Source organism: Squalius cephalus, assembly GCF_949319135.1.
Source record: "Squalius cephalus genome assembly, chromosome: 17".
NCBI classification, from domain to species: domain Eukaryota; kingdom Metazoa; phylum Chordata; class Actinopteri; order Cypriniformes; family Leuciscidae; genus Squalius; species Squalius cephalus.
This window is the reverse complement of record NC_137138.1, coordinates 7,774,551-7,918,729: the sequence shown is the minus strand read 5'-3', so window position 1 is coordinate 7,918,729 and position 144,179 is coordinate 7,774,551. Positions and strand designations below refer to the sequence as shown.

Below are 144,179 nucleotides of genomic sequence, written 5' to 3'. Positions count from 1 at the left end.
ATATATTCAAATAGAAAACAGTTACATTAAATTGGAATAATATTTCACAATATTACTGTTTTATGTTTAATCAAATAAATCCAGGCTTGGTGACTCCTTTCAGAAATATTACTAAATATTACAGACTCCAAACTAATGGTGTACATGCAATCCATTCCATTTTAGTGTTATGGCAGCAATTTTCTCATTTGTTTCTGTTTTTATTTCTTTTAGCAAACACATCTGAGACAAAGTGGATGTTTAAGAGCGTATGTGTTGCATTTGTGTGTGCTCACTGCGGTTTAGACACAAACTTTATTCCCCCAGTGACTCAGATAGGAAGATGCAGCTTACCGCACCGATAAGAACACAATGAATGTTCCTTCATTCAACCGGCAGGAAAGAGTCGGTGTGTTACTGTTTGCTTATATGTGTGTGAGTGTGTGTGTAAGGATATATGTGGAGGTGGAGATACGAACAGCAAACAGGGATATAAACAGAGAAGCGTGCACGACCAAGACTGATAACCTCAGATACTGCAGAAAACAAGCTCTGCATCCCCAAAAAACCAGCAGCAGTGAATTTATCCAGTCGATCGCACACAGACTTCAATAGTGGACATAAATAAATCCTTAAAATAGTGTTAGCTTACAAAATTAGGCTTTAAATGATAAAGAACTAACTGATACAAAATCTATAGTCATACAAAAACATGTTCACACCAATATCACAAGGGAAAAAATTAAGAAATTATATTTTGCAGCATATTTTATGTAAAATACACTCATTTTTTGCTATTTCCCAGCATACTTAGTGGATAATATTCTGTCATGTGAGATTTTAGAATTGTTAAAATTTTCTGAAATCATGCCATTCTCTATTCAATGAGCAGTGTTATTTTAGTATTATTTATAGAGTATTATAGCATTTTTTAATATTATACTATTTTGAATTAGCTTTTATTTATTATTTATTTAATTTAATTTTGGCTTAGCTTAGTATTCATTTCAATTTCAAAAAACACTGACAGAAAGTAAAAAAAGATATAGCATTTAACATAAAAAAAATACTATATTTAGAATTATTATTGTAATGATGCCTTTTTAAATCTTTTTTAATGCAAATTTAATATATATTTTTTTTATTCCCAGTGGTGATTCTCATGAAATTATCCACAATATATAGTAATGTTTTACTGTAAGCCTATTTTGCAGTAACAAAAATACTGTTGAAGGGTTTGCTTTTAAAGTCTGCGTGAACCGGAAGTTGCAAACGACTTTTCTCCAGTGTTGTGACGTACTTCCCAGTGAAACGGAATATTGAACAGAGGGCAGGGTTTTACTCTAGCGCTCCTCCTCTCCATCTCTGCTCATAGCAGACTAACGGTTTGAGGGGAGTGGTTAAGCGTTTTCAACCCAAGCCGTCAAACCTACATCATCAGAGAAGGAACGCCATTCCAGACCGGAAGTAACTTTTCAGACTTTGATTAAAGATTACGACGGCAAACTATTTTTTTCTGTGTATTAACTTGTACGGATTAATTTTTCAACACAAGACTAGTAATATGCGCTAACAAAGTAAATAGGGTCAATTTTGATTTCAGTTGGACTTTAAGTAGAACACAGTTTCTTTATTTTAAAGTAAAATAGGCCTATAAATGTTATACTTTTTTTTTAAATCAAATTTCTTTATTTTTTATTTTTGAGTTGAAATATGACCCAGACATGCTCTCCACTCTTAAAATAAAGGTTCTTAATTGCATTGAAGATAAAACATAAAGAACCTTTAACATCCACGGAAACTTCCCATCGCATAAAAGATCTTTATAGTGGAAAAGGGTTCTGTAGATCATTAAAATGTTCTTCACACTAAGCAAAAATGGTTGTTTTGAGAACTGTTCAATGAAGGGTTCTTTGGGGAACCAGAAATGGTTCTTCTACGGCATTGCTGTGAAACCCCCCTTCTGGAACATTTATTTTTAAATGTGTTGACAGGTCCTGTGAGATCCACCCACATCTCTCTGCTTCCCCTCTGACAGTTTTTCTGTGGATTAGATGGCGAGACCTCTAATGGTGAGTTTCACTCTTAAAGAAGTGGTCTCTCATTACGGCCAAGCGTGAATATCTTCCTCGCACACGTGCAAGAGGCTCTACGTCAAGAACAAAGATGTTCTGATTGCCCTTTTCAGTCTCCCATCTCAGTGTTTTGAATCCATTAGGTAGACCTGCTACCCACAATACCTTACGGGGAACCGTGATTGCGGTGTGTACGTGACATCATTAACCCTGTGTGATAGCGTCATAGTGTTAACATTAGTGTCGATTGTTCCAGTCTGATAAACAGGATACGGGTCATTAGCCTAATCACACACAAATAAGGCCTCTTTTCATCTTTTTTCTTCTTTCTCTTTGTCCACGCAGCGTCTCCTTGCATCTGTTTTGTGGTATTAGCCGGCTGAGAGCTCATGCTGAATTCCAGCCATTTTATAAAATTGCCCTTTTAGATTCAAGATTTCTTTGAAATGAAGTCTTTTATAAGGCAAACCTCAGGACAAAGTTTGGTACATTCATAAGTACTGTTGTATCAGATGTCTCTCTGATCTCTGGGACTGAATGATTTCTAAGAGCATACACGATGAATTTGCAGAAGCTTGTGAGATGTGGTCAGGTGGTGGAACATCTGATTATTACTGTGCCTGTGTATCTGTCCGCTGACGTAAATGACATAATCAAATATTCTATAGCCTATAAAAACATCTCTAATCAGATTCTTCAATGTTCATTTGATTCCCATCTTAGTTACGTATGTTCGTTGTTGCTTAAACAGAGCAGAGTGAAGAAGCTGATGGAGGGAACCATCAGCTTGGGAACCAACTTTTTCTATGTAATATTTCAGTGTTTATTATAAATGATTTATCCATGCACCGCATTATTTTTTAAGTTCATGTGTCCTCGTAATGTTGAATCAAAATAACTCAGCATCTCTTCTCTTCTCTGATGATGTGTTTACTGGTGCGAGGGCGGGACAACCTGTCAATCACATGAGATCCACCAAACCACAACCATCCAGCAATCCAATCAATTCCTGATAAGCAAAATCTAGACCCGCCCTACATTTATTCTTGTTTGAGAAGCAATTACACTCGGATATGACACAATTGGGAAGGAAAGTCTATCACAACTTCCGTTTCATGCCGGCTTTAACAGACTCATCCCCAGACAGAGAGTGTCATTAACAACATATAAGGGCAGATCCCTTGAGCGCAGGTGATGATGCTGTGAAGTGACGCTTGAGTGATCAAGAATATTCCAATGTAATTTACAGATAAGCTTTCCTTTAATTCCTCTATCCTCATTTTTTCCTTGCATCCTTTTTTTCCTTCGCATAGGGTGAGGGGGTGGAGTTAGAAAGAGAGGGAAGGAAGTGAGAATGCACAATTAAGACATGAAAAGCACACTAGATGTTAAAATGAAATGTTTTTAAGAAAAGATAAGGGAAAGGGGGGGGGGTAGTGTTTAGGAAGAGTTTCTGCTGTGGTGTAGTTTTGGTGGTTACCATTGTGGTGAAGAGTGGAGCTTGTGCTTAGGTTAAGAACAGGAATATAACATTAGAGACAAACATTGGGTATGAATTTTTTTTTTTTTTTTTTTTTTACAGATATCATTCAACTGGGAATTTTCAATTGTTTGAGTTTACTTTCATTGTAACATTATGTTAAGAACATTTTCATTCAGATGTTTTAAAGCATAGTGTTGGGAAGTTCGGATCATTTTACTGACTCGGATCTTTGAGCCTCGTTCAGCAAAATGAACTAATCTTTTTCATTTTGTTCATTACAGCAGAATATAATTGAAATGTTACATGTTAATTGCCAAATTCCCCAACACATCAACTTACGCAAACGTTGATCACATTTAGAATATGAAAAAACTATAATGCAGCCAAGGCCAAATTATGAGAAAAAGAAATGATTCATTAATTGCTTAGCTGGGTCTTCAGGACCCTTCAGGACCTTCCGATCTGAGTCGTTCTTTCTTTTGTCATGTCACATCCCCATAAGCTGAAACTATGCAGTCTGTACCGGCAACAGAAGGAGTACTCTGGGTCAAGCCACAAAGCCCTCCCTGTGGACTGCACGCTAAATACACATTTAATCTATTCAATCATATGTAAGTGTGAACAGTGAAAGAAAAGAAAAAAGAAACATGCACACAAATGAATTGTTTACTTTAAGATCTATAACATGCATTTATTTTCATTTCATGCACACATTTTTAAATATAGAATGCAAGTTGTATGGATTCTTTTTATTCATTATGGTTACATGGAAAAAATGTAATCAAAAATGTATCTCTAGAAAAAAAGAAAGTTAAACAGGTCTGGAAACAAGCAACAGACAACAGGTCTGCAAGCTTTCAGTTACAACCCCAGATCATAAAGCTCTCAAATTCAGTTGTCATTTTACAGCTTGATTTGATCACTTTGACATGTTTTGCAAAAGGCTATACTTTATGAGTGTGTTATTGTGAAACTCTGCTAGGCTGTGCTTAAACATCTCTCATGACGCAAACGCAACCCTCTCCTTCAATCTCAATATCTCTCTCCCTCTTTTTTGTCTTTCTCTCTTGCTTATTCACACTAACAGTCCCACGTGTGGCAGTGGTGGTGTAATTTCCACTGTTGGCTGATTTCTGCGCTGATGTGCTCAGTAGGGGACTAGCGCAGCTGTGCTTACCTCTTTGCACGTCCTGCTGGGATTCTCAGTTCCTTATCAATTATTCTGCTAAACTCTCTCTGGAGCTCATGGTTCCGACCAGGATAATGTGAACGCCAACCTTTAATCAAGCGTGAGGCAACCCGTCTCATCAAATCCCACAGAGTTGTAGAGTTGTAGTTTCACACACACACACATGCACACACACACATATTTCATTCATAAAACATTCTGTATAAATGTTTCACACAACATATTAAATAGCCTAAACTTTTTTGTTGTTGTTGTGAAGTTATTTACTTGGTTTGTTTTTTAGCCTACTAGATCTAGATCTATATAATGTCTTTACATGTCGACACATGCGGTCTAGAAAGTTTCATCTTAGTCCAGAGTCTGCGCTATTTTTCTCCAGAAGTTATGACTGATAAAAATGTCTTTGTATTCTTTTAAACTTAAACTTAAAGTTGCAGACTGTATCTCAAAACCCCCTCACACAAGTGATTGTCAATGCGGGCGTCTGTTGTTGTTGCAGTCTCTGGTAATTTGTTGTTGTTCTGTATCTTTAATTTTGTTTCTACTGTGAAACAACAGCCCATGCAGACCAGTGTTGCCACCTTATGGAACAACTGATTAGTGCGAAACAAATCAATGACCATGTGCGACCTTCGTGTACAAAATATGCACGGTTACAAAAATCAGGCAAACTATTCTGGTGGCATACCCCACACTGTAGCTGACTCTCGTCAGTATACTTCGGGATTTCCTCTTTTTTTCTTGTTGAATACTGTAGCATCACAGTCTATATAGTTCTTATTGGCTGTTCATGTTGCAGTGCATTATGGGTACTTATTTTCTCTCACCTTCTGTCAGGAGTGCAGCACCATGTTTTAGGTTGTGCCCTCTACGTGAATTACTTGTATGAAGCAAACTGTTGAAAATACCATAACAACACTGAGATGAAGGATATTATGGTGCGTTTTGGTCGATCGGATCACAAGTGGACAAGGGAGACACATACTCGTTTAAACCTGGAGTTTCAATCCGTCTCTTTTTTCCACTTTCAACCACTTCTGTCCTGATTTCTTCAAGGGGAGGGTCTATGGGATGGTAAATGTATGTGTTTTTACATATTTACATATGAACACGCCCGGAGATGAACATACGGAAAAACATAAGGAGAGCATCAGCTTTAGTTTCTGCTCTGATAGCCACAAGTAGTGTTAGACATCAGGAATGGTAAGAGAAAACTGTGCTTGGTCGAATGCGCTTTCGACTCTGGAAGTAGATGTACTTTAGATGTTCAGACTGGTCTTAGCTGGTCAGGCTGGGAAACCAGCTGACCAACCAGCTAAACCAGCTGAACACCAGCTTGACCAGGCTGGGAGACCAGCTTAAACCAGCTAGGACCAGCCAACCATTTTTATTTTTTTTTAGCAGGGATAGTTTATATAACTGCACCTAAAACCTATTTTTAAAGGGGGGGTGAAATGCTCATTTTCACTCAATCTCCTTGAGTACCTATAGAGTATCTTGAGTACCTATAGAGTAGTATTGCATCGTTCATATCTCCAAAAAGTCTTTAGTTTTATTATATTTATTAAAGAAAGATAGGCTGTACCGAGTCTTTCCGGAAAAAAACGAGCGGCTGGAGGCGGGCCGTGTGGGCGCAGCTAGCTGTGCTAACGCGCCGAGCTAGTAACGTTAACAACACACAGATACATTTGTTCAACAGTTTTACTCACCGCCTGCGGTTCCAACGCACGACTGCGGACCTTTATCATTGTGACTGCTCGATCCTTAAGCATTAGACGATCTGCAAATCCGTCGATCTGGGCTTTGTTTATAAAACAATCATCGTCGAAATGCAGGGAAACAGTCTTGCTCAACTCGTTTTTGCCCCGGAAAAACAAACTGCATCCACTATTCCCTTAACGCTGGGTTCTTTGGGAATCTGTGCAGGTTTGTCTTGCCCTGGCAACCAAAAACCCACTTCTTTGGTGACACTGACTTCCCTAAAGCCGAGCACAGCGCTTTGATGGGCGTACTGCTTTCGCTCTCTTGCTCTGGTCTACGAGTGCGCGCGCGCCCGCGATCTTACCGAAGAAGTGCCCTTAGGACCCGTATAAGGAAATTCCGTTACATCTGACGTGACGTCACACATGCCCATACTCGAAAAAAACTTTCCGAAACTTGTGACAAACCGGAAGGACAATTTTTGGCACAGAAATACTCCTTCAAACGTACAATTTAATTTTTGAAACTTTGTCCATGTTTAGCATGGGAATCCAACTCTTCAACAGTGTCAAAAACTCAGTATGCATGAAATAGCATTTCACCCCCCCTTTAAATAGCAGTATTTAATTATAACTTTGGGTGAGCTATTCCTTTAAGTATCACCACTTCTTTTAGTGTCTGCGTCATGTTGGGGGACAGTAAAGACGTTGAGGAGACCTTGAAGACGCCTAGCGCATATACAAGAAAGACGCGTCCTCCATCATAGGACAGATTTGACAGGATAAGGCAAAGCTGAACTCCTCTGCAGTCGTGATGTGAGCAGTTTGTCAGCGATAATGACGAGCATCCGCAGTACAAGAGTGTATTGGTAAAACTTGAAACGATCTGTTGATTTAACAGTAGTGATTAATTGAAGTCCATTGAACTCAGGGCAGCAATTTTCATGAAGAGGCCCAACTGACTTGAGCTCATTGAAAGGTGTATCGTGTATCTTGGCATGTACAGTTTAGATGAGTTTTAGGTGTGATTAAATTTGATAAAACGGCTCGTCATTCACATGATGTATCCTAGAGTCCTTTGACATTTTACTTTGCGTTCATAAATCAGCATTGATATTCTCAAGCAATCATTGCTTTTAGCACATAATGACCGCTGACATTGGGTAACAATTTCACTGTTTTAATGGCACTTAAAAAAAAACAATTAGCATTGCAATTCCATTAAATATAAAGCAAAAGCAATGTGTTTATATTCAACTTTTGCAGAGTATGTTCTGTCTTAATGGCAGGTCACTAAGTAATTTGTGACATAACTAGTTCAGATAATTTGCTTCACCTTACAAAATGAGTAAATGTGAGTGTTTTCTGGTGTAAAATTAGAAATTACTGTAACCAGAGTTTGCTTTGCTCATGTCGACTGATTTTATTACAAAAGTTCTTTAATACAGATAAATAAATAAAGACAATTACATTTTTCGTACATACCGTATTTTAATACTTGTGCAGTACTGCTCGCTAGATTCCAGTGTTTATTTGGGCACTTCAAAATGAAACATGCTGAACAAAACAGTGATGTGCACCAACACAAGTACATCTTTTATTTAACATCAGCCACAGATCTTACAAGTTCATTATATTAAAAAGAACAGAAGAGTCGAATGAAAAGATGAGGCAAAAAATAAATAATTTTTTAATAAGGAAAATATACAATAAGGGCCCAAAGGCTCAAACTGAAGTTAGTTTGGCAAGAGCAGGGAACAGAGAGAGAGAGTCTTATGCTCTTAAACACACATCTTCAACGCTGTTGCCCTTCATCTGCTGAAGCTCGTGGTGGCCCAGTAGCCGATATTGGAAACTAACTCGATTTACAAACTTCCCGCTCGACACCATTCTGACCACAGTGTTATCGCAGCCGACCTTCATTTGAGCTGAAGAGAGATAAGGAGAGGGTTATAAGATTCTCTGCACTCTAAATTGCACAGCACGAATGAATGATGATGCACACCAGATAAAGAGAGAATTCTCACCTGGTCCATTAAAGGAGTAGCAGAGATCTGCCATAGGGAACATCTTGGAAGTGTCCATGCCGTTTCCACCCAGAAGCTCGACAAAGTCTCCAGAACCAGCACAGCCGAGAATGGACCGCTACATAGATAAACCAGAAGTCTCAAACTCATTTTTTTTTCTAATAGTTGATATGAAGACACTGGTTTGAGTAAATGCTGTGTTTCTTGACCAGAAATCAGATGTTTGCTCACCTTGAGATCATTGTGCTGGCCGAGATTGAGCTCTCCAATCTGGATCTCCACTGGATAGATAATGGAGAAACTGCAGTTCCTGTGCTGCTGTGGAATGACCATGGTGAAACTGCCCTCTGGGGTCTGAGAAACAACATTACAAGCTACAAAAAAAGAGACAGATGGTTAACCATCAATAGCTTACATGTTAAGCTTTGAGCAGGGCTTCTGCATTAGCCGTATTGCACCTTTGAGATAAAACCAAAACTCAAGTTTTTCAAGTACATTATTACTGCAAAATGCCACGTTTAATATATATGTGTGTGTGTGTATTTCTGTGCATGTGCACTTACGGAACGGGTTGATGAGCTTGCGGAATGTTACTGTGAAGCTGCTTCCTGATTGGTGGAGTCTGAAGAACAGCATGGCGACATTCTGAGACGACCGTGTGATTGGTCGAGACACTCCGGTTTCGCAGTAATCAGAATAACGCTCGTACAGAGGGAGAGGATGGTCCTGTGAGCTGGGAAACTTCTCGCCCTTCATAACCCAGCCATCAAATACCTTCAAGATAAAAAAAAAAAAAGTTTGTATTTAACAGCATTCTGTTCATCTCATCTACTGCATTCAGTGCACTGTAAAAACATATTCTTCAAAGCTAATTAGTGGAGTACATTTTACAAGAAAATACAATTTTAGTCTTTCTACTTCAAAATAATTACCATTTCTTTGTAATAATTTGTTAAAGAGTGAAAATCGTTTCAAAGTAAATCCTACAACATTTTTATTTTTCCGTTTTAAGTTAACTGTGTTGAACTCATTTTAGTTTAGGTCAGGGGAAGTTTACATAATTCTCTTAAGTTCAACCCGACTGCATTTGCTTCAGGTCAGTTGAGTGCTAATAAATTATAATAAATTTCCACTCATTTTATGTCCATTTCATTGAACAGTAATTAATTCAGTACATTATCTTTAACAATATCCCATTTGCGGTTTTCAGTCCTATTAAACTGCATTTAATTGGCATAAACCTTGCTCAGTCTATGAAAGCTGAACTTGTACTCAGACTCTATGATGCAATTAGTTTGGAATTACTTATGCAGTTTTGCTCAATTGGATTTTTAATGATATTTTTTTAGAGTAGAATGTAATCAAGGTTGTTGGTGTACGGTTTGGCTTAAAATGACATCATGTGATCTTTCGGTGCCCTGACTTAACCTGGCTTATAATGTAGATATCCACATAAACACACCCGCTGTTCTGTATAATAAAGTAAGTGTCTGCACTACTTTACATTCCTTTTTGTGCTCAAGACTACAAAACAACATGGATGTAAGGTGTATAGGTGATGAATTGTGTGTGTGCATGTGTGAACATTTCACCTTTATGAAATCTCCTCCTCTGCAGTCGATGTTGACCGAATCATACTCAATGCTAATGATGTCACTAGGCTCGCCGATGAAAAACACAGCGCAGTTTAACTGTGGACGTTCTGCTGTAAATGTAAACTGGCCCTCTATGGCCACCATATCCAGACATCCTGAGAGACACGAAGGAAGATAAAGACAAGAAAAGGTGAAAGGGCTGTACCATATGAAAATATACACTTAGTATTTGTGATGAATAACCACAATGTGCTACCATATCAATTCAGCAGTTAAAAATGTATTTATTAAAACAAATATGAAGTCAAGACCATGAGATGTGTTTTTTTTTTTTTTTTTTTGTTTAGCAAATGAAATCCCAGAGGTTTGTCACTCACTCAGCGCTCTACGGTACACAAACTCCTCTGGTAACTCTCGCTTTAGTTCAGAGCTCAGCAAAGATAATAATCCTTCTGGGCTGATCTCATTATCCTGATAAAACAACAAGAAACAGGACATGGTAAAAAATAAGCAATATTAATACATTAAGATTGCATTTCAATCAGATGTGCTCAAGGCAATAACAATTTATTTTACCAAAAGGGTTGGAAAGAGCTCGGAAGTTTCATAAAAGGCTCTGCACATTATAAAAATAGAATAATATACATAAATATTTAATGCCAAAACATATGTGTACAGTAGAAAAGGACACTGAGGATCTATTTCTGCTTGATCCGACCCTTAAAATTACTTTCACTGGTGTCACCCAATGTAATCAGCTTGTATTAGTCACATTAAACAATATTTTTGCATTGAATCAAACCTCTCAATTTAGATGTTACCACATTAAAGAAATGTTTTGTTACCTGACAAAAATATTTTACAGCTACTCACAATGAATGGTATAATAAAAGTTGTACATGCACATCTTTATTTACAAATATTACATTATATCTTAACCTATAGCTATTATTATAATATACACACGTTATAATAAATGTTTGAGGCCAAAGTACTAATATTAAACACACATATTGAGGTCAAAGTACAGGATATACACATGAAAAGTTGTAGAAAGCTACTCTAATGATTGTGTCTGTGCGTGTGTGAGAGAGAGAGAGGTGAGCAGGTGTCAATATCTCACCTGTATGTCCAGAAAGCGCGCGTGTCCCCGGAGAGCCGTGACGCTCAACAGGAGGAAACACAGCTGTGCGCGCGAAGTGCCCGACATCTCCGTGCCGTCTGTCCGCGTGGATTCGAGCAAAAAGAGAACAATTCCGAGAGCTCCCGAGCAGACTGTTCCTTTTATACCCCCTCACACAAATCGAAGAGGGGGGGCTGCCTGTATGGATCAATTGATGTGAGTCCGCGAGCTCGAGTGAGTGTGTGTGTGAGTGAGTGAGCTGAGAGAGCGCATGACAGACGCCTAGTCTTTATTCTAGTTTTCCCTGTACTAATTGAATAGACTAGTACAAAGACTTAAGAAACTATTTATTTATTTATTTTTAATTGTAGGCATACTAATAAAATGCACACACAAAAAAACTATAAAGGCACTTACACTAGTAAAATAACAACTGTAGCAAGCTAAGAAATGTACAAATTGTGATTTTCCCATTTCCTCTAATAAGTAATAATATATAGAATATGCTGTGATTATTAACTGTTTTCTAGTCACTATTAGAATACATACTAGTAGGATGTGAATAACAATTAAAAAGAGAGACATAAAAAAAATAGATGTTTTACCATTTTTGTGGTAAAATTATACAAATATGGGTGTGTGTATATTACACATATGTATGAATAATATTTAAAAATAAGTACTATTAACAAAACATCTACATTTTTTATTATTATTTTAAACATATAGGCTACATTATATAATATATTTAAATATACATTCACGTTAAAATATCCTTGCAGCTTAAAAGACTCCTGTGCACATCTGCACCTAAACAAACCCTATGTCTTTTTTCTTTGAGAATTATTTTCATCTATAATGAAAAATGGAAAAAATCTAGAAACCTAGTGGGAGGATGGTAAGGTGGACTGATTGAAGTAATGAATGTCACAAACAGTGAGTCAGTGAGGTATGATTGGGTGCTTTAAAAGAATTGTTCATCTAAAAAAGAAAATTCTGTCACTCACCATCATGTCGTTTCATACTTGTATGATTTGCCATCCTCTGTGCAAAAAAAAAAAAAAAAAAAAAAAAAAAACGCAATGTGAAGTGTTTTTAACATGTTTCTTTTTGTGTTATACCGTCACAACATGAACAACATGAATGTGAGTAAATAATAACAGAATTTTTTTTCTCTTTTTACTTTTGGGTAAACTAACCTTTTAACATTTATTCATTATAATATAATGAGGCAGGTGAACTTTTCACTAGCAAATTAATACTACGGCCCACTAATTGTCTCAGACTGGTGTTATTTTCTCACACCTGCAGTGAAGCAACAGTGTCAGGTGAGCTGAATAACAGTGCTTCACCGCAGTAAATCAGATGTTTACTGCTCTTAAACCTAATTGCTCTCAGCTTAAAGGTCTTTGAGAATTAGTCACTAAAAGTCACCTCGGGTGAAAACCCAATCAGAATGTGTGTGTGTTTGAGGGTGTTCCTTGAAAAACTAAATAATGTCTCAAAAGATATCTGTAAAGGGCTGTTTTAGTAATTAGCTCAAAGTAAGCAGAAGGTTCCAACCACAATATAAAGATTTAATGCAGTGATATCATGCCTTTTTATTAGCTGTTTAGTGTCGTGACCATTTTTCACCCTCTCTCTAAGCGGTCTGTTTAAGAAACGCCCCCTTTGTGTATAAAAATGAGTAATAGCACTGATCGCTGTGCTTGAGTTTGGTTCTCATACAGCACCATGCATTATCTGTGTGGCATCAGATAATTGTGGAAAAGTATAAATGAGTCATTTTTGCTGTAGTTCAGTAACTGCTCTTGTTGGACAAAGGAGGAAGATTTAAGTTCCAAGAGTTGCAGTGTGAATGTAGCTCTATTATCTCATGATCTGACCCTTAAAAAATTATGTTCATTCAGGTCTTTTAAGTAATATTTTTCACGTGACTTTTTGTTGTTGTTGCATAATGTAAAACGCGCCTTGAATGTGTACTGAGGTTTTTGAAGGGCTTTCTAATATACTGCAATGAAACCAACCTCTAGCTGTTTGTGTTTGTCCTTACCCAGTGTGTACTACCATCTTCAGGGAGCTGCAGACGTTCCTACCCATCAAACACCTTGTTCTGGTATTTGAAAGCCGGCTCTTGCTCGGGTGTCCGCTTCTATCAGAGTCTTACCTGCCCCGGGTGAACTGAAAGGTCAGCTGTCTTTCTCACACTCCTTCTCTGGAATCAGGGGACATTTGCCTCTTGTGAACTATAAGGACCAGTACACCTTTCTGACTTCTGGCAGATTGTGAATGGGTATATTCAGAATGGCAATGGTTTTTGTGCAGTATGCATATGTATGTGCGCAGTATGAGATGTTGTTTGTGTGTGTTGAATGACCTAAATATTTTCACAATGTTCAGTATACAACCTGAGCATGTTGCTTTTAAATCTGTATGCACTTGACATTCCATTTTTTTGTGTTTTGTGAAGTAATATCCCTGTCTTGACTCATCAGACAGCCACAAATTAAGCAAATTTACAGAAAATTATTTATTTGACATTTACTTCTGATGGACACCAAACAGGTTTCTTGAACACTTTATAGAGTGCAACAGCGCCCACCCACTTTTTCATCGGCATTGGTTCCGGAAGTATATTTTCCATTTATTTCTTTTTTGAAAAAGTCTTTGTTAAAGCTTTATAAACCTTGGCCCAAAAGCTACGAGGTGAATCATAGCAATACAAAATTTGATTGGAAAAAATTATTTGAAAACCGGACAAAACTACAAAGGTAGAAAAATATAAAACTACTTGATTAATAATGTTTGTTTAAGAACAATATATTTTAAGTTGATTGCAAAATATGCAAATATTTAAGCATTTTGAGAGAGTAGGCATTCGCCATGATCCATGGGAGTGGGCGGAGCTAACAATATCTTTAGGCATGTTTTGCTTGTTTTGACTTTGATTGGTGGAATTTTCTGTACAGCATCATGGGTAATGTAGTTTTTCACCATGAATTTTGCTGTTAAACACAATTATTTAAAAAAACAAGTTGAAACAACATGGGCTGACGTCTTCAATAGAAGCAAATACTATCGATTAACCTTCTGGCTCACAGAAGGGCTGTCTTTAAAGTCCCCCTGTAGTCAATAATTTTATCTTAACTTAAAACTCATCTTTGATCACCAAAATGACATATTTAAATGTTTTTTCCTGTGAATTGTTTTTTATTCAGCTTGAATGTAACCCTACACCCTTGCTTCATTTAGTATGGAACAATGAATATGCAAATGAGCCCCGCCTCCACCCACTCTGTCAACTTCACTGTAGTAAATGCTACACGATGGCTAGTGGAAATATTGGTTTAATTCAGCCATATATGTTTGAACCAGAAACTGATTCAGAAGAAGAGGAAGAGTGAATTAAACCTTTTAAGGTTTACTAGTTATGGTTAAAAATCTATTTTCCTATGGAGAAAATGAACGGAGTTTTTACTTCCGGAACCCGACTGTTGCACTCTATTGGTCAAACAAACAGATAGCCCCGCCCCCAACTCGTGCCATTGGTTGAGCCAGTGTGGCTGTGTCAGGCTGGTTTAGACAGTGTGCAAAGTACAAAACACTAATGTAAGATCCCACCAAAAATATTATGTCTGGGGAAAACGATTTACCTGTTACCAATTGTGGTGTAATATTTAATTATATATATATATGCACCTGTGTGTTTGAATGTTTGTTCACTTGAACTCAACCTGTAGAGGTCTATGAAACCTAATATGTGCCATGTGTTTGCTCGTTATTTTACAACCTACTATAAGCTGTGTGATGTGTATTTATTGGAATCCGACCCAAATTTCTGACTGATCCCAGCTAACTGTGTGGCGTCCCCCCTGCTTCGTTTATTTCATTCCTGCATCCATGCAGTGGAGAGTACAGCGGGAGAGAAGAAAGAATGACGCACTTTGGCAGATAGGAGGCCACTGTTGTAGCATTAATCTTCCATTTCTCCGAGGATATCATTCGCACACAGGCGTATTGACTTGTCTGAACAGGAATGTATTTCCGTTGGCCCTCTAACCAGTGTGCACAGATCGAGATGTTGAAATCGCCACATTATTACGGACTGGAGATCTCTTGTGTGTGTGTTTCCGAGGCCTCTTTGTGTTTCAAGAATAACTTTATTAAAGGGATTAAAGGAATTTTTCGGGTTCAATACAAGTTAAGCTCTATCGACAGCATCTGTGACATGCTGTCGCTGACCACAGAAAATCATTTTGACTTGTTTCTTGGTTTGCAAAAACAAAAATTGTGTATATAGCAACCCAGTCTCATATAAAAACGTACCCTGACTACGTTGGTCCAAAGTGCAAAACGTAGAGGGGTTACAATAATGGCCCTTGAATTGTATGACTGTTAAATTTTTTTGCCTATTCTTTTCCTATTGTTTTACGTCCAAGTCACGTGACTTTCAAGATTCAGGCCGTGAGAACAAAAAACATGGCGGACATTTCTTTAATTTTTAGTGAAAAAATCAATATTTTGAGTTAGTTTCTGCATAAAAATAAGCAAAGCACGGCCAAAGAAAGTCTGGGGAACGACAGTTCAAAGAAGAGTTTAAAGGCAGAAATGTGCAGCTTGTATTTATTTATTTTTTTACATTCGAAAGCGGGTGATTAATTCCTCCACTAAAACTATATTGTTGGAATCACTTTCAGAACTTGGTGAACAATACAAACATTGATAGCCAAACAGAATCCACCAGACTTTACTCAAGCATTTAAAGTCCCCATGAAATCAAAATTGAAGTTTTTTGGCTGTTAGTATGAAAATGTTAGCCTTACTGTTTGCTAGTTTGCAATAAAACAATGACAAAATTCACATTTATCAAATGTCAGTGTTCAAAAAGTACAGCCTCTCACTTCCACCATTTAGTCTTCCATTTGTCCTACATGTTGTCGACAGACTCAACATGTGTGTATGTGTATACACACACACACACACTGGAATACACAGCATCCGTATAGACAAACAGAAAGAAGGAGAAAAGGATCAGATCAGGCTATCATTCAGCTGTGAGGGAGGCAAACGTGTGTACAACACATGGAGCATTTGGCTCCAGCATCCTCTTTGTTAGGATAAATATGATGGATGTGTTTATGAGATGTTCTTGAACGGTTTGATGATGGCAGAAAAATATAACCATGTGTTCATTATGAGAACTTACTCATGACAGTTTGGAGAGATATGCTACAACTCAAAGAAATTTATTGTATGCTCTAAAATAAACAACTGGTCAACATTTTGTCATGTTTAAGCTCACAAAGGCTGTGTGCATTTGATAAAAAATGCAGTAAAACCAGTTTTTATCATTTTAAATAACTATATTTGTCAGAGTTATGTTGTTTACACAGATTTGTTTCATGTTCCTGTGCAGTTTTAGATTCTATAGTGACTAGTTCTCCTTGTTTGTAACCTTGATTACTGATTTCGTTCACATGTTTCCTTAAGCATGTTCCTTGTTTGTCCATTGCTATGTCAGTTCTCTCTTCTCTCTTCAGTTCTTCTCTTTAGCTTTTATATTCGAATTAAAGGCTTTCTTTGTGGAACTCCTTTATCGTGCGATTTCTGTGAAACACCGTAGCGTTACAGAAATCTGTTGTCATACATTTTAAAATGTAATTTATTCCTGTGATGAAAGCTGAATTTTCAGCATCATTACTCCAGTCTTCAGAGTCACATGACCCTTCAGAAATCATTCTAATATGATGATTTGCTGCTCAAGAAATATTTCTTAGTGTTATCAATGTTGAAAACAGTTGCGCTGCTTAATATTTTTGTGGAACTTGTGATCCATTTGTAATTATGAATGTCTTTACTATCACTTGTGAACAATTGAATGCATCCTAGCTTATTAAAAATGATTACATTTTTTTTTTTAAATACTAACCATACTTTAAAATGAAACAAAAGTAACAAAATGTAATTTTTCAAGCAATGACTTAAATGTCAGTCTTTTTCTCACAAAAAAAAGGGGGGGAAATGATTTCTTTAATTGTAAAATTCCATAAAGCATTTAATATACCGGGAACCGTAAAAAGGCTCAGATGCTCCATGTGACGGGGTTTGTGCTCAATTCTCTTTAAAACGCTCATCCTGACACATAAAGTGGAGCGTTTGATGAGGGCCTGCTGGACGAGGTCACACACTGACTCTTCATGTAATGACGAACATGAGTGATTTCTCTTTTGGAGGCCTACACACACTCAGAATGATGTGCGTGTACATCTGTGACAACGGAAAATCGAGGATTTGTAAAAGAGGCTCTTTTGAACACTTCAGCCAGAGAGAGGTGACTGAAAGAGAGGGGGAAAAGTTGTGTAAATAGAGGCCAGTATCTGCATGCAGAAGTAAATAAAGCAGTGCCCTTTGGTAAATGAGGGGTAGATGGCTTTTCATAACCGACAGACGTGGAATTACACATTTTAATGGTTCAGTGTTTCAGGGTCAATAATGGGACACAGAGACCCATTCGCCTTTATAAAGAGGCTGTCTGTTGAGATGTTATGTATTATAAACATGTATTCAGTGTTCTGAAAGCCTCGAGCACTAAATTACTCTAGAAATACTGATGTAATGCTAATATAATATTAGCTTAATAATAACGTAATGTGACGCTGAAGCTGCTTTTCTCATAACAGATGCAACTAAATCAGATCTCCCTGCATAATCCGTGTTTGTGTGTGTAGTCAAAGTGCCTGAGGTACACACACACACACACACACACACACACACACAAAGCAGAGAAGAGATGTTTAATCATCTTCATTAAAACAGCTGTATCCTAATACATCAGTCTCTTTCACACAGTTAGGCTCTTATTTATAATAAAATAAAAATATGTTTTATTTTGTTTATTTATTTTTATTTTCTTATACACCACCGTTCAAAAGTTTTTTTGGTCAGTAATATTTTTTTTTAATGTTTTTGTCTCTTATGCTCACCAACGCAGCATCATTTCTCCAGTCTTCAGTGTCACATGATCCTTCAGAAATCATTCTAATAAGCTGATATTATTAATGTTGAAAACATCTTTTCTGCTTAATATTTCTCCATTTCATGGACTCTTTGGTGAATAGAAAGTTCACAGAACAGCATTTATTTGAAATAGGAATCTTTTGTGACTTTACTGTCTCATTTGAACAATTGAATGCATCCTAATTCAATAAAAGTATTAATTTCAATTCAAACAGAAATTGTACTGACCAAAATATTTGAAGTGTATATACATTTTTTTAAATAATACTTTTTTTTTTTACAAAAAAGTTTTTCTCAAAAAGCTATCAAATCTCTCAGCATCCATCCTTGTTTTCCCTAGTTTTCCAAATCGCCAACTTTGCCGTATACCCACATAATTCATCAGACAAAATGTTGTCTTTCTTGAAGCTCTGTACTTCACTCCTCCTATAAAAGAAGAGATGCATAAATAAAGCTGAGCGCTGCACGTAATAGCTGTAATGTGTTTAATGGAGCGTCTCATGAGGAAGTGATCCACACGGCCCACAGAGATTTCAGATATTTAGGAACGTGAGGAGTCAGCAGTGCATGCACTCTTATATTTGTCTGAAAACCACCCAGATAAACCGCTCATGCTTATGCATCGTCCTAATTATTGATGACGTCGATATGGCAGTGCTCAAAGGAGTTTTCTGGTCTCAGATGTCAAACATATTTGGAGCCATATTGAATCACACAACCGTCAATAAAACACACATCAAACCGTTCATCTGTTGAGCTCTTCTGTGCTGCTGTTCATGCAAAGAACAAATTCACTGACACTCTTCAGTGATCACTCCATAGTAGCGCCCAGCGAGTCGCAAACATGCACCATGCTGTCAAGATCGATTGATGAGAAATCAATGCAATCGTGAACAAATCACTGCAGTTTACCCGCTTTTCTGTCTGTTGGTGTCCATCTCATCTTGGAGGAGATTTGATCAATGCTCTGAATCTGTGAGCATGTCAAACACGTGTATTCACCAATCAGAGCTTAAAACCCAGAGAAAATCAAGCTTGCGTGAAACATCGACATGGCCCAAAGCGGATGCTCATCTGAGAGTCATTCAGAACAAATGAAGACTTCATTTGCTTCACCAGAGGCGGGTATTGTAGAGATTCTGCAAACAGATTTAGTTCATTGTTTTTCTACATGGCATGGAGTGTCTTACAGTTTCAGTTCTTAAATTCTCTTTAGGTGGTTCTGAGATAGAATTATTGACTTAAACCTGCTGGTCATGAATGAAGGACCATTTGTCACCAAGTTCTTCAATCAATCTGGCTAGCTACAGTATAATAATCTTTAATCAAAATAACTGCAGCATTTCTTCTCTTTTCTGATGATGCGTTTACTTGCTCAAGGGTGGGGGAACCTGTCACTCACATGAAATCCACCAATCGCAAACCACAACCATCCAATCAATTCCCAATGGACAAAAACAAGTCCTGCCCTACATTTTTTTCCTTGTTTAAAAAGAAGATTCACATCAGAATAGAAAAAACTATCACAACTTCCGTTTCATGTCAACTCTATTGTCAAGCCACCCTAAAACAGTTTGGAGATACTAACAAAAAAAGTTACATTATCTAAAAGCATTATTTTTGCACAATAATTTTTTTTTAAAAAGTGGCATTATCTTTTTAAATATTCAATATGAAGAATAGTAGAACTTAACTAAACATTTTTCTACAAAAAGAATACATACAATGAGGAGATTTACAAAAGGACTCAAATGAATCAGAACGTTTCTGAGCAATAAAAGAGCATTATAATAATAATAATAATAAATGCACAGAGTGACCCAGAGACTATTTAAAGATCAGGGTTTTTTATACTATGGAACCCCCATAATGTTACAAAAAGAAACAACTGTAGCCTATATAAATGTATGTAGAATTTTTAAACATAATTTCAAAGAAATTATATGTTTTATATAAACCACTGTTCAAAAGTCTAGGGCAAAATGTTAAAAGTTAGAAGTAAAATGTTTTCATTTTTAAGAAATTAAAAAAAGCAAGGATGCATTAAATCGATCAAAAGTGACAGTAATACTCTAAAATATGTTTTAATATCAATATCCACAAAAATATTAAGCAGCACAAGTGTTTTCAACATTGATCATTTCTTGAGCAGCAAATCAGAATTTTAGAATGATTTCTGAGTGATCATGTGACACTAAAGACTGTAATGATGCTAAAAAAAAATCAGCTTTGCATGCATCACAGGAATAAATTACATTTCTCAACAAATATTAAAATAGAAAACAGCTATTTTAATAGTTCACAATATAGCTGTTTTTGATCAAATATATGCAGCCTTGGTGACCGTAAGAGACTTCTATCTAAAACACCCCGAAACGACCTCAATATTTTGAGAGGTGTATCTGTTCACTGTTCCCCTGCAGGACTTTCACAGACCCCCGGTTGAAAAGAGGAGAAGAAACACCTCAGTGATTGACTTGAATCTGGCGTTAGTAACATCAGCGATAGTAACACCACAGCGCATTCATCAAACAGGCCATCATGATCAGCCCCGAGCTTCCCTACAGCGAGACGCTTCATTCAGTCTGACACAGGTTTGGCACCTTACCAACATAAAACCCAACAACATAAACAGCCAAAGGGAGAAAAAGAAGAAACACTGAAAAAAAAAAAAAGTACGAGAGAAAAAAACGAGGCCAGACAGGAAATAAGCCAAAGGACAACGACAGGTTGTTGTGATGCAGAACGTATCTTCAGAAACACACACTCACAGAGGCGTCGTGAGGTTTGATGTGTGTGTGTTTGGTGCATGTCTTCTCCATGCGTCTAAAAAGACTCTAATGGGATCTCTAAATATAGATCCTTCATGATATTCAGGTCTGATTCTGGCTGCATGTAGCCTCTCTGCCCTCTGGCTCTTCATCTGCTGTGTCCATCAGCCTGAGCGTTCAGAGCGTCTGATGAATGAGATCCAGGATTCTTCCTCAAGTCAGTTTCGTTATTCAACTTTGTATTCACTTTATTTAGATTTATGTTATGTGTTATATTTGTTTAATTCAAATTTGCTGCATTAAGCTCTTTGCATGGATGGAGCTGAAAGACTTTTATTCTTCCTCCAGTAAACACATAGAAGTTATATATCTGAGCTTCTCATTTCCATGTTTTCTGAGGAAAAATGTGCTGTATTTCCATTTTTTATTATCAATAAACTATCAATAAAAATCCGCAGTTTACAAAGGTAAAGGTATTTTTTAATATCTCAATTATTTCTCTTTCAGCTTTCAGCTGTTTCTCATAAGAAAAATACCAATACCACCAATGATACTCGAATCACATGCCAAATACAGAGCCCATGAAAGCTTTAGCATAAGTTCTGCCGGGAAGACTCAATTGTTACGTCACTTTACCTTCTCATCTATCCAATCACATTCTAATAGTCGTGGTATAAAAGATTGGTACTTATGAGTTCGCAGATGCTGACACTTCCATTCACCTCCTCCCCACACCACCTCCAAGACGGATCCTTCCCTCCATCCACCACCACCAGGATGGTCCCTTCCCATATCTCACAGGGGGTCGGCTGCGCCTCTGCCTTTGTCTTCAGGCAGGATATGTAGAGTCCGGACCCTCAGATTGCGAGCTACGGACGGGGCCTACGCCAAAGAACTTTATTGCTTGCTGGGCTGTTAATAAATGTATAATTGTCACAGTATTTATTCTCCCGAGTCTTTCTGGTAGAACTAAAATTATGTTTAACTTCTGAGTGCACACAATAAAAATATATATTTTCGAGAAACTGTATGAGCAGGGAAAAACGTAGGCCTACTGTACACTGGAAACGGTATCGGGTGAGCACGCTGGAAAATTTCTTGTTCAAGATTTTCCGTGCGCACGCAAAAGTCACATGGGTTTTGATCAAGTCTCCTATGTTGACCGACAATGATGGACTCAAAGCTGGAAAAGTTTTTCCTTTGCGTTTTTGAAAAGTTTTGCATAGACGACAATGTTGTCAAAATGATGCCCGTTTACATGGATCCTCGAAAAGGAGCAAAAGTTATGTATGTATTATTGATGCCAGACCAGTAGTTGGCGATGTCACTTTGTAAAGAAACACTACACGCCTATAGACCTTATGTAGCCCCGCTACTTTTCAGCGCTGCGCTCGTTGTTTTTTGTCTTCTGGTCTGTATTTTCACAGCGATCTTGCATATTTAGGAATGAACGGCTCGTTTTAAAATCTTCCCGGTCTACTGACATTTGTTAAGACATCTGCTTTAAACATTATAATCCTCATGATAACTTTCGTTAACTTTACATTAAGTAAATCCACTTCAAAAGCTAATTACTCCTGGACAGCGATGCCATAGAAATATACAGAGCAACCCAAAAACGGAAGTTCAAAGACAATGTTCTAAAGATGGCGGCACCCTCGTTTCTCTGGTGCATAAGGTCTATAGCCTGAACAAGTAATATGCATGCCCATGATGTCACTGTTTTCACAAATTAGCATTTTTGTAGTTTACACAGAGACTGTATCATTTTCAAAAGTTCCATTTTCAGGTTCCTAAAATGGTGTTTTCATGTAAGTGAACGGGCAAAACTCATAAAAAGTTTTCCATTTTTAGGGTACGTTTACATGACAATGATAAAAACGGAGCCGCGAAAACGTTCAAAAACGGTGTATTATTCATCCCAGGCCAGTATTTGGCGATGCCACTTTGTTAAGAAACACTACGCGCCCATAGTAAAACGCATGTGCATGACGTCACCGTTTTCACAATTTCGCGTTTTTGTAGTTTACTCGGAGATGATAACGTTATAGTTTTCAAAAACTTGAAACCCATTTTCAAACGTTTGCATTTTCAGGCCCCCAAAACGCTGTTGTCGTATAAATGAACAGCCAAAGCGCATAAAAAGTTTTACGTTTTTAGTTGAAAAAGGTGTTGTGTAAACGGCTCCCTCTAGTGTTTGAGCCGTTGTAGTTTATATACATTCACTTCAATCACTTCATTCCCATTGCTTCTCAGGTAAAATGTGTTTTTTTTATGGTTTTAGCTTTAATTACCTATAATAACCCTACAGTACTCTTCCAAATATTACAGAGGACAAACTGATGTAAGTTCTGATAGTGGGGGATATGAGCTGTTTGGTGTGATATTATCTCTGCGCTTTGTGTTTTTTGGAGAGCTGTTCCTCGCCAGGATGACGTTGTTGTTACGCACAACTCCATGTCATCATAATGCAAGTCCTGCAGAGCCTTCCCTTGTGTGTATGATACTTCTCTCACACACACACATTCACAGAGGCATGATATGTTTGGCTCCAGGACAGAGCAGAATAAACATACTCTCCCTACACACGTACACATGCCTTGCACCGACAAACCCATTCACACTCTTCCTCACAAACACACACACAGGCTAATCACAGGCTAATCTCTTCTCTGCAAAACGGTGCAACAGCCCTGACGCGCTGAGCTCATCAGAAAGGGCATTTGCATTTTAAAATCCGAGCGCACAACAGGAATCTTTTGTCATTTATGACACTATAACAAGCAGCAATTCCATGCACAAACAAACGCTGATTGAATTCTTGGTGCGCGGAATATGAGAACGAGGCGGATCATATCTGATCAAAAAAAGAAACAATCTCTGTGTCTATGTTTATCCCTGCGGCATCCATTTTATTCCTTTTTGTAATTGTTTATTTGATAGCGCAATCTTGAAAAAATAATATATTAATCCGTTATCCATTGCTGAGATTTATCTAAGATGTTGATAGTTGAGTGAGGTCACACAAACACTGCAGGGTTAATCCTGGATGCAAGCACCTTTTGACCTCTGACTCAATGACTCAAAAATCTTTACATTCTTTTATACTTTTCAAATGGCACTGGTGACATAGAAATAGTTTAAAGGGATACTCCACTTTAAAATGAAAATTCTATACTCACCCTCATGTTGTTTCAAACCTGTATGAATTTCTTTCTTCTGCTGAACAGAAAGGAAGATATTTAGAAGAATGTCAGTAACCAGACAGTTTTTGGTACCATTGACTTCCATAGTAGGAAAAATATATACTATGGAAGTCAATGGTACCAAAAAGTGTCTGGTTACTGACATTCTTCTAAATATCTTCCTTTAACCAGCTTTCTATTGTGTCCACTCACGGTTGAAATCACATATGTAGTAGAAGTTTAGTCACATGATGTAACAAGCATTGTATTTGAGTGTTTTTTGCCCGCACAAATGTTGTAGGTGGTTGCTAGGGCATTGCTATCTGGTTGCTAAGGTGATCTGTGTGGTTGCTTACTGACCCAAGTCAAAATATCCCACCTCCATGTCTATGTAATATTTTATATCACCCATTTGGTGGAGTAACATTTACCAGTGTTCGGCGAGTTTTCGCAGGCAAAATCCGGCCATTTCAATATAGGAATCATTTAATCGATGATTTCGGATGCAGCCTCGCTCTACATATTCTTTCATTCAAGAAGCCATTTTACTTGGATATATGTCACAACAGAGAAGGAAATACTATCTTTAAATCAGACTAAGTAGTAGTGATGCTTGACTTAACGAATGCCACTAATTACATTTACTCATAGCTAATGCTACAAAGTAAAATGATGTGCAAATATTGCATACGTCAATGGATATGGAACGTTTACTGTAATGTACTGTTCACGGGAAGGGTTTACTTGTGGGTCATGACACTCACACATTCTGTCATTAGTGTTAGCTGTTAGTGTGAATGAGTGTGTATGTGCTTATCAGTGTGTCACTCATGACAAGTTCTCAACCTGTCAGTTTAATGAAGTTTCAACTCTGACTGTAGTGGAGTAGGCTAATTAAATAAACCCTTCCTTCATGTGATGAACATCCTGCTTTTGTAAATTGTTAAGTTTCTGCCTCACAGATATCTTGTTTGAGGTTTGGTTTTAATAAGGGATGTACTTCCGTTGGGCCTTCTTATGCTCTTGATGCAAATGTCAATTATCTAACGCTCGAGGCGACATAAGCGGTGGGAAAGAAAAGCAAATCTCTCGCCCTTGATTTCCTCAGGCTGTTAGTTTGTTGTTTCCTGTCTATTACAGCACTCTAAGCTTCTCTCATAATAAATGCACCTGTGGTCTCATCTTCTTTACCATGCTGCCTGACACAGGTGTTAGAATAAACACAGTTTTAATTTGATTTAGTCTTATATCCTGATTAAAATTGCTTCATGAGGGACGTCACAGACCGTTTGGCTTCCAAACTCAGAACGTTTTAGACAGGAAGGTGGTGGTGACATTCAACACAGAGAAATCAGTTTGTTCAAAAGATTTATAAAAACATCTCTTTGAAACTAAGGGCCTGTACTGCCCTCTGCTGCCCAAAATCAAACTGTCACTCAATGTTTCAAATATGTTTCTTAGTCTTAGAGCTTCTTCGGTATAAAGTAGATCTATACTTTATTAAAAACAACACAGGGGCCAATTTATAGGGGTCACATGAGAAAAAAAAAGTGAATTTATTTATATTTTCCTCATATTTTATTTTATCGGGGCCTCTGCAGTTATTTAGGTTTCAGGCTAATTTTCTTATTTGATGTCCTTCGTAACTGATAAAAGTCTGAAACATATCTTTATTAATTATTTTAATCTGTTGTATCTGAACTTGCAGTGCCTGCAACTTCCCGAGCATACATGAACCAAACTTTGCACATTCGTTTCTCAACCATGTTATATCGCAGGATGGTTTTGTTTATATTATACATAGGCCTACTTTCTGATTTATTATACATTTTGTTTGTAAATCATGGGCTACTGTAAGTATCCCCAGTCTGGTTTATTTGCATATTGAAACAGGGAAAGATGTTGTCTTAGCCAAACGTCCAAACATTTCAGTATAGGCTACCTGAAAAATCCCAGGATATCTTGAAAAATAAAATTTAAAGTCCTTTATGTAATGTCATTTCAAAATTTCAAATTTCAAATTTCTTTTCTTGTCAGTGACAGTGCAGTTGGCAGAGTTTTATACTAGGGGCGCTGTGGCGTGATGGAAAAAACGGAAGTGATGCAGGGGTAAGTAAGCCATGACATCACAAAGTAAAAAGTATGGCAGCGTCCGTTGAAGTGGGACTAAAGTTCATCGCGTTTGTTCCCTGTAACGCACTTTACGATAACACAAACTTCTACACGAATATGTGTCCAATGCACGCTGGTCATATGATGTTTATCTTTGATTTGCAGATTGACGCGCGCGCAGGAAATCTGGGAACGCGCAGAGAAAACGGGTGGTTTAAGTCGGTGAGGATAATGTGCAATACAAATCAAATGTGCCCTAATTCAAATTCAAAACACAACTTTTCTATTTATTAACATACTCTTATTATATGTTTTAAACTGTATATACAATTAGAGGAGTCGTTTGGTTGGTTGTTGTGAATTTGTGCTCAGATTATTACACGGTTTCCTAAACTTATCTAGTTGCGGTAGTTTTCAATCTTTTTGATACAAGAAACCCCCAAATATGATGTTTGCTAGGAACTCACTTAATAAAAAATATAAATGCAGCTCTATAATTGTACTTTTAAAGACCTATTTTTAAATAATTGATTATGTTATGTGAGGGTAAATAGATTTTTGTCTTAGATTGAGACTGGATATAAATAGACACAAATGAGATGACTTGTATTAAGATAAAAAACACTAAAGTAAATTAATAATAACTTGCAGTGTATCATTTTATAATGTTACATGGTGAATTGAATCTAAAGAATAATAATTTTAGTCTACTATACTTTCTTATTCTAATCTACATTTTAGGTAGAACATCCTCAGCAATGGCTGCAGAAGGACAACCAGACCCTGAACCTAATGATCAGGGTTTGCAAGCAGAGCTCGTTTCTTTGAGATCACAAGCGGAGGCGCTGCGACAGGATCTGAAGGCATGTAAGGATGAACTTCAGAAGTTACAGAAACAGCTCAGCCAAAGCGAACGACTTCAGAAGACCACAGAAAGCTACAATGAAGATCTCAGACAGCAGGTGAGCCAGGTGCTCATGGAGAACAGGGGCAGTTGTTTTTTTGTGGAAACAAGACTGTTACTGTTATAGGCCATTTTTATGATTGGTGTACTCCCAAAAACATGCCAACACAAGAAATTGCTTTTGATCTTAGGTTGATAAACTGAGTGAAGAAATCCATGAGCGAAAGAAAAGAGAGAGGGAGAAGGTTGATTCTGAGACTCAGACAGAGGAGTATACCTGGACAGAGACAGGTGAGTCTCTTTTATTTCATTGTACAAAGGATGGTTTACGCAAAAATGAAAACTCATCATTTACTCACCCTCATGTCGTTCCAAACTCATAAGACTTTAGTTAATTTTCAGAGCACAAATTAAGATTTTTAATGAAATCTTAAACATTTCTGTCGCTCCATTGAAAGTCTCTTCACACGTGTCTACACCGGACGCAACTGTTGTCGCGTCGCACCACAACAGCTAGAACCTGTCCACACTAGGAATGGGAGTCTTTAGGCACCTCACGATCCGATCCAATCCTGGGAGTCACGATCCGATTTCAAAACGTTTCTTGATCTACTTTTTTTTTTCTTATTAATTTATTAGTCTACCAACTTGAAAATCTTAGTCTTTTTTATATAATTTTTAAACATTTATTTAAAACAATTGTATCTTAAGAGTTTTAAATATATAAACTAATATCGCTTCAAAACATAAAAGCAAGTTGTAGCCTAAACAATAAAGAAGAACAAATAAACATGTTACAGTCAATAAACAAAGAATGCTTTCAGTATTTAAGAGTATCTGAACATTTTCCATTCAAGAGCTGCGAGTGATTTTTCTCTTTCTCAGCTTTACTGTTGCTTGATTATTAATGATGACGACATAGACAGCGAGAGATCTAATAAGCTGCATTCACACTAATGCACAGATCTCTTTTGAAATATACATTTTTGTCTAGTCTAAACCCTTAAGTCATAACTGACTGTTTACATTAATTTAGCATCATACAAGCATGAGATGCAAATACATTTAACCAATTTCACAGAGTTGCACACAGCCGCATGCACAAGCACTCTTCATAAAGTGCGCACGAGTATTTGAAATTGAAAGCAGCCTTCTGTCAGTGAGTTTCATATTTTTATCATATAATCCCACTGCATTCTAAAAGACAAAAATGATCCCACGTAGAAGCATGATGTAACACTTCAAAACGTTCATAAACTGATCATAAAATAAATTCTTATGAATCGAGCAGTTTAGTCCAAGTCTAAGTCCAAGAACAGACTGAATTTAGGCTTTTATTCACATATGTGACCCTGGATCACAAAACCAGTCACAAGTAGCACGGGTATATTTGTGGCAATAGCCAACAATAGATTGTATGGGTCAAAATGATCGATTTTTCTTTTATGCCAACTTAAATGGACAACTTTAAAGGCGATTTTCTCAATGTTTCGATTTTTTTTTTTGCACCCTCAGATTCCAAATCTTCAAATAGTTGTCCTATCCTAACAAACCATACATCAATGGAAAGCTTATTTTATTCATTATATGATGTATAAATCTCAATTTCAAAAAATTTACCCATGTGACTGGTTTTGTTGTCCAGGGTCACATATAAACTAGCCTGGTAATTCCAGACTCTGCTACTTCGCTTTGCTTCGTAGAGAGAGTCTGGAGTTCTGTAATAGAAAAACATTTTCTTTACCGCCTGGGGGCGCTTGTCTGAAGCTTAAAATCATTGGTTACCCGTAAGCCAATCACATAACGTTTGGTTATGGTGTGTGTTATGCGCATGCTCAGCCGCATCTAACTTCCACTGTAAACACATGTATGAAAACAAAACCATCGAGCGAAATACCGGAGTGAACATGGCTGTCAACGACTTTTGCAGATTATGTGAAGTAAATCTACGCATCCACGGTACAATCAGCGTCTACGTCACGGCTCTCAGCCCGCCCTCTGTTCGTTGATTGGCCGGCTGTTTTCAGGCCGAAGGAAAACGGAAAGCTATGACGCGGTCTCAGACTGAGTACAGAAGCGAAATGAAATTGAGCGGAAGTACGAAGTCTGACGTAGTCAGGCTACATATAAACACTGATCAGTGAACATAAACAGGAGCTCAACTGCACTTGGTTGACGCGTGAGAACAAACCTCATTAGTTCTTGCAGAACTTGCTTCGTAACTCATGAGAATGACCTTCGCTGGTTCTCACACGTCAAGCGAGCATACTTTCGCTTCTGTTTACCAAACCTGAATGCTGTCAACATTGTTCGCTGGTCAATGTTTATATGTGAATAAAAGCCTAAATTCTGTCTGTTCATCATATAAAGCGATCGTTTCTCTTCAGAAGACTTGGACTAAACTGCTCGGTTCATAAGGATTTATTTTACCATCTGTTTATGAACGTTTTGAAGTGTCAGGGTTTTGGTTAAATAGACGTTCAATAGAGGGACAGAAATCTCTCAGATTTCATTTAAAAAAAAAAGGTAATTTGTGTTCTGAAGATGAACTAAATTATTATGGATTTGGAACGACATGAGTGAGCAAATGATGACAGAATTTTCATTTTTGGGTGAACTATCCCTGGAATATTCAAATCATCTACACCGTATATGTGAGGTTTAAATGTTATTTTCTTCCTGAAACAGATTATTATAATTATTACTATGGTGGATACTACCAGCAAGGAACGGAGACAACAGCAGAAACACAGGAGAGTGTTGTCATGGAAACACAAGAGTGTTATGAACACACTGAGGACCATCCCATAACAGCTGAGACGGCACCAGCCAATCCTGAGCAACCAAATGAATCAAGTGACTTTCCACAAACAGAGGTATGAGAAGTCTTACTTATATAGGGTACTACTTATTTAAGTGTTATTTAATTCTGATAACAGATCTAGGCATTTATTAATGTTGGTATTGACATCATTTGCGTGTTGCATATTCATGTGAATTCTACAAAATCCTGTTGTATGTCATTCAGAAAGTTTCTAAAAAGAGTGTTTTAAGTTAATATTGTGGTCAAATAAAATGTGAATGATGTCTTCTCTATAGCCGCATTTCTACTGAAATTACAGGAACTTTTCCCCCCAGACCTGTTTCTGTCTGTGTTTCCATCGCGGTCTAAAGTAACGTGAAGATTAGGCAAATTAGGCCTGAACCTTGTCGTCGGTCCATCTGTCGTATTTTTTAAACTCCATTGTTGATTTGAATAGCAAACAACTCTTACTGCACGCACCGCAACAGATTTTTAGAAAATGGCGGTTGAAATAAAATGCTTGGAATCAACCAATCAAAATGCGGCATGAACCAGTCAGCATGTTCAGCGACCAAGTCCCACCCCCGCAAGTTCCAGAACTTTGAAAAAGTACTACCTCGCAAGCAGGGACTTTCTGAGGCGGAGATTTTTACCTGGAACTTCATTTAGACCCTGGTTCCTGCAGTGGAAACACAGAATATCACCCCAAAGTCCCTAGTTCCTGGGGAAAGTTCCTGCGGTGGAAGGAACGCGTGGCTTATGTTGATTATTACAGTCAGTCAAACTCCAACATCTAGCCAAAACATATGCCTAAAATAATCCAGCACAATGTAAAATATAATTTGGCAGATTAATCCAACATATCAACAAATGTCTAAAATATGGCCAATATAATCTGAAATATTGCCAAAGCTATTTATATCATTGGTAAGATCATATAACATTTCACAAAGCATCAAAATATGGCTAAAATATAGCCAAAACAATTTAATTTTACAAAACATATGGCCAAAATAATTCAGCCCTTTGCAAAATGTAACTCTAATAGGCCCGTTTACACCTAGAATGATAACTATATTAGCGTCCACACCAGCGGACAATATCGTTCTGTTTATTCTAAGCGCGTGCTTGTCTGCCACTTTAAATGCTCAAGCTCGTTACAGCAGGATGGATTCTGATTGGCTGTCAATGTTTTTATCATTCATCAGCTGGAAAAAATCATTCTGAAAGAGATTCTAACCAAATAATTTCTCTGTGCCATTATTGTTATAGCTGTGATGTGAACTCTGCTATTCTTTAATATTGAGAATAATGCAGCATGTCTAAAACATAGCCAATATAATCTGAAATACAGTAAAAAATGAAACAATCTATATTATGGCTAAAATAATGTAGCATCACAAAAAGTGTGAAATATGGCAATTGTTTTATTATAAATATATGTATATATATATATATATATAATAACTAAAAATTATATAAAATAATTGTATTATATAAAATGATACAACTTGTCACAAATTGAAATAAGGCCAAAATAATCTAAATTATAGTTAAGTTATACTAACAAATTTCCAGAAGTTTAAAACATAGCCACAATACAACAACATACAGGCAAAACAGTCTAAAAGTATGATCAAAACATATTGGCAAAAAAGGTATAAAATTATGAAAACATAAGCAATTGACAGCTTGTAATGTGAATAATTATTAGCCAGTTTTGTACTGTGTAAACCCTGTATTTGTTCTCAGGAGGCCTCTGGTGAAGGCGGCTCTATAGCAGACATGCTGAGAGCAACAGCAGAGGAGGCGTTGAACCAGACCAACTTTGTGTTTGATGAAAGTTCTGGCATGTATTACGACCACAGCACTGGATTTTACTACGACTCTGTAAGTTGTTCTTCTCTGGGGACATTTGACTGCTGTTATTTGTGTAATCAACATGTGTAATCATAATCGCCTGTGTTAATGTGTTTTTTCCTCTTTTCCACCAGTCCAGTCAGCTGTACTATGATGCTAACACTGGAATGTACTATTACTACGACCCAGAAAGCGGGAAATACCAATTCCACTCTAGGATAGAGGTGCCTACAGCACAGCCCGAAGTGGAGCAGACGCCACAGAGGAAGACCAAAGATTGGAAAAACAGGAAGTCGGTGAAGAACACAGATAGAGCTTCCTGTCCTGATGGAGGGGTGAGATGCACACAGACACACATTGTCTTTACATAGTTTTGTAATCACAGAGATTTAGTGGTTGACTCTCAATCCCCCTTACCTTCCTCAACTTGATTTCCCATTTCAAGTTCAAGTTGAGTTTCTGAATCAAGTTTCCCACCATTTTGAGTCTCAGTTTTCAGTATTGTTTCAGTCACAGACAGCTTTTTGGCTTCTGGTTCTTGTTCTCATTGAATAGCGGTTGATGATTGTGAGGGTCCGTAGAACAGTCTGGTCTCAGAAGAGGGTCCGTCGAGCAATTCTGAAAATATAATGCCTGATGGAGCTGACCGTGTGCTCTTCTTTCGCTGTAGGTTCAGGATTTGACTTGCTCAATGGCTCAGTTGAAGATAGAACGTTTGAGACTGGTTGGAGTGAGAGGTACGCACTTGTTTATAGCTTTAAACTTATATAGAGTTTTAGTATTTCTCCCCTAAATGGTCGTAACAAGCTAAAGTCATTCAGTGCATCTTAGTTTTTAATATTGGTTTTATTAACCTTACTATTCAAATGTTTGGGGTCAGCTCAGTACTATTTTGTTTTAAAGATCCTAATACTTTTATTCAGCAAGGATGCAATAAATTCAGTTTACCGGTAAAGAGATTTATATTGTTACAGAAAACATCTATGCTGTTCCTTCGAACTTTCTATTCATCAAAGAGTCCTGAAAAAATGTATGACGGTAAACAAAATAAGAAATGTTTCTTGAGCAGCAAATCAGCATATTAGAGTGATTTCTGAAGGATCATGTGACACTGAAGACTGGAGTAATGATGCTGAAAATTCAGCTTTGATCACAGGAATGAATTATATTTTAAAATGTATTCAAATAGAAAATATTTGTTTTAAATTGTAAAATTAAATTTCTGTTTGCACTGTATTTTTATTAAGTGAGCATAAGAGACTTTGATATATCATTAAAAAAGAGTCTTACTTAACTCAAACTTTTGAATCTGTTATATTGTTATATTCTGGAATCTTTTGTATTTGCCTCCTGTCAGCGTGGTTTAGTTTTTATCTTTTTAACCTGGTCTTCGTTTTATTTTTTTCATTTAACATTTCTGGTTGTTTTGACTGGGCCAAGACATCATGTGGTGTCAGAGCTGTGGCCAAGCAGTTTGCACACATTTGCAGTTTGCGCTTGTTTCTTCAAATCTGGATTTCTTTATCCCATGCCGTTTTTTTTTTTTTTACAATAAAGTGGTGAAAACGGCATCAGACTATGATGTAAGGCTTGAGCCAGATTGGAAAGCGCTGTTTGGATGTTGATGATTTAGATGGTGGTTTTGCATCATATATTACATTTTCTTGAACTGACTCAAAACTGAGACTCAAATGAAACTTGGAAAGCCAAAGCAAATCTTATATTGTCACATCAAACCAATGTGACGTCACTATTGGTGACGTCCTGATTGGCTAAGTGTTTGCTCACTGACAGGACCATAAAGAGGCGGGGTCTGAGATTGACAGACAGTCTGAAAACCACCACAGAAGTAAGAAGGATGATGCATCGTCATTTAAAAAAGGACGAAAGTCTCGGTCCCGAAGCCCCCAGCGACCCAGCGGTACAGAACGATCCAGGCGGACCAAGAGCCGTGACAGAAGCAAAGAGCGCTCTACGAACAGAAAGAAAACCCGGAGGCGGAGCGAGTCGCCGTCTGATGACTCGCACAGCAGGAGACGGAGAGAGAACGGGTCCAATTCAGATGACACCCACAGCAGGAAGAGGAAGAAGAGGAAAGAGAAGAAGAGGTCACGTTCTGAGACTCGCAGAGACCGGAAGTCACGCTCTGATAACATGAGCGGTGAGAGCGAGCCGGAGGAAGGCGAGATCACAGAGTCAGATGGAGGGAACGAACCTTCTTCATCATCCTCGGCTGCATCTCCCGTCCAACCAGCACATGACAGTCCTGAAAGAGAACTGGAGGAAGGTGAGGCGGCACATTCAGAGGGAATTGAACACTGCGCCCCCTGGTGGCTGTTTGTTTGGTATTGGCCGTTTTCTAGATGCCGTGTTAAATTGAATGTGTATCAGGTGAATGCGCGCACTACAGTAGGATTTTATTTTTGTCTATCCGTAACCGTAATGTTTGTGATTTTTATATTTCAGAAGCCTGGCCGCCATGTGTTCGGGTAACTGTGGTTCGCTCTCCTGTTCTGCAGACCGGAACGCTCTTCATCCTCACGGCTGACACAGTCGCCACTATCGGCCGGTCGGTATAGTTCTGTGTGTGTGGTTCTGTTCATCCATTGTGTTCTTTAACATGTTTTTGTGTATCTGTTTGCAGAGAGAAGGACATGAATCATGCCATCAGAATCCCTGAGATGGGAGTCAGTAAGGTAAAACACTATACGAAAACACTCAAATCAAACTACAGACAAACATTCTTGACCAAAAGCACGGTATCTATCTAAAGTATCTAAAGTAATGCATTTTTGTGACCTAATGTCTTATTGGTGACGGGCTTCAGTTAATAGTCATGCATTAATAGAAGATCTGTTCAGTACACTGAAACATATTCTCTAAATCCCAGGAGTAATTGCACCTGGTGCTCAAGATAAGGGCAGTGTTATTTTAGTATCTTTGAGATACTATTATAGTTTTTATTAATATTTTGAATTAGATTTCATGTTTGTGTTATGTTTATTTTCAGTTTCAGTAATTTTGTTGTGCGTTTGTAATTTTTCTTAGGTTTTAGTTTGATAAAATATATATATATAGTTTTTATTAATTTATTTCAGTTTTAGGTTTTTTTAGTTAATCTAGTTAAAATAAATGGAATGGGAAATGTTGCCATAAAGTCCCTGCTGAATGTAAAAAAAATGGCTTAAAATAGCTTGAATGTAACTCTACACCTTTGCATCATTTAGTATGTGCGGTTATATGAATATGCAAATTAGCCCCGTCTCCACTCACTTACCACAGGTGGACTTTAATACTACCTGAAATAAAATACGTTTATTTTTTATATATTTAATTTATTTCAGTTAACGTTTATTTTATTTCAATTAACATTTTTTTTATTGTTTTAGTTTCAGTTATAATACATTTTATAAATAAATAAATTATACATTTTTATATATTTATTTAAAAAAAAGATTTTGTCATCTTTTAAACCTTCAGTTGCAGCCCATTTTACTTGTGTAATATGCATACATATTACATAAAATATGTATACATATTATTTTAATATCTTAAAATGTAATTTATTCCTGTGATGCAAAGCTGAGTTTTCAGCATCATTACTCCAGTCTTCAGTGTCACATGATCCTTCAGAAATCATTCTAATATGCTGATTTGCTGCTCAATAAACATTTCTTACATTTATCATGATGAAAACTGATTTTTTTGTCTTTACTGTAATTTTTGATCAATTTAATGCATCCTTGCTGAATAAAAGTAATGATTTATTGAAAAAACTTTTGAACAGTAGTGTATTTCTGAGTGAAATAGGATAATGTGTTTTAAAAAGTAAATGGGGTCAATTTTGAATTCATTTTAACAGCATATTTACACTCTATCTCTCCCTCTCCCTCTCTTTCTTTTTTTCTCTTTTTGTGTGTGTAGTCCCATGCAGAAGTGTATTTTGACCAGGAGCAGCAGTGTTATATGCTGATAGATCAGGGCAGTCAAAATGGCACTGTCCTCAATGGGAACAGAATACTACAGGTAACACAAACAGCTGTTGTATCCCAGAATCCTTTTGAACACATCTCAATATGAGGATGTTTATCAGAATTGTAAATGTCTGTGTCCCTACAGCCTAAAGTTTGCTGCGACCCTTGCCCTCTGACCCACGGGGATGAAGTGAAGATGGGAGATACGGTGTTGTCCTTCCACATCCACACAGGAACAGACACATGTGACGGCTGTGAACCAGGACAGATCATAGCACACCTGAGCCGCCATAAGAGAGATGAGACCTCTGGTATGCATGCACACATTGACAAAAAATGTGTCAATACTTCTGCTATCTTACACACATCTCTAAACTGCTTTACTATGAATCATTTGCAGCTTATATTCTTTTGCAATGCACGTATGTTTCAGGAACTGTTCTCAGTAAAGAAGACAAGGAGGTTCAAAGACAGAAGGAACTGAAGATGATGAAGGTTAAATATGGTCTTAAAGTAAGTTTTTATGTCCCGTACAAGCGCTTTCGGTTGTGAAATGTGTTTTAGAGCACAAGTCAGGTGTGTTAAATTGGCTTGTTAACTGTGTGCGGTCAGTGCTGCCCTCTTTTGGTCAGCAAGTAGACGATCACACTATTCCTGGGTGTTGCAACTTGAAAGCTACAACAGGTCAAATATTAAACCACTAAAACAATGGTTCTGTCATCCAAGATATCATGCTATGGTAAGCATCACTATTAATATTGTCCATACTTTGTCCGAGGGTTTGTTGTAAATCATTAATGCCAATTATTAAACTTTGGCGCATAACTGTGATTTGTGCTACTCAGTGCTTCTCAGCCTTTTTAACTTGAAGTTGTCCAACCAGTGTTTGTTTTTTTGTATCAATGGCTTGCTATTGTAGTTATTGTTAATATTTTGAATTAGATTTTATTAATATATTTTCTGTTTAATTTTAAGTTGTTGTGTTTTTGTCATTTTAATTAGTTTTGTTAGTTTTTTCTGTTTAGTTTTTATTATGTTTTCGTTTATTTCGTTAAGTTATTTTAATAATTCAGCTTAAACTAAAAAAAAATGAGAAATGTTGCTTTGGCATCTAGTTGAATTTTTTTGGGGGGCTGTCAAAATGAACGCGTTAATGCACACGATTCTTTTTTTTTTTAGTTTTTGTGTTAAAAAATATTTAACGCAGCATCCATTTTTTCCCATCATCTTGACTGCGCTACTGTATATGATCACGCTATCATTCATTCGAGTGATATTAACCCATTTAAGTACGATAAGATGCAAAAAAGGAACTTAAATCTGTATTTGCGCTCAATCTGTGAATTTCACATAATTGTGACTAAAGAAAAATGTACAATTAATTAGTTAATTGACAGCACTAGTTTTATGTATATATTTTTTTTCAGTTAATGTTTATTTTATTTCAAGTAATGAAAATGTGTTTTAGTTTTAGTTACGATAATAACTCTGTCCAACACAATATGAAAAATCCGACTATATGAAAGGCCCCTCTCATATTCATAATATGTTCATAATGTTAAAGCACTGCTATTGGTCTGCTGGTTGTGCCTTCTATCAATTTACTATGCTTGTTTTACATAAAGACTTATATGTGTGTGTTTCAGAGCAGTGATTATGAAGAGCAGAAGGCCCTGAAGAACAGCAGGTATAAAGATAGAGCAGAAAACCGCAGACAGACAGTCGGAAGCGAGGGAACGTTCCAGAGAGACGATGCTCCTGCTTCTGTTCATGTGTACGTAACCTATTCAGTCAAACATTTACCCCTGTAAAACCGATCTGCACTACAGTAGATTTCTTGCGTAACAGTATCAAGGTTAAAGATGTTTTCGCAGACTTGTGCCTTTTCTCACTGTGTGTGTGTATATAGTGAAATCGGGGATGAGAATAAGGGTAGACGGATGCTGGAGAAGATGGGCTGGAAACGAGGAGAAGGCCTCGGCAAGGACGGAGCTGGAATGAAGGATCCGGTAATATAGTTTCTCCTCATTTGTTTACGCAGTGTCATGTACATAAGTGCATGAGATTTACACTCACTTCCCTTTGTGTGTGTGTGTCGTAGATTCAGCTGCATATGCGCAAGGCTCAGTCTGGTCTTGGTTCTGGAGCTGCCATGTCTGTAGAAGACGCCACACTTGCCAGAAACAAAACCCAGAGGAACTGGGAACGTGCACGGGAACGGTTCTCTGACGCCTGCCAGGCTGACTCCGCCCATCCTGAAACGAGCCAATCACCTCAAGCCTGGGTCAAAAGTCAGGATACAGAGTGACTTCTTAGTGATAATTTGGTCTGATGCCGGGCATTATTTAGGTTAACTTTTTTTTTCATCATTTCAGTGGAAGGCCTTTTGTAAATAGATGTCAGTTCATTTTAAAGATTGATGGTCTGAGGAAGTCTTTGTTTGTTGTTTACGGTGAAATTCAATAGCAAAGAATATCTTGGACAAATAAACAATAATAAACAATCATGCTTTCCAGTTATTTATATACAAATTTATATTAAGTGTTGCATTATACTGTGTAAGATGCTTGCTAAAGGGTGCATGTGTGCAAAAGGTTCCACACTTGTAGCCATACAATATCTGCAAAGGCACATGTTTTGTGGATCATGTTGCAGCATTTCGGCTGCAGTTAAACCTGTCCGATCAGAAAGGAACTACTGTAGTTGTGCAACTCCATTATAGTCTTTTAGTTTTCTTACTGCTGCTTGTCTAGTCTGGGCAACAAATAATTATGTTATAGGAAACAAAAACCCATGTGTTGTGATTGTGAAGCAGTGTTACTTTGGTAACACTGACTACACATAAAGCTGTTGTGGCCAGCTTATTTGTCTTTATTGTATAAACCTCATGTCTGGGTCAGATCTCTGCTTAAAATCGAAAGAAAATATTTTTATATATATATATATATATATATATATATATATATATATATATATATATATATATATATATATATATATATATATATATATATATATATATTTAATTTTAGGACCTTTAAGTTTGCTGCATTAGGAGACTATTTTCCCAAATTCTCAATAACAAAGTTCCTTAATGTTTTACTGTTGGTATTATTTGTAATTCTTCTCAGTGGTGAATCTCATCAGATCACCTGAAATTGTTTATAATATTAATTATTTTTATTAGCGTTAGAATTAAATAATTATGAATATGCATTATAATATGGTAATATTTTTGTTGTTTGACTTTTTTTTTAATATGTCTATATAGTTTTTATGTTTTAGTTTTAATCAACAACTCGGATAATAATTGGTAGTTGTCATCAATTTAAAAAAATAATTATTAATCAAATTGTGAGCGCGAGATTCCCCTTGTCTCGAAGTAATGCGCGCGCGCTGAACCGGCGGCGCTAGGACCGCGCGCTCAGTTGTCCGATTTGTTCGTGTGGGTGAATAAGTTCAGAGAAACGTCGCCTACCTAAAACCTCAAAAAGTTCCCAGACAGCCATGCCTATAGATGCGATGTGGTGGAGAGAATGCTGTCAAAATGTGCTTTCCGCGAGGTTTTACTTTTAAATAGGCGGGATTTCATGTAAGCGAGCCGCTGAGGGCAGTCGGGACCGGGGACGGACAGAGATGAGCGCGAGCACACAGCTGCTGTCCAACGGACCACGGAGAGAGGTGAGATTCACTTTGATCGCTTCACAACCGGAGGATCCCACGTTTAAAGGGTTCTTACAAAACACGGCGTGGCCTTTTTTCTGGCCGTCGAAGGTCGTTTCACAACTAGGTGTTTGGCTAACCAATGTGACAGTTTTGAAAGAATAACACTAAGTTACTCTTGTGTTCTGTTCTTTCTCTACTGTAAGTGAAATGAATCAGTTAATAAGAAGTGTAAATGGCTGAATAACGCTGGTTGACTTGACCTGTTCTGCTTAATCCGTTAGTCAATGCTCTTCATGACAGCTTTCAGTTCTCACAGTATGGGAGAGTGGGGTAAGTTGTGGCACTATTTAAGTTGTCCTTTAGGCGAAAAGAAATGACAAAGAAATAACGCTAATATGCCCAGATGTATTTGAGCATAGCTGTTATCTACTGAAATAAAGGCAATAAAATATGACTTGAATTGAAACGAGAAGAAAAGGGGCCCTAAAAATATGACTTTGCCACAAAAAAGAGTGAAGTGAACTCGACTTGGGGTAAGTTGAGTCATTGGGGAATACTTGAGAAATGTGCATCTGAATATCTGGTTGTGGTTATTAAAATAAAACTGTTATACGGTGGTGAATAACCAGCATAAATAAATATATATTGACGAGTACATTTGTTTTGACATGATTAATGTAATGTAAATTAAAATAAAATAAATAAATGTATTTAATGTATTAGAAATAGAAAAAAAATGGCTTTGATCGGCTCTGTCTAAATATCATTGTGCAGTTTCCTAGATTCGGCGGTATCACATTTTACCCCACTCTTCCTTTAAGTGTATAGGCTACGTGCAAAGTAATAATGGCTTAACGATGAGCACTAATCTTTTTGCCCACCATTTGTTTTTTAAAGTAGATGTTATTGTTTTTTCACTTATGGTTTTCTTTGAGTCATTGCTGTCATTATTAGTCATTTAAGCTTTTATTGGTGTACGCGTATGTTACACTGTAACACTGCGCATTCCCGTTCTTTCTGTCACATTGTGTTGGTAGATAACAATTGCCTTCATTTCACCTGGACAGTATTGAAGTTCTCCAGCAGAGGGCGGTCATGGGTGGTGTGTGTATTATAGAGCAGAAGGTCAAGCGAACAGTCAATGTAACGTGCTGTGGGACAGTGGAAAGTTTCATTTCTGTGATGAAGATGAGATGTTGTAATCTGTTGAACTCCACTGGCTGATGGAGAGATTAGGTGTTTTGTTTAAAGCAAAGATTACAACAAATACCTCAGTCGAAGCTTCCAGCTGAGTGCCAAATGTTCTCAGCTACAACCCTAAACTCTTATAAGGTATCCTGAAGGATAATTTTCACAGTTAATATAATCCACATTTTTAATTTTGTAATTGTACTGTGCAATTCCATTAAGAATGGGTGATTAAAGCATACTTAACAAATCACATTGACAGTTCATGCATAATGAATCTGCTATGAGCTGCTGCAAATTTCTAACACTGGAGAGGTGTAAAAATTAAAATTAAAATGTTGCATTGCAACCTGGGGAAAAAAAAAAAACTCTTTTAATTGCTCTAACCGGTGTCGACTGTGAGCCTAACAGCCTGAGTTCACAACCTGAAGATTTCCCACTGGTGATATAAATGTTTAACAACTGCATGTTTTATTACTGCCTTTGTATTTTTTGATTTATTGTACTGTGGTACTGGATGATATTTATATAACATGGCATTTACATGGTGTCCGCTTTACTGTATTGAACAGTACATGGTATTTTGTCCAGAACACATAATAACATACATAATAATAACATAGCCTACTTTTTTGCAATGCAATGTCACACTTTTAATCATACTATATATATAGTTAATAATATTATTTATTTATTTATTTATTTATTTGAAGACATGGCATGAATTAGCACAGATGGGTACAATTTTAATTTTAGAATGCAAATATAGTGGTTTTAATAAAGACATTGCAACACTGATTGGCATCTTTGAACGGACATTTTTATAATAACTCAGTTTGTGTTTCATGGGGAAAAAGTGACGTTTCGAGAGACATGAGTGTGGGTAGATTTTTATCTGTGGAAGGCTGTGTATTTAGTTTATCAGAATAGAGCATCAAAATAGAGACATTTTTGGCATTTCCAGAATATGCAATGTCAAAATTGAACATTTTGCATACACATGCAGCCTGTGGCACATGTGCAGAGTGACTTGCAAAAGTTGTGCCAAAAACATTTTTCCCATCCATGCAAGAATCTGTTAAATAAACTCCAGCATAATAAAAGGTCAGTGTAGTCATGTCTGGGATTATCAGTCATTTACAGATGTTTGGAACATTTTACAGCTTGGACCTGTAATATGCAAACATTTGGAAACCCAGATGTGCTATCACTGATCCTACAGTCTTGCACTGTACATTTTATGCATTTGGCAGTCGCTTTAAGTGACTTATTGCGTTCATATTTTATCGGTTCATGCACTGAATTTGAACCCTTGGCCATTCTCTACCAGCCTAATGCTTGAAGAGCTTTTGAAGTCATTGTTTATGAACATTCAAAATGTTCAAAGCATTTTTGATGCATCAAGGCTAAGGTCAAATGTTTGGCCTTGTTTAGTGATAGACCTAAAATGTGGCCTTTTTGAGATCATCGGCTGATAAGCGTGCCCACTCGAGTTGTAGTTCCTCCAGCAGTGTGGATGTATAACACATATTTTCTTTTTCTTTTTGAGGGAATTATAAATAAATATTGTGTGAAGTACACTCTTAAAAATAAAGGTTATTTATTGGCATTGATGGTTCTATGAAGAATGGAACCATGGAACCTTTCAAATGCACAAAGGGTTCTTTAGATTATTAAAATATTCTTTACCAAAAAAAAAAAAAGGATATTTTAAGGTCTGTTCACTGAAAGACTCTTCAATGGCACAAACTCTTCTATGACATTGCTGTGAAAACCCATTTTTGGACCCTTTATTTTCAACACATATAAGTTGTAAACTTCAATTGCTGTCATTAAATTGTATCTGCATTTATGGGCCACCCTGCTGTCCAGATATCGCAGTTGTTGAGTCAATCACTAGTCTTGTTTATGCATTAAATGGGATTAGTCATGAATATCAGTGTCTCTCTCTGCTCAAGTTCATCTTTAAACTCTGCAAACAGCAGAAGATGAATCCAGCATTATTCCAGAATGAATAAATACAGTGTGTGTGTGTGTGTGTGTGTGTGTGTGTGTGTGTGTGTGTGTGTGTGTGTGTGTGTGTGTGTGTGTGTTCATGGGAAGAGGGAGTCATTGATGTGCGTGTCTGTCACTAATGACGCTCGTGTGTCTTAAAGGACCATGAGTGTAAGTTTGAGACATATTCTCAGAGTCTAATGCTTTGCGCCTGTTATTAAGAGCTCCGACGTCGTGATGAAATACAGATCGTCAATGCCGCGAGAAAATACATCTTATCGAGCAGCCTGAACCTGTAGTATCTTACGCCGAGGTGAAATGAGGGTGTAATTTGTCCAAATATGTGACATGGCACAAGCGCATCGGTCTCACGGTTGGACAGCCGATGTGTCATTGATCTGATCTGATATGATCACTGATAAATAACGCGGTGAGATGGATCTCCTCTACGTTTTTCCTTGACGCGCGCGGGAGGCAGGCAGGCAGGCGGAACTGAGCAGCGCGAACACCGGCCAATGTACCGGGGGGACGGCGGCGTGACAGCGGCCCGGGAGCGGCAGCGGCGGCGTGACAGCGGCGGTCTTCACATTCGTTCCTCCGGGTTTTACGCAACGAGGCGCGGGGAACGATGGGCTGCGCTCCCAGCATCCACGTCTCGCAGAGCGGGGTGATCTACTGCCGCGACTCGGACGAGTCTAACTCTCCGCACCAGACCACCACCATCTCGCAGGGCACGGCGACCACCCTGCACGGCCTCTTCATCAAGACCGACGCGGCGGATACCATCCCCTCCGTGATCGCGTACCAGACCAGGCACACTCGGACCAGCTCTCAGCGGGAGCGGAAAGAGAACAGCGGCGGACACATGCGCACAGAGGCCGAGACTCAAACCAGCTGCACCAGCGTCAAGGTATGAAGAATGAATGAATGGCGATAAGGTGGGAATCAGTTTTTAGATCTAAGTCTCGCATTATTTCCACCATCTTGTCATTCATTCAATGTTTTAGTGTCATTCCTGCATGTATTACGCGTGTTGTTGTGAATCATCAGCTGGATGCTTATTGCTGCCATATGTTTACTGTTTATTATGCATCACACTTCCTAAACTGTAAAAATGGTTAAAAAAAATTCTAAGTGAATGAGTTTTGTTCATTCTCAAATTCAAACAGGTGGGACCCAGTAATGGCCAATATTTGCCCTGTGAAAGTGATTTTAATGGGCATTATTTACCTTTATGAGGTAACCATATAGAACGCATCTTGTCAATTATGTCAATTGAATCAGTGTATTACGATGAACAATTTGACTGTTGTTCAAGATCTTGCAATCTTCTGCTGCTGTTTACGTGACTGGCTGATCTCTCACCAGCTGTCAGAGCAGATTTTGATCTATAGATGGATGATAATATCTCTATGGAGGCACTAAACCCATCACTGTGTAGGTTTTGAAAATTATGAAATATATAAAATGTTAGATAACAGAAAAAAAGGAGGAAAGTATGTGGAGCATTTGTACCCTGAGCCCTGGTTATTTTCAGACCCTGGTGGGAGCTGATGTGTGTGAACATATGCGCCACCATGATGGTCCTTATAGCAGGTATGTTAAACTGGTGGGTCACAACCAGAAGGCTTCAGGTTTGTTTTGATATAGTCACATTTACATTTATGCATTTGGCAGATGCTTTTATTCAAAGCAACATACATTGCATTCAAGGTATACATTTTATCAGTCCATGCATTCCCTGGGAATGAAACCTATGGCCTTGGCGTTGCTAGCATCATGCTCTATTGTAAAAGGCATATGGTAATGGTCATCATAGAAGAAAACAACATAATTTTGTATGATAGTGATAGTGAATTATTAACTCATGGTAGATTTTCACATTTTTACAGAGCAGAGAAAACACATTTAGTTTTTAGTTTTTTTTTTACACCAAAGGCAAAACTGATTGCAAAGGCAAATCAAACAGATTTTTGGTACGAAAATACTGCACTGTATTTTTTACATTTTAAATAATGTTCATTGGTTATATTATTTTATTTATGCACTTTTATACACTTTTCAAATGTATTAAATGGCCTTATGACACATTAAATTTCCACACTGTGAAACTCCCTCGCTTATATCAGTTTTTCTGTACCTTAGTAGATTTATTTGAATGTGGGTGCGGCCTTTGTATTAAACTAGTCAGATCGGACTTACCGAACAGGACCCGTGCATGCTAATACTAATAATTTGGCATATTGTTTCACATTTGATTTTAAGGACATTTTTGTTGACATTTTACATGATAAACAATTTTGCTACTGATTTGGGTCGCCACTTGAATAAAGTAAAATCTGGGTCATGATGCAAAACCAGTTGAGAAACTATGGGACTGGTTTCACAGACAGGGCTTAGATTAAGCCAGGATTAGACCTTAGTAACTTTTATAAATGTGCCTTAGACTGGTGTGCATCTTGCACTGAAATGGCAAAAACATATTTTAAACTATATGTCAGAGCAAGTTGATTTCAGTTAAGACAGCTCAAACATGCACTTAAGTCTGGGACTAGGCCTGAGTCTTGTCTGTGAAAACGGGGGATACTGTATAAGTGCATGCATTGATCCCAAAAACTTAAAGTACACTTAAAAAGCCACTGTATCCGTATTCCATAATGTCTTAATCTTTTATTGAATGAGTGATGTACATATGAGCTTTGCTTGTTAAAGGTTAAATCGCAAAACTCTGCTGTGTGGAAACTTCCATAGAAAATATTTGTAATAAACTATAATTCACTTCAGTGACTGTTTCAGTTTTATTCCATGTTTTTTGAACATCACCTTTGAAGTACCTTACCCAACCATGGTGACTCTAGTGTTTTTTGCAAGGCTACACTTTTTACCATCCATTTCAGAGTGCTTGAATGTAGCATTGAGATTTATTGTTGAAAAATGTAATCCACTTTCTGGGATATCTTTCCTTTACAGTTTGCTTACATTCTGGAGATGATGTTGGAAGGCTGTTGACCGGAACGCCGTAAATCCTGCCATGTTTAGAATGAATATCGGCCTTATCTGAGTTAAAGTGTTTACAGTCAGATCGCGTGCAGAATTCAGATTAGAAAAAGTCTCTCACTGCAGGTGAGCACACTCTCTTAGACCTGTCATAAACACACTTTTTTGTTAGTTTTGTCCAAGAATAATTACATTTTTTCTGTCAGAGAATGATAAAATCATGGTCAGGGGTTTATTTGGACTAATTCAGCCAAGTAAAACCTGCCAAATCAATGAGATTTTAAAACCATCCAAATCAATGGTATTTGTGTTACGCAACACAAATCAATTACTAATGTAATTTTAAAGTCCTATAAGGACAGTTTATAGATCTGTGTATAGATTTATATAATGGCTTTTAGAGGACTCTTTGTGTGTGGCCAGCTGTATGTTGGTCATCTGTCAGTATGAAAGGAGACGTAGCAATTTTGGTACACTCTGCTATGCTTGCGCCCTCCAAGACTGGCGAGGAACTCAATGATGCCATTGAAGTGTGTGTAACTCTCTATGGCTCTCTATCACTCACACACATTCTCATTGTGTTCACAGCAACAGAGCCAATTTCCATTTTGAATTGAATGTGCGTGTGAGAGAGCGATCCTGCTTGCTTCTCTGTGCCCGTGCATCTCAACGTCTTTGCAAAAGATAGAGGCCCTGTGTTAAAGAAAGAGCGATTCTGTGTTTCGTTATATGCATTTGTGTGTGTTCAGGCCACCGAGTTTGTTTACCCCTCTGGCTGTGAGCTCTGCAGGGTGTGAACTATCACATGCAAAAAGGCTGATGAATCTCAAACCAGATACACACACACATGGTTAGAGCGAGGCATTGCGGGAAGAGGTGCCCTGAGACATGTAGCGGGGCATCAGCAGTCTCAACTTTACATAGGGACAAATCACTTTCACAATATAGCCTAACGCAAAGTACAATCTGATTGACCGCGTCTTCCCTCAGGAGGTCAGGAACATTTAGATAACAGAATGAAATCACTCCTTGATGATTAGTGCCGTCCTACAGCTTCTGTCCCATGAGTTTGCATCATGTAGTTCGCAGATTACTTTGCTTTTGATAACATGCACATTAGGCCATATTTAAATAAACTCGAAGATATTAATCTCTCCCTTCGTTGGCTGGTTTTTATTTACCTCCATGGTAGTGATGCAGTGATGTTATTCTCCAGTCTATTTGAAGATGTTCTGTCCTCTCCGTTCGAGAAAGATCAAACTTTTTGCATTATTATCCGATCAGTTGCATGGGGTGGTCTTGATTTGTGGCTTAAGATCTGGACTAGCAACCCAAAGTTTGTAGGTTTAAACCTCAGAAGGTTTTCAGCATATGAGCACCTTTAATCCCAGGGTTTAAAGATGTTTTAGAAATCTGAAGCCTAAAGAAATTAATAATAATAATAATAATAATAGTAATTGACAATTACTACACCATTTTGTAAAAATATTTTAAAAAATTATATTTATTTTCTTCATGCATATAATGCATATAATCTCAATATTATACACTATATATCAATATTAACACTTGCTTTTATTCAGCAAGGATGCATTACATTGATCAAAAGTGACAGTAAATACATTTATAATGTTACAAACAATTTCTTTTTTAAATAAATGCTGTTCTGCTGATATTTATATTCAGCACTGAATCCTGAAAAAACATTATCACAAATAATATATTAGCAAATTAGAATAGCATGATTTCTGAAGGATCATGTGACACTGAAGATTCAGCTTTGCCATCACAGTAATAATTACATTTTAAAATATATTCAAATGGAAAACATTTTAAATTGTTTTAAATACTTCAGTTTTTACTGTATTTTTGAACAAGATTCTACTTTTAAATACATTTTTTTAAATCTTACCCACCCCAAACTTTTGAATAGTAGTATACATAATATAATTCGATTTTTTCAGAAAATAAATGCACATAATATTTGTACAGTTCACCAAAAACTAAAATGATACATTGATTAAAATAAGGCTGTCTGTAGATAAAACTGGTTCATTGAGATTCAAAGATTGCTTCGTGATGGCTTTCATTGTCAGAACCAATCTTAAGAAACGTAAACAAGGTTAGCATGATGCACAAGATCATTATCCTTTCATGATAGGTTGCGACCTCAGATTCAGATTCAGATATCGTGACTGATTTGTAGATGTGATCCGAGCATTGACTATAGCATGATTATGTTACATCTGCTACATGTGTGTAATAATGAATAGTGTAGTAATGAAAATTACTAACTGGTGCCAGATAGTGTGTTTTTCAGGTCTGACAGGAAACTAAAATTAGACACCGTTTTTTTCTCTGTTTGTTCATGTGCTTTCCTTTCATTTATGTGTGTGTGTGTGTGTGTGTGTGTGTGTGTGTGTGTGTGTGTGTGTGTGTGTGTGTGTGTGTGTGTGTGTGTGTGTGTGTGTGTGTGTGTGTGTGTGTGAAGTTGTGTTATAGACTGTGTTCTCTCAGTCAGCCAGAGCAACAGAACTCCAAAGTAGTCCATGATGGTGGCATTAGTAACGTTGTTTATCATCTGGGAGTTTTTTGTAAACACTTGAAAGGATCGTGGGAGTATGTAGGATCTTACAGGATGGGAACAGATTGTTTGAAATATGTTTAAATGTGAAACATTCCGGTTTACAAGCTGGACGCACCAAGAGCAGCTCTGCTAACAGACAGCAAGAGCTATTGAGTTTATTCATTTTATTAGGATGCAAGATAGTCTGAAACTTTACTTTCCCAAGTAACAAGCTACTCATTAAACTACGGTCAAGCTACTTTTTTTTTTTTTTAAGTAAAAAGTAATTATCATGATATAGCCTACATGTAGGCTATGTGTATCTATCTATATGTATATATATTTTTTTCTAACTTAGTAATTTTAGTACTTGTCACAGCTTTTAGTTAATTTGCTCCCAATCAGTATTATTTTAGTATTTTTTAATATACTACTATAGTATAATCTTTTGAATTAGTTTTTTTCTTAGTTTCATTTTAATTTTAGTTAAGTTTAGTTATTTTGTCATGTGCCTTTGTCATTTTTTTTATTTGTTTTTGTTTTTAATATCTCTATTCAGCTTTAATTTATTTTAATTTTAGTATGTCAACTCAAACTTATTTCAGTCAGTCACTTTATTTCAACTAATTTCCATTTACGTTTTTTAAGTTTTTCACCTAAAAACATTTGTACATTTTATTTCAGCTTTATTTTAATTACCAGAAAAATTAGTCAACAATAACACTTCTCCCAATCACAGTTATGATGATGTAATTGATTTGTGAGACTGAGGTGACCCTGTTGTCTCTTGTCGACTGGGATATTGGTTTTGCTGTATGTTGGTGTTAACACAAGTCATAACTGCTACCCACAGCTAGAGAATCACAAACCTCTCATTTTTCCCACTCCTAATTTATTACTCTGTCTGTGTCATCATCAGACATCTAATTGTGCCTGTTTATCTACTAATGACCATCTGTTTCCCCTCAACCAGCATATATCTCTCTCTCTCTCTCTCTCTCTCTCTCTCTCTCTCTCTCTCTCTCTCTCTCTCTCTCTCTCTCTCTCTCTCTCTCTCTCTCTCTCTCTCTCTCTCTCTCTCTCTCTCTCTCTCTCTCTCTCTCTCTCTCTCTCTCTCTCATCCTCCTCCTCTCTCTCACATTCTCTCTGGCTGTTATTAATATCCATTGAATAGACTCCATCCCTGTAACCTGTGTGCAGTTTCACCCGTAATTAATCAAATGCACCACCAAGTGAAGATAGGAAAGTGAAAAAATGTGACAGTGAAAAATGGAAAGTCATTTAGGTAAAATTACTGCTTTATATTTACAAATTAAAGTTAGGCGTAGTAGCTTTATTACAGTTTTTCTGAATTGCAAAAACACATTTCTTAAAACCATCACCCACTTTCTCAAAACCAAATCTTCTAACTACATTCAGAGAACATCTCTTCTCGCAAAATCAAACAATTTCCTCAAAACCATTTAATCTGTGCTCAAAATCAAATAATGCTTTCAGATCATACACACGAGTCAATCATATAAACACTACAGATCATTCATTAGACACTACATCAAAAAATGGAGAACACTGCATCCAAAGCATGTAGTTACAGAATAAAGTATATTGTAACACAGTAAACAAATTTTGCAATTAGTCTATTATAGTAATTATAGTAAGTATAGTAATCGCAACTTTCAGTAGTAAGGTGAATACATTTTATACTGTATGCACTGGACGTATAGTGCTGTACTAAATATTGTATAGTACTGAATGTCTGTATATTCAGCACTTGCATACTGTAAAAATACATTAGTCCAACTGCAAAAGCCTAAAAAGTAAAATAAAATAAAACATCTAGATGAAAAGCATGTTACAATACACTCAAAAGAGATTAATTCTGCCTCAGCATCACGTCCTTGTGTTAGGTCAAGCCTGAGGACTTTGTCCACATCATAGTGTCGTCTCTTGCCAGGCAAAGGGAAAAACCCTCTGTTCCTGATCCAGCCTTGACAGCATTGTCCACACCTTGCTCTTTCTTGTCCTCATCCTCTTCCTCCTCAACCTCCTCCTCTTACACATCCTCTTCCTCCTCTCCTTTTCAGATTTTTTCCATCTATTGTTGATGTCATCATTCAGTGCACCTGTGGCACCTGTGCACTTTGAGCTGGCTTATTTTGTACAGTTGGTTTGATCACGTAATTACAAATAAGTGTGAACGATTTTGAGCCGTTGAGTGTAAAAGATGACAACTGTGTTTTTAACTTTTGCCTGCCTGTGTTTAGCGAGAGAGAGCAACATCAGCAGTAGGAAGATCATTTAGTCTCACTACTTTTTTTAATGAAGATGATTGTGTTTTGAGCGTCTGCCGCGATGTTTCATGCAAACCGTGCCCGTTCCGAACTAAACTGCCAGTGTGAAAGCACCCTTCATTTGCGGCAGTTTGCTGAAGAGAGACTGCAATTCATCTGTGGTGATGCGTCTTACCATAGTGCCATCATATCTGGCTATAACATGTCATATAGCCTATAACACGCTCTCACACATTTATTTTTTTACATTTAGGGAGGAGTAAAATCTACATTATGTGGTTTCAACAACCAGATGTATTTAGACTTGTCCAGTTTCGCAGAAATGCGAGATGCGAGATTTAAGATCAGATTTAAATCCATCTCAAAAGCGTTTCGGAGGGCATTTACTGTACACCTGGTCTGTTCACGAGATAGCTATCCGATCAGAGAAAACGCATGAAGTGACCAGGTGTAAACAGCCCCATAGTTAGTCATGGTGAACCGTTTAAAAAAATAAAAAAATAAAAAATTCCAGCTCGAGAAAAATCATGGACATTTAATTTCTATAGTATGAAATGGATGTAGATCTATAGATGTATGCATGTCATTAGTTGTGTTTCCATCCACCTATTTTTATGCTCATTTTGGCCCTGTTTATACTTGGTATAGATGATATTTGGTCGATCGGATCACAAGTAGATTACGGAGACAAATCCTCGTTTACACCTTGTGTTTTAATCCGTCTCTTTTGTCCACTTTCAACCACTTCTGACAAAGTTTAAATCCAAAGTTTAAATCTGGCTAGTGCGCTTCCCATAATCAGTCAGTAGGTGGAGAGTACACGGTCTTTTGTGGCTGTTCGACCACATGAGTGTTTACACTACGAAAGCAATCCGGTCTAATGAGTTTTTGACTAGCTCTGGAAGTGGTTGAAAGTGGAAAAGCTCAATAGGTTTTAGACCCTATTTACACCTGTATTTAGCATCGTCCACTTGTGATCCTATCGACCAAAATGCATCTTAATACCAGGTGTAAACTGTCACGGTGGTTGCTGGAAGGCAAACACAGACAAAGATAAGAAATCCAAATGACAGGTTTAATGGTAATTCTGGCAAACAGATCAGGTAGCAACACACACTAACCAAGACGGTGAACAGACAAGGAGTGACTGAAAAGGAAGAACTTAGATAGGAACACAAACTAGAAGGGGCAGACAGACGGAGGATGATGACCAGAGCGGGACAGAAGGAGGTAGCATCCATTGTGGTGACCTGGGTAGGAGTGGCCAGGTGGAAATGACCCAGAGCTCAGCCATGCCAAATGCTCAAGGCGGAGTCATCGGCAGTAGGAATGTTGATGGTGATGGATTCAGGGCGAGGATCGTCGGCGACAGAGCTTTGGGAGGTGGAGCTCACCACGCAGACGGAAGTCCAAGGCAGTGATGGTGCGCTGATGACCTGGCCGGCCACAACGGAGCCGCAGCGACGACCCCTCGAGGCGGAGGTGGAGATCCAGAGAGCAGAGGATGAGCTGGTGCGACCGAGGGTGGAGGTAGAGCCTGAGGGAAGGTGGAGCTTGCCAAAGCCAAAGGGGTGGAGGGCTGGCAAGCAAAGGACAGACTGCAAGTCCCTAGCTGAGGCTTGGCGATATCCGACCCAGGTGGAGCCGATGGTCCAAGGGAGTCCGGCGAGGCCGAATGCTCGACGCTGGAGTCGAGGGAGGAAGGAGCATAGGTGCAGGAGCCAGGTCGATGGGTAGAGGCGGGACAGAACGCGACGAGGCTGGAGGTGGAACCACGGGCTCATATCAGCAGGTCCACGGTGTTACCTCGCCACTGAGAGGAGGATGAGATAACACAGCGGGACTGATGGGAGACAATGATGACAGGGTGACAGGCTTGGCAGAGTTCTGAAAATTAAGAGTGGCACAAAAATCCCCAAAAAATAGACCGTCCAGTTAGTAGAGGTGGCAGGAGAGGGAGGATGCGTGGGCTCGCTTCCATGCCCTCGAACTCCACAAGGACTACCATGGCGATGGAAGGCGACGTCAGCTCACACCCTGGTCAGACTCTCCATGGTGCTTCGGCTCCGGGGCAACAGTATGTTCCGCCTTCCCATCCTCGGGTATAGGCTTACTCATTGCGGCAGGTGGAAGCTACCAGTCTGCGGGGGGCTTAGGCGTTGTCGAACGGGTGGGCGGGATGGGCTCTGGGTCTGGCTGGGTTCTGGATCGGGGCCGGATGCACTCCAGACACCTCATGACGGCTTCCCTCCAAGTCAGTCCGGTGGTGTCTGGGAGGTGGATGGTGTTGTGGAAGTTCGCTCCGATCCGGAACAGGGTCTTGAGGGTTTCGTCCTCCAGAGGGCAGTTGCTGGCCAAAAAACTAAAATTCTTAATAAATTAAAAATAATCAGGGCTCTGCTGAGCCATGATGATAAATTTAGCCCTATCATCCATTTGGGCTGGTCTGTTCACCTGTCACAGTGGTTGCGGGAAGGTTACAGGTTTAATGGTAATTCTGGCAAACAGACAATCAGGTAGCAACACACACTAACCAAGATGGTGAACAGACAAGGAGTGACTGAAAATGAAGAACTTGTATAGGAACACAAACTAGGCAACGAGCAACACAGCTGAACAGAATTAACTCATAATGAGGTGATCATGGTAACTAAGAAATGGCGGGAATACAAACAAAGGAAGGCATGTGACATGAAAATAAACTGAATGTCCATGATAACGGAAATAGAACAGAACAGACTGTGACATAAACAGGGCCTTTGGGATATCACATAATAAATCCTGGATGGAAAGGGCAAGATGCGCATGAATTCGAAAAATGCACATAAAAACCGTATGCCCTCAATTGAGGCAGATACATTTTTTATCTGATAAGTAGTCATGTGCATAAAATACGATTGAAACACCATTTACCGAATAAATCTCCATGTGCAACAACAAATTCACGTGACTTCACCTCAACAGATATGATTTGATCGGAAAACTGGAATAGCCAACAGACCAATCCCATCGCACAGCATCTCAAATGTTGGTTTGGTCATTCTGAAACACCTGAGCCAATGTCTGTCATCAGAATTATTTGGTTTAACTCCCTCCCAGGGGGTTCTCACATGATTGCGTTCCCACCCAAACACTAGGCATCTAATCCGCATGCACGATAACATGACAACGTTTATTCCATTCTTCTGCACGCTTTGAGATGCAAGTCCTTTATGATGTAGGAAAAAAGAGCCACAGTGGCTTCCCCAATTGAAGCAATGCATTTTTAGTACAGATATTTTGCGCCAAATTTCCAGAAAGTGACAGTTTTGTTCTCTTGAACACCGCGGATGGAAACGCTGTTTTATTTGCAAATGTTTTATGCGATATTCCAATTTTAAATGGACACATAGTAACTGTATTAGAAAATGCTCTTTACAGTAATTATAAATGATTTTTAAAAATCTTGTCTACTTGAAAGTCATGAAAAGGTCACTAAGAAGGCATGAACTTGATCTAATTTGTATGATTTATAGATTTACAACATATAGATTAGACATATTCTTGGATACCTTTGTGAAGATTTATAGATTTAGTTGTTTACTTTCAGTTTATATGGCTTGAACTGAATTTGTGTATATCTTGACCTCTTCTGGTTGCCTAGCTGTGCATGTTGAGTTACAACTTTAGGAAGATGAACTGATTAATCACTCAGCTGGTAAGCTGTATATTAATAGATAACACTCTGTTTTATGAGGTTATTTATAGCCCAGTTTAGAGGAACTCTTGAGAGAAAACTTCATATCGTTTACACCAGTATTGACACTTTGAATTATATCTTTATCGGGAAGCTCTTATCAGAATTTTTAGTTCATAAACCGCTATGGTTGTGGTCTCGTTTCTGTGAACATTTCATGTATTTACAATGAAAAAATCAGCATGATTGTCTCAGGGGAAAAATGTAACCACTGGTCATGATTAGGGGAATTTGAAGTAACATTTTGAAAGTAATTTTGAAAGTAGACATTGATACACATTCCAGCATGATGTGATTTTTAGCCCAAAATGATTCATAGTTATTTCACAGTCCTCAATTTGTCCTTCAGAGAGCATGTATCTTGCTGAGATACTGAAAAATGTTTCAGACTTGCCAGTTATTTCATGTTTTAATATAGCCAGTGCTAATTAGCATTTTTTGGTGCTCACATATCCTGTAATTTACCTCAGTACTGCATAGGTGTCACTCTATAAATGATCTTACACTGATTCTTAATAGTAGGGCTGGAACGGTTCACAAAATCCTCGGTTCGGTTTGTATCATGGCTCTGTGGTCACGGTTTTCGGTTAGATTCGGGATACATTGTTAATGTTTTTTTCCTTTATAAGGAAACCTTACAGCTTATGAAAACCCCAAATTCAAAATTAGAATATTGTGAAAAGGTTTTTATAAGCTGTAAGCCATAATCATCAAAATTATAACAAATAAAGGCTTGAAATATCTCACTTTGCATGTAATGAGTCTATATAATATATTAGTTTCACCTTTTAAGTTGAATTACTGAAATAAATTAACTTTTGCACGATATTCACATTTTTTGAGTTTCACCTGTATGTGCTGTGCACTTTGATCTCATTAACAAAATAAACACACAATAATGACAGTGGTGAGAAAGCAGGAGATCATAGTGATGTGGATATGTTTGCTCCAGCTCTGCGATTCACCGGCATCATGTCGACAGATGAAATCATTTTAAATGACACTGTTATAGTTTGATTGTAAAGTATATTTGAGACTATAGACTATATCTGACTAGTTTGAATTAATCCTGTTTCTGTGCATAATGCATTGGAACTACAGAATGGCCTTTTCTGCATTTTCCCGGATGTTGTATGGTCGTTTCATGTGTCATGGGATGGAAGAGAGGCTCTCGGGCTCGAAGTCGAATAAGGTTTCGTTACAAGCTGAAAATTCTTATATATAGCCCCTTTAACTAGTAAATACTTCAGAATTTCACATTTAATTTGTTTAACTGGAACAGCTTTTAACAGTGAAGTGTATTATTTTTCATAACAAATATTTCATAACGAATAATCTTCAAAAGCATCAAGAATTATGTAAGAATTATGGTAACTTTTTGTAAGAGATGTGCTTGTTGTGTTGGCTACACACAAATGTATTTGACCTTTTTGTTGGTGTCAGTAAGTAAAGACTTAAAAGGGATCTTTGAATGATTACTTAACGACTCTGTACTGATGGAGACCACTGATAAAAGCAGCACACTGGATCACACGCGGTCTTAAGATCGCAGTCATACATTTTTGTGCATACATGGTGTGTGTGTTTACTTAGCTACACTATGTAGGCAAATTTGTCCACAGAAGTAAGCTAAATTAAAAAAAAAAAAAACCTGTCCTTTGGATACATACATACATACATACATACATACAGACATAGGATTTTAGTAAACTAAGCTTAATTTACTGTATTTATCCTATTGATTTGTCCAATGAATTTGAAATGACAAAATTAAAAATTTCTCAACTTTTGAAAAATAATTAAAACAAACAAGAGTTGCAAAAAAAAAAAAAAAAAAGCAAAGAAACAAAATTTGATGATTTTAGTTTTTTTACCACACACACACACACACACACACTATTATGTATACCTTGCTAGTACCGGGTTGGAACCCCCTTTGCCTTCAGAACTGCCTTAATTCTTCAGTGGCATAGATTCAACAAGGTGATAAAAAAAACATTCCTCAGAGATTTGAGTCCATATTGATATGATAGCATCATACAATTGCTGTTGAGACAAGGCAGGATGAATCCATGATTTGAATCCATGATTTCATGTTGTTGACTCAAAATTCTGACCTTACCATCTGGATATTATTGCACTCCAATGTTACAGACCAATGTTTTTCCAATCTTCTATTGCCTGTCTAACGGCTCGAACCAGTCTGGTCATTCTCCTCTGACCTCTGGCATCAACAAGGCATTTTCACCCACAGAACTGCTGTTCACTGGATAGATTTTTCTGACTATTCTCTGTAAAATCTAGAGATGGTTGTGTGTGAAAATCCCAGTAGATCAGCATTTTCTGAAATACTCAGACCAGCCCACGATCAAAGTCACTTAAATCACATTTCTTCCCTATTCTTCTGATGCTCAGTTTGAACTTGACCATGCGTAAATGCATTGAGTTGCTGCCATTTTATTGGATGATTAGATATTTGTGTTAATGAGCAGTTGAACAGGTGTACCTAATAAAGTGTACCTAGAGTGTGTGTATGTTACTGAGTAGTATATGATGAGCTTTATAAAATAAAAGTATCTAACATTCACCCATTTAGATACCTAAATTGCGTTGAGTGTAGAACATAGACAATTATGTGCTGGTGGTACTAAACACAAACTAACTGAAAACACAGAACATATTTTTAGATCGGCCATTTATAACTTTTCTTGTGTAATGTTATATATAATTTAAAATGTATTAATTGATGTATTTTTAAGACAACATATCTTAAAATACATAACATTACATAAAAAAAATAATAAATTAAATATTAGGATGCTTGTTAGATGAGATGACTTTTTCATGGTTTTTACTGTTCAAAATGTCCAAAGCTAAAGCTAAGCACGTTAAAGCGCCATTGCTATAAATAATATATATTTTTAAATAATTATTAATGTTTTTTCTTAAATAAAAAAAACTTGTCTGCCTCAAGTTTGCACAAATGAGAATGTGATGTATTCTACCATCTTCAAGCCATTCTACCGTGTGGTTCCTCTGAGACAATGGGACAGAACCACTATCTAGGTGATATCTTATGTAACATGTGATAAGCAAATCTAAATCAATAAAGCCGTAGCGCTGCTGCTTGCCTTCTGTCATCTGGGGGGTTCTAAATATAGCGGGGATCATATTTTATCGTGACCCCATACTCTGTGAAGGAGTGCCTTTGTTCTGTATATGTCTCTCTCTCTGTGTGTGTGTGTGTGTGTGTGTGTGTGTGTGTGTGTGTGTGTGTGTGTGTGTGTGTGTGTGTGTGTTGTCCTCAATAAAAGCACATGACTGAGTCAAAACACACACAATGTCCTGGGAAGAGGAACACCACGAGAGAAAGAGTGAAAGGGATGCTTTAAAATAGAGGAGATGAAAGAGTTTAAGATAAGACTAAGATGACAAAAGTAACTTAATCATATTTATAAATGCAGTTATATAATTTTGCAAAGCATCTGTCCTTCATATCCTCAGACAAGCATTTCTATTTTCTAATGTAAATCTGTGGAGGACCTGTTTGTTTGGATTACATTTTTAAATGCTATTTTATGACAGTTATCAAAAAAAAAATGGTAAAATGTTCAGATATATTTAGTACATTTTGTGTAAAATAAGTGTTAATTATAGTCAGTAATGTTGAATTGCTCTCTGTCAATATTATTTTATATTTATACTTTTTTTATTTTAATTTATATCCTAGGCTACACAAAAAGTTTGGGGTCAAAGAAATTTTGAAGGAAATTAATACTTTTATTCAACAAGGATGCATTAAATTCATCAAAGGTATACAGTAAAGACATAACAAAAGAGTTCTATTTTAAATAAATGCTGTTTTTTTAAACTTTGTATTCATCAAAGAATCCTGACCAAAAAAGATTATCACGGTTTCCACAAAAATACATTTTATTATTTTAACATTGATAATTATAACAAATGTTTCTTTCATCATATTAATTCATCATATTAGAATGATTTCTGAAGGATCATGTGACACTGAAGACTGGAGGAATGATGCTGAAAATTCAGCTTTGCATCGCATAAGTAAATTACATTTTTAATTATATTAAAATAGTTTTTCATATTTTTTATTGTAATAATATTTCACAACATTACTGTTTTTACTGTATTTTGGGTCAAATGCAGCCTTGGTGAGCATAAGAGACGTCTTTATTTAAAAATATTACTGAGCCCAAACCTTTGAACAGTACTTTGAATACTTTAATAGTATATACTTATAGTAATTATTTATATTATTTATTTTGCAACTTTCCTCTTTAATTCCATCAGCCATTAAAATAGACTATATCGGTCGACATCTGATAGAGATTTAGTGCCCAGATTTGCGCTACATTGGTCTATAAAATTAAATATTTTATATAATGTCACATCTCTAGAAGAAACATGAAGCCCTTACAGATATTTATTATGGTAACCATAGATTCCACCAAAGTACCAGTTACTCCCTCTATTAGTTTGTACTCCAATAAAATCCTAGTTTTTGCCTCCAATGTCCTTAATAAAATAAGTAAAAAATTCATGAAGGAGTGCTCTATTAATTTATCATGGTTTTGCAATTATAACTGAGGTAAATTTGGCAGAAATAATAGAATCAGGTTGGAGGTCAGATACTTCAAAGACTAGTTTCTAAAACCTCAGATGAGCCAGAATTCATTCAGCGCCTCTGTTTCAGCGTGTGTGTGTGTGTGTGTGTGTGTGTGTGTGTGTGTGTGTGTGTGTGTGTGTGTGTGTGTGTGTGTGTGTGTATGTGTGCCCTTGTTTATATTACATTGTGGGAACCAAATGTCCCCATAAGAATAGTAAAACCTGAGATCACCTCCATTGTGGAGACCAGCCAGCGGTCCCCACTTTTCAAAAGGCTTATAAATCACACAGGGTGAGTTGTTTTGAGAAAGTAAAAATGCAGAATGTTTCCTGTGATGGGCAGGTTTAGGGGCAGGGGCAGTGTAAGGGGATAGAATGTACAGTTTGTACGGTATAAAAACCATTACGTCTATGTAGAGTCCCCACAAAGATAGTGAACCAGACATGTGTGTGTGTGTGTGTGTGTGTGTGTGTGTGTGTGTGTGTGTGTGTGTGTGTGTGTGTGTGTGTGTGTGTGTGTGTGTGTGTGTGTGTGTGTGTGTGTGTGTGTGTGTAATCTCGGAGAGTAGCACAGATCTTTTATCCTGGAGAGATCTGCAGCATGAGAAGAGCTGAAGGCTCTTTGAAGAGCACACGACAAGAGAGAGACTGAAATGAAGCGTATGGAGTCACTTAAAGATAATTAAGAGAAATTTGAAGAAGTAAAATGCTTGGTTTGTTTATTGACACAGCCATCAAACACTTTATGATCTCTGTATCACCACTGACCATTACATAATTTTACTGCACTCGTCATGCCTTAAAGGTGTACTATGTCATTTTTTATGGTAAAAATGGAATATTGCAGTGTTTATTATAAATTATCATCTGTGCCCATTGTGTCCTTGAAATGTTTAATCAAAATAACTTCCCCTCCCTCTTGCAGCAACATCTCTTCTCTTTTCTGATGATGTGTTTACTGGCACAAGACAACCTGTCACTGATCGACCAATAGCAAACCACAACCATCCAATCAATTCCTGATAGACAAAATCAAGTCCCGCCCTACATTTTTTCTCATTCGAGAAGCCGTTTCACTCGGAATATACGTCCTCATAGTACAAAGCCCTGCATGTGACATGTGGGAAAAAATATATTAACAATTCGTTACTAATTCGTTCCCTCGTTTTAAGTAAGTGTGTGCACGATATAATAATTTGTTCCCTCATTTTACTAAATCGTGGCCACATTGTAATAATTAGTTTCCTTGTTGGTGTTAAATTAAAATGAAGGAACTAATTAGTACAACATGGCCATGATTTACAGTACTAAATCAAGGGAACAAATTATATCGTGCGCACGATTTAGTACAACGATGGAAAGAATTATTATATTGTGCGCATGAGTTACTTAAAACGAGGGCCACAATTTACTAATACAAGAGAACAAATTCTTAATTCGTAGCCATGATATATATATTTTTTTCTTGTATGTCAGTGTATGTGTGGCCTATTTACTTCCCTATTTACTAGAATAGGGAAGAAAAGACGACTTCAATCACAACTTCTGTGTCATGGCGACATTAAAACACTGCGGTCAACTTCTGGTTGGACTTATGGTGTGAGTTTGGGACAGGATGACCTGAAAGCAAGTGTGCCGCACAAGTCCTGAAAAATTTATAATGTATAGGTTATAAACCCCACCCTCTCCATGTAATCTAATGGGACATGAGACAAAATAAACAATCAAATTACACTTCAAATACATTTTTTCCAGAGATGGTTTCTGTCACTTCAGGTAGTTTTATCATGCTGATGTAAGTTTAAGTGTTCGGGTTGTTTTTTTTATAAGTTTGGTTTTTTAGTTAGTTATTTGATGCTATAAAAACGGGAGTGTGACCTCATGATTTACAGCTGTGATTGAAAGCTTCACTAAACGAAGTAGTCACTGCGACACTAACGGGCTTTCGGGATTTTCGGGAGGAGACTGGAGCTTTATCTTTAATTTCTACATTTCCATAACTGTTTATTTCACACCGACATATTGAGTTGTTCTGCAGTAATCTGTACTTTTTACAGTCTATGCCTGAAAGGGGTGTTTGGGAAACATGTTATTAGTCCGTAAGAGATGTGTGCTATTACACATACCTATTTTTGTCTGGCAGATAATAAAACAGGAAAAAGAAGTATGCAACCAACTATCAATGTCCTGGCAACCATCACAGTGTGTTTTGCACTCACATATTCGCAATTCCTTATTTGCAGTTATAACTTACACACATCATCTTTAATATTCAATCTGAACTTGGCAGCTGTTAGGTAAGGTGTGAAGAGTGACAGTAATTTCTGCGTCGTAGATTTAGCTAATTGTATAGGATTTTTGTGGACTTAATACTCAGGCTTTAGCTGCTGTGTTTGTGTGTGTGTGTGTGCCTGGTAAACCCTACCATATGGGGACCAAATATCCCCACAAGGATAGTAATTCCAGAAATTGTATTAATAACCATGAGGAAAGCAGCTTATAAATAGGGCTGTCGCGGTGAAGGATTTTCCCTTGCGGTAATTTTGAGTGGCTCAATAGCGCGATATGCGGTTTTACCGCATTAATTAATTTATTAATCTTATAAAATAATATTTATTTATTTGTTGCTATATTAAGTGTCACGATGTGGTCAGCATGCACAAAAACGAGTACATTTTCAGTAACCAATAAACCGAAACTAAACAGCGTCTCTCCGCATTGAAAGAATCACGGGCGCAGTTGTAACAGCAACGGACTGTCTTTGAGTGAGTCATTAAACCATTCATTCAACAACACGTTCAAAAACGTGTTCATTAAAAGATAGTAATGAAACAAGGTAAATTATTTTTAACTTTGAGCTCCACTTTTCAAGGCTCCGCTGACCAGCAATGCGTGACTCACTGAGTTTTGTTTCCCGCGACCGCGAGTTCCTCGCGCTGTGGATGCTGACCAGCGCTGTCGCTGATGCCATTCATGGTAAATACCCTTTATTTTAAACGTTAAAAGGATGACAGGACAAATATTTAACTTTCCTTGGACAGGGCAACCTTTTCACGAATATGACTTGACCTCAAAAGACAGACGCAGGTAATCGCACGCGCTCAGGCGATCTCTCTCATTCACTGTCTGTTTAGGCTTAAGTGCAAATCCACGAAACCTCCGTACAAATCACCATGATAAAACCATGATCGCCACGTCTTATCATTATTAACTTATTTAACATTCAATACACATGCACGAAGTTCAAAACAAGAAGGGTATAGCCTTATGAAAAAAGAAAACACTCGAATATCGCGGTTGCTGCGGTAACTTGAATTCCTCTGCGGTTGGCTTGTCAGTAGCGTGGTACTGCGATATTGCGGTTATCGCGACAGCCCTACTTATAAATCATACTAAGTGATGTTTTTTGAAAATGTAAAAATGCAGAAAGTTTTCTGTGATGGTATAGGTTTACGGGTAGGGTTCGTGTAAGAATATTCAGTTTGTACAGTATAAAAATCATTATGTCTATGGACTGTCCTCATAATGATAGGAAGACCAGTGTGTGTATAGTCACAGGAATAGAAGCTCTTGACTGTAGATGACCTCTCAACAGGGCAAAATTAACATAAAACAGGCAGATGACAAAGGCTAATTTATGCTCTCCCATTTACAAAAGAGTGAAAGAGAGAAGCAGTTTTCTCAATAAATCGATTTTATTTTTACAATCAAAACAAAAAATTCAGTGTTGCAGTGTATCTAAATATTAATACTCATTTCTTTATTCTTCTTGCAACATGAAATGTGCATTACATAGGGTAGCATTTATAAACTCTAAAAAATGGTGGGTTGTTTCAACCCATGGTTGGGTCAAATATGGACAAACCCAACCATTGGTTGAAATGTTTTAATTACCCAACGGTTGGGTTAGTATATATTTCACCCCAACCATGGGTTAACTTGAAACCACCCAGCATTTTTTAGAGTGTAGTGTTTTTGATCTGTATTTAGCCTATGAAGGCTTTTTGTACATGTGTGTTTGTGTGTGAGTGTGAGTGTGTGATTCCTGCTGAGAGGCTTATGTGTAGTGTTAAAGTGGATGACGCAGGAAGCTTTGAGCCACCTGCTCTCTGTCATTGCAACAATGCTGCCTTACCATTTGGACAACGCTATAAAAAACAACCTTTTACTTTTTTTGACAATCTACATCATATCCGTCGACTGCTGTTAGAAGTGTTAGGAGCTCTGGTTAAAAACCATGCTCTAATCTGCTGGATAACACAGTTGGATTGGAGTTCATGCTGATCAGGATGGCTACATCTGTCAATTCAACCTGTGAAACATTATTTCTACGGTGGACTGACATTGTTTGTCTTATCTAGTTTGCGTAAATGGTTGTACTGGTGGACATTCAAGCACGTGTGCAAACAATGCGTGATTAAAAACAGGCTAGGCATGCCAGAATGTTGCTTCAGGGCTCTGAGATGGTAAAACCGGATACATTCTTCAATTTGTTGCCTTTTGTAACCTCATTTCAACAAAACGTACCTGTTTTTCTCAATCTCTCCCAGGTGTCTGCTGCAGAAGAGCGTTTAGGGCCGATGCGACTTACCCAGGAGCCCATTCAGGTAGAGTCCTAATGTTTAATCATTGTGTGTTTTCTGGAAAATGAATGCCTGTGCATTCAAAAGTTTGGAGTCAGTAAGTTTTTGAAAGAAGTCTCTTAAGTAATGCTCATTAAGGCTGCATTTATGTGATCAAAAATAGAGTAAAAACAGTAATATTACTGTAATATATAGATATTATTATAATTTAAAAGAGCTATTTTCTAATATAATATATTTTAAAATGTATTCCTGTGATGCAAAGCTGAATTTTCAGAATCATTCCTCCAGTCTTCAGCATAACATGATCCTTCAGAAATCATAATATGCTGATTTTCTGCTCAAGAAATTAGTATCAATGTTGAAACCGGTTGTGCTGCTTAATATTGTTGTGGAAACCATGACACTTTTTTCAGGATTCTTTGATGAATAGAATGAATGTCTTTATGATTGTCTTTACTGTCACTTTTGATCAATTTAATGTGTCCTTGCTAAATAACAGTATTAATTTCTCAAAAAAAAAACTTACTCCGCCCAAACTTTTGAATGGAAGGATATGTATTGCCTTTTTTAAGTCTAGATCAGGGGTTCTCAAAGTGGGGTTTGTGACCCATTGAAGTTTGGTTCAACTTGAAGAAATTATAACAGAAATATATTACTGTACAGTAGAATGTACTTCTCACCGTAGTAATAATAATAGTAATACATAATAATAGTAATACAATTATTAAATCTTCATTTTTTTTTAAGGAATAATCAAAATATTTCTTCCATGTTTTAGTTTTAACAGGAAACCTCTGTTGTGCAACCATTTGCTAAAAAGGAGGTTGTCACATTTCCATTTGATTACATTTTAAAAGATTAGCCTTAATTTCATTACCACCTTTTTTGCTGATAAATTTGTATTAAAACAAAAAAATCAACTTTTCATTGTAAACATGTTATTGTAAACATTAAAAAGTTGTTAAAGTTTTATGAATTCAATTGATTAGACATGCTTCTTGATTATTAAAATTAAATTAAGTTGAATTAAATTAAGTTAATTTTAAATTTCATATGAGCCTACATGTCATTTTTGTTAAACTTTTAATAAATTGTTGATAAATCGTATATGCTGTTTAGTTTGAATTAATTAGGCATGCTTTATGATTACGAGAGTACAAACTGTAGCAAGCATTTGCTAAATCACTGTAATAATTATGAGGGGATCCCTGGCCCCAAAAAAGTTTGAGAACTCCTAGCTTTGATCTGGTTAATGATCTGGGATGGGTAACAAAAGGTGCATGTTTAATTGGTTAATTGCTGAGTCTGAATCCATGTGGGGGTTACTAAACCTCAGGCTGCTTTAAGTGAATGATCAAATGCTTTAAATGAAAAGAATGTGCTTTGACTTTATTTAAGTTAACCACCAAATTTTGACTAATTTGAAATTCGGCATTGGCCAATAATCTTGTCAGCTTGGCGAGCATCAGAAGTGTTATATCGTCCTTGTTTCGAGGCAAAATCTGTCGGCCTTGTCAGTGGATAAAAACATTTTTAAAATGTGAATATTGTATATTGAGTCAAATAATTTTTGATTTCAGCAATTTGTTAGCACTCTCTAAATGTCTGCACTACCCATTAAAACACAAACAAATTAGATAACCACTATAATATACACAGTTTCTAGCAATTTTTCATTATTCCAGGTTAGCATAGTTTTGCAGTGCAATCTGCACATTATTTTCAAGCTTATGAGTTTATAGGATTAAAAAGCAAAATTGCAGGTCACTGTGGAACCAAGTAGAAATGCGTTGCACACACTGCAGATAAATTTGATTGTCAATTCACCTTTTTGTGCTTAATCCTGTTCTGTACACACAAAGTTCAGTAATTTATGGAAGCGACAACTGCATTCTACAACTGGATTAACTCCTGAAAAATGCAGGTTGCGACAACCGCATTTACAAAAACTCTACACAGTGTTTACGGAACTGAACTGAACAACTAACAGAAATCACAGGGAAAGAGGTACAAGCCTTGACTCATTCGTATTGCCAGGTCTTGCTAGAAAAAAAACAGCAAACAAGAACAAGCCCATACTAAACTGAAATAAGTCCAAATGTTTCATATTGAAAATAATAGCTACTAAAATATTGCGAACCCTACCTGCCCACTTAAAAAACTCCATAACAAGCCCAAAAACACCTGTATCAGCAGTAGTTGTAAAACTGCAGAACATAACGAGTTAAGATATGCCTTAACTCAACCCTTTGGTCAAAAATAGTGGATACCAAAGATGCAAGACATCATAGCATTGCTAATATGGTTACCAGTTCAGTTAATCATAGCAATTTCGTGCTATGCTCTTAACATGGGCTCATGACCTCTGGGATAATCTTGAGATGTCTCAGAGGATTGACAGAGAGATTATCCTGGGTGTTTGTGTGTGTTTGTGTGTGTGTGTGTGTGTGTGTGCGTGTGCGTGTGTGTGTGCGCGCGTGTGTGCGTGCGTCGTGCGCGTGTGTGTATTGGTGTATTGGTGTGTAGTATTAGTGGGAATTATGGTTATAAAAGTGGAACTAAAAAGAGAAAGTGTATGTAATGTTTTAGTTAACCTAATGACCTAATAAATTGAGGCTGTTTATGTAAAGTCAGATTCAGCTGTTGTAACTATGGAAGTCAAGATTGATTTTACAAATGAATCACCTGTCATTCTTTTTTTTTTAGGGTCTTTTGAAATTAAATTGACTTTAAAAACGAATCCAGCCAGTTACACACTAAGTTCCAGTTTTATTTTAGTATCGTTGATATACTATTATAGTTTTTGTTAATAATTAGAATTTTATTTTTATATTTTCTGTTTTTAGTTAAATATTAGTCATTTTGTTGAGTGATTTTGTCAATTTTATTAGTTTTTTATTTTTAAATATGGCTATATATAGTTTTTATTAATTTTATCAATTAGTTTTTCTTACAATATATATATATATATATATATATATTTCCCAGTTAACATTTATTTTGTTTCAAGTAACAAAAATGTTTACATTATTGTTATTATTATTAATATTATTGTTATTATTAGACAAGCTATCTGTAATGCCCCTCAAATTCACTCTAGTGATGTCTATATTCTCTCTTCTGTATTTTAGAAAGCATTTGGTCTGATGTGAACGTGCAGATATACAGCAGGGTCACCAAATCCGCCAAGGCAGTGTAACACTCTATTTCATTATTTCACTATTTCTAGTGACGCTTAATCTGCTCTATTTCATACACCAAATAGCATTTTCATTTGATTTGAACAGTTGCACATACAGAAGATTTACCAAATCCGACGACACAGCGTTACAGGTTACAGAAATGTATTACCTAGATTTGGTGTAAGATCTCATGTAAGTCAGGGGTCTGAGAGGCTGTATAAGTAACAAAGAAGTTTTAAATTGTATTTAAATGTCGATTATATAAAAACAAATTAGAAAACAAACAAAACAGACAAGAGAAGATAAGATAATATGCGTTATTTAAGCCGGGGACACACTTAACAACTTTAAGGCCGATTATGAATGTAATTTGATACTTCTGATCAGAGAGAGTTGCGTTCGGTCGGTGTTCACAGTCGGTGTTTAAAATCTGCTCCAGTCATTGGAAACAGTCTGTAAGTGTGTTCAGTTCAGTCTTAGAATGTTTCAGCTAGTTGTTAAGTGTGTCCCCGGCATTAGAAAAGAGCATATGGCAAACATGGTGTTCGTGAGACCGACGGTTAAGTAGAGATGCACTGAAAGAGGTTTGAGTTATTAAATACATTGCAAAGCAAATTCTCCTCATCCAAGACCCATGACTGGATACATTTTTTGTCTAATACAATTATTTGAGTAGTGTAAATTTAATTAAAATGTGGAGTGTGTATATGGCTACGTTCACACTGTGGTTTTGGGATTGACAACTGTATTTACTTACAGGTGTGAGTCTTAAAATGTCCCGTTCAAACAGCAACTTAAAGTAGCATCTCGAATACTGTCTGTATGAACGTGCAACAAGAGTCAAGCCCGTATTCATAGCGACAGTGACCAAAGTAACATAAAAGATGGCGACATCCATAAAATGAAAAGTCTTATCACTTTTGGCAAGGCAAGAGGCCTTTATCACACTTCCACGTTCGAAAAGCAGAAGCTTCAATTAGGAGCGTAAAAAATAACACAGAGCACGGGATTTTTGTGATTTATTTATTTAAAATTCAGCACAGATAATTCTTCTAAAGACACCAACCTCAGTTCATTCATTGAGTATTGTGAAACAAAGAAAAAAGTTTATATTCTATATAAACATATATATATTAAATTCATAATATGATTTAAAGGGGAGCGCGCAAGCCATACTTCAGTCTGATCACCTTATTTTATTGCAGAACTGCAAGAATACAGTACAAACAACACATCACATTAATGAGCATTAGAATTAGACAAATCTACTTACAACTGAAGTCTGCTTTGGGGGGATTCAATTAAAAGGTTTGGGGGAAACTTAATGTGTTACACAATAAGGTTCAAATTTTTTCATGCACTTACTTTACGATGCAATCATCAATAATTAGATCAAATTGAAGTTGTTTATATAAAGGAATATTTCCAGCACATAGATGATTATTAAAAAAAAAACTGGTTTGATCATCGTAAACGAGTCATATCCTCTGTGTTTTTAGTGCAATGTTTGGATAGCATTATACTGTAGACAATAATGGGTGGTGATATAATGCAAAATTAAACAGGATGTGACTATAGTCTATAGGTCTATAGTCTAAAGGTCTATAGTCTAATCGAGCCACCAGTTCATTCGTCAAATCTTCATTAAACGACAGCAGCTTATATATGTTATATGTGCGTAGAGACTGAGCATTTCAGTCGTGCGTAGTACTGACAGAAGCAGCTTTGGTGGAGAACAGTGACTGTAACTAAAACCTTCAGATGACACATCGCTGTAAGTTACCGAAAGCGAAGCCACACACGAAAACCCACAACACACGGTAGACACATGGTCACGTGACAGACAACTAGTTCTCCAGTCCGGTTCTGTCCACACAGCGCGGGTTATCCGAGAATGCGGTTGAGAGTCCTGAAAATGTATGGGTGTGAGTTTGGATATAGAGTGTGGTTGTTACTGTCGTAAATAACCGAAACTAATGTAATAGAATGGGATAATTCACCCAAAAATGAAAATTCTGTCATCATTTACTCATTCTTATGTTATTCCAAACCTGTATGAGCTTCTTTGTTCTGCTGAACACAAAAGAAGATATTTCAGAGAATGCTGGTAATCATACAGTTGACTATAACCATTGACTTCCATAGTACGAAACAAAAAATACTATGGAAGTCAATGGTTATAGTCAACTGTTTGATTACCAGCATTCTCTAAAATATGTTTTTTTGTGTTCAGCAGAACAAAGAAACTCATGCAGATTTGGAACAACACAAGGATGAGTAAATGATGACAGAATTTAAATTTTTGGGTGAACTATCCCTTTAACTGTGACAGGATGATTGACAGACCAATTAATGGTGACAGAAAGCATGTAAACAATGTGACAGAATGCAATTTTTTGACATGGTAGTATGTCCCAAAGCTTGGCTATTCTTCTACTACACTTTTTCTTCACAATAAGAGCACATACTTTTAGAGCAAAGCATAAGTAGGTGACGCAGCAATAGTGTGTGAGCGGGTGAGGTCAGTTCGCCCCCTGTAGGTGCACATGCGCCGCTGCACGGTGGGCCTCCAGAGTGAGGTAGCGGCGACAGAGGCGTCCTGAACGACCTGGGCCATGTGGAATTTCACATCGCAGCTCCATGGTTACACAACGCTCAACAGGATGAAAGACTGTTGACCTTTCACATGCAACCAACAACAGCACCTCTCTCTCTCTCTTTCTCTCCGTCTCTCTCTCGCTCAGGTGTTACTGGTCTTCGCTAAAGAGGACAGTCAGAGCGATGCTTTCTGCTGGGCGTGTGAGCGTGCGGGGTTCAGGTGTAACATCGCACGAACACCTGAGTCTGCGGTGGAGTGTTTCTTGGATAAACACCACGAGATCGTCATCATTGATGGGCGGCACTCACGGTACTTTGAGGCTGATGCCGTCTGCAGGTGGGTCCAACAAACCATCCATCATCTGTCTCACGCTCAGTTCTGTTCATCTCTTTTACACGTTTACATGGACATTGATTCTGATTCATTTGAGTATATTTCAGTTACAATGTACATTTTGCCTACACTATACTGTTTGAAAGTTTGGGTCAATATGATTTTCTTTTTCAAAGAAATGAATACTTTTATTCAGCAAGATTGCATTAAATTGATCAAAAGTTACAGTAAAGACATTTATAATGTTAGAACAGATTTATTTCAAATGCTGTTATTTTGAACTTTCTATTCATCAAATAATGTTAATGTTTCCACAAAAATATTAAGCAGCACAACTGTTGATGATTTTTTATTTTTATAATAATTATTGATAATAATAAACAACATTGATAAAAATGTATTGAGCAGCAAATCATCATATTAGAATGATTTCTGAAGGATCATGTGACTCTGAAGACTGGAGTAATGATGCTGAAAATTCAGCTTTTCCATCACGGGAATAAATGGCATTTTAAAATATATTTAAATAGAAAATAGCTCTTTTCAATTGTAATAATATTTCACAATATTACTGTTTTTATTGTATTTTTGATCAAATAAATACAGCCTTGATAAGCATAAAGAAACTTCTTTCATAAAAAAAATCTTACAGGCCCCAAATATTTTGAATCGTTGTGTGTGAAAAAATTGGGCTGCAATGACATGCTTTTGCTATTTAATTCTTTGTGAATCTTTAAGAACTCTTTAAGACCAGTTAAAGGTTGCCCACCACAGTGTCTGGCAGTAAATAAGGCAAGGAAATGGTCTGAATTTGATTGGTGGAGGGTGTTAATTCCTGCACAGAGGTTTAAATGCATCTGCATGCACACACTCACATATTCAAAGCTGGCAACTCTCTATCAAATCTAGTTGTTGCCAAATCACTTTTTTTCCCAGTGGACGTCTGAGTGTGTGAGGGAGTCTTTTGGAGTTGTGTGTGTGCAAGAGAGAGGGAAATATGTACAAGATGCTTGATTTCACTGTTGTATTAGTCATGATGGAATCAGAAAATATAAAAACCTACTTTTTTATTATTGTGTGTGTTTTTAAACAGGATGATCCGAGCGGCTAAGCATTCTGAACACACTGTTATTTTGGCAGTGATGCCACAAATGTAAGGTTTACCTCAGAACACTTTTGGATCTATTATCCATGTGTTACAGATGTCCATCATGTTCCTCCTACTGATCTTTCTCTCTCTCTCACACAGTCCCTCAGATCAGGAGGAACCATCTGTCCTTCCTCTTCTCTCTGCTGGCTTCTCCAGAGTGAGTATTTTACTCTAAAGAAGGCGGAGCCTCAGAGCACATCTACCTATTACATAGTTGTTATGGACAACTGTTAGTTCGAAGGTGTTAACTGGCCGGAGCAAACTTTTACGGAAAGTTCACTTTGGCAAGCTGTTTTGAACTCTCGAAACTAACTTAGTTTTGTTTGAAATTATGTCACACCAGTTTGTTCTTCTGTTTTCGCTTGAAGTATGTTGGGGCCTTAAAACAGGGATTTCTGCTCTTCTACATGGGCGGGATAAGCGTGGGGGGGGGGGGACTGTCATGAGTTTAATATTAGTTACATTTTATCGGCAGCATTTTTACTGTTGATTACCGCAGGTTTTTTTTTTTATTTGCCCCTTTTTTTTAAATATAAAAATGTATTATTTGAACTGTAAAGATTTTAGTAATTGTAATTGTAGTTTGCTCCATGTAGATAACATTCCTTTCTTGTATATCCTTGCTCATGGGCATAATTTAGATATAGTTTTGCTCAGACAAAGTTATTAAAGGGATAGTTCACCAAAAAAAAAAAAATTCTGTTATTAATTACTCACCATCATGTCGTTCCAAACCCGTAAGACTTTCGTTCATCTTTGGAACACAGATGAAGATCTTTCTGATGGAATCTAAGAGATTTCTGTCCCTCCATTGAAAGCTATGCAACTATCACTTTGATGCTTCATAAAGTTCACAAAGAGATCGTAAAACTAATCCATATGAATTTAGTGGTTTAATCCAAATTTTCTGAAGAGACACAATCGCTTTATTTGATGAACAGATTTAATTTATATACAGATTTAACTTTTAATCACATATAAACATTCATCAACACACATCAGGTGTGGTAAACGGAAGCTCAAGCATGTTGCTAGGCGTGCAAGAACCAATGAGGATCATTCTCGTGTTACGCAGCACGTTTGAGCTTCTGAAGAACCAATGAGGTTCATTCTTGTGTTACGCTGCACGTTTGAGCTTCAGTAAGAACCAATGAGGATCATTCTCGTGTTACGCAGCACGTTTGAGCTTCTGCAAGAACCAATGAGGTTCATTCTTGTGTTACGCTGCACGTTTGAGCTTCAGCAAGAACCAATGAGGTTCATTCTTGTGTTACGCAGCACGTTTGAGCTTCAGCAAGAACCAATGAGGTTCATTCTCGTGTTACGCAGCACGTTTGAGCTTCAGCAAGAACCAATGAGGTTCATTCTCGTGTTACGCAGCACGTTTGAGCTTCAGCAAGAACCAATGAGGATCATTCTCGTGTTACGCAGCACGTTTGAGCTTCAGTAAGAACCAATGAGGATCATTCTCGTGTTACGCAGCGTGTTTGAGCTTCAGCAAGAACCAATGAGGATCATTCTTGTGTTACGCAACACGTTTGAGCTTCAGTAAGAACCAATGAGGTTCATTCTCGTGTTATGCAGCGCGTTTGAGCTTCAGTAAGAACCAATGAGGTTCATTCTCGTGTTACACAGCATGTTTGAGCTTCTGCAAGAACCATTGAGGTTCATTCTCGTGTTACGCAGCGCGTTTGAGCTTCAGTAAGAACCAATGAGGTTCATTCTTGTGTTACGCAGCATGTTTGAGCTTCTGCAAGAACCAATGAGGTTCATTCTCGTGTTACGCAGCGCGTTTGAGCTTCAGTAAGAACCAATGAGGTTCATTCTCGTGTTACGCAGCGCGTTTGAGCTTCAGTAAGAACCAATGAGGTTCATTCTTGTGTTACGCAGCGCGTTTGAGCTTCAGTAAGAACCAATGAGGTTCATTCTTGTGTTACGCAACACGTTTGAGCTTCAGTAAGAACCAATGAGGTTCATTCTCGTGTTACGCAGCACGTTTGAGCTTCAGTAAGAACCAATGAGGATCATTCTTGTGTTACGCAACACGTTTGAGCTTCAGTAAGAACCAATGAGGTTCATTCTTGTGTTACGCAGCGTGTTTGAGCTTCAGCAAGAACCAATGAGGATCATTCTTGTGTTACGCAACACGTTTGAGCTTCAGTAAGAACCAATGAGGATCATTCTTGTGTTACGCAACACGTTTGAGCTTCAGTAAGAACCAATGAGGTTCATTCTCGTGTTACGCAACACGTTTGAGCTTCAGCAAGAACCAATGAGGTTCATTCTCGTGTTACGCAGCGCGTTTGAGCTTCAGTAAGAACCAATGAGGTTCATTCTCGTGTTACGCAGCGCGTTTGAGCTTCTGCAAGAACCAATGAGGTTCATTCTCGTGTTACGCAACACGTTTGAGCTTCAGTAAGAACCAATGAGGTTCATTCTCGTGTTACGCAACACGTTTGAGCTTCAGTAAGAACCAATGAGGTTCATTCTCGTGTTACGCAACACGTTTGAGCTTCAGTAAGAACCAATGAGGTTCATTCTTGTGTTACGCAACACGTTTGAGCTTCAGTAAGAACCAATGAGGTTCATTCTTGTGTTACGCAACACGTTTGAGCTTCAGCAAGAACCAATGAGGTTCATTCTTGTGTTACGCAACACGTTTGAGCTTCAGTAAGAACCAATGAGGTTCATTCTCGTGTTACGCAACACGTTTGAGCTTCAGCAAGAACCAATGAGGTTCATTCTCGTGTTACGCAACACGTTTGAGCTTCAGTAAGAACCAATGAGGTTCATTCTCGTGTTACGCAACACGTTTGAGCTTCAGCAAGAACCAATGAGGTTCATTCTTGTGTTACGCAACACGTTTGAGCTTCAGTAAGAACCAATGAGGTTCATTCTCGTGTTACGCAACACGTTTGAGCTTCAGCAAGAACCAATGAGGTTCATTCTCGTGTTACGCAGCGCGTTTGAGCTTCAGTAAGAACCAATGAGGTTCATTCTCGTGTTACGCAGCGCGTTTGAGCTTCTGCAAGAACCAATGAGGTTCATTCTCGTGTTACGCAACACGTTTGAGCTTCAGTAAGAACCAATGAGGTTCATTCTCGTGTTACGCAACACGTTTGAGCTTCAGTAAGAACCAATGAGGTTCATTCTCGTGTTACGCAACACGTTTGAGCTTCAGTAAGAACCAATGAGGTTCATTCTCGTGTTACGCAACACGTTTGAGCTTCAGTAAGAACCAATGAGGTTCATTCTCGTGTTACGCAACACGTTTGAGCTTCAGTAAGAACCAATGAGGTTCATTCTCGTGTTATGCAACACGTTTGAGCTTCAGTAAGAACCAATGAGGTTCATTCTCGTGTTACGCAACACGTTTGAGCTTCAGTAAGAACCAATGAGGTTCATTCTCGTGTTACGCAACACGTTTGAGCTTCAGTAAGAACCAATGAGGTTCATTCTTGTGTTACGCAACACGTTTGAGCTTCTGCAAGAATCAATGAGGTTCATTCTCGTGTTATGCAGCACGTTTGAGCTTCAGTAAGAACCAATGAGGTTCATTCTCGTGTTACGCAGCACGTTTGAGCGTCAGCAAGAACCAATGAGGTTCATTCTCGTTACGCAACACGTTTGAGCTTCAGTAAGAACCAATGAGGTTCATTCTCGTGTTACGCAGCGCGTTTGAGCTTCAGCAAGAACCAATGAGGATCATTCTCGTGTTACGCAGCGCGTTTGAGCTTCAGTAAGAACCAATGAGGTTCATTTTCGTGTTACGCAACACGTTTGAGCTTCAGTAAGAACCAATGAGGTTGATTCTCGTGTTACGCAACACGTTTGAGCTTCAGCAAGAACCAATGAGGTTCATTCTTGTGTTACGCAACACGTTTGAGCTTCAGTAAGAACCAATGAGGTTCATTCTCGTGTTACGCAGCACGTTTGAGCTTCAACAAGAACCAATGAGGTTCATTCTCATGTTACGCAGCACGTTTGAGCTTCAACAAGAACCAATGAGGTTGATTCTCGTGTTACGCAGCGCGTTTGAGCTTCAGTAAGAACCAATGAGGTTCATTCTCGTGTTACGCAACACGTTTGAGCTTCAGTAAGAACCAATGAGGTTCATTCTCGTGTTACACAGCACGTTTGAGCTTCAGTAAGAACCAATGAGGTTTATTCTCGTGTTACGCAACACGTTTAAGCTTCAGCAAGAACCAATGAGGTTCATTCTTGTGTTACGCAGCAGGTTTGAGCTTCAGCAAGAGATTTGTTCTCGTGCGTCAAGCAGATTCAGTTGAGCTTCTGTTTATGTTCACTGATCAATGTCTATATGTGAATAAATGCCTAAATTCAATCTGTGCATTGTATAAAGCGATCAAGTCTCTTCAGAAAATTTGGACTAAACCTCTCAATTCATATGGATTAGTTTTGTACAATCTCTTTATGAATTTTTTGAAGTGGTCAAAGTGGTAGTTGCATAGCTGTCAATGGAGGGACACAAATCTCTCAGATTTAATCAAAAAGATCTTCATTTGTGTTCTGAAGATGAACGGAAGTCTTACGGTTCGGAACGTCATGAGGGTGAGTAAGTAATGACAGAATTTTTATTATTGGGTGAACTTTAAGTGATTCTATTACACTACACTCACAAGTAGCAATGCATTTCAACACTCATCTCAGTTCAATGTCGTGTCCCATAGACTTCCCAGATGTTCCTCAATATAAATACCCAGAGCAGATAAGTTTGTTTACTGATCCCAGCCGGAAAAACTTGACTCAACTTTATCAGGCAGTAGAAAATAGGACAGCATGCATACTGTATGATATATGCAGTGCTGTATGAGACTTTGAACTTTATGCCTCTCTCTCTTTCAGAGGTACCTGGAGAACAGCAGTGTGTCGGCCTGTTATAATGAGTTAATCCAGTTAGAACATGGAGAGGTTCGAGCTCAGTTCAAACTGAGGTAAGTCTCAAGCATGAGCTTCAGTTCCAGAATTAAAGAAGCTGGTGTAAAATATATATATAATATTTGTTTGTGTTTCTGTTGTTGCAGGGCTTGTAACTCTGTGTTTACCGCGTTAGAACAGTGTCAGGAAGCCGTGGAGATCAGCAGTGAAGATCATGTCATTCAAGTGAGTTTTGGTATCCAAACAGATCATCCCACAGGGCTTTGGTCACATTTAAGCAGGCCCTTTTTTTCAAATCAACATCCTTACAATGACCGCCCTCTGGAGCAAATCCAGTAGAGTGAGAGAACAGTGAATGGCCTAAAACTAAAGTGAACCCGCGTCATTTTTGACAGCAAGATTTTCATGTATTTGATTTTGATGTTTTGTAAATCCAAAATGATTTAGTGTAAGGTTGTAAACAATCATAAAATGTTGCTTCTGATTAATTGTCATAACATTTATTAATTAACAGAATTAATAATAATTTGTATTTGTTGTTTATGTCACTTACAGTGCAAGATTAATGCACTTTTACCTTAAGAAGAAGACTTTTATTCAACTTTGAAACATAATTCAAATATATTATTTTCTTTTGTAAACAAACAAATATTAACAGGGTAAAATAAATGAATATTAATATTTTAAATATTAAAGCATCTTAAGTATTTCTAGTCTAAGTATAGTCTGAAGTATAAATAATAAAAGTATAGTCTAAAGTATATTTAGACTTTTTCTAAAACAAGAATACAATATAATACACATAATGTTTTCCCCTTTCTCTAATGCATACTTGTTGATATGTAGGTGTTTTTATTGTCCTGTGTATTTTTAGTATGTAAATCCAGCGTTTGAAAAGATGATGGGCTATCACAGAGGTGAAGTGATTGGAAAGGAGTTGACTGAACTACCTAAGAGTGACAAGAACAGCGCCGACCTGCTGGACACCATCAACACCTGCATCAAGAAAGGAAAGGTCAGCCGGCCATAGCACATTGATTTATGAGGGTCATAATATTAGATCATATTTGACTTTAGCAATGTGCAACTTTTTATAACCCTTACAATACTTATCATTTATTCAATTATTAGCTGTTTTTTTTTAAGTATGTTTGTGTTTGCTTGCTTAGGAATGGCAGGGGATCTATTTCTCACGGAGGAAGTCAGGGGACAGTATTCAGCAATATGTCAGAATCACTCCTGTGATTGGCCAGGGAGGGTAAGTCACATGATCATAAAAAAGTTATACAAATTGTAATTAATTATAATTTATAATATTTAATTAAAATTAAATGTTATATTTTGTAATTTAATTGAAAAAATTTATTTGGTAATAAATGAATTTAAAAAATATTTGTACTTAAAAAAATAATGATAGTTAAAAAAAAAAAGAAATATATATATATAATATCAATTATTTAGTATTTTATTAATTAAATTATTTAAATATTTAGTTTTTGTTTTTATAAATTAAATATTTAATATTATAAATTATATATTATGTTTGTGTTCTAAATAAATGGTAGATGGCAGCAATAAAGGTATGTACAAATCAGTTACAATAAATAAGTCAATTGTTTCCTTATCTTCTAGAAAAATTCGCCATTTTGTGTCCATCAAGAGGCCTTACAGTGACAACCACAGACAGGTACATTTCTTATCTACTTTCCCATGTGATATTTTCATTAAGATTCCGATTAATCAGTGAGTATCCAATAAATATTGACCAAGCTATTAATTGAGCTCCCAAATTAGCATCAAAACTTTAAGTGTGCAAGGCTCATGGGAACGACAGTGGGCAGAAATGTTAGCTACGCTAAACCATCCATCCTGACAGGCCAGTGTCAGAGAGCCAGACGGGCGTCAGAGTTATTAATAACCCTCCACAGGCTCAAGTCTAAACCCTGCTGTTAGTTCTAGCATTAGGTGGAGCTGCTGATCAGAAAGGCCCGTGAGAAACAGACACACTGACGCGTGTGTGAAATAGCTGTAGCTTTACTCACTGGTGTTAGTATTACCATTCACACACTCACTCGCGTCTGTGTCTGTTACAAGCCTTAAAAAAATCTACCATGGTAACTAACCCTAGTTTCTGTCAAAATGCAGTGGATAGTAGACTAGACTAGAATCAAATCTTTATTGCCATCCAACTGGGTCAGTGGAAGCTTTGTTAAGTGGCTTTCATGAGGCATTTAGCAAGTGCTTTTGTCTTGTTATTCAACAAAAATATCTCCTTAACACAAGATACATTTATTTAAAAAGCAAAAATAATATGGCTTGTTTTCAGAGAATAGAATTAGAATTTATTTTTCTTACCTTATTAGCAAATGCTTTTTTTCTTATCGTAAGCATAAACCCCACACAATTTTGTTAAAAGGATATTTAAAACAAAGAAAAACAATATCTACAACACCGTTCAAAAGTTTGGGGTCAGTACATTGTTACACACAACAGTACATAACTGTTTTCAACATTAATAATAATAAGAAATGTTTTTTGAGCAGCAAATCAGCATATTAGAATGATTTCTGAAAGATCATGTGACACTGAAGACTGGAGTAATGATGCTGAAAATTCAACTTTTGTATATATTACATTTTTAAATATATTCAAATAGAAAACAGTTATTTTAAATTGTAATATTCACACTATTACTGTATTTCTAATCAAATAAATTTGTCTTCGGTGAGCATAAGAGACTTCTTTCAAAAATATAAAAAATCTTACTCTCTGAAAACAAGTTCTGTCAGGACCACTATCGCCAAATACAATTGACAATTAGCATACAGTTTGGATTGGCGGTATGGTTCTGTTCTGGGCGAGAACTCCCTGCGCATCTATGCAGCCTAGCATGGATAAGAGCAGCGATAACCCCCCTTAGGGTAAACAGAACAGAACCAACATGAATGTATGCAAATATATTTAATTCAAGATTTAAAGTACAACATAATTTGAGAATTTATTCTGATTCAAGGGGAATCAGAATGCCAAATCCTGACTGGGCGAGAGGCGGAGCTGGGGATGGAGGAGGGTAATTAGCTCCAAAGAAACACGATAGCTGCTGATAATACTGAAGGAGCTTATGTATATATACAGTGATAGGCGTCGTATTCCTATAGGTAGACGTGGATCAGCTGAGAGTCAGCTGATGCGAGCTTGTCTAACATGGCCTGCCAGAACTGACGCTACGCTTGATTTTTAATATCTGCAAGTTTTCTCAGATATTTTTCTTAGAAAAATTAACTGGAAAACATGACAGAGATATTAAGAAATGTATGAAATTAAATGCGCATTACAAAGTTCCTCTGGATTAACCGAGATGAAAGTAATGCAGTAATAATCAGAGCAGAGGGCATGTAGTAAATCTTCTCCTGTGGTGCAGTGAGGGTGTTTGTCGTGTAACCTGTGGTCTCGGTTTATCAGATTTTGTGACCTCATCCTTCAGGACGATGTAACTAGGCTCTTTAATCCTCTTACCTACATGGCATCTATTTTTGAGTGTGTGTTTGTGCACGTATATGAGTGTGAAAGTATATGTAATACAGCCATATTCTATTTCTGCCAGTAGCATGTAACTTTTACTAAAGTGCAACCATTACAGTGCATAGATTCATTTTTGGCAGTGCTCTCTAATCTCTAACCTAAGACTGAAAATCCTGTTTCTTTCATTCAAAAGTTGATCATGTTAAAAGGATTAAATGGATTGCAGCTGGCAGGATTTCCACCTAGGTGAACTCAACAAATGCTTAACCCAAGTTCTGATCAGGCACAAACCAGACATTGTGATAAATCCTCTGTTCAATGTTTATCTAAATCTCTATCTTAACTAGCCACAATAAACGACGGGCAACAAGACATTTTGTTAGATGCTTGGTTTTCAGTCACAATGTGTGATTAAACATGAATTGCTGTGATTTTTATTGTGAAAGTATTTATTAGTATTTATATTAATATTTACACTACCATTAAAAAAGTCAGAGTCAGTAAGATTTATAATATTTTTGAAAGAAGTCTGTTATGCTCACCAAGGCTAAAATACAGTAAAACAGTTATATTGTGAAATATTATTACAATTTAAAATAACTGTTTTGTATTTTAATTTAAGTTAAAATCATTTATTATTGCAATGACAGGTGAACTTTCAGCATCATTACTCCAGTCTTCACTGTCACATGATCCTTCAGAAATCATTCTAATATGATGATTTGATGCTCAAAAAACATTTCTTTATTATCAATGTTGGAAAGAGTTGTGCTGCTTCATATTTTTGTGGAAACTTGGACAAAACATTTTCAGGATTCTTTGATGAATAGAATTCATTTTTAACAGTATAAATGTCGTTACTGTCACTTTGAGTCAATTTAGTCATTTTAATGGTATTTATTTTTAATTAAACTTAATTTTTTATATTTAATTTAATATTATATTTAATCATATTTAATGTATTCATATTTATGTTAATATTTCACTTTTTAAATAAAAGAGTTTGTTCAATAGCATTTCTATTTTTGCGATAGTATTGAAATTAGTATTAAGACTGGGATTGGTATGGGCTACTAAAATGTTGGTAGTTTGACAACCCCATGGCATAGCGTGTGTGTGTGTGTGTGTGTGTGTGTGTGTGTGTGCGCGTGTGTGAGCTGATCAGAGATCTGTTTTTGCAGGTTCATAAGTTGAGCAAAGAAGACAAAAGCTGTGGTGAAAACTCACAATCAGGTACAATACCAGACCTTCTCACTTTATTTTATTTGTTTGAATCCCTCATGCACGATTGCTTAATTAGCACACTGGAACCCATAACAGCTCTTTATAGATTTGGTTTGTGTGACATGCTGTGAAGCAAACAAAAGCATGATTGAAAATGCACAGATCAATGCTGCACTGAGAAGTAGAGAGAAAAGATAGAGAGATAGGTCATGGTGCAGAATAGACAGATGGCTGCAGTGCACCCTGGGACTCTCAGACTGGTAAAATTAGCCATAATAATTTGCCTGCCAATATATTTGCATGCATGTGCATATGTTACATGACACAATAAAAGTAACAACGGTTACCATTTCACATCATTTGTGCTGTTTTCTAGGGCAAGATTCACTGTTATTATTGTTTATACTACAATAAAAAAAAATTTTTAAAAATGGTGTAAAATGAAAAAGAGATTTTTTTTTATTAAAGAGTGTTCCTAATTTCTTAAAGAGTGGTCCTTATACTAACAGGTTAATTTAAATAATTTAATTCAAATATAAATTAACTGTATAAATTAACTAAAAAAAGTATCTATATAAATGTATAAATCCTTATAAGGCTGTAATGCATTATTAATAATAATAATAATAATTTTAATAATATAGTCATCGTTTGAGCAACCACTAACCCTTTAATATTTAATTGTGGTGTTTAACTAGTTCCACACTGTTATTATTGCTTGAATATGAATTATACCTCAAACCTAGCAACTTTTTGAGGAAAGGTGTGTTATCACTTTTCTAAGCAATCAGACTTATAATTTTTGTTTTGCAGATTTCAACATACCAAAATATCAGAGTAAGCAATTACCTAGCAATCACCCAGAGCACCATAGCAACCACTTGGCGACACCCTGCAGCCTTCTAGAAGACCTTATCAACTGTATAGCAATGCAATAAAACCCAAACAATCACCTAATAGACCTTAGCAACTGCGTAACATTGCCCTGGTAGCCACCCACTACATGCATTATATCAGCAGCTTTTTCATTAAACAAATTTGAGCATCTAATATTTTTTAGTATTCTGAGAAAGGAAAGTGTGTCAGTTGCTTCATGAAACCACTGCTGTGCTTGTGATGATGTTGATCATAGTAATGATGATGATGATGAAGGTAAAAAATAGTGATGCTGGTTGGCTGTGTAAGAGATGATTAATGTAGTTACTTCTTTATGTACGTGTGCACTCATTCCTCTTTTGTATTTATCCAGAGTGCAATTCCTTACGTCACAAGGACCGGAGGAAAGAGTCTGTGGACGTCAGATCTATCAGCTCTCACAGCAGCGATGGTAAGAGGAAGAGAGGATACGTTTCATCAGAATACACCATAAATAAGGGAAAGCGAATCCCTTTAACAGTTTTGAAGTAATAATGAAGAGAAATGGAAAAGAAAAGCCAGGGAAAACGAGAGATTTGTGCTTATGTGTGCACATGTGTGTTTAATGTGTGTGTGTGTGTTGTGTGTGTGTGTGTGTGTGTGTGTGTGTGTGTGTGTGTGTGTGTGTGTGTGTGTGTGTGTGTGTGTGTGTGTGTGTGTGTGTGTGTGTGTGTGTGTGTGTGTGTGTGTGTGTGTGTGTGTGTGAGCTCTGGCTAAGAGGGGCTTTTTGTGACGTAGTTTGATGACATCAGCACACCCACAGTCTCAGTGCACTCTGACGCAGATGGATCTATTTAAAGAGCTCTTTTCTTCTCTCTCTCTCTCTCTCTTTCTCTCTTTCTCTCTTTCAGCTCCCAGTCTACAGAATCGCAGATATTCCTCTATGGCCCGAATCCACTCCATGACTATTGAGGCTCCGATCACTAAGGTACACCTGCATTATTATACACACCTAAATACAAAAAGCCCATAAACCTTTATAACCCCCCACACACACACACACACACACACACACACACACACATCACTAAAGAGAACTACAACCACTTCTACACTCAGACCTTTATAGACCATTATAACCACCTGCATCAATACAGAATCATCTGACAAGAAGTAGTACATCAAAAACTATAGTAAACAATAAGCTGTTCAATTTGACTCTGGATGACAGGAAGAGGAATTTACTGAATTGCAATTCACTGAAATTCTGGAAAATTATGTCTATCTGTCTGTCTCTCTCTCTCTCTCTCTCTCTCTCTCTCTATTTGTCTGTCTATCTATCTATCTATCTATCTATCATTCTGTCCATTTGTCTGTCTATCTAACTATCTGTTGCTCTATCTATTTATCTATCTATATATCGATCTATCTCTGTCTATCTGTCTGTCGGTGTATCGATCTGTCTATCTGTCCATCTATCTATCTATCTATCTATCTATCTATCTATCTATCTATCTATCTATCTACAGTATCTATCTCTGTATATCTATCTATCTACAGTATCTATCTCTGTCTATCTGTCTGTCTATCTGTCTGTCGGTGTATCGATCTGTCTATCTATCTATCTATCTATCATCTATATATCGTTTCAAGGCTTTTTAAACTTTTCAAGCTAAAACTCAGTCTTTACAAACTTTGATTTTTCTAGCTAAAAAATAGCAGTAATATGGATTTATTTGAATTTTAATCCACTTTACATTTTATATCCATCCATTCAAATTTAAATGCTAACTTTGAATCCTCTCTGCCACTTCAATTCTAATTCAGTTCAGCTGGCACAAAACCCTGAGACACGCACTGAACACCTTTGTCTGCTGTGGTATATTTACGATTACTTGTGACTCAGGATTTGTTTGTGACAATGGAAGCAATGGAAGTGTCAAAAGGGGAAATTCTTTACAGAGATATTTATGGATCTAAACCTTTGATAAGTGGTTTGTAGTTGTCTCTCACCCTCTGTCTTCAGTCTGCCTGTGTTTTGTTGCCTTTATAGGTGATAAATATCATTAACGCAGCACAGGAGAGCAGTCCCGTGACAGTAGCGGAAGCTCTGGATCGTGTTCTGGAGATTTTGCGGACCACCGAACTCTACTCACCCCAACTGGCCTCAAAAGAAGACGACCCCCACACCAATGACCTGGTGGGAGGGCTCATGAGTGTAAGTAGAGGTTCATGGGTCATCTAGCATGTCTAATACTGACTCTATTACAAGCATTCACCTTTTATTCTTAAAGCTATTATATTTTATTACTAACCCTATTTATTATTATCTTTATTTCAAAAGAGCAAGATCAATCTTGTTTCCATCATATGACTCTTGTTTGGAACTAAATGGCACAACAGACTACAAGTCATCTCAAACCACATGATACACAGAAATAGCCTTAAAATCCTCTTCAAACACATAGAGTACAAAAACATCATAAACAGTACAGATCAATATTAAACAGCTGAGAAATTCCACAGACTGATTTCATCTACGCAAATAAAAACTAGAGCAGATTTTTTTAGCAGAGCATCATCATTACGGGAGATATTCAGACTTGCTCTGCCAGGAAAAATTTCTTAGAGTGTGTGACTGTATGTCAATGGCAGTCAGTAGATGTGAATGCTCTTATTTTTGTGGCTCAGATACATTGGCACAGGGTGTTTCACAGTTAGCCAGCAGTCTGTGATGACAGTGCCGTGCTTGTTTACACATTAGTCTATCTGTATGACATCCCCATGTCTCCCGCTTTGAAAGTATTCCACTTTACCAAGAGTTGTTAGACTGATGGAGTCTTCACATGAACAGAGGTTTGCAGGGACACGCAGCACAGAAGTGACTGATTTGAGAGTTGGTGATTTCAGACAGCATGATACAAGTTGAACAGTATGTCAATGCACAGTGATTAACAGTGACGCTCAAATTATCAGCTTCCTGATATAGCTGGATACAAATACCAAGGAGTTTTAACGGTTTACTTTTTGGCTGCAGACACGAGTTAGAAGATTGTTAGTTGGCAGGGTTCCCACGGTTCTTGAAAGCTTGGTGATATCAGGCCAGGACAAAGGTTATTGAAATTTCTAATTATATTCAGTTATAAAACATTAGCATTTGAATTTCAAATATTTCAAAATATTTCTTTCTAGAAATTATGACATTGAATATATGTACTTTTAAAAATTCCATTTTTGTTTATACTTTTAAAACTGCTTAATTGTTAGGACCAGATTTACTAGACAGGGCAAAATAGCATGAGAGCGCAAAAAACAGTCAATTGACGAGCGCAAACCTTAGTAAATCACCTTGCATGATTAATTTAAATACTCGCCTCCATAAATTTTGCATCTGAAAGAGAAACTCCTACAAATGCATATGCAATAAGGTCAGCTGCTGCAAAAAATAACTGTTCACGCATTTGAAGTGCTAATTTTTCACTGCGTGTCTTTAGTAAGCCTTGACAGTAGTTTTTATAATAGCTGACACAGCCAAACCATATTTTAATATATCAGGAAAAAACACTTACAGCTCTTTTTATTATAACATTTATAAAAAAAAATCCAAACACAACAAACAAAACTGTCATTTGTCACATTTTCAATTGCACATTAAATTATTTCAGTTCACAGGAAATGCAATTTTTAAAATGGTTTGCACAGCTATCGATATAAAAACTAACCATAAAAACTGGTTACACTTTATTTTAAGGTGACGTATTTACATTGTACTTGCTCAAATAAGTACTAAGTAATATTAATTAACTACATTACTGTAGAGTTACCATTAGGGTTAGGGTTTGGTTTAGGGTTAGTTACTTGTAATTATGCATAATTTACTGTTATTACTATAATAAGTACATGTACTAGGGCTGTCAAACGATTAATCGCGATTAATCGCATCCAAAATAAAAGTTTATGTTTACATAATATATGTGTGTGTGTGTATGGAGTATAATTATTTTCTATATATAAATACACACACATGCATATATATTTAAGAAAAATGTGTTATTTATATATAAAATATTTATATATAATATAAATTATATATAATATAAATATATATATACACAGTATATACATGCAAATATTTCTTAAATATATACATGCATGTGTGTGTATTTATATATAGAAAATAATTATACACCGTACACACACATATATTATGTAAAAACAAACTTTTATTTTGGATGCGATTAATCGCGATTAATCGTTTGACAGCCCTAGTAGTAACGTGTAACTACATCACCTTAAAATAAAGTGTTACCTAAAAACTATTTTCAAAAGTAACAAATATTGTTATACAAATAAAAAAATATGAATAAGAATAAGCTCAACCAGGCCTCGCCAACTTTTTTGCTTATTCCGTGGGCGGGGATTATTTAAATGAGTAACATTATGACTTCATAAGATCTGGAAAAAGTGCGTTGTAGTCCAAACAAGCTGTTCGTTGTAATTCTTCAAAAGTGTAACTTCCGTTAAGCTGTAAACAATCAGTGAAAAGGCTCGCTCTATGAACGCAATACGTTAAAAAAGTGTCACAATGAGATGACATTAATCTTCTCATCCTTCAACCATCGAACATTAAAAGGAAATTTAAAAGTGTAAAAGCATCAACAAGGTACTTTCAACAGACCAAATAACCCCAAAAGCGTGAATCTTTCCACAGCAATAACGGACGGGTTAAATATCACTGTAGTAATATATATATCTGTATTATGTAACTAATGTTGTCTTAATCAAAAATGTTCATTAACTTCAGCATTACGTGATACTATTTCAAAGTGATTTACGTAATTTTGACAGATTATAAATTGCATTTACCTGTGAAAACAAACCTGGAAAGAGATGTGAGGATTTGAGGAGGATAACGAGAGATTCTTCATGCATTCCAGTGAATTATTAATGGAATATATCGTAAATTAAATTCGGGAGAACAGACCACAAATGTGCAGTATATGTTGTCCTTTTTCATCCTTTTACAGCGGATATAAGAGAAAAAAGAAATTAATCACGAGGAAAGGAAAGCAGCGACTGAAAAGAGCTCTTGCCATAGATATTCTTGTTATAACATGTCACGTTAAAAATATCAAAATTTAACGTTATTCTCATGATGTCTGAAAATAAACCATGAAGGAAAAGTGACCGCTCATGCAGTCAAACCGACGGATAAGCTTTATTTGTAGGGCAACCTTATGATTTGAAATGATTCGTTTCAGCCTTTTTGAATGGAAGTTCCCCAAACCGGAAGTGCCACCCATAATTCAAAACACACAGTAAGGTCGTCAGGAATACAGTGGATAGGAAGAGTAGAATAGGGAAAAAGGAGAGGGAGCAGAGATTGGTAAATTGGTGTAGTGGACAGTGTAAGAGGAGAAATTGAAAGAAGACATGAACAGAAAGGAAGAGAATAGCAGGAGGAAAGAGGAGTGAAGAGACACAGAAGGTATAGACTTTCAAATGAAATGGGAGTCACCCTAATTGACCATGTAATAAATCATGGCCTCTTCTTGAGAGAAACCAGAAAACAGATCCAAAGTGTTAGTATGGCATTCTTTGCTTAGAGGTAAAAGGAAGTTTTAAATACCTACGTTATCTGTGGTAACATCCCAACGCCATCCTCACTGATGAGAGCGCCGTTTAAGTGAAACACACTTTCCTCTCAATAGCAAAATAAACATACAAGAAAAATAACAGCGGTGAGAAAACAGCAGTAAAGAAAGCAACTGATCACAGCGATTTAGATTTAGACCAGCTCTGCAATTCAGCACTATCCAATCAAGTCACGTCACGTTTATTTATACCACTTTACAATATTGCTTAACAGTTTTTTAAAAATGCTTAGACACTAAAAGTGTTACTTGAGGCTCACTCAGTGAAACCATTCACTCATACATCTAATCCTCAGATCAGGTCTGCAAAACTGCAAGCACATTATATGCTTCACACTCAGTTTGCATTTGTAAAACATACTTTTTGCAAAATGCTTAACACAGTTCTCTACATTAGAAACATCATTCAAAACTAACAGCTCTTGTGTTTCATTTATAAAACGCTGCCATTTGAATTACACATTTATTTTCCGATTACCTACATCAAACGCTCGTGTGAAAACACTTATACATAAATTGATCACTTAAAAATCAAAACTCAATTTTTTCAGAAAGAAAGAAATTATTTTTCCCCCTTGCATTTCTGTTTATTTTGTAAATAATAAATATATACTGAATATGCAACAAGTCAAGTCACCTTTATTTCTAGAGCGCTTTACACAATACAGATTGTTTCAAAGCAGCTTCACAATAGAAACAAATTCAAATTCTGCTGTAAAGCAGCTCTAACAAGCCAATAGTGTCATTATTCAGATCGAGTCAGTTCAGTGTTGATTCAGTTCAGTTCAATAAATGTAAAGTTTATCAATTGTGCATACAGACTGTGTATTTATGCTCATACATGTATGTGTGACAAACTCCTGTACACGCCACTGCACACTGAACAAGCAAAAGACACAATATAGTAGTGTTTTACATTTAGTTTAGTGTTTGTGTGGCTTATCATTTAATGGTTTGTGTGTAGAGTTACTATGCAAAAACACATTTTTTAGAAGAGTTAAAATACGAAAAAACGTATAAAACAAAACTCCACATTGAAGAAATTAACGAAAAATATGTTTTTTCATTAGTGTATTTGTGTCTTTAGCTGAATATACAGAACAGTTATGTGTCTATAGCTGAATATTACTGTTTTTTCTGTATTTTTGATTAAATAAATGCCTAATGACCCCAAACTTTGAAACGGTAGTGTAGCTCTGAAACCTAAAAATGCTAAATAACTACAAGCCAGATTCAGGTCGCTTCCTTTCATAATTGTCACTTTTTTTCTGTTACATGAAGGTCAAACGGATGCGATGCACAAATCTCAAGAGTTTAAATGACCTTTTTGGTGGGTGACCTTTTGAGGGAGAGGTCAGAGGTCAATTACACAGTGAAATATCCGGGTTGAGATAGTGCAGCTGGAAGCCTGTGATCATTACAGACGGGATGTGTGTGTGTCATATTTATGCATGTACAGTTCTATTATCCTACGCCTGCAACATCTCAGACAGAGTTTGTTTTAAGTGCTGGATGAGTCTATTTGAATCTGGATCTGTTTTCTGTGTGTTTAATATCCTCCAGGCCTGATAAATGGCTTTTCTCATGAGAGCGTGCAAGCGCGAGTGAGTTATGGGTTGCGTGGTAGTGCTGTGCTTAAGTGTGTTGTTATGATTATGTTGGCTGGAAACGATATTTTGGCTTCCTCAAGTCCTTTTTTCTTTTATTTCAGTCATATATATTGATGTGTATTTTTCTTCAATTCAGGATGGACTCAGAAGGCTCTCTGGGAATGAGTACGTCTTCTCCAAAAGTGCATTACAAAGTAAGTTCTCGCCATGAAAATTATTATTATAATACAGATTGGATGAAAAGTTGGATGTTGTAAACTAGCTTTGAATAAACTGTTAATAAAGACAGAATGAATAAAAAATTTGCCCTATTTACCTTCTTGGATTGAAAGGCCCAAACCAAGGACCGTTTCCGATAAGCAAGTGAAGGTTTCTGAGTTCGTTCTTTTCAGTGTGGTAAAGTAATTTAACTCCAATTAAACTTTTATCTGACTCCATTCGAATTTAGGTTGGAATGCCAATTGTTTTTTTGTTTTTTCATTTGTATAATATTTTATCTACGCATTTGATTATTCTATTTAACTCTTTATTGAAATTACTCTTGTTCATCCAGATTCCTACAGTATAACACTTCGAGTCTCGCACTGGCCGAGTATACGATCTTATAATCACAAACTCGTCAGTCTTGGTCGTTAGACAGAGGTGATTGACTAATATTCTATACGGCCGTACTCTACTTGCTCATTCTAGAATATGTTATTTAGTCCCCATAGATCTGAACACACTTAATTAAGGCAAGATTATATCTAACCAGAGGTCATGACCATTACCATAGAACCAAACTGACCAACTTATCTTCTTCTAATGGTAACTTTGTATAATCATGCCGTGGTTTCCCACATACATTTAGTTAGAATAGTATTACAATAATCAGAGGTTGAGGCTCACCCTATTTAGATTGGTCTAACAACACTCTATTGCTCTAAACGGAAAACCCATTATTAGCCTCTACAGTTTTAAGTATACATTGACTAATGCCAATGTGTTAGTCTGAGCTCTAAAATATCAGTCGGCATGCCACAATGCTCCACCTAAGCTGTATTTTAGTCCGTTACTAACCTGAGCGTAGATTTGTGGTGTTAGATGCATACCTGACATTAGAAAAAATACATAATGCTGAGTGTCTGAGGACATTCAGCATTACAGGCTGATCTGACTACAAATCTCGCCTTGAGCCTCCTGCAACGTCTCTTTAAATACTCAGACCAAGACAGAAACCTCTTTCAAATGGAAACATGAGATAACAATGGGAATTTGCATTACTCAAGTCTCCAGACCTGGGTAGTTTACACCTTACTGAGGACAGAAGGAAATTTGCTTTAGAGCACACCCACCACAGTAAGTTAAATATCTCTAAACTCTTAAAGCATTTATTAGCTTTTGGTTTACTTCTGTGGGAATGGGACCTTTGTACCAGCCGCACTGAGACATTTCAAATGATATCAAACAATATAGGATCATACTTATTATGTATTATATGGCATCATAGGATATAATATTCACTTAAACATTATTAATTACAATTAGATTATGCAGAAAATGGCTAGGAAATGTCGAAACAAAGAAAATGAAAGCTTATATTATTTGATATACAAAAAATATATATTTTAAAATACATAAAAGTGTTGAAATGTAAATTATAATGCTTATTATTTAATAGTAATATCTTAATATTTATTCACAATATACTCAAATATTTTAAAGAGAATTTTTACTGTATATTAAGGTATTACTATTAAGTATTACAAATTAATGTTAAATGTCTGTTTTACTCAAGACATGTACAATTCCACTTTGGGTGTTTGTTGTACATTTTTGATTGATGATAATTTGGGTGTCTGAATTGTTTTTGTTTCTTTCTGCCATATTCCATCTTGACCCTGAACCTTTGACCCCCTCAGATATGAGTCAGAGTCAGCTGGCAGTACCTGTGCCGTTAAACGACATCCCGCCATCCATCGCAGAGCTGCTCAATGAGGAGGAATGCTGGGAATTCAATATCCTGGAGCTGGAAGCAGCTACACACAAGAGGTACCATAAATTTAGATCATTATTCTGTTCACTTCGTGGTGTAAAACTTTATTTTTGATGGGAAAAGTTCTGAGTACTATTGTGTGTGTGTGTGTGTGTGTGTGTGTGTGTGTGTGTGTGTGTGTGTGTGTGTGTGTGTGTGTGTGTGTGTGTGTGTGTGTGTGTGTGTGTGTGTGTGTGTGTGAACGCAGGCCGCTCTCATACCTGGGTCTGAAGATCTTCTCTGCTTTTGGCGTGTGTGAGTTCCTGAACTGCACAGAGGCCACATTGCGTTCGTGGCTGCAGGTGATCGAGGCTAATTACCACGCCTCCAACTCCTACCACAATTCTACACACGCTGCAGACGTTCTGCACGCCACAGCCTACTTCCTGCGCAAGGACCGAGTCAAGGTAACCCTGGCAACCAATCAGAATACAGAAACAGAAATGTCTCAATTTATACTTTGGTTAAAGGTAAGGTCAAAGAAGTGCCTTAGCCTTTTCACACGTTAGTTTAAAATATTCTGGCTATACAAAAAATTATATTAATTGATTATTCGAATACAAGTGCTAAAAATTAAAATAATAATTTCAATATTAATATTTAACATTCATTTTTAATATTTCATTTTAATTAAATCTTAATAGTTATTCGAAATTCACTCTAAGATATTTGAAACCGAAATTGTGCATTATTAATTGACGAAGCAAGTTAAGTTTCCACAGTTATTGACTGATGCTGTTAATATCAGAGTGATTAATCAGTCAGTCAACCTAAAAGATGTGGGGTTACTTTTGGACCTTGCCTACACCAACGGTGTCTCTGCTGTGCTTGCAGGGCAGTCTTGACCAGTTAGATGAAGTTGCAGCGCTATTGGCAGCCACGGTCCATGATGTTGATCACCCGGGCCGTACCAACTCATTCCTGTGCAATGCGGGGAGTGAGCTGGCGATTCTGTACAACGACACAGCCGTCCTGGAGAGTCACCACGCCGCTCTCGCATTCCAGCTTACTGTACGAGACAGCAAGTGCAACATCTTCAAAAACATGGAAAGGTATCAGTGTCTGCTTAATCATACATTTTACATGACTCACATTGGTCCAGTACTAAACTCTCTCAAACTCTCAATATTCAGGACTCAGTTTCGGACCCTACGGCAAGCCATAATTGACATGGTGTTGGCAACAGAAATGACTCGACACTTTGAACACGTCAATAAGTTCGTAAACAGCATCAACAAACCCATGAGTGCCATTGAGGAGACGAGCTCCAATGTAAGACACACGTTACTGTGTTTCCATACTGTACATATGTAAGAGTGAAATCTAACCGCTGCTGATCTGCATGTGAAACAGAGTGAAGGCAGTGATTGTGAGGGACAGGCCAGTATTCGCAACTCTCCTGAGAATCGTCTGTTAATTAAACGGATGCTGATTAAATGTGCCGATGTGGCCAATCCCTGCAGACCTCTGGAGAACTGCATCGAATGGGCTGGTCGCATTTCAGAGGAGTACTTTGCTCAGGTAAACACAGTCAGTCACATGCTCATGCACATGCTTACAATGTCGAATTGTATGTTGTCGTTTAACTTTCATAACACAATGTACATCCAATTTAAATGGTAACTTCTGAGTATTCAGTAGTAAATAATGTAGGGCAAGACTTGATTTTATTCATCGGGATTTGATTGGACCATGAGAAGTGTTAAGATGTTACTGCATTTTGATAAAAATGAAGGTGAAAAAATCTATATTTATACAATACCTTTCAGACGTTTGTCTCTTTGTTTGCTTTGTTTCTATTTCAAATTAATGCTGTGTTTTTTTGTTTGTTTGTTTTTTACTGTATTTTCAGCATTATTACTCTTAGTCTTCAGTGTCACATGATCCTTAGAAATCATTCTAATATGCTGATTTGCTGCTCAAGAAATTATTATCAATGTTGAAAACATTTGTGCTGCATAATAGTGTTTTTTTTCTTTTCAGGATTCTTTGATGAATGAAAAGTTTGGCATTATAGGAATAAATGTATTCATATAGAAAACAGTTGTTTTAAATTGTAATAATATTACTGTTACATTGTAATAACATTACTGTTTTACTCTATTTTTGATCAAATCAATGCAGCCTTGGTGAGCACATTTCAAAAAAAAAATTAATCTCTTTTTACATATTAAAAAAACTTTTTTGTGTATATATACAGCATATATTTGTATAAGTATTTGTACAGTACCATTTTTTTTTTTTTTTTTTTTTTTTACAATAACATGTCTCCACTCTCTAATCGTTTGCTTTCTGTGTTTGGAATCTCCCTCTGTCCCTAGACTGATGAGGAGAAAAGACAAGGTTTGCCGGTTGTCATGCCAGTGTTTGACCGGAATACCTGCAGCATTCCTAAATCCCAGATCTCATTTATCGACTATTTCATCACGGACATGTTTGATGCCTGGGATGGTAAGTATACACATACTCACATGCGCAATACATTGGTGATTTCTGCCCATTCTAGCAATTAGGGTTGTGCCACATAGATCAAAATTTTGACATTATTTTGATATTTATCTCAAAATGTATGTATTTTGCTTTGAAATTTGCTTTCAACCTCATAGTAGTGTTATTTTAGTATAACAGACATACTCTTATAGTTGAATTATTTTTTATTTTTTTTTATTTTTTCACTTTCATTTTAACTTTAGTTTAAGTTTTAATAATTTTGCTGTGTTTTTGTCATTTTTATTCATTTTTTTTAATGACTATATTGTTTTCATCAATTTTCATTTCAGTTTTAGTTGTTTTAATATATCAAGGTAAACTAAATGAAAAGAAAAAATGTTTCCTTGGCAACTAGCTTAAGTAATATACTTTTACAGGATTTTATATTTTATTTCAGTTCATGTTTGTTTTATTATGTTTATTTTTTTTTATAACTGTAATAAACCTTCCTCACAGCCACAGTTGCCAAGATTGAAAGATTAGAAATGTTGTCCAACTAAAATACAGTAAAAAAGCAACAACAACAAAAATCACTGAATTCTGAACACAAGAAAGAAAATAGTCATTTTTATTCATATGTACATAGACTTAAATAAACAGCAATGTTGATCTTCATACTGTATAGTTTACACAAGACTGGTAAAATCCCACTCAAGGTTGTTGTTTCTTTATTGTACATTTTTTAGTGACTAAAAACATGTTGCCAGAAATGATCTTCAACTGGTCTAATAGATCTTGCCTTAAGATCACTGTGATTTATTTGAACTGTTTGTGATGAATTTTATATTTCCTTTGTGCATACAACATAAATATTTTACTCAGCTCTATGAAAAAATCCAGGCTCTACAAATATGGGGAAAATTCACCAAATATTGAGTAGAAAATTATCATTCTGGTACAAAATATTATGGAAGCATTATGTACAGTATGTTTGTGTGAGAGAGAGAGAGAGAGAGAGAGAGAGAGAGAGAGAGAGAGAGAGAGAGAGAGAGAGAGAGAGAGAGAGAGAGAGAGAGAGAGAGAGAGAGAATACTTTCCCAGGCATCTTTTGACTCATCTGGTTCTCCTAAAAGAGATGAAATGGTCCATTAGCAGCAGAAGATGTTGGACCGGAGGGGTGAAGCACGAGGGTCTATTAGATGGTTGCTGAAAGGTTGTGATAATGTTATCCAGAGGTTGAGATGATTGTGGTGGTGAGTTTTGGAAACTTTAGGTTCAGCGTTTCCCACTGAGCTGAACTCCAGAGAATAAACCTGCGTACTGTCAACACGCAACAGCCGTGATGTCACGGAAACTTTAAAAATCGTGGAGAGGGACAGGGGTGACTGTGTGTGTGTGTGTGTGTGTGTGTGTGTGTGTGTGTGTGTGTGTGTGTGTGTGTGTGTGTGTGTGTGTGTGTGTGTGTGTGTGTGAGAAAGAGAGAGAGAGAGAGAGAGAGAGAGAGAGAGAGAGAGAGAGAGAGAGAGAGAGAAAGAATGTGCATCTGTGTGTGTTTCTTTGATTTCCGTAGTCTGGGGTCAGGATGCAGTGAAGCAGAATCTCTTGAGCTCTCCGCAGATTTAGTTCCCAAGGTCACGATCAGGTCAATTTATCATAGAGGAGCTGTGTGTGTGTGTGTGTGTGTGTGTGTGTGTGTGTGTGTGTGTGTGTGTGTGTGTGTGTGTGTGTGTGTGTGTGTGTGTGTGTGTGTTTGACAGATTCAGCGGGGGGGCACTGAAAACAAGACTCGGGAGTATCTGAAAGTGCGTCCATATGTGTGAACATACAAATTGCCATATTTACACTCATGCAAACAAAAACATGCACAGTCTACCGTCTGTAGTCCGTCTGCCAGAAACCAATGCAACGGAACAGATGGTAATATGAGGAGAAAGAAAAACATTAGAATCAACAACGTTTGCTTACTGTTATGAAAAAAGACTCTTATCCTCACCAAGGCTGCATTTATTTGATCAAAAATACTCTATTTTAATACATTTTAAAATGTAATTTATTCCTTTGATGCAAAGCTGAATTTTCAGCATCATTCCTCCAGTCTTCAGTGTCACGTGATCCTTTAGAAATCATTCTAATATGATGAACTGATGCTCAAGAAAAATGTCTTATTATTATCAATGTTAAAACCATTTGTTTTGAATAATATTTTTTTGTGAAAACCTTAATTTTTTCAGGATTCTTTAAAGAATGGAAACTTCAAAAGAACAGCATATCTTTGAAATATAAATATTCTGTACCATGTCTTTACTGTCATTTTAATGCAAGCTGAATAAAAGGATACATTTTTCAAAAAAATTAATTACAGTTATCAGGCTGTCAACTATTGTTAACTGCCCAGACCTAATTTTCTCTCTCTCTCTCTCTCTCTCTCTCTCTCTCTCTCTCTCAAGCATTTGCCAGTTTGCCAGGTCTGATGGAGCATTTGGCGGAGAACTACAAATACTGGAAGAACTTGGATGAGATGAAATGTAAAAGCCTGCGGCCTCCACCTCCTCCGTGAACCCTCATGACTCCCTTACCCTCGAGGTCAAAGGTCAGAGGTTGAATGTAGCATCTCTGCCGGGCCTCAAAGATTCCATCCACTGAAACAGCCCTGTTTTCCCTACGACGCTCCACCCCTAGCGACAATCGCCCGGTAACAAGGGTAAAACACAAACAAACGACAAAATGAATGCACTTTATCAGCATACAGTCCTCTTCCAGCATCTTTTTACTTTCTTCACTTCTCTTTTTTTTATCCTCTGTGTTCTTTCAGCTATTTTTAATGGCATTTTTTAATGTCTGACGCAAGAAGATAAAGACTGATCTTAGTCCAGCAGAGGACTGTATATACTATATGCGCTAAACTATGGGATGTACACTGGGACTGAAATGTGTATGCTCAGAGAGGTCTGTAACTATACACATGCACATATAATATTTACAGATATAGATCCAAATGCCAAAAGGGCTTTATTTGGACTCTGAAGCAGTTATAAGGAGGAAAACTGTGTCAGTGGGACTAAACTACTTTGGAAACCACAAAGGACCCAGTAGAGAGCCATGGGGCACTCCCTTCAGTCCTACCACATGTTCCCCCTTATTAATTTGATCAAATTCAATGCAGATGGAATATTTTGACAGAATATTGTCGAGAGAAGCAAATGTCAAGTTGCCAAACCGGAAGAACTGAAGACTTGCTTGTATTCGGACAATGAATTTGGTATTGATCAGCACTGAACACGATTCAGTGTGTGAGAATGTAAAAACTGCAACGGATCAGCCTGCTGCGGGCTATCATTATTCCAGCATTTTCTGTATCAGAACGACTCAAGCCTTTCTCAGACTCCAAGGACTGGTGTGTAATAATCAATAATTTTGATATAAATAGCCAATAATAACAAAGAATATATTTCTCAGAAACACTGTATATCCAGACACATACTGTAATAACGTGAAGCTTGATGATGCGTGTGTGTGTGTGAGCGAGAGAACGAGTGTGTGTATGTTATGATGTGCTTAGTGATAAATATGAAGCATATGAGAACATTTTACATTTTACACATGGCAGTCAACATTCCTACTTCACGCAATGGTCCGTACGGATGCAACATTCCCTAATCTGTGTGTAAACCTAAACTCCAGCACAGCCTCATAACGAGACCACTGACACATTGACATTTTGCTCATGCTGACTGGAGAACTCGCACGTATTATTAGTGTTACACCATTTTTAAGTATTATTTATTTACAAAATGAGCTCAGCTGTATATCGCGTTCGTAATCTCGGTTCTGCTTTTACCATAGACACACATCGCCGACAAGCTTCAAACGTTCACCTTTTGTAGGCCAAAAAGCATCCAGTGCCAAAGTACGTTTATAATCAAACACGATGATGAGTTTTAAACAGATGTTTGGCTGAAGCCGTTGCGACTGAAAAAAAAAGAACAATTTTAGATTTCTTGAAATGTGTCACACTGACCGATTGTTTTTTTTTTAGTGTAACTGTTAGTGTCATTTGTTATCTGGGCACTTTCCGGATTACAGTTGGACGCGTAGCTGAATTGCGTTGGCTCGCAGACAGGCTTAGTAAGAAGTTGTGAAATGTTTATAACTCGGTTGACGTTCAGCCTTTTACTCTTAATACATTGTGTAGACGCGGTTGGAAAGGAGCTTCATCTTTACGATGACTTCACAGCGACCGTTCTAGAAGTCACCAGCACGAGTGCGATGACATCATAATGACATAAACGGGTCTGGTTCTGCGATGCCCTTGTAAGATGGCAGCAGCTGTTTTTGTTGTTCTTCGGTTGGCAGTGCATCTCAGTGACTGTGTTTTTAAGCATTGTGCAGTTAAAGGCATGTGGTGCACATTCAGCAGCTCGCAGGGTTTTGATTTTCCTCTTTCCTGTTCTCTCATCCTTCCTGATTCTATCTGTTTCCCTCCCTTTTTTCTTGTTGCTTTAATGTGGTCATAAGGGTAGAACAGTGGTTTTGGTAGCACTTTTGAAGCCTCTATATGTAATGTATTATATAAAGTATAATTCTTAATGCATGCTATATCAGTGGGTTTTGGCCAATATTAACATTTTTAAAGCATTACTTTTGATTCAGACAATATTTTTTACCAGATAATGTCAGGGATTATTTTTTCCAAAAAAAAAAAAAAAAGTTTGTATGTGTAAAGTGTTTCAGTGTAACCACTGGTATACACAATGATTTAACATGAAATTTGGTAATGATTTATGAATTTTAAAGGCATTGTGTTTTTTAAAGCTACAACTGTGGTCACAATTTTGTACAAGAACTGATTTATTATATAAATGCATTAAGAATTATTTTATAATATACTATATATGCATGCCATTTTTTTTTTTTTTTTTTTTTGAGCTCTACAGATACAAATGCTGCAGTACAAATTATGGCGGATGCTCTTGTCACCATCTAGTGGTAAATCTAAAGAACTATATGCATTATATAAAGGGATAGTTCACCACCAAAAAACCTCAAGCTGTTCCAAACCTGTATGAATTTCCTTCTTCTGCTGAACACAAACTATATTTTGAAAAATGTGTGTAACCAGAACAGTTGATGAACCCCATTGACTTCCATAGTATATATTTTCAATGGGGACTATCAACTGTTCGTTACACACATTCTTCAAAATATATTTTGTGTTCAGCAGAAGAAAGAAATTCAAATAGGGAACAACTTGGACTATAATTTTAACTCTATTGATAGTGTTACGTAGTTGCATTTCACATAACTATAAATTAACAAGTATCATTGAGCTTGTGTTTGTTTATTTCTTAGGAAAAAAATTTGTGTTCATTTTTTTTATAGCTGTTTAATCACGTTACCTAAAGTCCTTATGATCAGTAATCAAGGAAAGTACAACAAACAAAGTTCCTCATGACACTACCAGTTGGACACACTTGAAAAACATTCTTTTAAATTGTAAAAATTAAGAATAAGTAGGTGTGTCCAAACTTTTGACTGGTAGAGTACACAAATGTGCCCCATTTACGGACAGGACATGCTTTAATTTATTGTGTAATGGTAAATTTGATCCGTTTTGATCCTGTGGTGCGAAATCAAATGACATGGTTAAAATGAAATTTGCACTGGAAATTCCAGTGGAGATTCTCAGTCGAGTCTTGATCTGGTCTGATTCTGGGTCTGGAGCCGACAGAGATAAGCCATAGAACATACTAGAACTAATAGTGGAAGTGTAGGTCAGAAGATGATGTGTCTATTCCCTCTTTTCCTGTCCTCCACCCCGCTCATCCTCTCTCTTCCTGTCTTCTGTAGACCTGCATTATCCTGCTCAGTAACAAAACATTTCATTGCATTGTCACACTCAGGCTTTATAGGTAATTTGAAGTACACAACGTAACCAGGGAAAGTCAGATGTTTTGACTATGAATTTATATGGACTCTTTTAAAGATATTAATGTAGTGTAGAGAGCAAACTGAAGCTGATGCCTTAATCTCCGTTATAGACACGTGGTGGGTTAAACCGGTCCTCATTCACGCAACACTGATGATGAGATTCTACAGCAGATTTAAAATATGACGTGACCATGTGATTGTTTCTTTTCAGAAGTCCATTGTGATATAAACATGAGGATTATTAGTTGTTCCGGAGGTTGTTGGATCATTTAGTTACTGGTGGCTTTGTTGTTCAGTGTTTAGTGATGATGTGCGTAAAGAAACAGTACAAGATTTATCAATATTTGGGGGCATAACTTCGAACACAATAGAAAATCATTTTGACTCATCCCTCTGTACATTTTTTTTTTTTTTATCTTCTTTTATTTTTAAAAAGCAAAGCAAATATCGCAGTTACAGTAGTGTACTTAAAAGTTCCAGAGGGTTTAAAATCAGAAACATAAAGCTCATATTTATGAAAAAAAAAATATATATATATAATTTATAATATTATTGTTGTAATATTAACGTTATGATTTTAAAGCTGGAACTAATTTCTAAGGTGGATGAACTCCTATTTAAGCATTACTGATGTAATTTTTGCAGTCACAATTATTTTAGCTTTGAGGTCAATATGATGAACTTGAGCCTAAATATTTCTTTAATTAGAGATGGTTACTGTTATGTTATAGGTTCACCCAAAAGGCTAATTTTTAATTTTAGCTGCGTCTTACTTCAGATTCAGAGAATCTCAACGCTCAGGCTCATGGGAAGCGCTCATGCTCCGTCCATTATCACTAACTAGCTGTGTTTCCATCCACCTATTTTTTATGCATAAAAATTCTTAAAATTTGCATAAAATACTCAATTGAGGTGGGTACATTTGTATCCAATAAGATGACGTGTGCATAAACTATGATGGAAACAAATTTACCAAATAAATCCTTCGATGTGCAACAACAAACTCACGTGACTTTGCTTCAACAGATGATGTGATTGGATAACTGAAATAACCAGTGGACCAATTGCATCGCACAGCAACTCAAATGTTGGTTTGGTCGTTCTGAAACGCCATCCTGTCATCCGAATGATTTGGTTTAATTCCCTCTCAGAAGGATCTCACATGATTGCGTTCCCAAAAAACAGCATGTGAACGAAAGATATCATGACAGCTTTTATTGCGTTGTGTGCGTCATTTATGCCACAGTGGCTTCCCTGATTGTAACAGCTTCCATTTTTATTACTTTTGTTTTTTTTTTGCGCCAATTTTGTTCTCTTGAACACATGGGATGGAAACGGTGCTGTTTTATGCGATATTCCAGTTTTGCGCATGTTAAATTTACAACTGGATGGAAACATAGCTACTGTCAGTACAGCATACTTTACTACCTTACTAACTTTACCTAACTACCTAAAGTATTAAAAAAAGGTGAAATAATTCATGACGGATTAGTCCACGGTCATATATTGAACGTTGTTGTGAATCTTTCCAAAGTCTCATCCTTCACACTTCACCCTCACAATCAAAGGGCTCTCTTATTGGCACACCATTATGACCTCACAGTGACATCATAGCCAGGGGCGGGTCTTGCTCTGAGAACCGGATGAGACGCAGCCTGGTCGATTAGCGAGCGTGAACTGTATCGATGAGTGCAGATTCTGTGCCAATTACTGTATTTTTGAAGTACTGGGAATGCACACTAGCATTTTTCTTGCGCAAATGTATATTAACTATTTTTTATTGAACAAATCGATCACTAAAAGTAAAAGTGGTCACATGTCATTCAACAGGTTGCTTTGTCGAAGGATTTTTTTTGTTTTTTGTATTGTCAGTTGTACAAAAGAAATGCATAAAACGTCTGTTTGCTTTGTTTCTGTTTGATTCTGTCTCTACATCTGCTGTCGTTTCGAGATTTCACTCCAACTCTGAAACCATTGTGTTTGTGACACACACACAAAAATAAAAATTTGCAATAACATGTTTGTGATCTGATTTTACATGGACACAAAGCTTTAATCAACTGCACTTTCGTCAGAAATACAGAAGCATACATTCAAGAGGTATTCAAAATCACTATTTTGGTTTCATTTAACCAGATTAGTTAACATCAGCCAAAAATGAGCAATATCTACATATATATATTGGTCATTTCAACATATACTAATACATTCAAATCAAAAGTTGTATGCATCACTGTGAACTAACATGAACAACTGTATAAAGTAACATTAACAAAGGTTTATACATGCTGTAACAAAATGATCATGCTCATTGTTAGTTCATATTAGCTAATGCATTAACTAATGTTAAGACTATTGTAAAGTGTTACCATTGCACTTTTAAAAAAAATCAGTTTTAAAATTACACTCGCATCAATCACACAATATATACAAATCAACAGAAGTTTACTATAAGACACTTATAAAACCCACTCATAAAACCAACAAATTAAAATCACAACATTGTAAGCAACTGTATCATTCTGAAACAATTTGAAGTTAAAACACTGATGTGATGCAGATGTTAGTAAGGCAAAGAAAGGTGTTCATGTTTAAAACACGACCTGAAGATGATGGGGGAAATGTCTGCAGGTTAGGTCACAGTTCCTGGTTTTCCTCCAGTTTCTGGAAGACGGCGAGACTGCGGAGTTGAGACTGCATCTCTCCATCCTTCCACACGATGAGCAGGTGATCCGTGGAGCAGGTGACCAGACCCTTCTCCTTAAAACTCAGGAACATCTGGAACACAAGCCACATTAAATGAGTCCTTTAGTTGCATAACGTATCCACGTCACTTTTAACGTAAGAGCGGGCGCTGCCTTTTGCAACTTGAATGTTTCTGGCTTCGGTGAACGTGATTCACCAAGTGCAATGTGTTCCTGGATCAACATTCCAATCAACCAATCAGATTTGAGGGACAGGTTTACAGTTTTGTCAAGTTTAGGTTTAAAAGCAGGGTTATGTGCTTCTACATCAGTGTTAGGGGTGACTTATGGGTTAGGATAGGAAAGTTTTTCCAGCTCAACAAAATATGTTGATCCAGGAACATGTCTTGGCAAAATCACAGTGACCGCCTGACTTCCGCTTTCAGTTATTTTTAGCAATAGCCTACAAAACAGCTTGTGTTATGCTGCTTGATATTGCAAACTGGTATTTCTTACCATATTATCTGAATGTATTGTCATAGTTATAAACACTGGCTTGCACACATTCACAGATAGCTTCCGCGTTGGAAACAAAGTAGGTGGATAAATACATTTTTGTTCCATTTTTGTTATTCGTAAGTTAAATGCCGTTAAGATAAGCCATAAACTGAGTGGCATATTTTGGGTTAAAGGTACAAAAATTCGTCAGGTTGTATAAGTTCTGTCCAACACACTATTTTGTGTTTTAGTGGCTAATTGGTGAATTCAATATGATTTCAATATTCCCACTGATGGTTAAGTTTAAGGCTGGACCTTCATGCATATGTGCTTTGTAAAAATCGGAAGTTTCCACACGAATCAAGTCGTAATTCATACAAAATCGTCACTTCGTAAAATACTTATGTTTTCACATAACTTACAGTGAGTATAACTAAAGCAGAAAGAATTGGCACGTTTTAATATTTGGTTTGACATTTCACCACAACTAAAATGTTTTTGTTGATAAATTATTATCTTAGTATTTTTATCTTGTTTCAGTACAAATATCTCAAATTTGAAATGAAGAAATTTACTTGAGAAGCAAAATGACTTTGTCAAATTGATTCAAATGAAGTGAGTTAATGATTAAACAAGAACAAACATCTACAACCAATGGGGTCAGAAAAAAAAAGAAAAACAAGATTATTTTTCGGACCCTATTGGCAGATATTTGTTCTTGTTTTAAGTATAAACTCACTTAATCTTGATCCATTTTTCAGTCATTTTGCTTCTCAAGTAAATATATCTTTATTTAAGAAAGTGTATTTGTACTGGAAAGCAAGAGCCAAGTAAGAAATCCTTGACCCGACCTAAAACAAATGACAATAAAATAAAGGATATTTTAATCTAAAGACAAAAAAAACGACAAAAAATTACCCAACGTGCATGAAATCCAGCTTACTAAAAGTGACACTAAAAGTGTCAGCATTCATATGATGCCGTAGTAGATTCAAGGCAAACATTTTATCGGTTTTTAACATTTTATGCGAGTTCCCTGGGAGTTGAACCCGTGACCTTGGCATTGCTGGAGCCAAATCTCTAGCAGCTACAGGAACTAGAACATTCTTAAACTTTATACACAGAACTAATAATAGAAGTGTAGGTCATTAGATGAAGTCTCAATTCGCCTGTTTTCCTGTCCTCCACCCTTCTCATCCTCTTCTGACGCTTCTGTTTCAGGGTTAAAAATGCTACTGTAAGTTAGCCTCAAAACTAACATTTTCATAGTCAGAGAAGGGGTTTATAGGTAAAATATATATATAACGTTTTTAAAAAAAATCCTGCCAAGCTCAGATTTGAATGTGTAATAAGACATTGAACATACCTTAAAAGAACAGTCATCAATTACTCATCCCTCTTGTTTTATATGCATGCCTAAATCACTTTAAGATAAGCAAATAATAAAACTTGCTGAAGTTTATTGAAACATGCGATATGACTTGATAACATAATGCTAATGTGATGGGTGTGCTGGTGAAACGGACTACATGTCAGGTGATCAATGCGAAAGTTGACTTGTATGTAGATCGCATCCTTCACTCTGTCAGAAAGTTTAATTAAACTGCAGGTCAAAACGATTCTCTGCTCCATCCAGGATCAATGACTCCTAATAAGACACTGTTTCTACACTCATAATCAAAAGCTTTCATCTAAAACTAGATCGTGAAACTAGGTCGATACCAGTAGTCAAAGAAAAATCACCCGTGCCACTTTACCCACATGTGTACTGTACCTGCACAGCTCCAGAGTGACCAATCAGATCACCGTTCAGTTCCAGCGAGCGCAGACCAGGGACTTCTGGGAGTTTCATGACAGGAGGGCATGACTGCTTACTGGACCGGCCAAAAGTGCCAAACATGCCAAAAAACCCTGAAAGAGAGAGCAAACATCTCAACTGGCCGAACCACTCGAAAAATACATGATGAAAAATCACTATGATTCATAAAAGAAACCTACAAGCTTCTGTTTTCAGTCATATTTGTTAGAAAAAAATGACATTTATTAAACTTTGTTGAAGTTATTTAATAAATACATTCATGTTCATGTTAGTTCACAGCTTCACAACTTTTGATTAAAAAAAATATATTAGTAAATGTTGAAATTAACATTAACTAAACTTAATAAATGCTATTGTTCATTGTTAGTTCATGTTAACTAATCTTATGATAAAGTGTTACCATTATAACTAAATAATTATGATATTAAAGATATATTTAAGTTATATAAGCGAGGGATATAGTCATCTAGACATTATCCCAAAATTACAATTGCTGCCAATCAGAATCAAGTATCCCTGAGTAATAATTATAAATAGTATAACATTATATACTATCTTTTCTTATGTTATTATAATAACATTTATTATCATAGTTTATTATTAATAGCAACTGAATTATGGGCAATTGAAGAACATCAAAGCTGTTCGATTTAAATATTGGTGGTCGTTCAGGACGCCTCTCGGTTTATAATTTTACAGCAGCTGGACTGAACCACATGAACCACTCGGCACAGGATGGCCAGATGAATGATGACATGAGAACATCTGGATCAGTTTCAGAAAGAGGGAAGGAAGGATGTGGGTTGTGATGGAAAGAGGAAAGGGGTGAGAGGGCATTTAAAAGATCAAACGGATGGATGCTTGAGCTGTGAAAGGGGGCGTGTCCTGCTCACCTGAGGAGGCGGGTTCAGCAGGAAGGGGGAGGTCCTGTAACTCCCACATCCTCACACTGCCGTCCTCAGAGCACGACATCAGCTGCCTAAAAACACACTTTGCTTTAGTCAAATGCTTCACAAAAGATGTTTTGGAGAACGTATCGGATGCCTTTCGTACCCGTCCTTCTGCAGCAAGGTGTGCAAGACATTGGAGTCATGGGCGATCTTCCTGTACGCCACCACGCTCTTCATCGGCACATTATAAACATACAGACCACTGCCTACAGCTGCCACTATAAACTGAGGCAACATTTACATGAGACAATCATCACTCATAAATGCATTTTCTCGATTTATAATGGAATGCCAGTTTCTAAACGCTCCTTTACCTCTCCGTCTGAGCTCATGTGTCGAATGGACTTCTCGATCGGTTTCTGTTGAGTCAGTCTGACCTCTGATTGGCTGTCTACTGCTGGCTCCTCCCACACAATGTGCTCATAAGCCTGGATCGTCCAATCCACTGAATCCCAGATGATGAGCTCACCGATATGAGAGCCACTCGCGAACAAGCCGTCTGAGATGAACAATAGCATCACTAAACGCAACAATACTCAACACAAGCTGGTAGCAGAAACAAAACTATCTTAATGTGTGTATGGGGAATGAATATAGGATTGATTTCCATCAAATGTCTCACCGTTGATGTTGATGAGAGAATGGATGGTGTCCCGATGGTCAGATAGATGACGCATGGCCATGACCACAATGTCTGAGCCAGACAGGTTCAACTTAAAAATCACTGAAACATCACAAATCACTTAAAATCATTCATTTTACTACAAGCAAACTTAACGATAAAAATAGCTAAAGTTACAAAATAAAAGTTTTTACTACTACTCATTTTTAAACTGAACTGAACTTTAAAACTGTAAAATACAAGCACCATTCTTTTTTTTAGGTATTCAACATCTTGAAAACTGATTTTTCAGTTACCAATCTCTTTATCCATGGCAGCTGCAATGAAGTTCTTCGGTAGCTCCAGCATAGCTGAGATTCCTTCAGAATGAAGCAGAAAATGTATTAAAATCATTTTATTTAAATACACTGTACATGTACGGTTCAAAAGTTTGGGGTCAGTAAGATTTTTCTTTTAAAGAAGTTATTTTTATTCAGCAAGGATTCATTAAATTTATAAAAATTGACAGTAAAGACATTTATAGTGCTACAAAAGAATTATATTCTATTTCTATTCATATTTCTATTCAAAAGATCTTTCTATTCATCAAAGAATCCTGAAAATCTGAATCTCATGATTTTTAAAAAATATTATTATTTATAAAATATTCATAAAAATATTAAGCAGCATAGCTCATATCCTCATATTAGAATGATTTCTGAAGGATCATGTGACACTGAAGACTGGAGGAATGATGCTGAAAATTCAGCTTTGATCACAGGAATAAATTACATTTTAAAATCTAATCAAATAGAAAACAGTTATTTTAAACAGTAATAATATTTAACAATATTAGCGTTTTTACTGTATTTTAGATTTTAAAAATGCAGCCTTGGTGAGCAGAAGAGACATTTGAAAGTAGTTTGAAAACAAATATCTTGGCAATTCTATTGTGTTTTATAGACAGTTTCTGATCTTTGGCAGAAGTTCCTGTGTTGAATTTGCTCTATGGGAACTTTATTCATATTTACATTATTCGTGTGTGTGTGTGTGTGTGTGTGTACCTTCATCACTGTGATGAACCGTTTTACACTGCAGCTCAAAGTCTCTGTTCCAAACACACAGTTCATTTCCACCCGAGAGCCAGACGTCCAAGCGATCCAACACCAGCAAACACTGAAAAACACACACATCAATCAGTGTGCAAACACAGAATCCACCTACACACACTGAAAGAGGAACAGAACTGTTTACACACACAATCCAAACCATCTGCACACAGAAACAGGAAGGTGGCCACACACACGGTTCACGTACTGTACCTTCACAGAGGACTGGAGATCAGATATATTCTGCACTCGGTTTCCTGAATCTGGATCCCATAACTGCTGTAGAATTAAGGACAACCATCAACACACACACACACACTCACTTCAGCAGCACGCGTGTGTGTAAAAGGATACACTGAGTGTTCGGTCTGATGATGCTGTAATGAGCGCTGTGTGTGTGTTTCCGCCTCTGATGATGGTGTATGATGTCATCGCAGTGATCTGCTGCGTATGGCCGCGCAACTCCAACAAACAATCACCAGTCTAAAACACACACACACACACACACAAACAAAATCTGCTGTTTTTTTCACTTATATTGAGCTTGAGGTCAGAGAGTAAATATAATATAGTAATATGACAATGGACAATTAAAACTTACATTTCTATTCATTTTATTCAAGTGTGAACAAAGAAAAACACCCTCCACAAACTGTTGCAAAATATGAATACATCAAGCTCAATATTGGGAAAAGATATATATATATATTAGGGCTGTCAAACGATTAATCGCGATTAATCGCATCCAAAATAAAAGTTTGTTTTTACATAATATATGTGTGTGTACGGTGTATAATTATTTTCTATATATAAATACACACACATGCATGTATATATTTAAGAAAAATTTGCATGTATATACTGTGTATATATATTTATATTATATATAATTTATATTATATATAAATATTTTATATATAAATAACACATTTTTCTTAAATATATATGCATGAGTGTGTATTTATATATAGAAAATAATTATACTCCATACACACACATATATTGTGTAAACACAAACTTTTATTTTGGATGCGATTAATCGCGATTAATCGTTTGACAGCCCTAATATATATATATATATATATACACACACACAAATGAGTGCTGTCAAATCAATTATATGCGATTAATAGCATCTAACATACATACACATATATATTTATTTATATTTAGAGAGAGAGAGAGAGAGAGAGAGAGAGAGAGAGAGAGAGAGAGAGAGAGAGAGTGAGAGTGAGAGAGAGATGAAATAAAATAATATATATTTAAAATAAAATAATTTTCATTACAGAAGGCTTTTTAGAACTTTGGTATCACAATGCAAAGGTCTTAAAATTAGGCTTTTTTAATAACAATAAATTATTATTAGTGCTGTCAAATCGATTAATCATGATTAATCACATCTAACATAAAAGATTTTATTTATATTATATATGTGTGTGTGTATATATATATATATATATATATATATATTACTATAATATATATTATTATTGTATATATATATATATATTATTTATATATATTATATGTCTGTGGCACGCACGCACAGACATATTATGTTAGAGGTGATTAATCGCAATTAATCAATTTGACAGCACTAATTATTATTAGTACCAATATTAAAGTGTTTTATTATTGGCAGTATTATTATTAATATTATTTTTATGCTATTAATGCCAAAACACAATCAACCAGCACCAGGCTGACTTCTAACCTATTTCATGTATTTACCATATCATTAACATATCATTAACATACGATTAACATACGATTAGCATATTCCAGAAGTTCAGTTCTGCTCACCTCAACATTCCAGATCAGCACCAGACCATCATCTCCGGCAGAGGCAAACCTGACGACCACAACACACACAGAGGGCATGTACTTTATCTGCACTGACTAGTTGAGTGGTTAAATAAAGCAAACCGTAAAGCACAAACTATATCAAACATCATGTAATGTAAGGTAACGAACTACATGTGTTAAGGTTAGGTTCAGGGTCAGTCCCTAGTTATTACTCAGTAAGTGTCACTACTACAATAAGTACATGTGAAACAGTACTGTAAAATAAAGTGCAACCAACATCGCCTGCTTGAAATAAAGAGCATGCACTAGGACAGTTCTTCTCTTCTGATTGGATCTTAACAAATGCTGTGGTCACCTTTGACCTCTCGAGCTCAGAAACGAATTGTCTGCAGGAAGAACAGGAGAATGAAACTATGATAAAGGGATGAGACGGAGGAAGTATGAAAGGCTTTGGAGAAGAGAAACAGGACTCGGGACTCTAAAAGCAATCAGTGACGTTCTGCACACTGCCCTCACCTGAAACACTCCTACTGAACCCAGATCACCAGGAGCAGCCAGCCGTAACACACACACACACACACACACACACACACACAAGAAAAATAACCCCTGCCCTGCGCTGTGTGTTTGTATATACATGAGCTTTTTAAAAGCGGTTAATGCGGACCGGCCCGGAGCCGACGGACACCATCAAGTGTGTGTTGAAGTGCACACACACCAAACTCCCTGAAGCTGCGATGATTAAGCTCTTGTCACGCTCTGTAAGTTTGCTTTTGGAGATTATCTGACTCGGTCTTAGCTGTCAATCACTGGTCAGGGGCAGAAGAAGAGGATTGCTCACCTTAAGTCATCAATCTGCACCAGAAATCGAACAATGTCAAAGTGTCCTTTCAGCACCTGCATCTCCGTGAAACAGTTTTTGGGCTGTTCCTCCCCAATGAACAGCGCCGCGCTCTTCTGCCCACGGAGAGAATATAATAGACAAACGAATCATTGCTTCAATCTAGCACAGAATGTGCTGAAATGACTGCTGTTTGCTGGACTGCGTCGGCCTGTCTTTAAGAGAACTGGACACAAACTCGCTTCTTATCTTCTGCTTATTGGTAAATAATGACAACAAAATGGGCATGAGTTATGCTACAAAACTGGAGTTTTTGGGACTTTTATAAAAGCTTTTTCTTTTTTTTTTTACCTTTACCCTGTGCTGTCTTATTAAATAAAACACATTTTGGTCAAAAGTTTGGAAACATTAAGGTTTTTTAGTGCTTTTGAAAGTAGTCTCACCAAGGTTGCATTTATATGATCAAAAATACAGTAAAAAGTGAAATATTATTCAAATTTTAATTAACTGGTTTCTGTTGTAATATGTTTTAAAATATCATTTATTTCTGTGATGCAAAGCTGAATTTTCAAAAGCCATTATTTTAGTCTTCAGTGTCACATGATCCTTCAGAATTCATTCTAAGAGCATTTCTTATTATCATCAATGTTGAAAACAGTTTTAGCTGTTTTTTTAAAAAATCATGGTACACAGACATAAATAAGTTTGGGGTAAGTAAGATTTTATATATATATATATATATATATATATATATATATATATATATATATATAAGAAATGTATACTTTTATTTAGCAAAGGCACATTCAATTGATTTAAAAAGACAGTAAAGAAATGTATGAAATGAATAAATATTATAAACAGTTATATTTATAATAAATGCTGTTCTTTTGAACTTTCTATTCATTAAAGAGGCAGAAAAAAATCACAGTTTCCACCAAAATATTAAGCAGCACAACTGATTTCAACATTGATAATAATAAGAAATGTTTCTTGAGCAGCAAATCAGCATATTAGAATGATTTCTGAAAGATCATGTGACACTGAAGACTGGAGTAATGATGCTGAAAATTCAGCTTTGATCACAGGATTAAATTACATTTTAAAATATATTACAACAGGAACCAGTTAATTTAAATGTGAATAATATTTCACAATATTACTGTTTTTACTGTATTTTTGATCAAATAAATTCAGCCTTGGGGAGATTAAGAAACTTAATGAGACAAACTTTTGACCGGTACTGTATGTGTAATATTATATATATATATATATATATATATATATATATATATATATATATATATATATATATATATAGCTTGTAATCTGCATCATTGAAAAAAACCGGATATTTGATGAAAAACATTGTTGTTGTTTTAATAAACATCTTGCATGACTTTATGGACTTTATGTATGCAAGTAACTAGCAAGTCTGAACTGTCAATCCTGGTATAGTTGTATCTCTACATATATTGATAGATGGTACAATGCACTTTATAAACACTTAATGGCATTATGTAATATAATCTTAAAGAGAAATGAAACAGACAGCAGTTTCACAGAATGACCCATATCCACTGTATCTGTGGTTTATAGTGTGTTCTTGTACTCACCTCCACTGTCCCCTGCGCCTCTCGGCCCCCCAGAATCCATCGCAGCATGCTGGGCTTTTAAAAAGCCAGCTGATTATACATGCAAACGAACGGATTTTGAATGCAAATAAATAATAAGACAAATCAGTGTCTCAGCATATTGCGAAACCTCCTAGCGGAGACGCGCGCTGCGTTCTGCTGATACTCTTTATTAAAACATCAAATCAGTCGCGTTAACTGAATCTCTATTGGAATGTATTTACAACTGTGACACATCGAAACACTGTAGCGATTTTTGATTGACAGGACGCGTCTGATACAGTGTGTCAGTTCTGCTCCGGTTCTGCTTTCGATAAAAAAAAAAAAAACACTTCAGTTACACCGGATAAAGGAGTCAAACCACTGTCGATGTTCGGAAACGTTCATATAAAATCATCTTTTATCACTCTGAGAGCATTTCCGACCAGATTTGTCCCTGATCTATGACAGCCACATATCAGCTTCTGACTATAAACAATCTGCGAACTCATGTGACTACGGAAGCTTCAAGGGGACACACGTGACCCACAGTGTTTTCGAAGTGAAAAACACCAAAGGTCTACATTTGATCATTCGCTGCTACTAAGTTGGTTACTAGATTAAACAGTCTCAATTTAATACAAATTAAGCAGCAATCTGTGATATTGTGTTTATGTGTTTTTTTTCCTGCAAGCTAAACTCCTGTAGATCATTTATTATGCTTTAAATTATTATTTGTTGTATTTTTATCATCATAATAATCATCAGCATTATTTTGAATTTTATTGCTGATATTATTGTTTATTACAAAAACAAAACATTTTATGTAAACAATATTATTATTATTGTTATTATTAGTAGTATTAGTAGTAGTAGTAGTATTTTAAAATGTATTACTGGTTTATATATACAAAGCAAAACATTATCTGCAATATTATGTGTATGTTTTTCTGTAAGAAAATTGTGGCAGGTAATTGAACCTAAATATGTTTTAGCCCTGTATTATTATTATTATTTTAAATATAGCTGTTCTTGTGGTTCTTCACGAAACCGCTAGATGGCAGTATGAACCAACCAACTCGAAACCCCTGTTGTGGAGGCCGTACACGCCTGTGAACTGAGAATCTAACGAGGTTATCCACAGCTTCAGGGATTAAATTCAGTATATTCGATCATAAATGTCTATGATCTCTTCCCAAATGTATTATTCACACGCATAAAGGCAACAGTATGGCATTTGGCTACAGTATCGCACCTACTGAATGATCAAGTAAATTGATTAAAGTAGGCCTAAGCCTTTCTCTCAGGCGACATTCTGCCTCAGGTCTTCTAAAGAGTGAGAGTGATGGACTCTGTGTGTATGCTGAGCAATTATTTGAGGATTACCATCACCTCACCTTACAGAGATGTGGCCCCTCTCAAAATCCCACAGGGCCCGTGTGACCCTTCGAGAGAGAGAGAGAGAGAGAGAGAGAGAGAGAGAGAGAGAGAGAGAGAGAGAGAGAGAATACAGGCCCACACACTCACAGATGAGCGAATCGCATGTGTTCTCAGATAGAGACGAGTGTGTGAGCGAGTGTGACCTTCATGCTGAGCTCTAGCGTTGATTTCTGATTTAGTGTCAATCCGCTGCGCTTGTCATGCCAGGCGAGGTGCTTTCCACAAGGTAATAGAAAAACTCAAGGGCAGAGAGAGAGCTAGGGGAGGGGAGGAGATGGAGGGAGATGTAACTGTGTTGGTTATCTGAACAAGGGCCACGAAAATACAGGAATGTCAAAATGCACAAGAAATTAAAGTAGGGATGGAAAGAAATGTTGGCAATTAAAAGTTCATTTACATTTCCTGAAAAAAATGCAATAAAAATGCATAAGGCCTATGCGCAAATATATAGAATCCACACATGTAAGAGAGAGATCAACCCTTTGTTCTAAATATTTGGGTGGTTCCCACCTGGACGTGGTGCCCCTGGTCACTTGCCAAATTGCCAATAGTTAATCCACCTATGCCAATCATAACTATAACTTTGAGGTTTAATAATTGTTCTTATTCTGTGCTAACAGGGAAGTCCAAACAACTGTTATAAAGATAACGACACGGGAAGGACATCGTTGGAAACTTGGAATTCTGGTTGGCTGTCAATGTTTTTATAGTTCATCAGCTGAAAAAAAAAAAAAAAAAAAAATCATACAAAAAGTGATTTCAAGGATTGTCGTTCCTTTGTACGTGCCATTATCATAGTTGTGGTGTGGACTCTGCTACGATTTTTAAAACTTACTAGCCTATAGTTGTAGTTATCGTCATTTAACGGGGCTTTAATGTCTACGCCAAAGTTACAATGACAACAATATCGTTGGAATCACTTTCAGAACGATTTTTCCAGCTGATGAACGATAAAAACACTGACAGCCAATCAGAATCCACCCGACAAAGGTCGGTTCACACCAAGGACGATAACTAAAAAGATAACGATAAATGTTCTAAAAACCATTCTCAATATTAAAGAATAGCAGAGTTCACATCACAGCTATAACGATAACGGCGCAGAGAAAAGATATGGTTAGAATCTCTTTCATAACGATTTTATCCAGTTGATACTGGTCAGATAAAAACGTTAACAGCCAATCAGAATCCATCCTGCTGTAACCAGCACGAGCATTTAAAGCAACAGACAAGCACGCGCTTAGAATAAACAGACCAATATTGTCCACTGGTGTGGACACTATAGTTATCGTTATAGTTTTCGTTATTGGTGTGTGAGCTGTCTGTCAGATTTTTTTTTTTTTTTTTTTTGTAAGTTTTGAAATGTTCTAATTTTAATCTCAAAAAATGTGTTTTCATCTACAAAACATGCATTTGGATCGAATGAATTGCAGAAAAATTTAGGGGGGAAATAATAATTTTAAAAAAGCTATTTCAATTGAGTGCTTTGAAAATTTAATTTTGTGCTCAAAATAGGCCTATATTAACACCTGGTCACTATAGCAGTAGCAGTAGCATGTCAGACTCAATCAATTTACTGTTCTCAGTTCAGATAGATAACAGAAAATAAGATCCTACTCTCTCTCTCTCTCTCTCTCTCTCATTCCTTCTCCTCTCCTCTCTCTGGGTCTGTCCATCCAGCGAGAGCAGAATAGATGGATATTCTAAAAGGTGCTGATTTCAGCTATAAACTGTAGGGGGAATGCGTGTGATGTTCAATAAGGCTTTCCCATACAGAGACGGAGTAGAGAAGACGAACTCGTTTATGAGCAACACACAACCCTGTCCTCCCGTATTACCCACACACTAAATTCTGCTTTACACACACACATACAAACAACAGCAACACTTTGGGGGATTCGTGTGTAGCGTGTAGCCTATGTTTTTCGCCCTACCAAGCAAATACAGGTGGAAATATAGCCAGTAAATCACTATTGCACATGCATTTTTGAAAACACCAAGCAATCCCCTAGCAACCATGAACAAAATAGCAAACACATAGCAACGCCTCGGCAACCACCCACAACATTCTAACATCATGGTGATGACAAATCTTGTGATAAAAATCAGGGTTGTACAATTTTGTTTTTATGTCTTCTGATACATCAAAGTGATATTTTTTGTGATGTCAAATACGAGTTATGCGATAACATAAACGTTTTTTTAAATATATAAGGTGTGCAAGTGTGTGTATGTATATATATATATATATATAATAAATCTCGATTAATTGATTTGACAGCACTAATAATTTTGTCTTAGATACTAAATCAAACATGCCGCCTGCAATTAAACATGTCAGGAAGATTCCTTTTATGACTCTGTTGTTGTAAAACAACTGTATTTTTGTTGCTTCTCATCATGGCAGCAATCAATTAGACTGTATTACATCAGATTAATTCATCATCCTGGAAAAAAGGTCATTTGGTTGCATCGAAATCACATACTTCCCTATAGGCAAAAACAGTGTGTGACAAAAGAAGTATGTCTGAATTCACAGTCCTCATTAAAGGGGTGGTTGATTATGATTTCACTTTTTTAACTTTAGTTAGTGTGTAATGTTGCTGTTTGAGCATAAACAACATCTACAAAATTACAATGCTCAAAGTTCAAAGCAAAGGGAGATATTTTCTTTTACAGAAATCGCCTTTTAAGGATTACAACAAACGGCTGGTAGGGACTACACAAGCTTCCTCCCAGTGACATCACGAACCCTAACATTTACATAAACCCCGCCCCCGGGGAACGCGATTTATAGATTATCATGACAGAATATGCTAATCAATGACAGAAGATTACTACACATAAGCTACATAAATTCATCAACTAACCATTCAGAAACGTCCTGTTGCTTCTACATGTTGTCACTTCTTCTTGAGTCTCTTTGTCTGACTCCGGTTTGAACATAAAAGGCTAAAAGTTTTTGAAATTTTCAGTGCATGTCCATGTGCTTGCTCTTGAAGCTCCGCCCCCTGTGCTGGGAGCAGCAGCTCATTTGCATTTAAAGGAGCAGACACAAAACCATGCGTTTTTGCTCACCCTCAAAAAGTGACAATTTTAACATGCTATATAAAAATATCTGTGGGGTATTTTGAGCTGAAACTTCACATACACACTCTGGGGACACCAAAGACTTATTTTACATCTTGTGAAAAGGGCATTATACCACCCCTAGGCAAAAAGTACCCGGTTGACCTACTACTTCCGTTGAGATTCTGAAGTATGCATACGATGGACACTTTACTATCCCATGAGGCCACGGGAGATGATTTATGAATGGCAGTGAAGCAACATAACTGATGCTGGTAGGTCACATGATAATGACAACATGGCGAATCTAGTACGTCCAGGTTACATTCATCCTACACACACTCTTACTATATAGAACATACTTTTTTAGTGGTTGTGAAGTAGGCCTGATTACTAAATAAGTAGCCTACCTACTCAAGTTAGTATGCAATTTCAGATGCAGCCTAGTTGACTGCATTGCATCCAAAAAATTATATGATCAATAAGTATGACAACATATGTATTTACATTGCTTTAACTTTATCATGATTAAAACATCCAAGTTGACTGTACTTAATAATTTAAGGCAGCAACTATTTAGTGTATTTCATATAGCTTACTGTATGCAAGTATATGTAGGCCTAATCCTGTTTTACCGAATGTTTGCTGACTTAATAGGTCTACGTGTAGCCTACACCTACACACATTCCCCAAGTTATGTAGGCCTATAATTGTGCTGAAAAAACTGTATGATTTGTTAATTATGCCTTAAAGTAATTTTACAGCATGTAACCTTGTAACCTCAGCTTTATGTTCTCTCTCTCTCTTTATTGCATGCCTGTAGTCTCTCACATACGTCCACATGCGCGCGCGCAGACACTGACACACACACACTTTAGGCCTGGAAAATTAATGAGTTCTCATTCATAACCCAGACAGAGAAAGCTATATTCACCCTCCGATGCTTTATTGACTGATTTCATTTATTTACCAGAGATGGATTGGAGGTAAGCAGGCCATTCTCCGCTCGGCTCTCTCGCGCAATGCATTGTGGCGGGTCAGTGTTCGCCTCTCTCGTCAGCGTGTGACAAATTAGCTAACGAGGAACGGCCTTCGCATTTCCACAAACTAATTAACCCGGCGGGTACTGAAACAAATTATAATATTTATGTAATATCATCTCGCATCTGTTTGCAAGGAGCACATCCGTATCACCTGATCTCTCTTTTAGACGCATGCACGCGGTCACAAATACAACCTGCCTCCTCACTAATAACGCGTTCAAACATGCAGGAGAACCTCTTATATTTTATCAACACGATTCCTGATTTTCAAACACTAACATGCCCAGTTCCACTGCAGGTTGGTTGATTTCGAAGCTCTTGATAACAATCTATAATTTGCAATGCCTCATCACAAACAAAGGCTATAATTGCTTTTAACCTCACGTGGGCCACAATGTAGCTATAACTGAAGATTTGACAATTTTGTCATAGCTATAAATGTATGCAACAACGTTCTAACATTATGATTGAATTAGAAAAATTAATTAATTTCATGCTTATAATTTCAGCATCAGCCTAAATATGGAATTGGATCAATTACTTCTATAAATAAATCAAAGTGAATCTTACCGGTCCATTTGTGTAGGCAATATGAGCTCAAATATATTCACGTGAGAATATAGGCCTATACGTAAACTGTCTTATTTTGGCGTTCTGGTCTGGATGTATGAATTATTTAAGGAGCTCTCGTACAGTAGTCATTTTGCGCCATATGCATGATTGTAGCCTATTATTATCATCGCATTGCTCTGTTAGACAGACAGTGATGGCGCGCTCTTGATATTGTATTTGGCTGAGTCCTGATTTCCCATCTATGAGGTCATAATGCCAAGAGCCCAACAGCCAATCAGAGGACGAGTTAATGTCAACCCCTGCAACGTCGCCAAATAGAGGAAAATGTAGTGTTGGGACAGATAATGACTCGATTTGAAACTTTCAATAATAAGCCATTAGCTGACATTATATAATGCAGATCAATAGTTCATCTACATTCAAATATGATTGTAAATATTAAACTAAAGGTTTGCGACATTTCTAATTTGAACGTGCATTAGGCATAGGTCGGGTAAGCAGCTAATACAATACATTAAAGGTGTATTAAGTTTTACCCAATCCTAAACAAACAAACGCTTCACAAACAAGATCTGTTTTTCCCCGCAGTGTCCCCAAGAACAACAGAAGATGCGAGCTGTCAATAATGACATATTGAAAATGATTTTATTCGTTAATTTACATTCAATCGTTATAAACATGTTCAGGAAACAAAACAGCCGTTAAGAAGAAGATCAAACATTTAAGAAATTTATATTGGTATAAGCACATACAATAACTTAGAACATATCACAAACTGACCGAATGGGAACAGGTTAAGAATGCTTTATCTACACAAAACATCCTATATAACAGCATATAACAAAGTCATACTTTTCTTTTAAATGACATTTCCCCGTTGTTGTTGTTGTTGTTGTTGTTGATGATGTTGATGTTGTTTACCTTGGTCGACACATGCAGTCAAGTTTCTTAATTCTTTTGGAGATATTTTCCTTTCTTTCATCCACCGTCTTAAAATTTAAACGAGTTTCTCCCATAATGACAATAATAAGGATGATAATAAGAATAATACTAAAAACGAGTGCACCGTCGCTCGGCTTGTTTCTCTGAGATCAAATGCAAATAAATACATTGCAAAAGTGCAGATTGTTTTCTGTCCAGGGAGAAGACATTTGCGCACAGTTACATTTGCAAAAAGAAAATGCTAATAAAAATAAATAAAATAAATAAATAAATATGCTTCTTTTTTTTCAGCCTATGACGCTTTAGGTTTTATTTCCACCAGGAGCGCACAGTTCATGTGTGGTGTGTTTACTAGAGGACAGTCGTATCCGTACACTTCCTTGTGCGTCACTTAGCCAGAAATGAAGGGTGGACGAGAAACAGGGGGTGAACAGCACGTCAAAATATTAGGTGAAACTCATGGACACTGTGTGCTCGAGCGCTTTGCGGCGCAGAGACGCGATGCTCGTTCCTCTCCAGACGTCAGAGTCCGGGGAGCTACACAGCTGAGGCGAGCCGGTCACATTGTTGGGGCTAGAGAGCGACGCGGGCACCATACCGGGGAAGGTGGGTTGGTAGAGGTGGGACTGGAGACCGGAACCATTGGAGGACATGTTGGACAGGCTCATGGAGTTGTGCGGCGGTCCCGCGCCAAGGCTGCACTGGGATAGAGACTGTGCCATGGCTTGTTGTCGGCCTAGGGAAGTTGGTAACTGCAACTGTGAGACTCCCGGCATCCCAGCCGCCGCCCAGCGGGTGTCATTAGCGTGAAAAGAGCACAGGCTGTCGCCCATGGCTGCCGCGGCCGCCGCGGCGGAGGGGAACTGCGGTAGGCCGTGGTGGTGATTGGGCAGCAAAGTGCCCGGAGCGCGGAACACGTTCGTGGTCTTCTTGCGCTTCTTCCATTTGGCGCGTCGGTTCTGAAACCAAACCTGCAGAAAGAGGGAACAAAAAAGAGCTCTCAGAACGCTGCTTACAGAATGCATTTTAAAAGCAAGTTTAACAAAACATCCATTTAACATGGCCTCCAAGATCTCCCAATGAGAAATTTTGTGAAATTCATCCATATGTTCACTATAAAATAAGAAGACAATCCATCTTAAAACACAAGATATTGTGTGTGTGTGTGTGTGTGTGTGTGTGTAAAACCAGAACCAAAAGTTATTATAATGTCGCAATGTAGATTACTTAATAGCAATGTTTTGGCTTTTGAATTCTTAAAAATATAGAGAATAAAACGCGTAAAATAAAACGAATTGTTTTAAAGATAAAAAAAAGAAATGCGCAAAACAATTATCTACACTTTACACACCAGAAAAATATGATTATTTTGCATTCTTGTGGCACTTATGCATCAGTTTATTTGTTTGTATGTTATTAGTAATATGAAAATGAAGAAAAATATAGCCAAAAATGTCTTAATTTATTATGATTTGTGTTTGTTTGTTGACCGAAACGATAAGGAATCATAATATTTAGACTCTCCATTATTATGTGCTCGATTTTAAAACACCAGTGCGTAAAAAGGCCCACGGTAAATGGCTCACACGGTGTTTATTTCCCGAGGTCCTTCGGGTTTATAGAGATCTCATGCGCGCTCACAATGATTAACGAGCAGATTCTGACCCAACGAAAGGGGAAGAAAAAAAATGTGAAGGGGTTCATATTAGATCCCCCGAATCCCACTCCACGCAGCCAGCCGTGAAATCCGGACTCAAATGCATTACACTTCAGAGGATAAAAGAAAATGCAATTTCTCATACCATTAAAAAAAGACAGAGCAGCATCCGCGCGCAGGCCATTAAGACGTGCACGCTGACAGACCTATTTCACGAGACCGCTAAACAAACCTAGTGTGCTGTTTCAGATGTGCTTACGGAAGATCACCGCGCGGTCATAGTGGCACTCATTTATTTTTTATGCAAGTAAAATAGTTGCATCCGAGCTCAGGCCTGCTAATTATGATGATTATTATTTTACGCAGAACAGTCTTACGCATTGAGCTTAATAAGCCTGTTAAGTTATAAATAATTCTGAAATTGGTTGATAATAATGGTCTTGATTTTATTGCACTATCAACTTGAAAAGCTATACATATATAATGAGCCTCTGTACATCAGAGAGAGAGAGAGAGCGCAGGAATGCCGCGCGCGCTCGTTGATTCTTACATTTATCTCGCGGGTTCATTTACCGCTGCATTTGCGACTGACCACCAATCACAGGAGCAGCACGAGTCATAATCTTATCAAAGTGATTAAGATATCGGTCTGCTCCGATGGCTGCGATAACAATAATTGTATTGTAAAAGGAAAACGACCCGAACGACAAAATAATGAGAATCGCCGCATGTTTTAAATGGGTTCACATTCAAAAGCCAAGGAAATGTTGATATAGAAACGTAATCTGAATCAAATACAAACAGGCCAAGTAATATGTAACAGCAATATTCATTTTTTATAATACAAAACCAAAATGAATTTAAACCTTTATGATGGTGGTATTTGTGGAGGTGATAAACACGATTCATAATCAAAATTGGATATTCGTGTGATTGGGATTAAAATAATGTTTGTGTTACTATTTTGTTTAAAATAATGTTTATTTTAAAATATAAGATAAAAAGAGAAAATATGCTACTATTGATAAGACAAAAAATAAATAAATAGGACATACTACTGTCGCATTTAAAAAAAAAATTTTTACGCTTAATATGAATTTAACAGTTACGACAGTTCCTTTTTAATTATTTTGATTTTTTTCATGCATTCATCTTGATGATAAAGCTCATTCGGAGACTTGAAGGGTGTTTTATAACAATTTTACACGGTTATGTTCATGTAAGCTAATTGTTTTTGCAAGTTCTGTCGACAAACTTTAAATCTCGGCTCATCGTGTAGACAAACAGAAATGCAAATTCTCATTACTCTTTAAAATTTAATATAGAGAAATTATATAAAATATATATAAAAATATCAAATTTTAAAAAAAGGCTGCATTTTTGGAAATAAGTTAGCCTACAACGCGTTATAATTTCCTGCTGTTTGTAGGGCTAGCTTCGTATTTTTAAGAATATAAGATTAGTATTTGAATAACATATATGATAAATATTTAGCATGCATTATAATGTCCACGATAGACAATAGCTGATATATGCCATTTATAATAAATATAATCAGACTAAAATAGTTTAAAAAAAAAATTCTCTCGAATATATCTTGCTTTATTTGTCTATTTTTTCATTTCAAACATAATAATTGCAGGTAGCTTACAATAACACCTTCTCTATTGTATTGAAATATCTGATAAATATATTTTACAGAGTTAATGTTACTGTCGATTCAACAACGATTATCACATGAACACAACAATCCGAAACCTGTGATGATCGTCTCCACTCACCTGCACGCGTGATTCCGTCAAGCCGATCCGGAGCGCGAGCTCCTCCCGCATGAAGATGTCCGGATAGTGGGTTTTGGCGAAGCTGCGTTCCAGCTCGTTAAGCTGAGCCGGAGTAAAGCGAGTCCGGTGCCGTTTCTGTTTCTGACTCTGACTCTGCTGCCCGCCGGACTGGCTGGGGTTCTGTTGCTGCTGCTGTTGCTTCTCCTGTTCCTTACTGTTCACCGCTACACCCGACGGATTGGATCCAGCACTGTTGATATCGTCTCCGGGAAGAAGGGTGGTCCCTTCCACTGCATCGGAGACCGGGGCAAGTTCTCCGGGGTGTCCCGAGTCAGTCCCGCCGCCGCCCAGCCTGCATTTCAACGCCTCCCTGTGACCCAGAAGCTCGGCCGCGGCATCCTTCATCCCTGAAACAGAGAAATGGACAAAACCGAGTGAGCTCAAAACTAACACTTCAAACATTGCTGAAAAAGAAAGAAGTGTTAGTGCAGAATATCATTTTTCTTGACAGTCACAACAAGCAAGCAAGCATTATTCTTATGCAAACATCTACCAATTGAAACTAGCATTACATACATAACGTGCAAATAATGGTAAAACCATTTTAAGACTAGCTCAGAACAACAACACAGCAGAATGACATCTTTTAAAATAACTAATTCCATTTAAATCTCCTCAATATCTTGGAAAACGACTAAATCAAATTACTGCGTAATATAATAATAATGATTACTTCTCCAATGAATTAGCTCGCTTAAATCGAATTAAGATAAAATAAGAGACAAATTGTCAATTTTCACTGCTTGATTTAGATGAAAAGAGTCCTCCAGCTTACAGTAGAGTTGCAGACCGGAGTTTGGCGTTGATAACTCACCGAGGCGAGCATCCAGCAGGTCGGCGTGCGAAAGCATCGCGCACCGCTCCAGGGCGAAATGCTTTCCCAAAAAAATCTCTATGACTTTAAACTATTTAAAAAATATATATGGCCTAAATGAAAGCAAATTCGGTTTGTGGTTAAAAAGGAGGTTCCTTGCATTATAATGTCCTTTAGAGGAACTGGGAGGCGCTTAATAGTTGAATGAACCCATGAGCTCCTTCAAATAAGAGCCAATCAGCGTTGAAGCCTGCAGTGTCAGATGCGCGAAGCCTCTCTTGCTGCCCTCCCAAGTTCATCTCTCCTCGTTTTTGATCCCGACTCCCAAATTATAACCTTTAAAATGACCTCTTTCAGGAAGCTCTTCGAGAAACTCCCTCATTCCCTCAGAATTGGTTTAATTGAGCGTGCTGCCAGAATCATTGAGGGGCCCCTGATTATTTGAGGAGAAACATCGAATTAAACTATTGTTATATAAACGTGTCATCCTTATCAAATCCATATGGTTTAGTAATGGCTTCCCAAAGTTTATTACTGGACTAAACGATTAAACCATGCTCTCTTTATTATATGAACTCATTTTTATGCGCTTATATTAGATACAAATAAAATAACGAGAAGAAAAAAAAACGAGAAGGTTTCCAAATGACCCCGTCGCGTTTTAATTATAAGGTTATTCTTTATACACTTTTGTCACTTAATCGTAAGTGATAATTTCACGTTTCCTCGTGAAAAAAAAAAAGGCCTTGCCTTCGTGTCGCGGCATGTCCAGCTCGCGCCTTTTGGAGACGAAGTGAACCTCTTCTAATGTTTCTAGTAGCCCGGGGCAGCCAACAACAAAGTTTAGATTAGCCATATATCTCAAACCAGGGTAATTTTCAACATCATTAGGCTTTTATGTAATTAGTGCCAAATCTATAAGCTTTTTATTACGATTATTAGCGGGATCAGTATAAATTAGGGCTGATTTAGTAGTGTTTAGGCCCGACTGTCACGGCGGGAGGAACTTGGAGTAAATGATATGTGAGCAAATTAGGTGCATAATTCGGTGGAAAGTCAAAGTCAGAAATGTGCTTCCAGAAACAGGGATACCCCCGCGAAGGGAAAGGGGGGAGTGCGAGGACTTTCGCACCAAAATAGATACATTTAGACTTTAAACACTCTACGCTGACAAATTGTATTCGTTGCATTGATTTTTCATCCAATTGCCCCAAATTAACTTGATTTATTTCATGCAAAGAACACTCAACTGCCAGAGCAGCGCGTTTAACCAATAAACGAACATGCATTTACTCCAATTAACACAATAGCTTTTGTCACACACGGAACCGATGAAAAATATCGTACGACCAGTGCAAACAGGCTCTAAGCAGATGCCAGTGGGATGGTTTGAGGAAGGCTACTCTTTTATTTGCAAGAGTGAATAGTGTCTTTTCACTGCGCACAAAGGACGCGTCCGAGCGAGAAACTTTCGACTCTTTTTTTTTTTTTTTTTGACAAGCCACCAATCTGGTGTTAAGAACAAGAGTGCGCGCCTCCAGTCGCCGGGTCAGACGCGACTCTTGACTCGCCGGGGAAATGTATATGCCTCGCTGAAAATGAGGAAAGGAAGAGAGTGCGGATTCAATTTGGAAACAATTGTTCTTGCGCTGCGTTTTGATATCCGAAATGTCAGAGAAGGCGAACGAGGCACCGGGCGAGTAATGGAAGATCTCGGGTTTGTGTTCATCTCACACTTTCCTTTTGTGCAGGAAATAGACTGTTCTTTGTACGGGGCTTCTTTTTTTTTTTTAATTGGGATGTGGATATGGCTTTATACCAGAGACGTAATATAAATCGAACACGGTTCTGTTATTTGATCCTGTTGGAGTTGTAATCATTTTCATTCTACTACACCCTTAAAAAATAAAGGTTCCTCAATTCTTCTATTCAAAGAACCATCTTATTTTCAAGTGCCAGCTTGAGTTGTTTATATATGGTTCTTTTGGAGATTAAAAACGTCAAGATCAAATTATTCGTTTACGGATCATTTCTGGTTCTAAGTGGAACCTTTATTTTTAAGAGTATGTTTAAGATATCTAAAATTATGCATGAACTAACACTTTTGTCATCGCTGCTCACATGTGTATTTTTCCTCGCGTATCATAGCAAGACAAAACCAAACAAATGCATTACCTCAACAATAACGATCATTTGAAATCATTACATTGTTTGGCCCGAAAAACAGTTGCCGCGTGATTGATAGCGCGCTTCGTTTTACGACTTTTCAATGGCTCGATCCTTTTATAGCTGTACAAACAGAAGTGAATCACTCTTCTGGAGAAGCACGGTCATATTTAACCGACTAAAAGTGCGACAGACGCCTAACGATGCTTATGAGTGAATGAAGGGCTGCCTGGACTTCATAAAATATAAACACACATATATAGTGTGCAAGCTGAGACCCTCAATTAAAATTCCCATATCGTCTTACTGCTTGGTTTTGTCTTTATTCGGCTGTAAGAGGGGTTTTGTGCCTCGGATCAAGTGTTTTTTCCCTAATAAATAAGTTTTAGATTGTTGCACACAAACAGAGCAAGGGCTGAAAACTGTCTGGCTGAAAACACCTTGGCTTGCTCTAATGCAATTCATTCCGTCTGTTTACCTCGTAAAATGTACAGATTGAATTTCGGTACACCAATACCCGGCCTGCAGCCAGCGAGGGGATTTCAAGCTTTATTTGTGAAACGCGAAGCGAAGCAAAACATTTTATTAAATGCATTTGAGGGGGATACACAACTGTTTCCTGACCTCACCAGTAATGAAAAAAAAAAAAAAAAAAAGTCTCTAGGTCCTCTGAGCTACAGCTAAAGGTGGCGATTACAACTAAAGTTCAAGAATCAACACTATAAAAACCTATCGAACAAAAAGCCATATGCTAGCTGACGAGCACACTGATATAATACACATATATATTCATATTATTATATATTTATTATGTGTACACTAATAATATACATTTAAATTGTGATTATGATTTGTATGCACACAAAACACTACAAATAATGTAAATATGTAATATAAAACCACCACCACTAATAATATTAATAATTGCATTAATCAAAAATAAGGCCAACAGACAGAGCTCCTTATAGTTGTTTTTTTTATCCAAATAATTGAAAGTAATTCCACACTGTAATATATATATATATATATATATATATTCATGATTTATCACAACATTTTTTCTTTTGTCAAATCAAATCAATAATTTATGTGGTTCAGATAACATAATATTTTGAGTTTCTGTTGATTAAACCAATCTCCTTTATTGTATTAACTAAAAGTTTTAATTTCAACGAACTCAACATTTTAAGGCAATCATGTTACTTTAAGTTAAACCAACAAAATACAAATTGTGTGTGTCCCCTTCAAATCTGATTTGATGCATTAAAAACTATAACATTTTATAATAAATTCAAAGAAAGTTAAAGTTAAAACAAACAGTGTAAAGTTAAAACAAACACTTTTAACGGTTACAACAGCAATCATTTTTATAACTTTAAATCAATACATTATAATAAAATACATATTTATAATAATAATAAATGTATGATATTTATTCATATTATAAACTACTTTATTAGTCCTTTGCTCACAGGGATTACAAAAGTTATGCATGGATGATATTGTCTGTGTCTGTGTGTGTGTGTGTGTGGGGGGGGGGGGGGGGGTGGGGTTGGAGAGAGAGAGAGAGAGAGAGAGAGAGAGAGAGAGAGAGAGAGAGAGAGAGAGAGGGTAATTTGGGAGGTGATTCAGAAGCAAAGCTGAGTTGCATCTCTCTCTCCCACCAGATAGCGTTAACAAGCTCGCATCAATCTTACACTGCATATAAATAAAAATAGACAAACAAACAAACTCGCGCCCTGCAAGTTAATGCGGCGCATCTGAGTGGAAAGTAGACATTTTCACGCGCTCTGGAGATGAGGAGTGACTTTTAATAAAATCACAAGAAAAACAAATGTAATTCTGAACGCGGTCTGGAGCTGAGAGGATTCTGCTCCCTCACTCCTCATTGTGGAGTGATTTTCAACGAGGCTTTTGTTAGACTGTCACCATCTTATGGCCTTCATATCCACCATCACATCTGTCCCACAAGGTACACTGGCATGCTTTACACATTTCCACATTTTCCTTCTACACCAACACAAAGAAACTCGTTAGGTGTCGATTTGAGGACAAAATTACAGACTAATAATCAATTACTCGACCATTTGCACATATAAGCAAACAATTTTATAATAATAAAAAAATGATATTAAAACACATTATAACTAAGAATTAATAAATTCTAATAAAGGAATGATTTAGGCCAACTTTATGTGATAAATTCACAGTCAACTTGTCGCGTTAAAAATTAAGTGGTGCGTGAAGAAAAGTTTTAATGTGCACCAATAAAGAAAGACAGACACACACACACCTTCCCTTTGAGCCTATTATTAAATTATAATATCAATGATATAGATAATGATTTATTCAGCCATAAAATACATAGTTTCAGTAACAACAACAACAATCATTTATTATTATGCAGTTTTGGGGGAAATATTTTTAAACCACTTTTCCATCCGAGGACGTCCACAAAAGGTGGTTTCGTGTAATAAAGCCTATTTATGAGTACATTTTTAGCTATTTTACTACAATGTCAGTTTGTTTGCTTATCCATCATCATGGGGACTCATGTTATAGCCTACTGATTTAGCTCATGCAAATGTTTCTGCATTTTTTGATTTTTTTTTTATTATTATTAAAAATGTATTTACTTTCAAGTCTGATTTCAAGTCTGTCCTTGTGGGCACATTCGGTCCACACAATAGGCAAAAGCTGCTCCACCACACCCTTACAGATGCGGCATTCTCCGCTCATGCAGTTCCACGCCGGAATGTGATTCACGGGGCGTCTATATTCACTCAATTAGAGAATTCTAAAGAGAAAATCGATCGTCCATCTGCAGAAATGCCAGTTTAACAAATTAGATTCTTGTTTCGTGCAGGTGATGCGGTGACAGTCGGGGGGATTAAAGGTAATAAGTTGTTGTGTTTTAGCTGGAGGAGGAGGAGGGGTGATGAAGAACCCCCCGCACACCCCCACATCCATCAGGTGCTCGGTTCCTCCGGTCGCGCGAGCAGGCTCAGGTAGCGCGCGCCCGCCGCCGCATCTCATGCTCCAATTAGAGGCGCTGCCCTCCGAACGGACTCGATTAGACCGTGATTTATCCGAAAGAAATATAATTATGGCTCCAAATAAAATAATCAGCATTGAAGAGCGATTTCCTTAACGAGATGGAGCGGTTGGGTGTCACGGAGTGGCGGCGCCTCATTAGCGCTATAATGAGGCTTCGGGGTGAACCCGATAATTATCGAAATCTGTAGAATGAAGACCAAGCCAAATGGAACCCGAATTCATCTGCTCCTTCGACTTAAAAAAAAAAAAAAAAAAAAAAAAAAAAAAACACTAAAAACTAAAACACATTTTAAAACACACCGAATTAGGCGGAACTATACAGACTTGGGAAATGCGATTCTGGAATGAACCTGATTATTTATGTCAGTGAGGAAACATCCCTTGAAAAGGAACAAATCCTAATCACAATAGTGCAACCTTACTGGGAAATGCCTGGATAAATAGATATTCCTTTTGACATAGCCTATCTGCAAATATGAAAAACGTTTTCTTCAGATTGCCACACAAGAGAAATATTTTGGAGAACTTAGCCTACTAAATAAGTTCCATAAGTTATTGCAGAATATCGAATGACTGTAGTTTTTCCTTTAAGGAAAACGCTTGAGGGACCTTAATTGTTCTATGCTTTGAGGCATCTTCAAACAAACAGCCAAAAAAAAAAATAGTGTTTTTAGATATAGGCCTATGATCCCAAAAAGTATTTTAATCACATCCCAAAAATGCCTGACTGACATAGTATAATGTCATACATAGGATAACATACTTTTTTTAAAAAAAAGTGGCATTGGGAGAGGAAAAAACATAAAAATATTTTTTTTTTTCAGAGGATCAATCATCTTTAGTTCACACAACTGATGTTTCACTAACTTTTGGCAATCACAAAGTGTCCTTAAAATAGGCTATATCTCTCATTTTATTAAAACATTAAATTCTTATTCCGAAATGGTTCGCTTTAAAATTGTGATTACGCCATCTTTCTTAAAAATAAAGTCACCTTTGTTTTCTAATGCGATGACATTCATACATGTTTAAGTTTGACTTGAGTGTTTCAAATAAAATCATTGAAATATTAAGTTATCATAAAGAACATATCTACATAGACTGAAGAGCTTTCCCCTGCAGAAAGGGTTTTTTGTTCAGGATTTACCTTGATAATGCAGATTGCAATATCTGAGACAGGGATAAGCTTGATGCAATCTCTCCCAAAGGATCAGAAACAGGCCCTCCATTATCAAATATTCATAGCCTACACAAAATACACCCAGAATTCAAATCATGTAATTATGCTGCACTGCAGAAATATATTTATGCACTCCATGTTACTCCAGCTAATAGGTCAAAGCATGTGTGCAGCTCAAGAGTCTGGTGCTTGCATGAGAGAATCTGGCCAGCGGAGGTCAGTGTCCTTTCAGGAGAGCTGGAAATATGTTCTCATCATACATTAGTTTTTCCTGCTATACCTGTCTCCCTCCGCATGCAGGAAAGCAAAAGCCTGTCCATCAGATTCACATTCTGCATTCATTACTGCAGCCCTATGAGAAGGGAAACATATGGCATCTTATTTGATCACTCAAGGCCTGCTTTGTGTATTCTTATTAAGTCTTAAACAACACACACCCGCAGCAGGAATAAATGCGAAAGGCTTACATTAATCAAAGACGTGTCACGATTTGTCCTTTCCCAGCAGGTGAAGCTGTAATCTATAAAGGTAAAACACAGTAATAGACTGGAGAGCTTCAATATTAGCTAAGTTTATAATCAATGATGAAACGGCAATGGTTTGAAATAATAAAAAGAAACTTTATTTTATGATTGTGTATATTTGATCACAGAAGGCCTGGGGGGAAAACAGTGTTATTAAATTAAGGAATCAATACAAAAATTGATGAAATGCAAACATAAGCAACCAGTAAACACATGGCCTTCAGAAGAAATGGAATGGACAGTTGGGGTGTCAGTGTACGTCAGCGTCTGTGTGTGTTTGTTCCTCGGTGTCCATCATCCTTCCAGCTTGACTGACTCTAAAACTGTTCTGGCCTCCTTGAACTCCTCCGCTTCAGCCAGTTCCTCTTCTGTTTCCTGAGAACAAAAATGTTTTAAAGTCACTATCTGGACCTAATCTGCATGAATAGGAGTCATATTTTGTTAATTACAAATGAATAGGAATAAATGAACAAATAATATGAAGAATATTATGCATCTTACAACTCTCAAATGTAAAGCACTGGATACAGAATTTAATGAACTGATCATAATCATACCTTATGTCTCACATTCATTTCTTATCCAAAAATACTGACATATTTTCAAATAATAAAATAAATGATGATTCATATTAAAATAATATGAACCAAACCTCAGATTTCTTGATTAACTGCATAACTTGTAAATAATGAAATATTATGGCCTGGTTTCACAGTCAGGGTTTAGATTAAGCCAGGATTAGGCCTTAAGATATGTCACTGCAAGTTGCTTTCAGTTAAAACAGCTCAGACATGCACTTTAGTCTGGGACTAGACTTAAGCCTTGTCTGTGAAATGGGGAAAAGTTTTTAACAGCCTTAAAATGACATAAAATACATGCAAGTCTACAGAGAGTGAAAGAGTGGGAGTGAGTAAATCAGATCACAGTAACACAATGAGAGACTAACTGCATCCCCAAATACAGCTAATCCACTCAGTGAACCTGTCAGATAATCACACACACAACCACCCCAGACAAACACACTCACACACGTAACACAGTGTGAAAATGTAATGGAGGCAGTGAGAGGAGTAGGTCATATCAATGCTAATCGATCGACGACGGTTTCTATGGAGGCCATTGCCGTGACAACATTACTAATGAACTGAAATGAGTGAGTGTGTGTGTGTGTGTGTGTGGCCTCAGTGAGCTGGTGCACCTGACAGAAAGTTTTACGCTGACACAAAAAAAGTAGAGGGTTTGAAAAGCATTTTTATTAAAGCACACAAATAGGAGCCGTTGCAATGAGCTCTTTGAAATACACCTGTGCGATCACAGATTTCCATTTCATTTCCCTGTTTTCTGTTCATTAATGTGATCCCTGTAATCCTCAATTTCCCCTAAGCGTCAACACACAGGAAGCGGATGGCACGGTCTCCCCTGTACATATCTCACATACTTAAACCTGCCATGTCACGATGCCCTGTGCTTAGCACTGATCCTGGACACATGTAATGTCCTCCCGTTCTGACAATTTTCAGTCTATGATTACCTTTTCTAGACAATATTAATTATTACAGTTATTACTAATAATAGTTTTTACTTCTTTTTATAGCTAACCATTTTCAGGGCTAGCAATGCGAGAAGACAAACTGTGACCTGTGCTGGCAAAATGAGTCGCATTGACAGCATTTTCAAACATGAGTTATTTTTTATTAAACAGCCTTCAAAATGATGTATGATTTGTTGGAATCAGACAAAAAATAACTGAGATACACCGGTTTGAAGAGTCAGCAAAGTCAATTTAGAGAAATTGACCAAGCAACCATCCCTTCAAATCCCTGGTAATAACATCAAATTTGGCACACCAGTCAAAACCAAATATATATCGGAAAAACACATATTAAACATTTCTTCCCCATGATACCACAATTGTTTGATTAACATTTATTTATTGAAAAATTTTATTTAACAGACAGCCTATATATTCAGACCATCTGTACCGCATGGATGTAATATATTGTTACACATCAGATGATTTTCCCCAACAGTTAACCAAACGTTTATTTAAGGCATAACATATAATGTTTGCGTGAATCGCCAAGACAGATATTTTGAAATACTGTAGTTCTGTATATCGGGATTGCGCGCTGTCTGAAAGGCGTCTTTGGGCGAATCTGTCAGTCAGCACGAGTAAGATCGTTTTGTTTACATCAGCATGAGTTTGAAAATCACATTTCATTGGTTAAGACTCATGCCATCGAGAATTCGCTATGAATAATCACAAAGTTGGAATACTGACATTACGGTTTACTCCAGAGCGGCTATATATTTATTTATTTATTTATTTATTTATTTATTAACTAAATTAAGAACTTTTTTTAAACAAAAATGAAACATCACTGAACTTAAGCTGTTGGACTGTGACGCTATTTTCTTCAGGGAAACAAACTTTTTTGTATTATTTTCCTGTTATCTCTGTAAAGCTGCTTTGAAACTTTGTAAAATCGAAGTCTGTATTGTAAAAAGTGCTGTATAAATAAATGTGACTTGACTTGACTATATAGGTAAGTGTTTTTTGTTGGTTTTCAGCCAAAAATTAGGGCACAATTATGAACAGAGACTGCTACTTTAACAGAAAAAAGCAGCATGCACTTGAAACGATGTAGCTTTAATCAAAAGTAAATGCTGCTGTAAAATCCAGATGTGGTAGATGTGTTGTTTCAGGTTGGTCAGGATTCTCAAACAAAAAGATTCAATGCATTAAAAGCACCACTGAGTTCAAGTCTTTCAGGTAGGACAAACCTAAGAGTGTGTGTGTGTCTGTGTTATTCTCACCAACAGTTGTTGTAGGTCAGCGTGGGCCATAGCTAAACGGCGATGGCAGTCTGGGATCATCATTCTTGCCTCTTGCAACACCTCAACCTGTTTAAGACATTGAAGAGATTTTACTAGCTTTATTCTATAACAAAAACAGAAGAATTATTTCACATAAAAACATCCGCTACAAAACAATGGAAAAACTCAATGAGTTTTTCAAGTTATTGATCAGCTGCTGAAGGCCCCACACTCAATGTCTAACACATGTGCACTCGGTCATCAGATATGAAGATGAACTAATCATGACATGATGATCGTCATTTTTGTGTGATCTCTCCCTTTAAAACAGAGCTGTATATTCATTCACTCCAGAGAGAAGGTGAAGAAAAGAATGAGGAGAGAGAGAGAGAGAGAGAGAGAGAGAGAGAGAGAGAGAGAGAGAGAGAGAGAGAGAGAGAGAGAGAGAGAGAGAGAGAGAGAGAGAGAGAGAGAGAGAGAGAGCATGGTCCACTACTCCTTGAGATCCTCTAAATTAGCAGCATGTGTTGTTAATTACAAAACTCCTCTAAAGTAACATAACGTCATTAATTTTGCATCAGCACATTAAAACTAACCCTGAGCTCACGCACAGCGCTGCCACACTGAATCAGCTCTGTCTCGTTAACCGTTACCAAAGCAGTTTCTTTTAAGGCAGAACAACCAACTGGTACCAGCGCTCAGATATATACTCAGTCTGACGACTTATTCTCTTTACAGACGGGGGAATTTTCTACATCCCGGGTGCAAAATTAACTCTTGCCAAGCGCTAAATGTGACTAAATTTGATTTTGTATTATTGGCCAGTAGGAAGGTAACTGTATTGGTAACATAATAAACAGTTTATCTAGGATGCCTACATTTTTTTCGTTGTTGACGCGTGGAATATTTATCACATTAAGCCACCAAAGAAAAAAAGAAAGGAAAAAAAAAAGAGACCAGCAAACCTCTTATGATGCACAATGAAATGTAATATTTTAATTAAAAATGAATAATTATGTCCCTGACTGGAGTTTTACAAAACATTGAATTTCCTCAGTTCTGGTCCCCCAAACCTTGTACTTTTAACGTCCTCTGAATGAGTGAGTCTCATCAGGTTGTGTGTTGTTTAAGGTGGATTATTCTTCTTACCTGTTTCTTGATCACATACTCGTCTCCTGCCTCCGCCTTGAGACGCTCAATCTTCTCTTCCTGCTGCTTTGCCTCCTTTATGTACAACACCTCCTCTTTGGCCAAACTGAAAGAGAGAGAGAGAGAAAAAGAATGAGAATGGATAGCAAGGGGTGAGTTTTACTCAAATTCAATACTTATTTGTCCAACCGATGCTGTCAGGAATGTACCGCCATAAAGTCAAACAACTAGCTAACCAGAGAACCAACTTCTAATGGCCTGAAGTTTCACATTACTAATCTATCTTTTTTGCATCTGTGACTTTACATAAATATAAACAATCATGCAGGTATATTTTTAATTAGGTTGAAAAATATACATAATACAACAAAGATGACAACTGAGATGTAGACAATATTGCTGAAATTGAACAAAAACACTACTGTTCAAACATTTGGGGTCCGTAAGATTATTTTTTTTAAAGAAATTAATACTTTTAATAAGCAAGGATACATTAAATTGATCAGAAATGATCAGAATGGTTTCTGAAAGATCATGTGACACTGAAGACTGGAGTAATGATGATGAAAATTCAGATTTGCATCACAGTAAATACATTTTAAAATATATTCAAATAGAAAATAGTTATTTTAAATTGTAATAATATTTCACAATATTATTGTTTTTACTGTATTTTTTATCAAATAAATGCAGCATTGGTGAGCAGAAGAGACTTTAAAAAAATCGTACCAAGCCCAAATATTTAGTGATGTACTTACTAACAAAACTCACTACAAAAGGAGAAACTAGCATTTCTATTAACCCAAAGCCAGTGGTTTTATCAAGTTGCACCAAACAAAAAAAATAACAAATGGGGAGGAAAAAAATTATCATAATTCCTAAATGTTTATGTGACACATAAAATATTTTAGTGTTGAATTTCCAGTACGTGTATGCTGTGATATATACCGCTACCGTGTCAGAAAACACCTCCTAGCATGATAAAAGATTTCAGTCATCCTCTCGAGTCTATATAAATCACTAGTTAGCCCTGTTAACTTTAAAGCAACATAAACTGGTAAAACACACTTAGACAAAATAAAACATCAAGGCATTAACAAACTTCTGATTCCCCACATGAACAAGCACATTCTCCTGTAAACAGTCTCTACTTCCAGCATTTCCTACCTCCCAATTCTCTCTTCCTTAATGATTATCTACTGTCAGTCTCAGAAAAGCTGTGTGCTTGTTAGCCACAGTGCTAAACTGCACCAGCTACAACCTGATCGCTACGCTAATCTGTCTTTTAACCGCATCTGTCTCCCTCTCGCTCGCACACACTCACAAAGACACTGTACTGCCCCTACTAGGATTAATTGATCATCAATTTAGTCCCTAATTTGGACTAAGTCAGGTGGCAAATGGGCCACTTTTGCTTGATTGTTAGTGAAAACGCAGTGCGAATACATTGATAAATTTTGATTATTTATCAATTATGGCCAAATGAACTAAACGCACTGAATAAATTCACGGCCTGATTGCCGTAATGGAGTTTGAAAATATCACTATTGATAATGATTCTAGCTAATAGCTGCTTTCCGTCTGCGGCCTGCTCGCTTGTCGGGACGACATGGCGTTGCGGAATTCATTTTTCATAAAATCAGCTGTGTGTGTGTGTGTTAGACAGTGAGAAAAAGAGAGAGAGCACGAGATGCTTCTCCATTAATAAAACATACTGCCAGCCCAGGCCGCGTGCCATAAGAGTCGTCTCCGCCTGCGACAATATGTCATATTTTACGTCAATTACGCCGGTTTTAACAGGCTTCAATCACGACGTTCTGGTGCAATTCTTCACATATGCTCAAGGTAAGGCTTTCTCTGACACGTACACAAAAAATTAGGCCACGGGAAAAGGAATGGGGGTGCAACCAGCGAGGAAGCCGGAGGGGTGGAAAGATCGGGGTGTAGCATAATTCTAATAAAAGTGAGGGACAGGCTAATGAAAAAGTGTCATGCTGATGTTAATTTCTTGTATCTGCAGGGTGATGTGCGAGCTGCTTATAGCAGGGGCGGAGCTGGGCAGCTGTAAATGGGGCTGCCAGGGCTGCTTCCTTCAGCTTAATGGAAAAAGCATCTCTCTGGAAAATAGAGAAAAGAATTAGACTCGACACACACATTCTCTCCCCTCTAATACTGTATTTTTGAGGCGGCGGGTCGGCGGCGAGACCCGGTGACAAAAGCAAATTACGCCTGTCATTTTATTAAGTGCATCCGCTGAGCTAGGCCAGAAAACACCGACTGGAATACATCACCAAAAAGAAGAAGAAAAGAAAAAAGAAAACGGCAAGTGAAGGGTAGTAAAGGGATGGCGGAAGACGGAGAAGACGGCGAGATGCAAAATCGTCTGGCAGTTCGTTCAGACCAACGCCATCCAGTTGTCTGGTTTCTTCATCGGATGAATATATTGGTAGTAAAATGGTGAAAAGTGGATGTTTTATAAAAAAATTGTCCTAAATGCTTCAGAATGCGGCTGAGAAGAGAATCCTACTGTGATAGCAACATTTGGCATGAAATCCTGACCACTTGATAGGGCATTTCAGGAACCTCCTTGAGGCTTTTGAAAACGTGGGATGTAGCCGAATGAGAGGGGCTTGACCTGAGCGTGGTAATTAACTGACATTACAAGCATCCACGTGTACTACAGCACAAGGTCTTATAGCAGTGACACTTCACCTTATGGTAAGTTTACATTAATCCGGCGTTTTTGTTTCAAAACGCTCTCCCTCCACACTAGCGTTTTCCAAAAGTTTCTCGTCCACACTGAAAAGTTGCAAAATTCACCTTACTGCGCATGTGTAAACCCTCAAAAAGGCTTACTGAGATCATACAGACGGAACAAGACGTGATAAAGTTCTCACGCAATTCTTCTGGCAGGATCGTTTTATTTAGCGAAACATCTCACCATTCACTGATGCATACAGGTCGCACTCACTCACTCACTATTATATGTTTGGTCTGGGAGCCCAGACAGCAAAATACTGTCGGCTCAGATCCGGCCCACATCTGGTACACGTGGATTCCACATGGCCAAGATGTGGGCCGACACTATGTTGCTGTCTGGGAGAGAAAGATGCGTTTTCAAACGAAAACATTACTGTACGTTCACACCGCCGGCGAGAGCGGCAAAATTCACTCTCGCCGCCTTGCCAACGACACCAGAGAAAGATTCGGGGACGCTCTGATGCAGATCGAAGACGTGATCTTTTTAAACCAATGTTTACAGGATTGCGTTCTCTGGAATCCTCTCAGGCGCAGGACTTCTACATTCTGATTGGTTGCCGCCAAACCGCGTCAGAGCTTATTACCATAAAGTTGACCTGACTTCAACTCTCCTCGCCACTCTCACTGTCCAAGACGCGCCGCCGGAGCTCATTGAAAATGAATGACTTCCGGCCACTTTGACGCACAGTTAGTGTGGACAAGGCCTCAGGGTAACTCTTCATAGCCCTGCATCACCACACCTTGCAAGAAGAACAGCTGTCATTGGTGGAAAAGATGACCAGAACATTACAACACTGTTAGTGTTTAAAATCTACCTGAACGTACTGATAACCACAATAATACCCCTATTTTTTGATAAAATGTTTTTTTTTTTTTTTTTTTTTTTTAATGTAGTCGAATTGATATCGATTCTCAAAAAACACGAATCGATCTATTTTCCGTACATTGTCCGTACACCGATCTATTTTCTGCAAACATTGAACATATCATCTAATTGATGTTAATCATATTACTAGTCTTCTCCACTAGACGTCATCCTCTTATTTACCTTGCACGATGTTACAGCGGGAACCCAGTTATTTCTTCGATGCTTAACATGGCGGATGCCTTTCAGTATGAAAGACGTTCTGGACAGTTGAAGGAACTGTCAGTGTCCCGATAGGGCCAGCGCTGCATGGTCAAGGAAGTTTATCAGTTGCTCGCATTTTCAAGCCTTGCCAATTTAACAATTCAAGCGCAAGAAGACTCGCGAGTGCTGTGTGAGAAGTTTTGTGGGCACACAGAAAGCCGTCCATCTTCTCTTTCACGTCTCTTTGCGCTTGAATGGACAAATTCACACAAATTTCTCTCAAAATGCTCACTTTGGCTAGCCTAGAAATCTAGACATACCCTGGCGGCAGCAAATGTATTTTGCAGCCAGGGTCGTCTAGCAACTCTCCGTTAGCATGCGGATACGGCAAAAGTTTATTCTATCAACTAGCTCCGCTGGTGGGAAAACGCTCTGGTTGTAGCGCTATCCTATTGCGTGCAGAGGGAATTTGAAAGACAACCGTTAATCCCGCCCCTCGGATTGAGCCCTGCCAATGGTGTGCTCCCAGACCCAACATCTTGATGTGGGTCTGGCTTGTCAGGCTACACTTTGGCGAGTATCCAAGTAAATATAGCTTATTATGGCTTAAGTAAATGTAAACAGTAGAGAGAGACAAAGCATGTGTATCAGTATATTGGATCCGTGCATTATTCTTAAAGTAACAGCATCCTAATATTCCTGCTGCTATATCTGTGTTTATGTTAATTAAACAAAAGACAAAGAAATCACTCACTGCTCTTCACTGAATAACTTTTGTAACTTTAATGATTAATCTTTATTTAATTTATACAGTGAATATTATATGCAGTGCTGTTTTACATGTAATTTATTCAATTTCTGAACCTGAAAACTACCTCTACCTGAACAGATTATTTCATTTGTATCTTTTTTCTATTGTATATATTTATTAGGGCTGTCAAACGATTAATCGCGATTAATCACATCCAAAATAAAAGTTTGTTTTTATATATATATATATATATATGCATGTGTGTGTATTTATATATAGAAAATAATTATACTCCATACACACACATATATTATGTAAACACAAACTTTTATTTTGGATGCGATTAATCGTTTGACAGCCCTAATATTTATGTGTGCTATTAGTTTTATTTTCTCTAATCTCTAATCAAATCAGACCGAAAATCGAATTGAGATCTTGTAAATCCGAATCGAATAGGGATATCTGTATCGATACCCAGCCCTAAATAATACAGATGGTTAAACACATGACATCACGAGTCAGAGATCATCATGAGTGGCCTGTCTTTAAAAATTAATAATCTCTTTAAAATTTCTGTAAAAAATACAAATAATTTTTTAAAGTGCAGTATATTGTTTTAACCAATCGGCTATATTGCCCAACACACTATATATTGGCCAAACCAGTCAAATGGCAGATTTTTGGACATTTTGAGATTTTAATGTGGCCCCGTTCCTAAAATCTTTTGACAACCTTGTCAATGTATAATGCACATTTACAGTTTTCATTTAAGGATTTGGTAGACACTTTTTTTTCCCTTCAAAGTGACAAGCATTGCATTTAAAATATGCATTTGATCAGTTCTTGCATTCCCTGAGATTCGAACCCATGACCTTGGCGTTGCAAGCGCCATGATCTAGTTTGGGAATTCTACAATTTTGTCAGAAGTCGCTCACTAAAACAAAGTAAATGCTCCATATTTACTAGGCCTATATGGTCCAAGGAGCTGCTGTTTACACACAAATGGACAGGACAATGTATTTCAACATCAAAACTGATATTCAGTCTGTCCTTTAATCAGCAATAATGCTTTCTATATATCAGCGTTTATTGAAAAACAAAGTTACATAGAGGCCAAGCTTCGAACAAACAGACTTGAAATGAGTAAACCAGGAGACCATCAAGAAGCCCACACCTCACAGCTCTGACAAATGAAGAAATGCAATTCAGCAATACAGCGTTCAAAGGTGGACAAAATCAATTATCTGACCTGGAGCTGAGAAGCCCCGGTCTGAGTGAACCACAGAGGCCTGCGCTCACATGGGGAGAGAAATCTGAGAGAAATCTATAGGACCTAAAGACCCAGCTGAAAGAAAACAAAGCAACTCGCACCGCTCTAATCGATACGAAGGCTGGACCGTCCACACCGAGAGCCAAAAACAGATGGGAAATCCAGAAGAAACATGTCTCGGAGACACGAACGATGTGTCTGCCATCGCTGGGCCTAACAGCAGGAATGTTCCATCATAAAACCATCAATTGACACCAACGGTGCCGACGCAATAAGCAAATTCAGCATAAATGAACTCGGACACCAAGACGTGATTGGTCCCTCATGTGAACATCAGCAGAGTTTGACAGGCCAAACGTTGGGTTCTTATCGCGGCACGGCTCATTACGATGTTGTCTCCTGTGTTGGCATGGTGTGCGAGTTGTTTCCTATCCCTCTCACTTTCTCAATCCCACTGAGAATCATTCGCACACTTCCATTACCAGCCCTATCAAACAGGCCCATCTCAATCAGGCCCTCATCTGGTCAATCAATGCAAACAGCAGTCAGGTGGGGATTGCAGGGAAGAGCAGAGAAAGGGAGGGGATGAAGAGAGGATGAGACACTCGCAGAACACAAATGACCAACTTTAATACGAGTCTAACATTCGTTAAGTGAATGTTAGACTCTTTTGGTCTTACTGAGGACTGTATGAATAAGCCATGTCAATGTGATCATATGCAGGTCAAAGGTCATATCTGATGCTATAAAGTTTGTACTTTTCATGTTAACTTCAAAAATAAAGTAAAAATGTCTGTCTCTCTTTATATATATATATATACACATATATTTTGCATGTATTTTTATGCTTGTTTACATAATTTCTTTAATTTAACATAAAAATATATTCATAAATACATAGTATATTATCTAAAAATATATTTATATAATATATATTATTCATTTATATGTATGTAGGTGTTTGTGTGTATATTACATTATATATATATATATATATATATATATATAATATATATATAGCATTTTGTTTATATATATATATATATATATATATATATATATATAGCATTTTGTTTATATATATATATATATATATATATATATATATATATATATATATATATATAGCATTTTGTTTATATATATATATATATATATATATATATATATATATATATATATATATATATATATAAATTAATTTGAGCTACAAACCAACGTGTTTATGATTACGATAATGAATTAAAATAATATAATAGTTTTCAATATCAAGTAGCATAACGGACAGTTTTATCTAATTATAGTCTAGATAAACACACATGCCTGCTTGATAAGATACAGAAATGTCTATTACACTTGGCATTAACACAGCCTTAAAATTCTTCAAACAATAACGTTACCTCATTATGAATTCTGACTAACTTATTTACTTATGCTTTAGTCTATTGGCCTCATAACAACCACATACAAACTAACAAATACCTAACAAAAACTCTTATGAAATGCACATTATTCGTAGCTTTCACTACATCTAAAGTGACCGGAGAATGGAACTTGACATCTGGACAATGCTATAACACCTGTCAGAGCACCGGGCTATATTTACAGCCTCTGCCGCAGAGGCCTCTCTTCTGCCGCGTGCGCCTGTAGAGTGGCGCGGTGAACCTGCGGCCTTGACGTCGCACATAAAAGAAATCTGATTATTCCGCCTTCTTACCGTTTAACCACACCGGTCTTGATTTTTATTTGTCGTATTCTTGGATCCGCCATTGTCCGTGTTGTTTGAAATAGTAAAAACGAAAAGAAACGGGGATAAATATGTTAGTACTTAGATAGCAATGAGAGAAGCGCGCAGCTGAGATTAGCCTGATAGCACAGTGACACACACCAACACACAGCAGAAACTAGTGCGCGCATGCGTCGACAAACCAGCGCATGTGACAGCAGTTCAAAGATCAAGAAGAAGAAAAAAGGAAATGTATTTGTTCCGTTCTTTATTTTTTAGTTCATTTAATAATAACATTTAAATACAAAAGGTGATTAAAAATGTTTAAATACTACATTAAAAGTAGATGTAGGGGTATCATTGTTATATCATTATTTTTTAATTGTACAATGGTACAGGCAAAATATGCAAATATCAGAGTTTATGAAGTTAGTAATATTTAAAGGTAGGCTACCACAGTATTACATCGTAATACCTTTTTTTCTGCTACTGGTTATTAGGCCTACTCAATCTGTTATTTTCATATTAGCCTACATGTAGCCTAAATCATATGTTGCTATTATTAATAGTTGTAACTGTTAACTGTAATAATTAAACATTTAACTGATATGCAAACAGACCTGTTAATTACGGCATACATTGGCCTACAACTGTCTTATGTATGTGGGTTAGGCTTAAAAATAATATATATAGCCTATAGCCTATTACTATATTATTATTTGACTGTAATTCTTGCTGTTGCTTTAGTCAGTCTGTGGACTGTGGAGGTCTCCGTGTGATCTACTCCTCACAGCCACTGGAAGCAGAGTGGACATCATAGACACCTCGATTGCCGGAGGTAATGTTTTCGACTGGAGCAGGTAAAGTGAGATATGTCACACGTGTCAGGAGTTGTCAAACTGCAGACAACGCGCCGGGAATGATGAATGTCATCACCACCGGAGCCCACGAGCTGAGATGCCGGTCCTCCGTCACTCGGGTAACCTAAAGACTGCACGCGAAGCAGGACTGTCCGGTGAAGATTGAGACGCGCGTGATTCATGATCATATCGCTAAATCGACTCATTTATGGTTATTGATCATAAAAAGGGTCGGGTGTAGTAAAAGAGCTGGATACCATCAGGACAAAACACCCTTGCACTGGCCTCCAATAGAATCCGCAATTTCTACCATAATAAATCAATTAATAAATTATGCACGTGTAGGCCTATAATTTATCAATTTGTTTAGGTTTACACACATGTTGGCTATATACACACTATATATACACTGTCACACTATCACATATACATATAGGTATACAAGTTCCAACCAACAAAATGCTGATCTATTCTATCCTATTCTATTCTATTCTATTCTATTCTATTCTATTCTATTCTATTCTATTCTATTCTATTCTATTCTAGGGTTTAATCAAATTGATCATCGCAAACCCATATTGTTTAACCAGATCAGAGGTGGCTATATCTTGGTTTTATTAAACATTATATTTGATGCTATATTTAAAAACCATCGAATGTCATTTTATTCAGTGCTTTACATGAAACCGATGTTTCAAAGCAGCTTTGTGGTAATAAACATGAAAATAACAGTGAGTCACGTAATATTGATGTTATGCAAATCAGACATATCTGCATTCTGCTGTATGAAAAATATATGCACATCATTTTTCAAATATGATTCATGGTTACATCTAAATGAACTGGTTTTATTCAGTCAAAACTAGTTTTTAGTATGAAAGAATCAATCTGGAATAGGTTACACCGGGTCAAAGGTCAACTGCACATTGTCACATTTTTAGTAGATTCAGTCTAGATAGCAGATATTATTGACTGGCAAAGCGCCAAAATGGTTTTCAGACTCTTTGATCAGAAGGGAATGGTGAATTAAACCGCAATCCAATGCACTGAAAACGTCCACAAAGCTCCAAAGTGCTGCCTCGATTGAGCCGTACGCTCGCCATTGATATTGTTTACTGCAATAATCATTTACTGTGATTCCAGCTTATACGCCATTCATTCACAAATTACCGTGCTTAATGAGAAACCAAACCATCGGGCTTCTGAATTCCCACCATTTTATGTTTGCTTTTATTGCTTGGACACTTTCTACAAGGGACCAGAGGAAATTATGGCAGGCTTATTAGATGATTTGACTTTAATGAAATAAATAAATAAAATAAACTGTCATTAACTCCTGTTCCAGGAGGTTAGAAGGAGAGAAAAAATACTTATTCATTCTCACTGCTACCGGAACGACCTAATGATGTAGGATTTCAGATTTGTCACGCCTTAATGCGATTCATTATATCTAAAAGTGACTTCAAAAAGCCTAGATATTACCTTGTCTAATACATTTTTCTTCCCTGCTGACACCCTGATAAGGGGCCACCCGCGCTCCGGTCTGATGTGACAGCCGTTATTATCGGCCGGGCCTCCTCAAACCGGCCCCTGGGCTGAAATGAAACTTTAAAAAAAGAGCCGTTTTTCTTTCTTTCCCTCTCCCTCTTTCTCTGACTCGTTGATTATTGGTATTTTCCTAGTTTTCCAAACTAATAAGTGGCACTATCAAGCATTTGGAAGCGCCCAGAGAGCCGCAGACAAGCTGCTGGGCCTAATTGATATTGAGCGAGTCGCGGGGAGGCTGAACGGGGCCACTGCTGGCTAATTTGCAGTTTAATCAGCGTCAGTAATGAGAGCGGCTGATTAGCGCTGCCTGGAAATAAAAGAGAGTTACAAGGAACGTCTGTCAGAGTCCGGTGATAATTCAGGACTAATTGTGGTGATTAGAGCAAACTGGATGACTTTGGAGTTTTCAAAAGCAGTGTGTGTGTGTCTAAACTGCACTTGCCTTCAACAAAGGCCCCCCTTTCTAATATTCAATTAAACATTTAATAATGTAAATCAATGTTCAAAAGCATGAAGAATGTCTGTCATACCAGACAGTATATTTGATCACATAAACCCAATAGTGGCTAATTCATTTACTGACTAGCCCACATAAAACAAAGCAGTGATGTGCATCTGTTTCTGAACACCTCCGCTGGCTCTCTCTCTCTCTCTTTCTTTCTTCTCCTGAAGGCTTTTGCCATGAATTTCATGTTTGTTTGACAAAAAAGTACTCATTGTGGGAATTTATGTCATGCCATGTTAATTGCTAGTAAGTACATTTTATTTAAATAGGACATTTAAAAACAACAAAGCCAAAGTGCTGAACATAATTAAGAGTACAATACAATACAAAAATATAAAACAATACAAAGAATACTTAAAATGGTAGTAAAGATACATTTTCAGCCTATATAATTTTGGGAGGTGTAAGGCGGATGTCAAGTGGCATCTGATTTCATAGTGGAGGCAACCGAAGACTCTATCACCCTTCGTTTTTAGACGTGATTGTAGGACATACAATAATGCTATGCCAGAAAATCTTAAAGGCCTATGTATAGGGGATACGAAGATCTTTAATATAAGATGGAGCCATTAAGAGCTTTAAAATCAACAACAAAATCTGAACTGGATCCTAAAACGGACTGGAAGCCAATGGAGCGGGGCTA

The 144,179-nt window shown here is 37.0% G+C and overlaps 6 protein-coding genes across 14 annotated transcripts; 2 read left to right on the top strand and 4 right to left on the bottom strand.

Annotated features, from left to right (window-relative positions):
• Window positions 1–7,591: 7,591 nt before the first annotated feature.
• On the bottom strand, window positions 7,592–11,482 carry crhbp (corticotropin releasing hormone binding protein). Its single transcript, XM_079846708.1, has 7 exons — window positions 11,172–11,482; window positions 10,426–10,519; window positions 10,046–10,203; window positions 9,017–9,227; window positions 8,685–8,827; window positions 8,454–8,571; window positions 7,592–8,354 (listed from the first exon to the last, which is right to left on the bottom strand). Exons 1-7 carry the CDS (start codon window positions 11,256–11,258, stop codon window positions 8,200–8,202), a joined length of 966 nt encoding a protein of 321 aa, XP_079702834.1. The 5' UTR covers window positions 11,259–11,482; the 3' UTR covers window positions 7,592–8,199.
• A 14,767-nt stretch (window positions 11,483–26,249) lies between these two features.
• Window positions 26,250–38,331, top strand: aggf1 (angiogenic factor with G patch and FHA domains 1). 3 transcript variants are annotated; one of them, XM_079898812.1, is made up of 16 exons: window positions 26,250–26,335; window positions 26,422–26,478; window positions 26,998–27,218; window positions 27,352–27,451; window positions 29,849–30,036; window positions 31,716–31,853; window positions 31,958–32,158; window positions 32,494–32,560; window positions 34,290–34,392; window positions 34,468–34,519; window positions 35,748–35,849; window positions 35,943–36,108; window positions 36,231–36,310; window positions 37,444–37,571; window positions 37,707–37,806; window positions 37,899–38,331. In XM_079898812.1, exons 3-16 carry the CDS (start codon window positions 27,015–27,017, stop codon window positions 38,103–38,105), a joined length of 1,836 nt encoding a protein of 611 aa, XP_079754938.1. In that variant the 5' UTR covers window positions 26,250–26,335; window positions 26,422–26,478; window positions 26,998–27,014; the 3' UTR covers window positions 38,106–38,331. The 3 variants fall into 3 exon arrangements, with proteins under 3 accessions (XP_079754938.1, XP_079754939.1, XP_079754937.1); XM_079898811.1 differs by lacking the exon at window positions 32,494–32,560 and adding an exon at window positions 33,618–34,110 and having other exon boundaries at window positions 26,258–26,335; XM_079898813.1 differs by having other exon boundaries at window positions 26,250–26,478.
• A 4,431-nt stretch (window positions 38,332–42,762) lies between these two features.
• On the top strand, window positions 42,763–97,617 carry pde8b (phosphodiesterase 8B). Of its 4 annotated transcripts, none has more exons than XM_079898606.1 (23): window positions 43,145–43,556; window positions 63,419–63,475; window positions 69,381–69,571; window positions 70,662–70,721; window positions 70,818–70,875; window positions 75,585–75,673; window positions 75,764–75,842; window positions 76,492–76,632; window positions 76,787–76,875; window positions 77,250–77,304; window positions 80,321–80,372; window positions 81,177–81,200; window positions 81,613–81,690; window positions 82,130–82,206; window positions 83,272–83,436; window positions 88,619–88,676; window positions 90,384–90,513; window positions 90,705–90,903; window positions 91,331–91,548; window positions 91,630–91,768; window positions 91,850–92,017; window positions 92,818–92,947; window positions 95,374–97,617. In XM_079898606.1, exons 1-23 carry the CDS (start codon window positions 43,275–43,277, stop codon window positions 95,481–95,483), a joined length of 2,649 nt encoding a protein of 882 aa, XP_079754732.1. In that variant the 5' UTR covers window positions 43,145–43,274; the 3' UTR covers window positions 95,484–97,617. The 4 variants fall into 4 exon arrangements, with proteins under 4 accessions (XP_079754733.1, XP_079754732.1, XP_079754734.1 ...); XM_079898608.1 differs by lacking the exon at window positions 43,145–43,556 and adding an exon at window positions 62,919–63,334; XM_079898607.1 differs by lacking the exon at window positions 81,177–81,200 and having other exon boundaries at window positions 42,763–43,556.
• Window positions 97,618–100,716: 3,099 nt separating this feature from the next.
• On the bottom strand, window positions 100,717–111,304 carry wdr41 (WD repeat domain 41). The gene is made up of 13 exons (XM_079898610.1): window positions 110,779–111,304; window positions 109,163–109,278; window positions 108,319–108,367; window positions 106,870–106,998; window positions 106,729–106,791; window positions 106,471–106,582; window positions 105,724–105,786; window positions 105,428–105,529; window positions 105,120–105,304; window positions 104,909–105,030; window positions 104,749–104,834; window positions 103,811–103,947; window positions 100,717–101,632 (listed from the first exon to the last, which is right to left on the bottom strand). The coding sequence occupies exons 1-13, from the start codon at window positions 110,824–110,826 to the stop codon at window positions 101,492–101,494; spliced, it is 1,353 nt and encodes a 450-aa protein (XP_079754736.1). The 5' UTR covers window positions 110,827–111,304; the 3' UTR covers window positions 100,717–101,491.
• Window positions 111,305–117,524: 6,220 nt separating this feature from the next.
• otpa (orthopedia homeobox a) lies at window positions 117,525–129,117 on the bottom strand. 4 transcript variants are annotated; one of them, XM_079847958.1, is made up of 4 exons: window positions 129,025–129,117; window positions 128,525–128,909; window positions 121,281–121,687; window positions 117,525–118,813 (listed from the first exon to the last, which is right to left on the bottom strand). In XM_079847958.1, the coding sequence occupies exons 2-4, from the start codon at window positions 128,604–128,606 to the stop codon at window positions 118,289–118,291; spliced, it is 1,014 nt and encodes a 337-aa protein (XP_079704084.1). In that variant the 5' UTR covers window positions 128,607–128,909; window positions 129,025–129,117; the 3' UTR covers window positions 117,525–118,288. The 4 variants fall into 4 exon arrangements, with proteins under 4 accessions (XP_079704084.1, XP_079704086.1, XP_079704085.1 ...); XM_079847960.1 differs by having other exon boundaries at window positions 128,838–128,909; XM_079847959.1 differs by lacking the exons at window positions 128,525–128,909; window positions 129,025–129,117 and adding an exon at window positions 122,116–122,348.
• Window positions 129,118–129,151: 34 nt separating this feature from the next.
• Window positions 129,152–140,831, bottom strand: tbca (tubulin cofactor a). Its single transcript, XM_079847974.1, has 4 exons — window positions 140,615–140,831; window positions 133,048–133,153; window positions 131,899–131,985; window positions 129,152–129,456 (listed from the first exon to the last, which is right to left on the bottom strand). The coding sequence occupies exons 1-4, from the start codon at window positions 140,665–140,667 to the stop codon at window positions 129,376–129,378; spliced, it is 327 nt and encodes a 108-aa protein (XP_079704100.1). The 5' UTR covers window positions 140,668–140,831; the 3' UTR covers window positions 129,152–129,375.
• Window positions 140,832–144,179: the final 3,348 nt, after the last annotated feature.

Excerpts from the sequence above, each read along its gene's own strand:
- crhbp (XM_079846708.1), bottom strand. The coding sequence starts at position 11,258 with ATGTCGGGCACTTCGCGCGCACAGCTGTGTTTCCTCCTGTTGAGCGTC. Across the intron at positions 10,520-11,171 it reads CGCGCTTTCTGGACATACAG|GATAATGAGATCAGCCCAGA; the intron begins GTGAGATATTGA and ends TTGTTTTATCAG. Across the intron at positions 9,228-10,045 it reads GAGGAGGAGATTTCATAAAG|GTATTTGATGGCTGGGTTAT; the intron begins GTGAAATGTTCA and ends TTTATCTTGAAG.
- aggf1 (XM_079898811.1), top strand. The coding sequence starts at position 27,015 with ATGGCTGCAGAAGGACAACCAGACCCTGAACCTAATGATCAGGGTTTG. Across the intron at positions 36,311-37,443 it reads AGGTTAAATATGGTCTTAAA|AGCAGTGATTATGAAGAGCA; the intron begins GTAAGTTTTTAT and ends TGTGTGTTTCAG. Across the intron at positions 37,572-37,706 it reads GCTCCTGCTTCTGTTCATGT|TGAAATCGGGGATGAGAATA; the intron begins GTACGTAACCTA and ends GTGTGTATATAG.
- pde8b (XM_079898606.1), top strand. The coding sequence starts at position 43,275 with ATGGGCTGCGCTCCCAGCATCCACGTCTCGCAGAGCGGGGTGATCTAC. Across the intron at positions 43,557-63,418 it reads CCAGCTGCACCAGCGTCAAG|GTGTCTGCTGCAGAAGAGCG; the intron begins GTATGAAGAATG and ends AATCTCTCCCAG. Across the intron at positions 82,207-83,271 it reads TTGAGGCTCCGATCACTAAG|GTGATAAATATCATTAACGC; the intron begins GTACACCTGCAT and ends TTGCCTTTATAG.
- wdr41 (XM_079898610.1), bottom strand. The coding sequence starts at position 110,826 with ATGCTGCGATGGATTCTGGGGGGCCGAGAGGCGCAGGGGACAGTGGAG. Across the intron at positions 109,279-110,778 it reads AGGCGCAGGGGACAGTGGAG|AAGAGCGCGGCGCTGTTCAT; the intron begins GTGAGTACAAGA and ends CTCCGTGGGCAG. Across the intron at positions 105,031-105,119 it reads ACATGAGCTCAGACGGAGAG|TTTATAGTGGCAGCTGTAGG; the intron begins GTAAAGGAGCGT and ends ATGTTGCCTCAG.
- otpa (XM_079847958.1), bottom strand. The coding sequence starts at position 128,606 with ATGGAGGGCCTGTTTCTGATCCTTTGGGAGAGATTGCATCAAGCTTAT. Across the intron at positions 121,688-128,524 it reads TTGCAATCTGCATTATCAAG|GGATGAAGGATGCCGCGGCC; the intron begins GTAAATCCTGAA and ends TCTCTGTTTCAG. Across the intron at positions 118,814-121,280 it reads TGACGGAATCACGCGTGCAG|GTTTGGTTTCAGAACCGACG; the intron begins GTGAGTGGAGAC and ends CTCTTTCTGCAG.
- tbca (XM_079847974.1), bottom strand. The coding sequence starts at position 140,667 with ATGGCGGATCCAAGAATACGACAAATAAAAATCAAGACCGGTGTGGTT. Across the intron at positions 133,154-140,614 it reads AAGACCGGTGTGGTTAAACG|TTTGGCCAAAGAGGAGGTGT; the intron begins GTAAGAAGGCGG and ends TCTCTCTTTCAG. Across the intron at positions 129,457-131,898 it reads CTGACCTACAACAACTGTTG|GAAACAGAAGAGGAACTGGC; the intron begins GTGAGAATAACA and ends TTTTGTTCTCAG.